Source organism: Falco rusticolus, chromosome 7 (genome assembly GCF_015220075.1).
Source record: "Falco rusticolus isolate bFalRus1 chromosome 7, bFalRus1.pri, whole genome shotgun sequence".
Classification (NCBI taxonomy): Eukaryota; Metazoa; Chordata; class Aves; order Falconiformes; family Falconidae; genus Falco; species Falco rusticolus.
Window position 1 is genome coordinate 1,531,591 of NC_051193.1, and position 118,394 is coordinate 1,649,984.

At 43.1% G+C, this 118,394-nt stretch overlaps 1 protein-coding gene across 1 annotated transcript; it reads right to left on the minus strand.

The window, feature by feature from the left end:
- Positions 1-1,949: 1,949 nt before the first annotated feature.
- On the minus strand, positions 1,950-74,152 carry LOC119150815 (potassium/sodium hyperpolarization-activated cyclic nucleotide-gated channel 4-like). Its single transcript, XM_037393788.1, has 5 exons — positions 73,309-74,152; positions 43,473-43,896; positions 11,552-11,713; positions 2,802-3,020; positions 1,950-2,036 (listed from the first exon to the last, which is right to left on the minus strand). The coding sequence occupies exons 1-5, from the start codon at positions 74,010-74,012 to the stop codon at positions 1,950-1,952; spliced, it is 1,596 nt and encodes a 531-aa protein (XP_037249685.1). The 5' UTR covers positions 74,013-74,152.
- Between the last annotated feature and the right edge of the window lie 44,242 nt (positions 74,153-118,394).

Genomic DNA, 118,394 nt, shown 5'->3' on the forward strand with positions numbered 1-118,394 from the left:
CAGTGCCTGAGCTGGTGTGAGTGCTCTGTGCCACATGGGACTCTCCACTTGTACTCAGAAACCTCACAACCACCCTGTCTTGGAGAGTGCAACTTCCCTCTCCAAATTCTCCATCCATCCCACCACCCCTTTGATCCTATACAACTTCCCTGCCTTGCAGAAACCAGCATAGCATGAAGTCAGATGATACAGGAGGAGATTTAGACAGGACAGGGATTGAATGTCCAAATGTTTAATGAATCCAACCCAGAGTGAGACAAGCCTGCTACTGAAGCCAACAGACAGCACATCTTGGCTTTTATTCCTCTTCTTAAAAGCCCTGTTTGTACAAGGGAAGAACAAGTTGGTTTGGCAGAGATCTAGAAAATCTGAAACTTCACCACAAACTCACGCCTGAACCTTGCCCTGAAGGTTACACAAGGCAACACCTGTTAGTACAGTTACTAGCTATAACCTTTGGTCCTGTTATGTTATTTCTGCCATTCCTCTTTGCCCTCACTGTTTCTTTTCTTTGGCTACTCCTAGAATGGCTGCTAAAGTCTCTGCAGCCTAAGCCTCTGCTGAGGTGAGAGGCAGAGCCCTGTTCGCAGCCCAAAGGTGTACTCAGCAGAGGTCTCTAAACTGCTGCCTGCTTCTACCAATCGACCTCCAAACTTGTTGAGATTCTTTGCTTGTAATATGCTTCAACAGACACATTGTCCCATGAGGACTGAACTAAATTGAGTTGCAGGGCTGCAAATCACGAAGCGGCCTCATTTTAATCATGGCTATTCAAGTGCTAAGGAATGCAGAAAGTAAATACATATTTGTTTTTAGGCCATCATTTGTCCCATTTGCAAAAGGAAAATGAACGTACTCAATCCCTGAGGCTTTAATCCTAGGAGAATACCTTGGGAAATGAACCTGCTATAACCACTACACATGAAATAACACCCTTTGATAAATCCTCTACTCACTGCTTTTGTCACAAAGCTTTTCTCCATGATCCATTAACCCTCTCATTCACACCTCCACCTTTAAATAAGACTTTAACCTTTCACACTTCTTCTGCCACTGGCACCGCAGTCCCTGCTGGCTTACTGGTGACTGATTTGCCTGAGCACTGACTGGAATCCAACTTCCAGGGTCAAGTTTTGCCCTTGTCTTTAGACCTGGCTTGAGAAAAAAATCATAGTGCCCAGTCCTGCAGGTGTAAACTTGGCTGCGGCTAGGATGACCAGGTGGTTGGATCTGCAAATCAGTCCTTGACTATTATGCTACTTCAAACACATTTGAATAAATACTCTGCATACACAGATTTGATCAGCTTGCATTCCTAGTGCTGCAGTGTCCTTCTCTTTGGCATGCCTTACACTCAATTAGAATTAGTCCAGCCAATCTGTAAAACAGTGGTAAAACTCTATACAAAGCCCAGTGTTCTAGTTGCACCCCAGTCCTCCCCACTTCTCCTCCTGTGTTTTTTCCATCTTTTAGCTCTATCAGTAGTTTGAGATCTTCCCTATCCTCAAAGCATGATCCAGCCTCTGATCTTTATTTGTCTTCACTCTCTCGCCTACTCTCTTTCTGTGGCCCAGCCTTGTAATCCCTGTCTCTCAAACCTGTTCCTAAGCCATCTAATAAATCCTTTCTCCAATCTCCTCCCTCAACTTAAAATTCATCTAGCCTGTGTATAATTTACCCACTTGAATAACAGCAACCCTTTCACCTAATCTAACTGCAGCTGGCAGGGTCAGAATAGGGCTAGCAATTGACTCCTCTTCTTAATCTTCAGAACAAACGTATCCAAAAGACCTTGACCATAACACCTCCTTGCCTATGGTATCCTCAGCCCTACTAAATAAGGGCAGTTGCTTTTGTTGATGCCTGTAAGTAACCTACTGTCTTTGTGGTGGAAGTCCCTTCCTCACCTCTGAGCCACCCAGGCCCTTGCTCTTAGTTGTACACAGTCATTATTCAATTAGCTCTCCTATTTTGTGGAGGTGCAGGCCTACTGGTTCAACCAGAACTTGAAGGCAGTAGTTTTGCCTGTCTATGTCCTAGAGGCAAAAGTCTCGTTGCACAACCAGCCCCCTTGCTTTAGGTAATAAAATGTGATTGTACAGAGGCAATATACTAAAGGCATGGAAAGAGGGATGGAAGTGATACAGTTCCATGAGTTACCACTCATCAGCCAAATCAAGGTGACAGACCCTGTTTGCCCCTTGCCGTATTACGAATTCACAGCACCACTTTAAACCCACTACTACCAGTTACTGCCACTGCAGTGGCAACCCAATCAGCTGTGACATTTCTGTCTGTGTCCTACATTACTCAATTCAACAACTGTCCAATTAATTCGATAGCTACCTGGGGAACCTGTTGGGAGCTTCTGAGCTTTGATCTGTGCTTTGGGGTTTGTTACGTAGTTTCACTCATGAGCACTGAAGTGAATAATCTGGATACTTTTAAACAAAGTACTTGCTAAACAAAAGCTGTGCATTCTGGAACATTCATCTGGGATTTGAAACAAGATCTCAGAAAGGAAAAAGTGACTTACAATTTTAGATAACAGTGACATTGATAATGCTGATCTAAAAAGACAGCCTGAGACAACAAGAATCACCGACTGCTATTATTCACCTGATCTTGCATCTCTTTCCTCATGAGGGTCTGTTTCAAGTGAGTGGTACGAATGACCAATGAACTGCCGTGGTGACAGAGGCACAGCACCTTTGGCCTCTCACATGGGTCACCGACAGCCCTGGCTGCCTCCAGACAGTGCATAAACCACCCCTGGGTCACAGAAGGATTGCAGTCCTTACCTTCTCCTGGTACTGACGCCGTGAGGAGTCCAGAGACTGGATTAGGGCTGTGGCATGGCCGATGAACATGGCATAGCAGGTGGCACCAACAATCATGCTCAGCATAGTGAGCCACACATCTGACATGCCAACAGGCGCCTGCTGCCCATACCCAATGCAGAGCATGTGACTCATTGCCTTGAATAGCGCATAGGAATACTGCTTCCCCCAGGAGTCATTCTAAAGAGACAGATAGACAGACAAAGCTTTAGCAGTGAGACAAGACATTCTCTGAGCTGAACACATTTCAGAAAAGCATACCTAATGTTAGACCCAAAAGTCCATGCTTAACTCTACATGTTAAACAAGCAATTTAATTATTTGATGGCTTGGAAGTGCTGGGCTCACTCAATTTAAAAAAATAATAAAAAGCCCCAATTTTGTCATCTGACATTAACTGACTTTGGCCAGGGTTTTTACAGATTCTATGTACTCTTCCCAGCAAAACTTTCCAGAAAGGAAGTCAGACGGTCTGACACACTGGTAACCTGGGATAAACTGAGATGATGCATTGGGATATTTTCAAAATTACCCACGTGTGGGAGAAGAAACTGAAGCAAATTATTTCTCCACTGGGAAATATGAGTAAAAGAGAACCTGAGCAAGGTTGCCAGCAGCAAAATCTTAAGAGTGGGGAAAATCACTCCCCAGAAATTTATGAAATGGTCAGGATCTCTGGTCATTACCTGAAGAGATGGGAAGGGCAGAAAATTCAGATTATAAGGTCCGGACAGCAAGTTCTTCACAGGGCTTTTTTCAGGGAGCTGAGAAATCTACAAATGGGCTCATCTGAGAGATGCAATAAACCACCTTGAGAAGCCAGCTAAAGTCAATGGCTTCTTTCAGACACCCTCTGCTCTCCACTCCAACTAACACAAGAAGCACCTCAGCAATCACATCATGGGATAGGGAGAAAAAACAGCATAAATTTCATGATTATGCTGATTAGCTTGAGTTCATGGAACAGCTCAAGGTACATTTACTATCCTGTGGGTATTATATGCTAGCAAGTCCTTGCTACAAAACCTTGTAAAGTAAATGCACTGTCATCACACATTGCTATTACAAGGTATGTGAAAAAATACCTCTGCTACAGTGACATTCATTGCAGCACATAGTCTATACATTCATCAGTCTTCTTTCTGTTCCTAGGAAGGTGTTAACATTATAGATGTAGCTATGCAGACACATATGCCATGGTAACTTAGAAGGTCATTGTATAAAAGGCCTCATTTATGGCTTGCCAAATAGACAAGCAATACTTTTGTGAAATTCACTCAGAGAGATGCAGCAGCCTCAGCACCAGTCGCCAGTAATGCTGGGAGCCCTGGAATTTACTGGACACCTCCTCGGAGGTATCTAATCACAATCTAATCAGGTGGGCAGCTGATGACCTTTCTGTAAACAGCTCTTTGAGTGTCAGTAATGTTGATGGAAATTTTTCAGTAAGCTTGCAAGTAGTAAACAGAAGCAAAGCGTACTGCTGCTGTTTGTGAGCTGTGGCAAAGAGCTGGAACCTCTGGAGAGTGTTAATGCTTGGTTAGGAGATAAGCACATGGACAAAGACAGGCGATAGCATTACCCTGGCCATATTCAGTTACATTATGCAAGACAGGCCTGATTCACACTGCAACAAGAAGGGCAAAGCAACAGAAGTGACAGCGAAGCAGACACAGAAGAAATAGCACATTCACAGCCCTAGAAGACGCTGGTCCTGGCTGGCGCCAGCCTGTCTGGGCTCACCTCCCCAACAAAGCAGGAACCTATTCACCTCCTGCACTGGAAAAAAACTACCCTTGAGTCAACAGAGAGAGACAAGAGACAATATGACCATTGGTGTCTCTATTCCTGGTGATGCAGTTGGCTTGCCAGTGTGTAAGGAGCCACAGCCCAAAGGGAAGCCAGCTACAGATGAAGGCAAAGAGCATTTGCAAGGATCCAACCACAGGGGCTGCCTGAGGTATAAGCACCAAAGGAGTGAGTCTGCTTGCTCATTTGCCTCACCCATGTCTATGCTGTGGCTCCTAGAGTCCTGCCCCCCCCCCCCCCCCCCAAAAAAAAAAAAAGGGGGGGGGGGCATTTTTCCACCACCCTGGTTTTGTGTCATTGTGCAGACCCACTTCTGATTTGTGAAGTCATCAAGCATCTCACACACCTTACACAGGCTTCCCTGCATCTTCAATGTTAACATTTCCAGGAGCCACAGTCCCTTTCCCTCAGCCCTGTAGTACTAGCAGTCATAAAGCTGTGGCCCCTGCACTTACAGAATGGTAAACGCTGTAAACTCTATGGCTTTAGTCCATCTATTGCCCATGCCTCAGCAGGGAAATGCTCATCCTGAGACAACAGGAAGGAGCAGTCACATTTGACCAACCTTTGCTTAAAACGGTGCATCACCTGTAAAGGTGGGCAGCACATTCACAGCTTTACTGTGGTAGAGGCAGTAGTGCAGGTGTTCTGTCCCATCCCTTCCTTGTTAAATGAATTCCTTTCCCATGCAGGCATTTCTCACTGGACACTGCAGAAATGCTGCTGCCTTCTGAGTTCAGTGTGGCTTAACAAGGCAGCACATCTCCACAACAGAATTGATAGCAGGGAAAAAAGAAATGCTGAGGGATTCCAAAGGGAATCTGTGGAGACAGATTAATAATAGCTGAGCTGGATTTTGATATATCAGGAAACTGGTTGCCATGGTCTTTAATGGCCACGAATGATCAGATCCTAAGAGGAATATCTGGGTATTAGGCAAGTTGAAGTTTTAGAAGCCATTCCTCCAGCAACTTGCTGCTCAGGAATGCTGTTCACAAGGAAGCCTGGGTGTGTTTTGTAGGAATTAGTCACCCAAAACTACAACATCCAACATCAAGGAGCCCCCATAGCCTGCGGACACTTCTGGCTCCCTGGGAACTCTAAACTTACAAAATCCCAATTCCAATCAGCAACAGGCCTCCTTGTGAGGGCTGCCTCCTTCATGCCAGACTGAGGAGATCACTGAATAATGACAGACTGAGGGGTGAGAGCTGGAGGAAAACAGGAGTGTTTAAAAAAAGTCCTGAGCGATGTGGTCTGCTGGGAGAAGAGATAAAGGACTGCTGAAAGACAGGCACTTCCATGAAGGGGAAACCTTTCAGAGCAATTCACTGTCTTTAGGACATGACCTCTGAGTGGTTTGAGCATCTGTAAAGAGCACTGGATCCTCATGGTACAGTTTATGTAATGACTCTTTGTTTACAGGCCTCAGTATGTCTTTAATTTTTAGGCCTGCTCTACACTCTTTTGTTTTCCACAGAATAAGCAGGCAGGTCAAGAATGCAGTACTTTAAGCCAGACTAGCAGTAGTGGTTCCAAATGTAGGGTGGACACAAGTTTACTAGCATCATGGTGCCTTATACTGATACAGCTTGTTTGCATAAGCTCCATCCCCCTATACTCAATACTCACTATGCCAGTCCCCATGGTGGGACAGTTGTACTACTTCAAAAACAGAGTAGCTGAAATGGCCCATTAGGGTAGGTAAATGAGGCCTTAAACTGCAGAAAGAAAATGACTCCTCGTTAACCAAATCTCAAAGCAAGCTAAAATGGAGCTCCAGATCTGTGCCTGAACATAGTCAAGAAGGATGTTATCTCAGATACATGCCAGGCACCAAAAGCATTTGCAAAAGGGAGTTAAAATTACTTTGAAGCAGTTTCTCAGACTAGCTTGTTTTTAACATCCACACTGGCAGTACTATAAAGGTTTCACTGGGATTAGTGTCTGGACTGCAATGCCTCTGCTCAGATCCACCCATGAATACTTGGAGACATGTTCCTGGAACTCTTCAAAGGCAGTGCTGGGTTCTGTAGTACCTCACAGAAGTATGTAAAGAAACAGTATGGTGTCTTACAGGATGTTCTGGGTCTGATGTACATGTGATTGTACCTGGCTGAACCCTCACTGGAGAAGACCAGAGAGGAGCAGACAGAGAAGTACTGGCAGATCCTGGGCATAGGGGTGTAGTCCACAGACACAATGTTATGCCTGACTTACACCACTAACATTTCACAGTATTAAGGAGCTGTCTGTAGTGAACAGGCATATTTCAATCTTGTGATCTCCCACATTTGTCTCAGCAGTGATCTTATCTGGCCACGGAGTTGTTACTCGGGGTTTGCTGCTGCACACCACTTGTGTCAAGCTCCGAAATAAGGCCTCTGAGCATCACTGCCCTCCCCTGGACTGCGCTGTAACTGCTGGGCCGCGCAAACAAACCTTTAGATCCAGTTTAAAGGAAGGGAAATAGTGGGATGAGAAATAGACATGACAGGTCAAACTTCACATCGGACTGGGCTTATTTCCAAGGAGAGTTTTGCATGGCCTTCACGTAACAGAAGAGATTTTCTCGGGGCTCTGAGTGCACCAGTCTCAATTGTTCCAATCAGCCTTGCCTGGGACTGCCACCCATGCACACACAGTTCCTGGAGCTCCATTTCAGCGCAGGCCTGGGCACCCAGACTTTGCCTGAGCTAGCTGTACCTGCACCCAGCCCTGGGCCCTGAACGTACACTACAGCCTTGTTTCCAGCCTTGCCTCTGACCCTGTCTCTTGCTGCTCCTGATTAGACTCACTTGGGTAGACCCTGGACACGACTGTCACCCTGCCTTCACTGGAATGGTCAATGGACTGTGTTATCACCACTTCTGCTCTGCCCCCTTGGCTCGGGTGACCACATCCTGGCTCATGTCCCATCATGAAGCAGCCCTATTCTTGCTGCCCCCTGACAGATTTTTTAAAATGTGATAATCTACTACATGGCTTCATATGCCTACTGAGCAAGGGCAGGAGGGATCTGCTGGACCAGAGGCTTGGAGTGAGTTAGGAATCACGCAGGAGATCTATGCAGGATTGCCCTGTCTTCCACAACACATGCTGCACCCGTTTCTCTTCCTCCTTTCTATCAGCAATACCGCAAGACTGTGTTGGGGGGCGGGGATGGGAGTTTAAGCTCAAAAAGAAAGCTACTCTCCTTCTTTTGTAGAAAGGAAGATGATTAGTATTTCCTATGCAAGGTTGCTGCATTTGACATGGGGATATTTGCCTTCCCTGCAGGGTTTATCAGTTCAGCACAATACCCAAGGGAGTGAGCCACATGTTTCCAGCAGCTTTCAGGTGTCAGCAGAGCTCAGATTTCTCTGATCAGGAGCTGCCAGGCAAGGGTCTTGGGGAGATGCTGCTGCCCACACACATGCTGCTCTGCAGCTGACTCAGTAGCGCTTCTCTTTTAATAATGTGCCCTGTAGGGAAGCTAACGCTGAAGCCCCTGAGTTAGGGCTGAGCAATTAATACTGAAAACATCCTTCCCTGCCCTTCCAGAGCCAGTTCAGAAAGAAGTACAGAAACTCACTCCTCCTGCAATTGCTGAAGGTGAAACATGGTACATGTAGAAAACACCAAGATGAACTGGACCCAGGGATTTATCAAGCCTTTGATATGATTTTGGCAACACCAGACCCTTCACAGATCCCCTGGAAGAGGATCAAACCTTTAGGAAGCAGATGGGAGGTGATGAATCTTCTTTCCCTGCTGCATTTGAATCAGAACTCAGACTGCCAAGTGATAGGTGGGAAACACTGGAGGGGCAGAAGAGCAGCACCAGCATACTAGAGGAGAAAGCCTTCAAAACATTTGGCACCTCACTTTCAGCTCCCCTTGGCTGTAGCAGCTTCAGAAGATTCCTTTTTTTCCTACAGTGGTTCCATCCCAGGTTTTTGCCTTCTGTGTGTGATCAGGGCAGTCATGCACCAAGTATATTTATCTCCTCAAAGGTATGCCCAGGTCAGTACAGAATGTCCCAAAATCCAAACTAGCAACTCCCTCACAAATGCCATCCTAGCCTCCCATCTCCCAACCCTGTCCATTACAGCTCTCAAACAGAGCCATTTCTGGAAACTACCATCAAGCTCTTGGCACCAAAGTCTGAGAATAGCCCAGACCACCAGTTTCTTGTTGTGTCCTGACTCAGTGGAAGCAATTTCCTATTTCTTCACAATAGACTAACAAAAATGGTGGCACTAATTATGCCATCCACATCCATCACTGGTCCCAAAGACCATCTGGAAATCTTCTCAGGAGATTAGAAGAAAGAACCTTATTGTGAGAAGAAACTATCTGATTCCAGAAGAACTAAATATTCTCTTTGTTAAATGTTCTAAACCCAAGCTATTTTGGGGCTGGCATATTCCTGTACAGCTTCTGGAATGGAAGCCACCTGAACTACAGGTGGCGCATATAACCATCTCTCTGGTTCTTGAGTTTCCTGAGGCTGCGTTTCTGAGACAGTCACTGAGACAATAAGGGTTTTTCACTTTTATTAAGTGGAAAAGGTGAAAGTGATTTAGCTGCAAAGAAGCAGTGGAAAAAAATCATACAAGGCAAGTTTAATTCCCAGCTTCACAGGCTCTCAAGGCTGGGAAGACAAACACTGTAGTGTAAGTCTTTGCCTGGTAAAACTCTGCTCTGGATAGATGCTTTCTACCCTGCCCCTCCTGGAGACTGCTGAGCCCTCCTGCCTATGGGATGCATCCCTCACCCCTCTCAGTGTCACTGCTATGAAAGGTGCCTAGGCTAAACCTTTTTTTCCTCTGTCCTGTCTCCTGACACCCTTCAAGACTCTATCCCTTCACTACACAGTTACCCTGATGGTCATTTACAGGTTCTGATCAGTCTGGCCACAAAATTCTTTTCACAGATCATAACAATTTAGCTTTGTTTCCCCCCTCATCAGGCTCTGACCCCAATATGTTCGCAGCTCTTCATTCCACTGGGTTACACAAGTGGTTTTCTGGCTTTACTGCCTCTGAGTGAAAAGTGTCCCAGAGCACATTTGGTTAGCTTGCGCCATGCATTTGTGCCTACTCAGTGCAACCCCAGGTTCCTCAGACTGTTTTAGATACCCACCATCACAGTATTTACTTATCATCAGAAGCATCTGGGGAGGGAGAACTCTCTGAGCCTCCCATCTTAACTTGCCTGGGAGCAACACAGCACAGTGTTGGGAACTGAACTCAGGTGTCCCACGTTCAGTCACTGCTCCAGCCGCTGGATTATTCTTCCTCTCACCGTGTGTCTGCTGTTGCTAGTTACTGCCTTCTGTGAAGGTTTTCCATGTACCAATTAGCAGTAGACCTGGTTGTTTTGATTCTTCAGGTGATTTTGCAGCTTGTGCTGCAGCTCTCATCCACTGGCTTTTGAGCCAAGTGTGCTACTCACACTTGTAACTCTGCAACCCTAGCTTTTACTTCTTCCCTCAGGGTTGGATGGGAAAAGCAAAAAGAAGTTGTTGCCATTAGACAGCAGCCTCCACCCACATATTAAGATAAAGGAAACATGATTCAAATCTGCTGCTCTGAAGCTGTCCTGCAAGGGCACCATGGCCAAGACACTTCATCAGATGGGGAGGATTCTCTCTGCACCTCAGAGCTTTCCAGGATGACGAGCTGTATGTCCTTTTGAACCTGAATAGCACAAGCACAATGGGGCCCTGATCTTGTGTTGTTCCTTCCATATAAATAAGAAAAAGGCAGCGTGGGGGAAGACAAGGCAGCTGCTGCATGGGTTGTTCTTGTGCTGTAGATAAATAAAGGGTTCTAGTCTCCAGAACTGTCAGTCTGGCACCTTTCAACAGCAGGAAATGAATGATGATTGCAGAGGGAAGAAAAGAATAAATAAACACCAAACAGACGACTTTTTCAAGGATGCTCAGTCTTCTCAGGCATGGGCAACATGTGCCCACAGCTCCATATGTGGGAGGCATGGGAAGTTGGCAGTTCTTTTATACATTTTATATTTGTTCTGCTCTGCCCAAGTGCCTGATTATTTTCTTTTTCTTTAAGAAGAAATCGGCTGGGGGAATCTGGAGGTTAAGAGCTGCAGTAAGAGGCAATTTTTTAAGCTTTGTCAGGTTTTGCTGCTTAATCAACTGGACATTGTCCCTTTCAATAAAAGATCCTGAATTCTCAGCGAGATGGTTGACAGGTACTATGAACTCCCCATGCATTTACCATATGGTATAAATCTCTCTCACAGCAAACAGCAGAGTGAGCAGCACAGCTTGGGATGTTATTGGGAAGTCTGGCTACTGATCCTGTGATGAGGGGCTGAACTGTGGCTTGGCAGAGTCTGTTTCAGCCCATTCTAATGGGATATTGTGTAGCTCCCCAGGGAGAAAGGTGGGTGATCACACTGACCCTTCAAAAGGATATGGAGCAGAAGGCTTAACAATTTCCTTGGGACCAGAAATGGGAATTATGGATCAGACCCAGCTACGGCTCTAGGACCTCCTCTGTGCCTCTTGCCTTTGGTTCAATATGCCCAGATCCCAGCAGAAAACTCTTTCTGTTCTTGCTCTCTGCTGTTTCCTGCCAGGAGGGGAAGCCTGGCTCCTGCCTTCTGCTGCAGGCAGCCCGCAGCAGGCTCTGCTGGGGCTGGTTCCTGCTCTACAGCCCTGAGGCTGTCTAGTTGCAGAGACTGCCCCCAAAGCACCTCCATGCCCACAGTGCTGTGGCTTTACAAGGGTCTGCTCTATAGCAGAGGCAGGCCCTAAAAGGAGGTGAAAGGAAATGAGAAGCGGGGTGATGCCATGTTAGTGCTGGGAGGTTGATGCTGAAATGGTGATGCTGTGACTGAGGGCCTGAGTTTAGGGCCATAAGGGAGCAAACAGGACGGGCACTTACCACCATGCGGTTGAGGGACACCCAACAATCGTCAGGGAAGTCCTGCAGCATAGGCACAAGGAACTGGAGGCAGCCATCCCAGTGACACAGCAGCAGCATCATCCCAATCAGGTTCACAATCCTCACCACCGCACTGGCCAGATCATAGGTCATGTGGAAGATCTGCAGGGGCCAACAGGGAGCAGATTAGATGGCAGCTCCCCAAACAACCAACCCAACATAATTAAATGCAGTATCAGGGTTAACAACCTTCTAAAGTAATAGAAAAGGCTGCATCAGCTCAGCTCAGGTCAGACACAGTATGCAAGCAGAACCAGCTGAAAAACATTAAAAACCAAAATATCCAATCAGAATCATTCACCCCTCTTGCCCTTTGATTTTGCCTTCTAATTTACATTAAAAGCTCCAAAACTCATTTTATAAAATAAGTTGGTTGCAAATATTTCTGGAACATTAGCCACTACTCAGAAATAAACTCTTATCATTATATCTTTTTAACTGCAATGCCCTTCTTTGATTTCTGCTCTTGCTGCATATAAGCTACACACTGACCCAATGTGGAAGCTGTCTTTGTACTGGATGTGAGATGCAGTCTTCACAAGTATCAAATGCAAGAAAGAATGGCTTCAGACGCAGCAGAGACTTCTAGAACAGGATCTGATTTAACTATTTTCTTGTATTTCTTGTATTCTGCTGCTCTATCACTTCCAGTCTTACATGAAGGTGGGCAAGGAAAAGAGAAACGTGTCAGAGCTGTATAGCAGTTCTCAGCAAGGAAGCTGAGAAACTGGTAAACAGGCAACAGAAACCACACCTCTGCAGTCAGTTCTCTAATTCCAAGGGAGTCTGTGGCCATGTTGTCCATAGTACTGTCACAAGCAGGACACACTGAGAAATCCAGGTGCCCTCTTATGAAATCTGCATATGCAGTCAAGAATTGCTTGATGGACAGATGCAGGTTTTTCCCTATGGGTGGTGTGTTGTGGAGACACTGGAGGTGCTTGGCTCTTTTATGTCCAGCTTCATGATGACAGTTACGACACACAGGGCATGCCAGTGACTGCTATCCTGAGCTATCCACACAGGTTTGGTTTTTCCAACATTACAACGCACCACAGTGAGAAGAGTTCTGGAGAGTGTGAATGACCCTTGGTGGCTCAGCACAGAGCCCACCTTCTGGCCTCTTTTGCCATTAACACAAAGAGAGGAGACCTCCAAACTGTCACTAGGCAATGGTTTGGGTCCAGTAAGGACCATACACTTAGTCCTCACACTGTGCTGGCTTCCAGCTGAAGAAGCCTATTGCATCACCCTGAAAACAGAGACCCTGAACACATCTGGCATCCTCTCCCACATGCTGCTGTGTCACCACTGCAACACGGAGCTGGGATGGACGGAGGCCTGACAGCCATGCCCCAGCCCTGCCAACGTGTCCTGCCCTAGAGCTTCATCTGGAGAAATGTTAATCACTGCTCCCCACACACAGTCTTGCTGTTTCTGGCAGAGGCGAAGTGAAGTATTTAGACAGGTCTGTGTGAATGAAGTGGAAAGACTGCTGTCAACTGCCACAGCTGGGCCTTCTCAGGAGGCCTCCCCATGGTTTGAAGGCACATACAGCTTGACTAGTTTGCAGTCCAGCCCGCAATCTGGTGACACAAAGTTCTAGTCCGATTTAGCGGAAGGGAACAGAAAGCAGAAAAATATGAGGAGCAAAGAAGACTACTGTGAATCAGATGAGGCTGTACATCCCAACTCTATTCCTGCGTTTCCATCCTGACCTGTAGGATGGTATTCCCTTCCAGGGTATATTTCAATCAGCTCTGTCCCAGTCCAGCTACATCAGCTTGAAGCTTCCCACAGAGGTTGTTTACCCCACCCACAGCCCCTCCTGCTCTCTCAGTCCTGGACTCCCCAACAGCCCTGACAAAGCCACTCCACTCAGCCCACAGCCTCTCTGCTATGTCACCTGCAGAGTCCCCCTCCACAGCTGTGCTCTTGTACCTTGGCCATGCCCTGCTGCTCCAGCCCTGCGCGGTCACACTTTCTGTTTCCTGACCTGCCACCATAATTCTCGTTACAGCGTGACTCCCAGTGCTGTTGTAAAACTGACCTCCAAGTAAGCCGTGCAGAGCACACAGTGACACCTATCCAAGCTCACCATTTCCTCAGGGACGTAGCAGGATTAACTGTCAGTTTGTCAGATGTAAAATAAACCTGTAAATGCAACTTTCTTATGTGGCACCAGGCAGTGGGCCAAAAAGCACAGAAACCCTGATACAGGCTTATATAAGATAGGAAAGCAATTTTCAGTTTACCATGTTATTAATAAAAATGATAGTGCAGTGACTGAAACTGCAGGGAGCAGCACACCCAATGCTTCCTGCCTGCTGAACACCCCCAGAGCACTGCCCAGGCTCCACTGAGCCTCAGTGTAGGAAGACAGGCATGCAGCGGGTGACTCGCCCTCCTGAGAATCATCTCTAGAGGGGTAGGTAATTACTAAGGGAGATGACTGTCAGGGAAGTACGTGAAGTGGGGGGCAGGCCATAGGCATGCTATGTGACTGTACAGCTACATCCATGTAACTCCTTGCTGCTGTGACAGAGACAGTCCTGCTCCTCCCCAACCACTCATGGCAGTATGTACTTGCCATCTTTGCCTATACCAGGGATTGGCCTCCTCTGATCCCATAGTGAGTCAGTTAAAGCAGCTATAAAGGCAGAAAATTTTTGTTATAAAAGAAAGGAATCATGGTTTGTCAGTTTAGCTGCCTAAATTGGCTCCTCACTCTGACGTCAGAGCTAGTTGTTCAATTTGCCTGTTTCCACACCAGATATTAACATTTCCCCACCTAATCGGGATGCCACAAGGTCATACTCACTGAGAGATGCCAACATGCTCAATCCAAGCTGCGAGGGAGCCACAGAAGAATGCTGGAAATTAGGATGAATGATTTGGATAACAGCTTCTAAACTCCATTATTCCTACTGCACCCAAGATGGAGCTGAAGCCATGTCACTTAGTGTGAGAAAGGCCATTCTAGCAATATTTCTGGGCTAAAGAAAATACCCAAAATCCAGTATGAAAGGCTGTTCTAGGAAATCCAGCTCTCAGTGCTGACTAGGTCAGTATGAAAGCTGAACACATAATTCATAAAGAATAATTCCTACTGGTTTCATCTTTTTTTTTTCCATTGCAGAAATGATCATTCTCATTTAGATAACTCAAAGTGAATCCAGCCTATCTGAGTGACAGCCACGAGCTATGCTTTTAATGAAGCCAGAGCAGCAGTCTGCAGAAGGATCTCTGAATGGATCTTTTGTGTCACCAGGGTTTTACTGTGTTAATGACTTTTCCTCTCCCACCTATGAGTGTTTTTCGAAGAGCTCCAGCCCTCCTGTAACTCAGGGAACTCCAGCCAGGGACAGGGAGAAAGCCTGTCAGAAAGTGCCCTTCTTACTTCTTTAACATATTAAAAGCAGAGAGTTATCAGCTAGAGGGAAAGAATGGTTTAGGGGAAAAGTGAATGGATATGGAGCTGCTTATATGATAACTGGGATCTATTCTAGTTAGGCTAGGGCAGAAAGCCTTTGTTCTGTGGTGGACCTCCGAAAAACAGGAATAAATGAGTGTGTTTGCTTCTGCTGTTAGGCCCTGCTGTCTCCTCTCACGCACTAACAACTCACATATTCAGTGGCAACTAAGAAATGGCAGCTCTGTGCAGAGTGTATGTCTTGGCTCACAGGTCTTCCTTCACTGCTAGGTCATCAACCATCATGTAAGTCACCCATAAGCACAGGACCCAGTGTTGAAGCACAAAGGTAAGGGAAGTCCCGCCTCTGTATTAACACCAGGGTGCATCTGCCTTTGTAGTGCACAGAGCTCAGAGAGGCCAGGAGCTCAGTGGCCATTTGGGATTGCCCTCTAATGCCCAGCACTGACTACTAGAGGGAAGGGTCACAACTGAGCTGACACAACCTCCCACACAGGTAGAGACAGGATCTGCTTTACGCAAGGGTAGATTTAGCTCACCTACTTTGGACCAAGAGATCTAGACAGCATCATTAGGCACGTCTGGTTTGTGGCACGTGTTTACCTGAGAAGGAGGTGCACTGCATCTGCATCTCAGGAATTTCTGTTCCTCTCTGCTGCCCATAAAGTAAGCCTAGATAATGAACTCCAACTGTAAATGCCTGAACTGCAGGTGAGACAAATCCAATTTCAGTCTCAGGAGTTACCAGCTCATGCCCACTCCTTGGAATACATTTACATTCACATGCAAGAGAAAATAAGAAACACTCACTACGTGGCACACAGGCATAACTGTGAAGGGGTATGAATAAACACCTTTCACTGAAAAGAAGCTCCTACTGTAAATAGCTGCTTGTGTTGCAGGGAATACTAACTCCTGTAGTGTGCTGGAGAGTGTCTAAGCCAGTGCTGCAGTGCTCTAAAGCAGTCTATAGCTCGCCAGGGAGAGGTGGGGAAGAAACATTCTAAAATAGCTGGTCCATGAGCAGAGGAACATTGAGTGGTAATTGGAACTCCTCTGGTTTTCATCCTGAACACTCAGGGCTTTCTTGTCCTGCTGTAACACAACCCAGGCTAGGTCCCAGAGCATCACACTTCCTTCTGCTGCCCCTTGAACTGCTTATGCTTTCCATCTTTCTGCTGCCTGTGATTGGAAAAAAGGAGTGGGGAGGACAAGAAGGACAAAGCATGGATTCACACTTAAAAGCACCTCTTTCCGAGGGTATTGTCTGATAGAGCTAATATCCTTGTTTCTTGATCGTCCAAAACAAGCTGTGGCTTCAGAATCCCTGTTACAAAGTCAGGCCTGTCTTTCTAGCCAACAGACAGATACCTTGCAATGCCTTCTGGAAGGACAGCTTGGGAAAGTGGGAGGGCCAAAACTTTCCTCAACAAAGTCATCTCTAGTTACATGAGTTCCATCTCAGAAATCCTGCTTATACAGAACAAGCTATCAGGATCCTACCAGTATGAATCTAAAATCTCGTCAGCCCCAAATTACTCTGTACAGTACTCCTCAATTGGCCTTCTATTGCAGCAGGACTCCTCTAACCTGATCACTTGAGCTGGAAGAAATCTAGGACACCCCAGAGAAGTGGGAGTCTGGTTCTAGCAGTGAAATAAGGGCTCTGACTGAAATCAGTTGTATGTTTAATTAGGTGTGTTGGTTTATGTTGGCATACAGCTTGGTGTGGCTATCCAAGCCAATAGGTCACCAGAATTTCTCAGATCCTTGAGAGCGATGTTGCATTAGTGCATCTGTCTGTCTAGGCCCACGGAGGCCAGACTGCTCCAAGAGACTGAGAGCCCACCCAGGGGACACTGTGGGCAGTGCTGTGCAGGGGGGCAGCGTGGTCCTGCTGCATGCTGCACCACTCTGCCGGGCCCAGGCCAGCTCCAACAAAGCCTTTGTCTGCGCTCAGCTCCCCAGCACGTCAAGCTGTGCAGGCTGGGATGAGAATGCACATCCCTGCTGGCTCTGCATGTACCAGAGGCACTATGCTTAGAACAAATGGGTTTTCCTGTGGGTCTGGGGACCGCAATTCAGAGGCATACTAATGATTTTGTCTGGAGCCAGCACAACTGAGCCAGAGCTAAACACCCCAACAGAGAGAGCTAACAGCATCCACGCTCGCTCAGCTGAACGCTGGCTCTACATAGAACTGACTTCCATCCATAGGGTTTATGAACAGATTCTGCACCACAGGAAAGCAGTGAAACTGCTTGTTGCCCTTCACTACCACTCCTAGCAACATAGCAGTATATCTGTAGCCTGCATCCAAACTAAGAAAGCCTGCTGGTCCTGAGCCAGTGCTGGTATCTGTATCCACACTATGGTTAATATAAAACTGTGATAAATCCCCTGTGGACAATCAAGTAGCTGTGACACTGCTCCAGCTTAATAGAAAGAGAAGAATTTACTCTTAATTTATGACTTTAAAAACCCGAAGTCCTTAAAAGGAAATACAAATCTCAAAAGAGAATCAAAACAGTATCATATGTCATTCTGAGTGCTCTAAGGTCAGAGTTAAGGTTGTTTTGCTATGAGGAAATACATGTTTCTTTACATTTATGAAGAGTATTTGTGGACTATGGGGAAGAAAGTTGACATGTCTTTCACTCTTCCTTTCTTTACTTGGCGCTTGTAGATAACAGAGGCAAAGATGCATTTTCCTCACAGAGGCATTAGCTGCCTTTTCAAACCTCAGTGTTAATCTCTCGATATATGGGGGATAGGTGGTTGCTGTGAAGAGCTTTTCTGAGCCTACAATACTGTTAGAAAGATCACTATAGAGTGGTTGTACTAAGTCCCCACATCCTCAGCTATGGTGTCTCTGCATAACACCCATCTACTCACTGACTGGGCCTCATCCTGTTTGGTTACGAAAACAGACTGGTCAATAGTTTAAGCTCTTACCCATTCTGACCAGCATGCAAATTAAAGGCAGCTCATTGAAAAAACAGTCCTTTTGCTCAGGGATCACTAGCACAAATCAGTGCCAAACCTAGCGGCAAGGGGCAAAATGTCACCTTCTCCACACTCAGCAAGTCTTGACGGACACAATCCATGTAAGAGGGGAAGGGCTCAGGAGCCTGTATGTGCAAGATCCATCCTGGGAGGCTGAAGCAAGGGGAGAGACAAACAACATGCAGAACTCACATGATGGGCTTCCTCCAGGAGGAAAAATCCTATCCAGGCACACACACAGCATTATGCATATTAGAGCATCGAAGCATGGAAGCCATGAGCATACACAAGGCACACTCAGAGCCAAAACCCCTGAGCAACTCAGATACTGTAAGGACACAGAAGAAACCAGAGCTGAGAGAGAAAGGGCAGCTCCCCAAGAAACCCAGCCTGCTGAGTAAATGCACACCACTGGAAAACACGTTTCAGCAAAGCAACACAAGAGATCTCAGCGGCTGTTTTCCCTCTCCTGATGCTGCTATCAGAAATGCACCATCAACCTTTCTACTTGCTCATTCCTCACCCTCCCCAACTTTCTATTTCTTCTTCCAGTTATGTCGCATTTAAGCTGTGCCAAAACGTAAACTAATTTTAGTCCAGAAGGTTTGCTGTCTCAAGTAACACACTAGACCACGCATTTGGTTCTTTTGGATGAACAGACAAAATGCTGTTCTTGCCACTAAAATATACAAACATATAAACTCTAGATTTCTGAAGCAACTATTGCTCAGGCTGACCTGCTGAAAGCGGCTTAGCTAAGGAAGAAAAATTATGTAAAGGAACACATTTGGGCTTATTTACAACTTCATAGTGTACTGGGAATTAGGAGTCCCTTCTGAAGGATCAGCTTTGGGTCAGACAGCTTTGGGCTGTGCTAATCACAACGTGCTTGGCGGAATGGCACCACAGTATGGGAGGAAGGGAGCTTTGGGATCCAGATTGTATTGGGACAACGCTGAAAGCACCAGCCAGCACACAGCAGATGGACTGGAGACGGGAAATCATCTGTGGTGCGCAGATACATCTGCAAGCAGTGTGCAGATTCAGGGATGCACTCGACAGTTTGAGATGGTGTGGGATTTGGTTTTGCCTGCTTTTTGCTGTGCCAGCAAGGAAAACTATAGCCAGAAGATCAAGTTTTAGATGAAGGGAAGAGTTTGGGTTTGAATCTCTTTTTATGCTTGCTTTGCACCAAATGACATAATCAATGTCAGCAGAGTTGCTGATGCTGCCTTGAGTCAGTGCGAGAGGAGAAACAGGTCTGTGATTCATTAGGTTTAACGCTCACAGGGGAAGATACTGTGGAGTGTGCTTGTCTTAGAGCTGCCTGGAACATCGAGATTGAAGGAAGCACACTGATTGACAGGTATTAAGAGAGATAGCCAAGTAGATTTTACACTTAAAATATAATAATCCTTTGTGCTGCTGTGGCAGTTTTCATCTGAAGGTCTCAAGGGGCTCAGCTGACATTAATCTGGTATGCTTCAATATCACCAGTGAATGTGTTATCTCCATTATTCTAGATGGGCAAAATGAGGCACATAAAAGGGAAAAGCCACTTGCCAGAGGTTGCACAGGAAGCTGAGAGCAAAGTTGTGAGCCAAATCTAGGGATGCCAGCTTTGATCTCCTGCTGCAACCACTGTCTGTGTATTGTGGCTACTAACTAGAGCCCAAGGAGGTACGCTTCACATTCAGAAACAGCCACTTCAGTGCCAAGGAAAGCCAGAGTGTGTATGTGCATCCAGGGAAGGGAGAAGTGATCTTGCAGCAGCCTGCTGCTGTTAAAGCTCTGTAAGAACAAGATGCAAGCCTGCAAGCCTCTACCTCCTCCCGAGATGATTTAACTCTTCCCAGGCAGCTTGCTTTTAATGGAAGTTCTTCTCCAGGTAGGTGCTGTAGCATCTGAGGGGCCATAGACAGAACAGCAAGAAGCCCGTGCAAAAATTAAAGGAAAAAAAGAAAAAGCATTTTCTTGCCTTCTCCCTCAGAGACTTGTGTCTACCGGAAAATATTTACAGCAGAGAAAGGTGAAATAGCAGGGCTAATTAGCACTGAGAAAGCTGGCATAAATGGCAGATGTTTATAGGTATATATAAACCCCAAAGATCCTGCCACCACCATGTGTTTTGCCTCTTGCACTCTCAGAGTTGAGGTTGTCATGACAACAGCCCCCCTTCCCCTCCCCATGCCACCATTCCCAGCCTAGACTTTAATCTTCATTTTAAGAACTTTTGTCACCACGGCAACGTGACACAGACTTTTAAAAATATTTTCTAGCACAATTCGAACGGCTGTCTTTCCTGCATGGTTTTCTTTAAAGCTCTAGGGAAAAACATTTAGGGTTGGATTCTGCCTCCACTGAACTCCGCTGTAAGTCTCCCACGGGTGCTAGCCAGGAGGGAAGGAGATGGCCAGTGCCTCCAGTGTGGAGGGACAATGGCATTTTTACCTCCCAGGCAATGTGTCCCAGAGCAGCAACACAAGGACTGGGGCCAGGGCTTTTTCAAGAAGGTCTATGACTTTGGAGGAAGCACCCCTCTGCTTTTCAATGGTGCTTATGTTCTCATACGCCTACAGCTCAGGTTTTCAACAGTTCTCTCTCAATATACTTAAATGCCTTTGGAAAAAGAAAAAAACAAATCAAGCCCCTAGAGCTGTAAGTAGGTTAGGTATCTCATTCTCAGTGGGAATTAGATACCTTACCTGCCTAGGCATTTTTTTTAATCTTTCATGGCTCTTATCTGCATCTTTGGGAATTGTAGTTCTTCTGAGAGGCTAGCTATGAATCACTTCTGGAAATAGGTCACAGGCTTTTTTGGAAGTTTAAGAATGACCACAGTCACCAGCAAAAGGTCTGTCTAGCTCAGTAGCTATACATAGATACTCCTAGGGAAAGAAATATCTAGGAAGCTGAGGGGAAAGCAAGCATAAATACCTGCGAAGGCAACAAGAAACACAACTGGTCTGAAACTGGGGCCTCAAGGCCTGGAAATGTCATCAAGAAGGAGCACTAAGTGATCTGAGAGGCTGGCCCACACAGCTCTGCACTGGACTGGCACTCACTGGTATTCATCACTGGAAAAGGCAGCTGAACAGCAAGATGAGGTAATCAATGGATGACTCAGACGATGTAGGTGAGTCCAGGCTGCAGACTATGTCAGAAGGACCTCATTTGTGGTCTGATTTAAAATTTACTGAGCTAAGTGGGAAAATACCCCCTGAGCACACTGAGCTATCAGGCGCAAAGTCAATCAAAACAGTTAGCATGGACAAGTAATGAAATAAAATACTTAGGGCAATATTGATCAGGTTATGCTATTACCTAGGTCAGTGACATCCTTTCCCTTGGAGCACAGATCTATTTTCAGTGAGGAAATTAAAAAGTTGTGTAAATAGGTGTGCTGAGGAAGGGGATCCCAATCTTTTTTCCTCTCAGCAGCATCATCATGTCCCAAAGCTGGGCCATGTCACACGTTGTTTTGCAGCTGTTTGCCTTCCACCAAGTGACAGCTGTTACCATAATTCAAAGATCCCAATTAAGAGCTAGTAATTATAAAACAGTAATTATAGAACACCTTCTGGGACAGTTTGGTCCAGGGAGAAAATGGTGACAGGCAGGTAAGACACAAGTATCCCAGGAAGACATTAGTATCACTGGATAAGCTTACTGCTCTTAACCATCCTCTCTCACCCCAAGACAAGAGGACTTTTTATCAAAGTGAAGGATCAGCTAATGAAAGGGAATGCTCTTTTTTGCAAAAAACATGCAGTTTAGCTTGCGGAATGCATTGACACAGGAATCTTCCAGGCCAGGAATTTGGCAGGATATTAAATACATGTCTAAATAAATAAATAGGTGGCTAATAATACCTTTAAAAATTTGGTTTACATTTTTCCTTTTCAGTGCTTAAAAAACCCTGAGGAATAAATCTACCTGTGAACAGATTATTTTAGAACTGTTGCTTTGGAATTCACCACATGTTTCCTCTGAAGCATTTGATCACTATTAAGAGCAGGAAACTGGACTAAATTAATGTCTGGTCTGCCACAGAGCCACACTGTCCCCATTTACATACATGAAAGCCTGACCCAGAGAACTAGGGTCTGCCAGCTGTATTTGTATCCATAAACATACACCCAGAACACAGGAGAAAGAAGATCAGATCAAGAAAACAGATCTTTCCAGTGAGTAAGAAAATTGTCTTCTCAAAATTCAGATTGCCTGTCAAATAGCCCTGGTTCACATTCTAAAGAAAGCTGTCGCAAAAGAAATTAGCAGTGATCTTTGTCTTCATATTTCTTTCAGTCACTCTCTAATTTTTTAGTTTAAAATTCAGAACAGATTTTAAAAAATCCAATATTGTCATTTAACATACTTATGGATTCATATGATTACCATCTGAAATATAACATAAACTCATTAGGTCCTGGCCAGCAAGTGCAAACTTGCTGAAGAACTAATGCAGTTTACGCTTGATCAATTAGCGTTTCTTTAATGCAGCTTGCATTTCAATCAAAGAGTAAAGCACATGCGTATTAACCCACTATTAAGCCCTATTAGGATGTCTGTAAGAGCACACTGAGAGAAGCTAAGCCAAAACCCGCACACCTCAAAATGGAATGAGCATGTGCCTGCTTGTCTTCAAAACACTTCTCTCTGCATAAGCAAAGCAACATTTGCACATGCAGGTGAGGCCCCCACCACTTCCCAGAAGGGGCTCAAGCCGTTGGAAGCAGAAGAGTTTATAGGCTCTCTCAACAGAAAACTGGCTTACCCTCCACAGCTAGATCTCCATATGGGGGATCTTACAGAAGCAGCACACAGAGATCAGGGCAGCAGCCAAAATGAGTCCTATGGGCTCTCTGAAAGAACTGCAGCTACACATATTTCACAGTCATCTCTCCTGGGCTCTGCTGCGAGCATTTGTTTACAGGATCTGGCTTTCTGTTGACTGAAGTGATGGTAGGTGTTTCCTCTTGTTTTTAAACAGAGCTGATAATGTCAATTTCTGCATGCTGCATGTGCCCACTGAGGCTGGTAGTGTGTTACGTTGGTTATAACTATGTACAAAACCATAACCTACTGCTGCTTATAGCACAGCACAGCCTGACAGGATGGTTCATGTTCTGCAGGGAGATTGAGTACTTTCCACCTAACTCAATCCTCTAAGTTTAATTCAATTACAACAGTGGTAACCAAGCACAACTTCCACCCTTGACTTTTTTTTATGCTGTTAGTGATTGTAACATCCATGAAAGGGAGCAGCCTGGCAGGCCTGGAGACTTGAATGGTTTCATGTGCCACGAGGCAGAGAGTGTGAGCAAAGATAATGAAAGCTCCTCTGGGTGCAAACTTGGTGACACTTTATTTTAACGGAGACCAAAGTTCACAGACTGAGGATGCTCAGCACAATGGCCTGATTTTCAGATGGGCTGAGCATTTGCCTGCAAAGTCTGTGCTGATCCACTCTGGGCACTCCTTCTTGGTAGTAACATTTCAGAAAACAGCAGATTAAATGACTGGTGCACTTCACACCACAGTGACAAACATTTTTGACTGCAGCCCTGGACAAATTCAAAGAGAGATGTGTCAGGCTGCAGGGTAGGCTGGTTTTTGGCCCCCAGTAGCACAAACTTAAATTGCTTTGTTAGTGGTGGTTTTGTCCCTAAACTGCTTTGATGGAGACCAGTCTGAATGTTTCCAACATGGATCTGAATTCTTTTGGGGGACCTCAACAGTTTGCCAGCAGAGCGCCAAAAGATTTCATTGTACAGACTGATGCAAATTTATTTGCATACAGTGTCACGTAGGTCTCATCTGGCCCAAGACAAGTAACAGGGAGACAAATGCCCTCCTACTCTTTCAGTGTAATAATAGCAATATAACCGTTTTAGTATTGCAATGTGCACCTGAGAGAAGACATCTCTTAAAAGAACAGTGCAGTGAAAACATCTCCCTGAGTAACGTACGTCAGAAAGCCTGTACCCTCCCGTAACCTTCACAGAGGAGACAGAGAAATTAGAGATACAAGAGCTGCTGGAGGAAATACAGCCATTACCCTCACATGCACGCAGGCCACACTGATCACAGGAGGACAGTGCAGGGATATGACTGGGTACATTTTTTATTTGCTTTAAGAATCTGGGGCAGAAAAAACCTGGTTTTTAACCAATGAGCAGTGTAGATTATATTTCTGAAAGTATGACAGGTTAATTCCTGCTGTGGTTATACACAGATTATAGAAAAATGAATTAAAAGTCTGAACAAAGATATTTAAAAGCAGTATTTAAACTCTACCTAAAATATTCTTAAACCTCCATTAATATATGCTGGGCAGGAACACAGTCCCTAAAGGCTGCCATTTTAATTAGAAATCCAACAGGAAATGCTGCCTGGTGACAGGTATCAAGACAAAAATCCCCAGAGCTGTAGCCCAGGAGAAGGAGGAGATATGCACAGCTCTTTTAGTGGTATAGCATAATAATATTATAATAATCATAGTAGTAGTATATAATAACAGTTTGACAGGAATGTTGTACATTCAATCAAAATACAAAGATGTTATAAAAATGTGCTGCTGTCCCCTCTGACTCCAGCTGTGCCTCAGAGGTTGAGGCCTGCGGGCATCTCATCAAGTTCATAATGTAAAGGGAGTCCCCCTTCTTATTCACAGTATAGGGCTTTTCTGTTCTTGAAATGACCCTTCAAACTTTGACACCCTTTCTTTGCAGCAGACCTATACCATCAACCATCCAGAAAGCAGAAGATCTTAGTAAGTGCTTTTTAAAAGGCCACAACCCTCCACTGGGAGGTTTTTATCCTTTTTCCCTGCAAAGGAAGAGGCATTATATACTAGGGCCCTGTCTGTCAGCGCTGGAACAGACCCAGACACCACCACAGCACTGCAAGATGCTTGCAAAAAATTAACAAAGTCCTAATGAAATCTCTTCTTGTTGCATCACGTGATCTGAAAGTGTTTTATTTGTATTTCTTTCAAAAAGGCACATTGCAGGATAGAATTATTTAAATAAAACTACTTGCTTTGGCCCAATTTTTACTATTTTCCTTCTGAAATGGCTTTTCTGCTACATCTATTCAACTTTTCCTTTTAATTCTGATGGGAATGGGACCCACCACTTTCTCCTGATACACCATTCTCCTGGCCTGTGAGCCTGACTTCCTTCACACCTGTGTGCACAAAGAATAATTTCACCCACTTCAGTTGAAACTGCAACTGAACAAGGTCAAACCACATCAAATGTGGAGCTCAGTTGCTCCAGAATGCTCTCTTCAGCAGCAACCAGGATCAGCTAATTCAGATCAAGGCATAAGAAACTTCACATCAGGTACAGGGACAGTAACCCACCTCCTTGGAAGACTTCACCTGAATGTGTAATAATGAGAGATTGATTTAAACTTGGAAGCAGCAGTGTTTTTTAACCTTCCAAAGCTCTTGTCTACCTTGTAACTCTGGATATACTTACAGCTCACATAAACATCCAAACTGCCCTTGAATTGTGTTGTCTGTGGAAGAAGCTCCAATGTCCGAATACATGCTGTCTGAAAGAGTATTTCCTTGAATGCGTTTGGAATTTGCTACCTTTTCAATTTCATTGACTGCTCCGTTATCTTTGCTGAATATGGCAGGAAAAATATATTCAGTCTTCATCTTTTTCTAGCTCACATTACTTTACAGGCTTTTTCTTTTAATCTCTTCCCCTTTAAGGAAAGAGATTTCAAACTTCTCATTTATTCCAGGTTCTCAATCATCCTCATCGCTTTTCTCTGAATTCACTTTATTCTACAGCGTATAAGTAGCCCCACTAACTAGAATTGGGATCTTTTTATAATCAGTTATCCTATGATGGCCATTTATACTATTTTTAGTACTTGTCTGCATCCTGTGCTCCCCCAATGCCAGTTCTGGTTTTTTATCTCCTCCAGCAGAGAATCGGACAGTAAGAAAATATACAGAACTTCTATAAAGAAGCTATACTATGAAACATAAACAGAATTGCTTTAAGCATTCACATTTATTCTGTTTGGTTTCTTGTTCAGATTTAGAAGAAATTGAGTCTTTTAGGGGTTCCCTTCATAACATGCTCATTTCAACCTCTCCTGCCTTGCCCTCTATAGTCTGGATCATTGTTCAGCTTCTGCTGCATTGTCTGGCTTAATGATATTTCATTGCTGTGAAAGCCCCCATTTCAGCAATAGGAAAATTTGCCCCATCAGTGTAAGAAGAAATGGGCAGAAGAAATGACAGTAGCAATGCTGAAAAATTACCTGGGGAAATGAAGTACATAAAAATGACAGCATTAATCATTCTTTACAATCCCCTAGCAGCTCACTGCATGCTACCACAGCAGAGCCTCCCATGTCAATACCTCTGAGTATTTATTCAGAGAAATTAAGTCCTGGGTAGAATCTGCTTTACTTCTGTGACTGACTGGGCCTTCCAAGAACTACATCTACACTGACTGTGTCTACAAAGGCTACAGACTATGTACATAGAGGCTATATCTACACTGGAAAGCAAGAATAGACTCCAAGCAAGCAATGGGTATGTATATGGAGCCAGCCTCCTGGCGCATGCTTTTCCATCCTTAGCAGGGGCTGTAGCCCTGGTTCAAAGTATCAACAGTGAATTTAGGAGGGCTGGGTACCTCAGGGTGTCTGCTCCTGGGTGGTGTGCAGCCTCAGTCACACTTCATCTCTCCAGACTACATGAATGAGAGCTGTGCAAAAGGGCAGAAAATACTCATGCCCTCCACCTTGGAAAAAGTAAGGCTATGGTGTAGTCCATGTCTGGACATGTGCTTGTACAGATGCAGTGCAGATACTAGACAAGCTGGGACTCAAGAATTGGTTCTGACCCATGCTAAAGTAACAGCAGGAATCAAGAAAGGCTAACATTGCCTTTTATCCCCCAAAAAGAGCACTAACGGAATGGTAAAACTGCAACAGGAGAGCAGGCCATGCTGTAAGATGGGATGAGGAAGGGAACAGTGCAGCACCTCAGTGGTTGCATTTACTATAATGAGTGTCTTTTCCATGAGCACTTCTAACCTAAGGCAGAATTGTTATTGTCAGCGGTGATTATAAATGAAACCGGATCCCTGACCCCATAAAGCTTTGGCAAAGCAAGAAACGTGAATCAGGACACAAGCGTGTCAGGCAGAAGATGTAGATACCAGCAGCAGCTGCAACGTATGGGATCAGGCAAGGAGAACCAGCAGGGCAAGGGACAGGAAGAATCCTAGACAACGATGAAGTACTACTTTCAGAAAGCTTTAGCACTAGGACCAAATGTGTGTTTATGTAGCTTCCCCCTCCACAATGTGAACAGGGAGTTAAATTGCAGGCAAGGAGTTCTGCTAGAGCAACACAGGGTAAGATACAGTTGGGCTGTCTTGAAACCCAACTTCAGGCAAACTGACCCCTTCTCAGACTGCTGTCATCTCCGCAGCCTGAGAAGGGGTGGTGGGATGCCTCAAAAAGACAAAGGTTACACTGTGCATGGGATGAAGCAAATGCATGGCATCAAACTTGATGTCTTAAGATTTCAAAGCCTGAGTGGGAAAACCAGGTATGAGCCTGCTCCGTCAGTTTAGGGCTTATCATGAATTCAGAACCATGGGATCTGATTTCCCAGTTCCGTGTCTGATACAGTTGAAATCTCACAAAACAAGATTTTGCCTCCTTTCATTAAACTTACAAGAATATCTGTTGGGTTCACAGCACCATCATAGTTCAGACTTTTGTGCACATGGTGGGCAGCTAGCAAGACAGGGGAATTGCAGTGACATTCCTCTTCGTGACCACCTACAAACTGGCAACTTCCTCAAGAGAATTTGCTCTGAAGCATGCAGATGGGTGTGGGCACTCTGAAGAACAGTAAAAAAATTAATCTGAGGGATCAAATATTTCACAACCCCCAGTGGGAAGACTGAAAATGGAAGGGAGTCAGGAACAGATGTCTGATATCCCAGTTATTAGTTTGGATCTCCCTAAAACCCCAGGCACCTCAATCTCTGGAAGGGTTAGACTGGTGCCCTAATTTTTAACAAATGATTGGTATTTGAATCTGAGCTATGTAACTCCCCCTACCACAGAGACAAGAAATGATCTGTCAGGATTTCGTTATAGATCCCATCTCTCATATGTAGACTAAATATCATGGAGGATGCAAACGCTTCTGACAAGTCTAATGAGAAAGAGCTTGGCAATTGTCTCTTCTTCAGATCTGCTGCATGTCAAGTTGAGAAGTTGAGGGGGAAAGTGTTGAGGATCATTAGGGATGAGGTGAGAGGTATGGAGCAGAATGTATTGAGATGCAATTACAGAAAACCCTAAATTGAACATCAAGGGAAAATACTGATTGTAAGGATCTTTTAGCTGCATTACTTTGCTAATGGAAACGTAGGAAGCCACATCATTTAGGGCACCAGAAAACAGGGCTGATATGGAGTACAGGAGGCTTCTGTGAGCAGCTGTGATTGCATCTGGATGTGCCCAACCCAGCCTCTCTTCACTCTGATTCAGTACACCCAAGGTGACCTGTCAAACTCTTGTTATTGCAAATGACATAAAGGGAAGACCAGCAGTGACAGCCATGGACAGGACAGGACAGCCACAAAGACAAGCGTCTGGCCAGTATGTCCCATCACCCTCCAGCAAGCCAGCTGGCCTTTGCTAAGTTGTCAGCCCTGTACACACAAATATACCCATGTACGCAAGATGAAAGGATGTCTCCACTATAACTGATGACCACAGATGACCTCCAGCTGCCACCGCTCCAGGAATCAAGATCTCTCCCTGGTCAGCCTGTGAACTGGCTGACATTGCTCTCCTGTAATTACCAGCTGTGGGGAGCTTAGCCCTTCGCACCTGGCTTCAAGTCTTTCCAGCAGTAAGCAGAAAAGTGCACAGCTTGCTGTCCTGCTCCCAGGAGGCTGCGGACCAAGGACTTGGAGCACTATGCTGCCCTTGCAGTCAAGCCTCCCAGCCAGCCACCTGGTCTGCCACATTTTCTAGGCTTTCAAGACAGTTATGTGCTAACCCCCCTCACATGGTTATGTCCCAAGCTTGTTTCCCCACCGCCACCCTGGCTTGCTCCTGGCCCTTTCTCCTGCCACTTTCCGGATGCCAGTGCTGGCATCTGGAGTTGGCAGCTGCCTCCCATCCATCAGCACATCTCTTTTCTGTGCCAGCTGTCAATTAAGCTGGCGCATCAGTGCAACCTTACCACCTTCCCGGCTCCAAAAAGCAACCCACAGTGCACTGAACTGCCAGGCTCAGAGGCAAGGAGCTGGTTGTAGCTGTCAGACAGGGTAAGCTCTGGACCATTTGCAAACAAGTGATGGGAGCAAGAAGCCACTGTGTGGGGCGCTGATGCCCAGACCTCATGCTGAGGAAATGACTTGTCTGGAACAAAATATGCTCTCTCCAATATGCTCCATCCCTTTTAGCTTGGTCTTTCTACTTCAGTCACTGTGGAAATATCCTCTCCTGCCTCTTCTACTTAAAAGATCTCTCCACAGAATAGTTTCTCCCTGCTTCCAAAACAGAACAGGAAGTATTGGGGTGGTGTCCTACAGCTCACATCTTCCCCAGGAAGGAGGGAACACATGCAGGCAACTTTTCCTCCAAACGATCAGAAAAAATTGCTAGCTAATCAAAACAGGCACTGCTTCGCTCAAATGACTGATTGTAGTACTGGCTTTTCTTCCCTCCCTCACCCCCATTAGCTGATCAGGGTCAAATGCTGGGCTCTGAGGCTGCTTTCCCTCTGTCCGCTGCTGCTGCTGGCCAGAGGCTGCAGGGGTAGGGAAGGAAAGGCTGAAATGAGCAGCACATCCTGCAGTTGGCAATGGCTTAGGCTGGGGCAACATTTATCAGGCAAGGAAATAGCAGAGCAGTCAAACACTTCCACTCTCAGGAGCTTGCTGCATTTGTAGAACACAGTGGTAGGTTTGCTTGAATACAAAGAGCAGGGAACACAAAGCAGTACAAGCCTCCACCGGGGCTATGCAAACCTCGCTGAGGCCCATGGCTTTTCAGTGGGGGTATGATCCTGCCCTGACATGTGAGGTCTCCCCTTCGTGGTGCTATTGATACCCAGCCTAGAGCAAAGTCAGCAGAGATACATATGCATTTTTCTGCAACGCTAGTGAATCTTTAAGGGGAGGAGGGATGCCTCTCCCATGACCGTGCCTGACTGGTTTAGCAGATGCACTGCTGCAGACAGTCTAGGAGGGAGGTCCAGAGAGCTTCCTCTTCTCAGCAGCCGATGGAAAGCTGCTGCCAGCTGCTGCAGGTCTCCAGTCAGCACTCTGTGCAGCACGTCCACATCTGAAGGCTGCAGATAAGGGGAGAGTGTTTTGTGATAAGGTTCCTTTTAAAAGAACCATCTACTGTAGGAGCTTGCGGCATGCAGTGTCTCAGAAAGGGGGGAGGAGAGAGAGGGTAAAGGCCAGAGGAACATGTTCCAGTCTGGCTCCAGACCTCTAGTCTGCATTCCCAGCACTCACAGTGAGCCAGGGTGGAAACTTAAGGGACTTTTTCCATCTTCCTAAAGTGGGCTGTGTTCTTCCTTCCCTGCCAGCTGCTACGACGACCTTGGAGAGGGCAAGTAGAGGGGCAAAAAGTCTGTATATGAGAAGCATCAACATCATGTGCTTTTATCTAATCTCCAGCAATGTTATGGCTATGGGTCATGAGAGAAACTCCAGGAAGGATTCCTCAAGTTCCCCTGAAGCATAGCTGCACTCTACACACATACACTCATGGGGCGCACTGTTTTAGGCAGCAAAGCAAGATGGAGCAGCATCTGTTCACTGCTACATGCTGGCCTCTCCTCCTCATAGTGGATATGAGATCGATCTCTCCTTTTGCTTTCCATGATGGAGAAACCAATCTCTTGCCCCTGGCAACAGCAGAGACCAGCTCTCCACTTTCTGTCCCACTTGCTCTCTGTGGGCCAAGGCAGAGTCAGACCCTAGCTAAGCATGGCAATCTACTGCATTGGAAAGTAATCCATCCCCTGCACAGTATACAAGACAATGCTGCAAGATGAACATCTCAAAAAAAGTGACAAGGTATGGCTGCTTGACACATGGAAAATTTTATCTGACAACAGCCCTTGAAGATCAAACAGACAATTCTGTGCCAGGACAGACTACATGATGCAGCAGGCCTTCCCCATCTCTCATTTCTACTACCTCATTTCACAGAAGCGCTCCTCATTTTGCCTTCCTCCCACCCTGCCAGCCTTCTTCGATATTTCTTTCACATTCCAGAGGGTCTGCATTATGCTGCAGACAAAAAACAAACATGTCTTTCAAGTCTGAAGGGAAGACAGCTGAAAGGAAAAGTTCTTACCTACCCTTCCTCACAGCTACAAGCTTGATTTATCAACTGAAAAAGGCAGTTGGTTGGATGTCTGTGCATCCTGGCAGGGAACAGACATTTGAAGAAGCGCTCGGAGTGCAGAGGAGCAAGGCTCACCCACAGGCCAGGCCTGTAGGGAGGGGGAAGAGTCTGCTGGAGAAGGCACAATCAACCCGAATCACACGTATTTTTTTCCTCTCTCCACCTGTATGCAAATGACAGCCCTTTTTAACCTTTCTGTGCATGAAAGAGTAATATGGAAATAGAGAGGAAGGTGATCAGCATAAGCTCCCTATGACTCATTAGTGGCTCCACTTTGCATCTCCCATCGATGCTCTAGCACAAGGCAGGGATGGAGATATAGGGAGAGCGAAGAAGTGCTGGGCTCATGTGATACCTGAAGTTTACCAGTGCATTACAACACATTTACACAAACCCACCAGAATATTCCCTTCCAGCCGTGGTGGTACTGCCAGCATGCAGGGAGCCCTGGGAGGTATGCAGCTGGCTAGGCTTTCTCTAGATGGTCCCTTCAGATATCCCTGTGGCATGTAAGGGCAGGTAAGGGCTATGATAAGGCTCTGCCAGCCAAACCGTTTGTCAGGGCTGCTCCCAAACTTTTCTGACCTCTGTGATGTGCTGTAACAACTTTCTACTGTAGCAGAGGCACAGTTCCCCTGACCAACAACCACTCGTGTTTTTCATGGAAGATTTGTAAGTGTGGTGAATTTAGGGGGATGCTGCACCCTTCTAGCACTGAAAGGGAGGAGCCTTCTCACTGACAGTCACTCTGACATGTCTCATCTCCCCTAGGTACACCCTGCTACTTGCAGAAACCAGTTAGAGCTGAGCCCAGTAGACAGGAAGTATTTTGGGTGCTAGTGATAAGAGGATGACTGCAAGTTATTTATCTGTTCAGGACCTTTAATTGGTGATCATTGCTGGGCCCTGACAGAAGTCTCTGGACTTTGGCTGCACCAAGGTTAAATAATTAACTACACAATTTCATCTTAATTCTTTGTAGCGTCTGAAAAGCCAGGCACTCTGTTGGGATAAAGTAGAATTAGTGGATGTTTGGGTGATGCATACTGGAGAGGAGTCTAATCAACCCTATTCGAGGGACAGCCTCTCCAAATTGGGCTACGCTGAGACATGGCAAATCAAGAGGAATTAACACCTGGCAGTTTGCTGGGTGAAAAAAAAAAAACTATAAATGGGGGGGGGGGGGACGGGGACCAAACACAGCTGCTGTCTTAACTGGTCTCCACCCCCTCCAGGGACTTGAGGAAGAGTAGGCCTGTCAGCTGCTTTAAGGGACATTATCCTCACAGTTTCTTCCCAGTGTTTACAATGAAGGACTGCTGCTGCTTGTTTGATTGCTTGTCACTGCCAGCACAGAGAGAGGTTCTCTCAAAGTTCACCCTCCACAGGCTCCACCATATGAGTGGAGCCAGACCTAAAGTGATCCTACACAAGGGCAGACTCCCAGCTGCTCTCTCGGGTATGGCTCTGTGCCCGCCCCAGCACTGGGCAGTGTTTTGCAGAACGACTTCTCCCTGAGCTCGCTGCCCACAGTGTTACTGCCCTCTCCCCCACTAGTACTGCACCAAGTCCCTTCTTTTCCAATTTGTTTCTAGCCATCTTCAGCTCCTGGCCCACACCTGACTCACTCCTCACCTCAGGATTTCCCCTCAGATCAGGCTCTTCCTACTCCAAATCCATTTACACACTGCACAGATCATCATACTTTCTTGATGATCCATCCTGGCTGGATCCAAACCTGAGAAACATACTCCCCAAATTTCTCCTTTCCTAACCCTCAGGGATCAAAGACACAGAGTAACCATGATACCATCCTCTTCTATGCTCATCTGCCTTGATGATCCCAAGTCAGCAGCTCAAGGGAGAGGATATTAATACATCACAGAATAATGAAAAGCCACATGGAACAGTAGGGTGTGCTAAAATAAAGATATATATCCCACACTGGGTTAGGTTTCTGTTTCTAGAGAAGAGTAGGAACAGCATCCCACCAGCCCTGGGGGCAGGACCTGCCAAAGTGTACCTAGCAGAAAACTGTATGTTTATATCATATCTCCATGGGATTGCTCAGGGTCTATGTTGGAGCAGATCCCAGGCCTAACGGCACCTCAGAAGTGTGAATGAACTGCAGCTGTTTAAGACCTGTGAGGTGACTACATTATTACCTTCGTTTTATGGAAAGGAGCATTGTGGGACTACAGTCATGCGGCTTATCCCAAGCACAGAAGGAAGCTAGAATAGTAATTCTGGTGTTTCTGTTTTCAGATCACATCTCTTACTTTCTTTTTCCAGCTGTCACGAAAGGCAGGATGTTTCCCATGATCAGGCCCCCCCTGATTTCTGGCTCCTCCCTCATAAACACTGGATGAGCAAAAGGCAAAGATAAAATCACCAGCAGTTCAGCAGTTCAGCCTGCTACATGGCTATGCCAAAGTACATAGGGCCACCATTGCTATTTTACATTATCAGGGGAAACAGATTTCTCTTTAGATTAAAAAGCCGAAGTCCACAGTCCTCATTCCCCTTTCCCTCTGTATATGCACACATATACCCTTGCATTCTGCCCTTGACCAACCAGATCGTGTAGAGAACCACTGAGGCAAGAACTGAGAGCGCTGCATGGCCCAGGCTCCTCTGCAGCTGACCCAGCTCAGCACACTGCACAGTGTGTGGCTGGCTGCCACCATCCGTCCCTCTGATGCTGCAGTGCATCCAACAGCAGCACTGCTGAGTCACATACTGTGACTTGCTCGGGGAGCCTTGGGGCAGGCTGGGGCTGCTCTGCTCTTTGGGACCGTTGTGCCACCCATCCACTAAGAGAAGCTTGAAACAAGGGGCCCCAATGAAATGTTCTTCTTAACTTTCGTGATAAAAAACCCAGTCACAGGGCATGGATATGGGGAGGGGGAGAGGTATAACTCACATATACCTGAAAGAATCAAAAAAAGAAAGCACTTACTTTTTTGAACGTAAGCGAATCACAATGGGTAAGGTGGCCTGCACAGTGTGGTGCAACACACTTCAGGAAGTGCCAGGGGTAGGGGAGGAGGCATATTAATGAAAAGCAGGGCAGTTACCATACTCTTTCCAATTTTATGGCAGACTCTTGTTGAGGAACTTCTGGACAGACATTATCCAGCTCACAGCTCTGGCAGCTGCTGTTCTGCAAGACTTGCTTAGGAAGGGAAGACGCAAAGGAGGAATAGTTACCAAATTATCCCTGACCGTGTTGGAATCAAGCAGGTGGCAGATGCTGAAGGAGCACAGAACAGGGGACACACATTCCCTGGAATGAAAACCTGGGGTGAAGATCAGCACTGTCAACAGCACTTTAGAGCTCTTCCCTGGTGAAGTGCTGCTTGAATGAAATGAATAAAAAGGTTCTTGTACTGAAGTCATATAAGTACTTCCAAGTCCTTTTCCAAGAAGACAGTAAGGAAAATTTGGCCATATATTGCAAAGAGATTTCAGAAACATTTTTCATTCTAATGTGAATCTGGGAATATGGAAATTGCCTCACCCTCTCCTCTAGCCCTTGGGATATTCCTGCTTAATCAAAACTGGGAGAGGGAGGAGTTCAAGTAGAGAAAGCTTAAAAATATGCATTCTTATGAGAGAAGCAAGAATAATGTATCATCTCTCAGCCCTGAAAAAGTTTGCACATTGATTTCTGCTTCATAAAAATGAGGTTAAGTTGAATGCATTAAGCTGGCAAACTGGATAATTGCATGTCCTGAAACTGTCTTTGAAACAGCTCTTTTCGCAGTGGTGCTCAGAAAATAACTTCATCAATAAGGCCCTTGCCCATTAAACCTTCACTTCTCTCTGTGCCTTGCTCAGGAGTGAAGCTTGTTCTTCCTGAGAAAGACTTCATCCTCCTTTCACCTCAAACTAGTAGGGAAAGTAAGGCTGTTTTGCATTACATTAGCAACGTTCTCAGGGCTCGGGCTTTCCAGCTCTGGTTCCCCACACACAGTGTATTGCATAAAGGCTGGCAACTTTTTCTCTAGAGTGGAAGTGAGAACTGCTCAGAGGCAAAGCTTGGCCTCGGGTTTTGCTGCCCTGTGGAAGAGCGTTCCTTCTTTCCCCAGCCTTTCTCATGCAGCCCTGCTGGCAGGATGGGTCCTGACCTTTCTGCACGGCTGACATTACCCTATCCCTCTTCCAAAGTGCACAGAACCTTTGAGAACAAGAGCTTGCCTTCAGCTACCTTGTTTGCATGGCAATGCATATGAATTCTTCAACTCACAGTATTATCTAGCGGTGGTGCTGGAGCCTGAGGTCTGAACACTGCACGCCATCCCAGTTAGTGAGCTTTGCCTGGGAGAGGGATTCAGGCTTCTGCTCTGCCTTGAGCTCCACACCACAACAGCACTTGCCACAGGGTGTTGTGTCTACAGACCATGAAGTGTACGGATAATTGGTTGTTCTCTCTCACCAGCCCTATCCACTTACTAGAATAAAATGGACTGGGTAGGTACCCATTACTGTGGATTCCTCTGGTGTGCAGTGGTGCCTCAGAGTGCTCACCAGCTTCGAGGGGGGAGACAAGCAAAGCAAAACAGACAGAAGAAACCACACACATATCTGAAGAACTCCAGATACAGATTAATTTCCAGAATCTAAACCCTTAATGATGCCAGTGACTGGGGTATTTTTCTCTTCCTACCGCAGAGATTTGCTCTCCCTTTTGCTCCAGCAGAAGCAGCTGTTCAGGTCCCCATCTGGCACTTCCCCTTGCTCAGTGACTGGCTCAGAGCCCATGAGGATGCTCTGTGGGGAGATGAAGTAACTGATTTCAGTCTCTCTTGGCAAAAAGCAACTCCATGGTGGCATGCTCCTCCTTACACTCCAGATTCCCCTTTTCTTCCTCCCCCACTAACCAACTTGATTTTTTTCCCATGGTCCTATTTGGGCCAAGGTCCTGCTTTATTCACACAACTTATGGATTTGGTACATTCCTTTCCAACTCTGTCTTTCTAAATACAAAAAAGTGAGGCGAGGAAATGTTGGTCTCTTCAGCTACCTCATTAAAGTTTTTCACTTGATATGAATGCAATCAATAGTGCCTTCCTGGAAGAAGCTTCAATGAGAGGAGCAATTAATTTGCTAACACTTGCAAAGGGTAATGTGCCTTAGACACAGTGGCCTTTGTATAGGGCGAGTTTGGCAGATCATGATTCTCATACTGCTAAAAGACAAGAACACATCGGGCACTGGATCAGCAAGCCAAATGGTAACAGGAATCTCCCTCTGAATGGTTTCAAAAGCTGTATTGGCTGTCCCTAACATCAGCACTATACATGCGTATGTTACATACAGACCATATGACCTATTAACACAAGGGTGTGCAGGCTGGTTAGGGCACACACACAGCCTGAGGTGTTCAATTCCAGCTCCAGAGAGGGCACAGCCCTTTCAGGCTGGCCTTCACAGTGCTTCTTCTATGGGGCACAGTCCTACTGAGGTGTGAATCTGTGTTCCCACACATCTACAGGAACTGGGTGCTGCCCTTGCTGGTTCCCGAGCTCACAGGCTTTTTCTATGATTTAGAAGGCTCCTGGAAGTTTTCCTTAAGCTTTGCAATCAGCGTACGGGGTTGTCAAGACACCTCTTCCTGTTACAAACACACTTGATGTAGGTCACAACTCATATGTCACCTATACAACAGCAACACAGCAGGCTGTGTCAATATGCTGAGGGCCCAGGGTTCCTACATTGCTGCAGCTGGAGCATGCCCCATCAACAAAGTGTATAGCCTCCACGGTATTAAATTTAACAAAATGACACTGATTGCAGGAGGAATCCTCATGCCAGACTCCAGCATTTCTCCTTTGAGGACCCTCTGTTATTGTAACACAACAGCAATAATAAAGCCTGCCAGACATCCCCCCTCCAAAAACAATAGCATGAAGAAAAATGACAGGCAGCTGGCAAGATAAGGGCACTGAGCTGCAGGCAGCTGGTACTGGCAGAGAAACAGAGAGATGTGAGCTCCCCAAGAGAAAGGCAAACTTACCAGTGTCCAGTGAAGGGACACGTAAGGAGTAGGCTAGGAGGAGTCTGAGGGAAGAGGAAAATGAAAGGCTGGAGCAGCAACCAGCTATCACAGTCGTTAGAGATCATTAGGAGATCAGCCTGTCTCTTTTGAAAACCTTTATAATTCCATTCCAGCATAAAACCCAGACTGACAGCCCTTGTGACACAGAGAACCAGGGGCTGGGCACAGGCAAGACCCTCTTATTAACATGCCTTAAACCCTAGCCAGTGGGGACTCCACCTCAGGTGTGTGGGGGAATTTAACCCCATTGCTGCTGCCAGAGGGAGCCTGAGGCTTACCCGGGCCAGTCCCCCAGATGATTCTGTCACACAGGCACCTGTGTACTAAGAACAGATCAGAGAAAAAACATCCATGAGACAGCAACTGACCTTCACTTGCTACAAGCTGGATCTGAACTACTGACCTAGAGACAAATGGCTCTGTGCCCTAATCCCAGCCCCTCAAGCCATCTATTCCCCCTATCATACCATCCTGTTGACAGAAGACACATTAAGCACTGCCAGAAGGTGACTGTAAAAAAACATAAAAGGCTTTTTCCTTTTTACGGCAAACTCCAAACTCTGGAGCTGTGCAGCTATTCAAATATTTGCCTGGCTCCTTATAATTCATTATAACCCATTTTTTCTGATACTGTCTTTGAAACTGTATTCCCATTGCCCAGGTGGGAATCTTAATTTGAATTACAGCAGTAGAACTTCCTGCTAAAGCAGAATTCCACCAAAAAACTTTTTTAGATTTCTTTCTCCTGAAACAGGGCAGGGGATGGATCACTAGCTGCCCACGGGCAAGTGAGGGAAAATGCAATGTCTGCACAGGAATGGAGAACATCTGTTTCCTTCTGTTGTCTGTCATCCCTCTGCAAGTATGTGCTGCATAGGTGAGCACAGTTCAATGTAAAAGGCTGTGGTAAAATCTTGAACAACCTTCTAATATGGCAACAAGAGGTTTTTGCCATCAACTTCAGTGTGGCCAGGATTTTTACTAAAAAGGGAAAGATGCTTGCGTTTTGGGTCACTGTGCAGTGAGAATGAAAATCACTGTAACTTGCATTATGATTCCAATAAGCTCCTGTAATGACATTAAAGACAAATGCATACTAATGCCGCCTTCAGAAATGAGGTAATGCAAATTTAGGAAGAAATCCAGCCCATTCCCCACCCCCACCCATCCCACCACCACAATACCAGTATTGAGTCTGATTTTACTCAAGGGTGGTCAGAGGTTTTAATCAGTTACTCTCAGGGGTCTGCCTTGCTGTTTAACATGACAGAATTGCAAAACATATTGATAAAAAATCTGCTAAGCTATTTTGAACTGCTTATGGAATGGGACCCTGCTGTGCTACTTGAGAACAATCGTTTTGCCCAGCTCCTCCCCTCTCAGGATCCAGTTATGGATTTGGCCTCACATTACATCCCCCAGGCTACTAGCCATGTTATTTTAATTTAATTTAAGGAAGGCTACAAATAGGTCAAACAAAAAGGGAATTAGCTGTTCAAATCAAAATGAAAATCAATTGGGAACCATATTCTCATGGTCTTTGGAAGCCCTCTCCTAGTCTTTCCACATAAACCCTCTAGCCTTTGAATCAATTTTCTGAATATCTCTGAATCTTCTTAAAAGTGATGTCATCTTTCAGATGATGTAATCTGTGCCCAGTAAAAGACCTGAGAAGATACATTCCCTCCATTCTAAAACTTCTATGTGATATGGAAACTCAAGGGAAGAGAAGGACAGCATTCAGAGTAGTTTCCAAGTTTTCACTGACATAATAGTTTCAAAATCACCAAATTGTCCTTTTCTTCAGGTTTCAGCTGCAAAAATTGAAAACTATAATTTTTTTTCTAACAAAAATCTGATAAAATCCTCTCACAATAATTTTATCATTGTGATGTATATCAATACCAGTTAGTTCCTTTCTTTCCCATCATAATCCCTCACATAGATTCTGAAATCAAAATATTTTTGTTATCTTAGCCTATGTGCTATTTGGAAATCAATTTATAGGAGCAGGATTTTACTGTTGTCGCAAAAAATGTTCCTTGTTCATAAGTCAAAATAGTTTGATCTTAAATATAGGTCACTGCTTCCTAGCATGGGGGTAGATGCTGTGCATAAAATAGGGAAAGCTCAGCAAATTGCTGGGGGGGGGGGGGGGGGGGGGGGGGCGAGAATCAATCATTTTTGCCTAGCAAAACATAAATAAATTGGTTTTTTCCTAACTCACAATCTGAACTGCATTGGTTCAATTTGATTGAGTATGTGGGTTACACAGTATTATTCTGCTTTTATTCTTTCTGCTGGGTGACCTTGGGATAAGGTTTGTAGGATGTTAATGTTCAGTCTGCTTTCTCTGAACACCTTCTCAGACAGCAGTGTGAAGGCCCAGCCCCTGACTCTGAGAGTCACAATGTGCCTCCACCACGTTCACACAGTTAAGAATCACTGGCCAATCCAGATACCCTGAAGATCTATTGGAGTGGTTCAAAGGCCAAGACGACGAGCGCTTCCCGGTGTATGAACAAGGCATGGCTGGAGTATCCATGTTTGTTCTAACCCTGGCAGTACAGCTTCAGATACAGACCATGCCAGCCCTCCTGGATCTCTGCTTATGGACTGGTAACTACCAGACACTGAAGTCTGTAAGATAATATTCAGGCAAGCTAGGCTCGAACCAGTGCGTGTGTGCCTTCCTGTATTGCAATCAAGCTTCCTACTGCAGGGTAGATATGGCAGACACTTCAAAAAGACTCTATTTATATTCTGCCCTACTGGTAAATTCATTCGTTGGACCACTCATGCAAAATGGATAATGCAAATGAAACTGCTACATTTGGAATTAAGCTTATTTTTGTACTCCAGTGAACATGAGTTCATTAGATTGTTTTTCTTCTTGTTTCTTTTTTCTTTAGGTTGTTTGCCCGGCTGTAGTCCCCAATGCACTTGTTTCAGGTCTGGAGGAGGATGCCAGAGTAGTCTGCGGCTGAGCCAGAATGATGCAGGCACTTCAAACCACTGGCTCTCAAGCCCACAGACTCATGACTAGCATTGATCTGGAACTGATGAGTGGCTGGCTGTTTTACAGCACTGCAGCCTTAGAGAAGGCTGCTCTCTCCTCACTGCAGGGTGAGTGATGAATTCATGCAGAGCATGGGCAATTGCAGGGGAAGAAATGAAGAGGCTCGCTGTGAACTCAGGAAGTGACCACTTATCCCTGCACTCACTCAGTTACACTAATGCACAAATGTAGTGTTCATCTAGGAGTCAGAGTAAGTAGAATCTCTGTGTACACTGGGTGCCCCTCTCCTCCTCATGCAGGACCCAGAGCCTCAGCACTAGTTACAAGCAAGGCAGCAAGTCACTGCATAAACTCACTACAAGTGAGTGGGATGCTCTACCCAGACACAACACAGCATGCTCCCTCTCTGACTAGTCCACCCACCTCTGTTAACTCTGCCTCAGATGGCCCTACATTCCTGTAGTTCACACACAAATTCTTCTTCAGTGGACCAGTGTGCCCTACTCACACGTCTTTTTTAGCTTATCTGGTCATATACAAAGAGCCTAAGAGAAGGATACTACCCAGCAGATGAGACATAGGGTGGGATAGTGTAGTGGAGCAAAGGAAAACAGAAGTCTTCAGCAACCCAACAGCTGTCCTCCTTTAACTCTGCACAGCAACCTACCCCTTGCATACATCCAGAGTAAGTCTAGAACACTGCTCCATCCTACAGGAATTACCACTTCCAGATCACCCCTGCTGACCTGTGCAGTGAGGAAAGATTAATGTGAAATTTCAGAGATGGATCATCTGTAGGCACTTCAGAGTAAGAGGAAGAACTGTCAGTGTGGTTCCCAAGGAGCACAACTGTTTACTCCTGCGCAAAGATGGAGAAGCACTTCTCATCCCTGTCTCCTTGTTGCTTTGTAGCACACACTGCACCAATGACAAGGGATCACCCCTTTGCTTTGCTTCCCTCCCCCATGTGAGAAGGTGGAAAACCTCCCAGTATCACACTCTCTCCAGGAAACAGCTGCTTGGGTCGAGCCCTGTTTGAAAAAAAGACTATAGTGTTTGGTCTGCTGGGCTCTGCAATGCATAACAGAGTCTGCATTGCAGTCTCCAACTGCAATCCAGCACCATCTGTCCCTTCCACTTGCAGCACTGCATCACTCCAGGGAGTCTGTTCTTCAGGGGGTATCCAGAGAGTGCCTCGCTGTGCTGTCCCCCGATACCCGTGACAGCCAGTAGAAGGGAAAAATGCCCCACCAATTTGTATTGTGAGACTGAAACTAGAAATGGCTGCTCAGTGAAACTGCATGAGAAGCAAGACAGGAAAAGGGTGCCAATTTGCTTTCATTTCATGATTTTTTTAAGACACATTCAGTACAATCAACAGCAAATATTCTTAAATCCTCTTCAACCACCTTAAAGTCAAGGAGCAGAGACAAGCAGGCACGGAGCTCTGCACTGCTGTGGCTACATGTAAATTTATACAAAGGAGCTACTTTAACAACAGCCTAAGCCACCAACTTGCCTTCCCTGAGCGTTCTCGGATTAGAGGACAGAGAAGCAATGCAACCATGGGACAGCACAACAGACCAGGAGATATCTCATTGCTCTACTCAGTGTCTGACTTACTGAGTCACACCAGGAAGACACTTTTGCTTTATTTATCTCCATCTCTGTATGCACGTCCTGCCTGCTGGTGCTATGAGGCAAATTAACCTAGTAATGAATTCTTCAGGTCTGTAGCTGTCTCTCCATATACACCTGTACAACACCTTGCACAATGTCATCCCAAACTTCAACAAGGCATTAAGCTCTGCTCTAAGTGAAGCATTCACAAATTATAACACCACAAAGATGAAGCCTGAAATTTGTAAAGTATGCACCAGTGCTCTCCCTCTGAGTCTGTGATGCTAGCAGGAGGAAATGGTTCAGCTCTCTCATGAATTAGTGTTCTGACAGCTCGGTGCAATCTAGCCATGACTTGCATGGCTGCTTTCCCTTTGCATTCCCAGGAGCACACTCTGCATTAGATTAGGCTCTGCATCAGGCTCTGCTCCACAGCAGAAGAGAAGGTATGGGGAAGAAGATAAAACTGCCTTGATCAGCTTTCCTTGTCCTGAAAATATACTCCTGACATGTGGAGAAGGATGCAGGGAACACTCTCTCTGCTTTGGACAGCATAAAGACAGGAAAAAATAACTCATTCTCCAGCTACTTGTAAGGTTGTGACTTCATTCACATCATGCCTGACAACTCACCCTGCATACTGGAACTCCCCTGGGAACAGCCAGGGTCCAGGGGCAGTGACGCTCTTGCTTTTCACCAGACTTTTATGTCTTTAAACAGACCCTATTTGTCTGCATATTGCTCTCCTTTCCTCTTCCCCTTAACTTTGTGTCAGAGAATTTAAAAAAAATATTCAAGCCATTTATTCAAAAGATAAGCATGTAAAAGAAGCTGCTTGGATAAACAAATGCCACAGGCTGTGCAAATCAGCTGCCTATAGATCTTTCCTCTGAGCTGTTTCTGGACCTTTTGGGGCTCTGAGAGGGCAAGATCACGCTGTCTGGCTAACTGCTCCACTCACAGGCAGCTCTGTAACTACACACTTCTTGCAGGGGTCCCACCTGTACTTACTCTCCTCCCAGCCCATGCATCATCTCCACAGATTATATATATTATGATCGTGAAGCAGATAGTACAGTCTCTCAAGTGACTAAGTAACAATATGCTGAAGGCCCTCTCAGGAACCTACTAAAAGCAAAGCATTAGACAGTCTCAAGACACAATTCTTTAGCATTCACACTGGCATAAAGTAGGAGAATAGGCATTCAAAGAAAGCACTTTTGTGTAATACCAGCATAAGTGGAGAAAAGATTTAGGATGCAAGTGCATCACAGCCTCTGCTCACCTCCTCCCACTGATGAATGTAGCGGATGAGCCGGGAGAGCCGCAGAAGCCGCAGGAGGCTGAGGATCTTAGTGAAGCGCACGATGCGCAGTGCCCGAGCTGTCTTGTACACCTCAGAATCAATACGGGTTTCAACAATCAGGAAGATATAGTCCACGGGGATGGAGGAGATAAAATCCACCACAAACCAGCTCTTCAGGTACTTCATCTTGATCCTCTGTGGGTCTAGGATGATCTCTGTGTTGTCCTCCACCACAATGCCTGTTCGGAAGTTGAGGACAAGGTCGATGAGGAAGAACGTGTCTGAAACCACATTGAAGACAATCCATGGGGTAGTGTTTTCATCCTTGAAGAAAGTGATGCCCACAGGGATGATGATCAGGTTCCCTACCATCAGGAGCAGCATGGTCAAATCCCAATAAAACCTGGACAGCAAGACAGAGACACATGAGATCAGCTATAAAGTGGGAGATCAGGGAGCCCAGGTCAACAGAATTAACGTGCTTTATACATCTCTACTGTCATTCATTCCCTATGCTCTGCTAGTCTGCCTGATGCACTTAAGAGTACACAAGCAGCTAATTAAGTGCTCAATATCAAAGGAACACTCATCTTCCGGCTTAAAGGGTCCAGAAAGGAATGGAGTACACAGCCGGAAATGCCTACTCGAAAACTTCAACTGGGACTTGAGAGCCACCCAAGAAGAGACTAATAGTTACTGTTGCAGTTACTGTTAGGCTAAGAGAGAGAGAGAACAAGTATTTGGAAGGCCTCAGAGTTCATATGCCATTTGGGGTTAAAATCATCAGGCTTGCTCCTACTGTCTGATCCTCCTTTAGAAGCAGCTAGCACTGATAGCATTGGGATCAGGATGGAACTGGAGACCATCCTGTGATATACAGTGCTCAGTTCTGATTTCTTGCTGAGCCAAGCTTACGCTGAACCTGGACTTTAGTAGGAGTTCAGTCTACACTCTATAGACTCCTATGTTGTACAGAAATAATCAATAAAGCTTGGAGTCACATGCCTGGAAATATCTATTTCATTTCTAAAGTAAGCAACTACAACATTTAACTAACGTTCCATGAAGCACAGTCTCTAAGAAGCTTATCTTCACTTTAGCGGCAAGTCAATATTATCCAGCGGACCTTACAGTAACACTCATTTTTGGTTTTGAAGACACACACAGTCTGAATATAGTTCCTAAATTATTTGTTTGGGATTTTTTTAAAGATTTTCCCCAGTTATTACTGTAAGAGATACACAATCACACAATGTTGCCACAACTCACCCAGAGTGAGGACTAAAAACTTCTCTTGAGTTTCACAGTTTGCAGATGAATCTCACAAAGGAGTCTCACTGCCCAACACAGTGGTGCTCTGGTCCCCTCTCCAAATGTTTCACAGGTAGAGATGCCGATGTATTGTAGTTTCACATTGCCAAGATTTCATCAGCTCTACATTGTATACTGCAGGGCAGTACTATAATATTGTGAGGTATCATAAATAACTTGTATTAAGATGCACTTGTCACAGCGAATGAGCAAAATACACAGAGCAAACCCATTATCAGGTCTGGTTGCTTAAACGTGAAGATGAAACATACACAAAGCTGCAGTGGTTCTCCCAGTCACTCACGCAAATTAGCATGATGTTTATTATATTATTATTAACCTCTTGAGTACCAAATAAGCCTAACTTCCTAGACCATAAAAAAGGCAACAGAAAGTTAACACAAGCAAGAGACTTGAGCCCTCCTTTAAAGCAATCGTCTCAATAGCAGTGAAGTCAATCAAGTGACTCTAGATTTACAATGATGCAATGAAGGAAACTGTTGGGTTTGCTGAAGGAGGACACGGACATGCTGCTCTATCTGTATGACAGATTACAGCCAAAATCAGTGAAAATTTTTAGGAGAAACAGATTTGCCTTAAAGATCCTAAAAATCTAGGTTAGGAAAGAGTTATTCAGCCGAAGTCTGGGCCTTGGACCAGTCTGAGCTGCTGCAGAACAGTATCACTCTATAGTGAGGCAACTGCACCAATTTGTTAAACTCTCAGCAGGAAAACAAAAAAGGCTGAATATGCCTTAAAAGCCTTCTCTGTATAGATTCTCTCTCCTTTTTAAGAACATAACGTTTTAAAGCACCTAAAAGCATGTTTAAGATTCCAGCTAATACACATGTATAGAAAGGGTCACAAACCAGCAGCACACCAGCAATTTTCAAAAACATTCAGCAGAGGCTGATGGGAACTGACTTCGGTATAAGTAAAGTTATCCACTAATGAGGTTTCTAAAAATGTCATCAACTATCTCTTTTGTGCTCTCGAGGTGCCATGGCCCTGCAGGCAAGTAGCACACGATCCTTCACTTAGTAAAAGGTACAGTTGGTGCTGGTAGACACTCAGCAACAAGATTTGTCCATGTGCTTCTAAGATCAAGGCTGTGTCACACAGTAATACGTGTTAATACTGTAAAAATCCATGTTGTGGTCTTCCTTATTAAGGGCCTGAGATGATGCTGCAACTTTCCTAGTCAATTAATCTAGATAATCGCACAATAGCAGGAAGTCTGGAAGCAGTGTGTGTATTATTACCGAAAATAATAACCCCCCAGCCATCTTTAATTTGCCTTAGGGGATACAGAAGGAGATACACACAAAGAAAATTATTTTTCCCAAGTTTCAAATAAATGGCATGAGATAAACATGGCCAGACCTGCAGAGATTCAAAGGTAAGTGGCTTTCTTCAAAGATCTCTGGATTTTTGTGCCTCTTACACTGGCTGGTGATTTCAATACTTAGTGGCAATTGGAGACAATGACAAAACTGGCAAGGATGGCTCACAGTTTAAGTAAGATGTTTTACACACACACAACCCTAGTAAGATGCTTTCTGCCTGACTGTAGCACTTCCTGCTACCCCAGTCTCTTATAGCCAAGCATGGTCACGCCACAGTAAGCTCTCTTGCATCCTGATGTACAGCATTTCTTGCTGTTCCAGTTCTAAGGTCTTCAAACACACTTCACACTTTTCAGTCCCAGTCTGCTATTACTGCTGAAACGACTACAGAGAATCATGGCTTCCAATGTGGGCAAGCAAATATGAAGTGCTAAAATTCATTGCCATGTGTTTCTTAAACCATAGTTCTCCTCAAGGGTGTACTAGTGACTCAAGATTATGGTCTCAACTTCCCCTCAGTTCTGACCTTTACAGCCATCACTTACAGAAGGTAAACTTTTGTATGCAATGCACCCCTGCTAATAAAAGGGTATCCAAGGTGTCAGGGAAGAGATAACCTTTGGACTCTACGAAGGAGGAAGAAAAAGCTGAAAACCACCAAGAATTTGGTCTGCACACCAATTCCAGCACAGGAAATTCACCTGCCTTTACAAGGTAAACTGCCTAGAAGTTAAAATCTAACTATTCAGATTCCACAGCTCCTGCACATTATAATTTTACCCACATATTAAGTATGATCTGCTTAGGGGGGCATCACTGGATTTAGACTGAATAGACTCAGGGACCACAACACCTCAGAGACCTAATATCAGCCATGTGTAATTCTGCATTTACATTGAGGAACATCCTTTCACTCCCCATAAATTATTGGTCAGAATGACTAACGGTGCATGTGATGTATGTAAGGGCAAGCACCAGCTATTAATAACACATGTTTTCTGTATTTCTGTTGTTCCTTGCACCCAGGGATTCTGCAGAGCTGACAGTGATGAAATTGGCTCCGCTGCACCCATGAGAGCCTGACAGAGTTATTATCCCTGTCTTGCAGATAGAGAAGCGGCATGGCAAAATTAAGAGAATGGGATTTTTTCACAAAAGTCTAAGGCTAAATAAGGTTTAAATTTGACTCTTGAGTCTAACCAGATCTGAAGCTATTCATATGGCTTGAAAAAGAGTTTAAAAGAGATGCACCTCATGGACACTTCCTCTGACTTCTCACTTCTATTCCTCTTTTCAAAAGCCTAAAAAAAAAGTTAATAAATATTAATATATTGCTTTATTATAGTTGACTCAGTGCAACTGAACAGCTCACAGCACAGGGAACAGCCACCACTATATAAACCAGATGTCTTGTTCAAACGTACTTGGATTTTATACTACATCCTACTCTGTGCATGCTTCTTAGATCTGAAAATCACATTTTAACATGCACCACCACCTCCAATCTTTTCATTCCTAATATATTATTTAGTTGAAACACAATGCGCCTTGAGAATTACTGTGGTAAAGAATATATGCTCTTTAAGCATAGTTGGTGTCACTCAGTTGGATTTGATAATATGTACACTTTGTAGGTATTAGTTTGTGCTTTTTGACCAGAAAGTTAGATCATCTTTCAGTTCTGTCTACTGCATAATGTAACAGCAGGCTAGGAACATTGCTTTCGGATATAATTTTTTTAATTAAATAAACTTTGATTTTCCAAAACTTTTCCATGATGCAGTGAAACCAATTATAGTACATGAGCTCAAGAAGGACTGTGACCAATTGGAGAGAAAATAGTGAATTGCAGAAGTTTGCCTGGTCAGCATCACTGTGTCAGTATGGCATTCAAAACCTGCCTGAGTGGGGCACATTTGTGGCCTTAACTTCTGTTCTTGCTCTGTAGTGTTTGCACTGTCAAGAGAAAATAGACTTGAGCAACCTCACCTCTAAATTAACAAAGCTTTTTTGGATGTTTCCAGCTTCTGCTGAAAGGCAGCCAACTCTGAGTTGAACAGAGGCACTGTCTGAAAGTGCGCAGAAAGGAATCAAAAATAAAAATGCATCTAACTGGAAATGCCAGGGAGCCAGGATGTTCTCACCAGCCATGGAATTTAGCTCAGACACCGTGACCAACCTTCCTAACCTTACAAGAACAAATCTGTAATGAACACGTCTTGCTAAAACCAAAACCAAAGACAAATCCAATTGCTCTACCAAGCCCAGGCAGGAGCACTGGGCTCCGTGCTGATTCAAGAAACAGAGTGCCACCTACTGAGTCACAAATGACATCTCCATCCTCTGCTTTGCACAGGGAGAAATCGCTATGTTATTCCTTTAAAAAACTGACGAAAATCTGCCCTTTTCTCCAGAGTGGCAGCTCCCTTCCCCCGCTCTGGATTGCATATTGAATTAGACACTGCTGTGCTCACCAGCAACTATCCTGACAGGAAAGAGGTCGCGCTTTAATTCCCAGGACTGCTAGTCAGGCTAGAAATAGAAATCATCTTTTGTAAAGAGCATTAGTAGATGTCAGTGTGGCTAGAGCAGCAACGGTGGGAGGAGAGTTTACTCCAGAAAGCAGCCATTCACATAGGTATCTGAACACAGAGGAGAAAGAGAAAAAGCAGGAAGAGATCCCTCCCTGCCTTTGGAACCATTACTTCTCCTAGATATGAGTAGGCGTATTTCGACTAGAGAGTTACAAACTTTGCATTATTCACAGAGATAATAGGAGGCACATGATGATTCACTGCTCCTAAACACTAAAGGACACTCTACCAGCTACTGAGTACAAGAATTCACTTGCTAGAAGAATTCATTTATTTATAGGGGAGTTATTCAAATACCTGTGCACTTGAAAGCTTCTTTGAAATGAATACCCACCCAAAAAAAGTCAACTGACTTCCAAAAATATTTTGCATGCTAAGTAATGGGAAATGATTAGGAGGACCTACCTAAAGAATAAGACAAACAGTTTTAATTCCTTCTGACCAATCTATGCAAATAATATGTATCCTCTGCCATCCTGAATAAAACCCCTGAGAGCACTAATAATTAGCCATGCATTACAACACTACAAGGAAAAGAGCTCTGCTGTGTCCCAGCCGCCACTAGAATCCCCTGGCTGCCTGCTTCGGCAGCACTGCCTGCTTCTCATTCAGCTGTGGTTGTCCCTGTCTGAACATGGGCTGCACCAAATTCAGCCTCACTGCCAGTTGTTGCTATGCAAATACATAAAATATAACCAGTGAGGATACGCCCAGGGCTGACACAGGTCAAGGGCTACACTCAGATTACCTGCACCTATGGGTCTAAGGAAGATGTTCCAACTATCTCCTCACAATGACAGCAAGGAGGCAGGACTAGGAGCTCTGTACAGCTGGTGGTCTGAACTATTCATCTTTGTTTTGAACTTAGATGCTGTAGTCATCATGATGCCTCAGCTGGGTATGAGAGAGTAAGTGCTGTCAGTGAATTCCTAAGACAGGATACAATTCTGCATGTGATTAATTTTCCTATGAGGAACAAAAGGACTATTAGCTAGTGATGAATTTTAAGTGCTTACATAAGCAGGTGGATGATTAGAGATATCTCACAGCACAGTGACAGTGTCCACTACAAGCAAGGTATATACCTTGCAGCACTTTGCATCTAGATTTCTTAAAACTCATGTTTTGTCTTTGATGGAATTTTCATTGCACCCAACTGTCAGTTTTACTTGAGGCAAGATTATTTTCCAAAGTCTGTATTTAGCCTTTAACTTAGATTATCTCCAATCTACATAATTGCTCACATAATCCGCTCTGAACAGTGCAGAATTCCATACCGTATTTCGAGTTTAACTTCTATTCTCATATTATTACCTTAAAATATAATTACATGGATTTTGGTGAGTGGAAAATTAAGAAAGCTATTGCTTATGTAAGACTTTAAAATGGCATTTGCAGGCCAAGCAAGTAGCATGTTAGCTTTTTATTGCTTCTCTATCATCAATTTTTAAATCTAACACTACATTATTAAACAACAATCAACACCCTGCATTTTTCAAAGTAATGTCCATACATTAATTACGCCCCAACAGACATAATTAAGCAGGTATTATCATCCTATATTACAAATAGATAGACTATGAGATTCTAAAGATTTAAATAACTTATTCAGAGGTAGAACTACCATCGAGGAAATACGGTTGCCTATTTTCAGAAGAGGTTTCCAGTCTTGTTATATACTGTAATAGCAGCAGCAAAGGGGGAAACTTCTTCTTTTCCATTGTAAAAATATAAATATACAAATTACTTTGCAATAATTTTATTGCAGATATAGTACTTCGCAATTTGCAAACAACCCATTTGAGGCACTGATGCATTTAACCAATTATAACATAGTGAGTTGTGAATTATGCCCTTTTTAACTTACAAAACACATTATATCATTATGAGTTACCTTAAATTATTAGTTCTTTGATAGTACCTGCAATACACCCACTCTACTGTCAGGCTTCTTAAAGGGATGAAGACTTGCATGACATTCAGAGGGACCTGGACAAGCTCAAAAAGTGGGCCCATGTGAACCTCATGAGGTTTAACAAAGCCAAGTGCAGGGTCCTGCACCTGGGCCAGAGCAACTCCTGGTATCAATACAGGGTGGGAGATGAAGGTATTCAGAGCAGCCCTGCCAAGAAGGACTTGAGGGTACTTGTGGATGAAACACTGGACATTGAGCTAATGATGTGTGCTCACAGCCCAGAATCCCAGCCATACCCTGGGCTGCATCACAAGCAGTGTGGCCAGCAGGTCAAGGGAGATGATGCTCCCCCGCCATTCCACTCTTGTGAGACCCCACCTGCAATGCTGTGTCCAGCTCTGGGATCCTCAGCACAGGAAAGACATGGACCTGTTGGAGTGGGTCCAGAGGAGGCCACAAAAATGATCAGAGGGCTGGAGCACCTCTCCTATGAGGACAGGCTGAGACAGTTGGGGTTGTTCAGTCTGGAAGTGGCTCTGGGAAGACCTTATTGAAGCCTTTCAGTACTTAAAGGGGGCTTGTAAGAAAGATAGAGACAAACTCTTTAGCAGGACCTGTTGCAATAGGGCAAGGGGTAATGGTCTTAAACCAAAACAGGGTAGATTTAGACTAGATATAAGGAAGAACTTTTTTACAATGAGGGTGGTGAAACACTGGCACAGTTGCCTGTAGAGGTGGCAGGTGCCTCATCACTGGAAATGTTCAAGGCCAGGTTGGATGGGGCTCTGAGCAACCTGATCTGGTTGAAGATGTCGCAGCTCATTGCAGAGGGGTTGGAACAGATGACCTTCAAAGGTCCCTTTCCAACACAAACTATTCTACAATTCTATATGACAGAGATTTTTACCGGAGAATTCAAAAGAATTGAGGACTAGTAAAGCAGATCATCTGTTGAAGATAATCTACCAAGGAATGCGTTTGTCTGAACTACGTAACAGCTCAATGCTCTGAATAAACACAAGTTAGGTAGCTGTTGGCACAGCCCCTGCTGCCAGCTCAGTCAGAACAGACCACAGACAGCACTGCAGTGGGCAGCCCACTCACACGAGCCCAGGCTTTTATTGCCGTGACTATAAAAGTCTTGGACCCTGCACTTCCCCCAGCTCTGGTCAAAAACTGCAAAATGCAACATGACCTCATTACCAGGTGTGTTAACTTTGTCATCAAGTATTAGCGAAGGAGAAATGGCAAAGCCTTTCCCTCATGTGGGCTCTGGCCTCTGCAGGGAGGGAGAGCATGCCACATACCTGAACCTCCAGGGAAATCTCCCCATCAGGGCTCTTCAGGATAGCTGGGACACTCAGCACTGCCTGTGGGAGCTGCTAGAGGGGCCACAAAGAAACGGGTGGTGATTGTCCTTCACAAATACTAGATTTATCAGGATAGAGACATTTCTACAGTCTCCATCTAGTCAGTTTAAAACAGGCTTTGTGAATCAGCCAAGGCAGACAGTCCTGATGTTCTGTGACTTTGCCAGAACAACTTCACTGTGTTTCCTGTTTTTCTGTCTCAGAAAACGCAAGCACTCTGTATTAGCTTTGTGCTGATATGCACTAGTCATGGACAAAAACACATTAAGAAAAGTATTGTTCAAGCATGTTAAAAAAATAAATGGAACCCTATCCCAAAAAGCTGCTGAAACCGCTTTCTTGTAAGTGTATTTAACTTTCACTCAGCTAGAATGATGATAGAATTTAAGTGAATTGGCTAGGATGACAGCACTCTCAACTACTAGGTAGTGCTATCTTTCACTCAAGTTCCTCCAAATACCATACATACAGTGTATGTGAACAACACAGCACGTGGTACCACTAAGCTCAGTTTCATGGAGACTGAGCAAACCTTGCAGGGTGTCATCTCATTACAGTCTGAGGCATTTCATTACAGTCAGGACACAGAAGTTCACAGAGGCTAGCTACAGCGCTGCTGCCTGGCTTGCATATGTCCTGGGATAATGACTGTTCTGGACATCTGATCTGTAATATCAATGTCTACCACCTAACCCTGCAGTGCGCTTAATAGTAATTGTATAAGCATTTTCCAGAGTTTTATGTGCAATCTGCTATTCGATAAACGCAGATGTGTTGGAACACTTACACCTAGTCCTTGGTCTGTGGACATACTGTATCACACAGAAACAATATACTCCTGTACTTCATTTCCAGTAATGCTGAAACATAAATATGTCACAAGAATAAGAAAAGGCATGGTGGATTCTGCACAAAGTAGTCAATTGACCACTCTCCTCAACTCCTGCTGCCTTCCTGCCTGCAAGTATCATCCTAACAAACTAAACATTACCTTAAAGCTACATTTAGAACCCAACCTTCCCTGAAAGGTAAAAATAAACAAGATTTCCTTTCACTCTTTGGGGAACGCATGCACAGAAACAGAGATAGCTACAAGAGACCTTCTTTGTTCCAGCTCTAAATTTGGAGTATGAAGGCCAATAGAGCACACATCCCATTTCCAACTAAAAACAGCATTGGTAATATTTTCTCACTTGCCTGAATGCAGCTCATGGAGAATTCCCCTGTAACAAGCTGCAAAAGCAGTGAAATTTTTGTACTGCATGTAGGAAAGCTTATTCCCTGTCTTTTTGAAGGCCCAAAGGACTAACATTTACACACTGAACCTAGACAATTTATTGTTGTTCTCACAGCACCACTGAGGTGATCAAAGTTATAAATTGTCCTGCAGTGGAATTCCACTGCAGGAGACACCACTGGGAAGACAACATGTACAGATTTAGTGGCAGATTTATAAGCACAAGTTCCCTCTCGAAGGAAACCAGGTAAGGGCAACCACTGGCAAACCAAGCTCTAACTTGTCTGGATGGACTCCTCTCCCCACTGGTTAAGGTAGACCATATCAGGCTCCCTCTTGAGGGAAGGTATAGACAAATTGCACACCAGCTGCTGGTGGTCTGGGATCATCTTCTACAGAGCCACGTCACTGTGTAAGACATGTTCTGCTTCATGGCTATCTCATCAAACTTCGTCAGAAGGAACCTGCAGCACCACATCCTCCCAGAGTTAAAGAACTGAGTACAACTTTCTGTTTGTAGCACCTAACCAAAACTCTGCTCATGGCAGAAAGCCCAGGCCAGAGAGCTTAACCTCTCTTCAAATCCCCCCCTATTGCACTCATAAATATTTCTTGATTCCCCCCTCCTCCACCCTCCCCCATGCTGAATCCCAAAGGTTTTCAAGGTGTTAAGATGTGTATTGATTTCACAGAGCTCCCAGGATACATTATGTATGAGACTGACATACTAAGGGCCTGGCAATTCTGCATTGTTTGATCTTCTGAAAACTCTCGCTTGTATGAATATGGAAAAGTTCTGCTTTGTTTGTTGGCCATTGATCCAGATGTTGACCCTTCTCTGTGTGCATTTATCTCTGATGATTTAATAATGAAAAAGGCCAATAAACTCAGGAAAGGAAAGAAGCCCCTTTAGGGGACCTATTGCCATGGAAACATGCCATACGTTGTTGTAGAGAACGGATAGATCAATAAGGGCTGCAGCTTCCAAGTGATCATGAATATGTTGTGGAATGTGAAGGACAAAAGCCTAAAGGTGCACATAAGTTGTGACATTATGAAGTTCAGGCCCCGGTCCATATCCAACATCTAACATGAGTCAAATTCAAAAGTTCAGGCAGTCTGTTACAAAGGTGGATCTGCACTAGAGAGTTCCCAATTGTCTCAAACAGCAGCGATACTGGGCCAAGGGTTTGATTTGTACCAAGTATATGAAGGCAAGTGAATGTATCTTATTTCAGAGTGCCCAGGCTACAGTTTCTCAGAGATACACAGGTAGAAATTTCAAAGCCTACTTCTCTGAATCCGATCTTTCACCATTGCTTGCCAGATAACAGCAGCTCACACTAACAGGATTCAGGGCTGCAGGTACAGACTTTTACATCTATATAGATTATATAGAGATTTATATGTACATATGTATATTAGTTCAGAGTAAATGCTACTGCAAGAGTGGCAGAGGACACAGGATGCCAACTGATGGTACAAGTATCTTCCATCAACTTATCTTCTTGGTAAATTACAAGGATGACAGTCTAGATTCTTAACTATTTCGTATTGACATGGCTCTCTCAATATGAATTTACATGAGAAGAGAACATCAGCCTCACCACTAGGAACCCAAACTTGCTAAAATTAAACATTAACATAGGTCAGAGAGGTTACACTAGTCACATAACTAGGTAAGAATCAGTTTAGAAAGTGGGTGATAGTAAAGGGGACATTGCTCTGCTGTCTGCTAGCTGATGTTTTGCTTTTGATTAATAAATGTATGCCCTCATGCTCTGCAGTAGTCCACAAAGAGGTGACAAACACATGCAGCAGACAGTAGCTAAGTCAGCTGCGAGGCTAAGAAAAAGACTTCTAGCCATTTGAGATGCTAAAAAAGTTCTTCCTACATATTGCCATGCCACAGCTTGGTGTTAAGAATCACAACTCCAGTCTCCCCAAATGGAAAGCAGGGTGAGACAGAAGGTCTCTTATTACATCTAGACTCTCACAGAGGCTCCTAGAGACCCAGGTTTGGGGTACCTGCCATAACCTCTGAACCACACACCACCAGCACAACCATCTCCACAGCAGGTCACCAGCGGGTTTAAGGAGCCTTAGAAACAGCTATGTATGTTGCTTAGCAGAGTATCTGGTCATTTGCATCCAGTTACTTTATCTTACAATGAAAAACCAAAAAACAGAGGAAGAGCTTCCTGTGCCTGATGATGGATAAAACCTGAACCTGATGTAGCTGTCATTCAGCTACACGAAGCCATTTACTCAATGAGATACATCTCTGCTTGCAGGATAAGGCACACATGCTCTCTCGTATTCTCTCTTCAACTTGTAAAGTTACTAGAATTTATGTCTGAGACAAGCAACAGCATCTGCCAGACTTCAGCACCCATGCAATTATTCCTACCACTCTGCATGAGCCCCAGATATGCCAGATGGGGTGGGGAGAAAAAGTTTAACCTCTTTCCTGCTTAATGGCAGAACGGGAATCCAAAAAGCTGCCAGGAAGAGGTAACAGAAAGCAGTTCAGGGTTTTCCAGTGGCCTGCTGGAATGATGACATTCAAAGCTGTGTTACTCTAAAGGCTCAAAACTTCCTAAACCACCTGCTCACTGAGGAGAAAGCCAGTGTGACATAACATGTTGCCTGCGTATAGTTTTCATCCCTGACAAGGACACTTTACCACAGATGTAGTGGTTACACAGCACAGGGGTAAGAAGACCTGGAAGAGAGATTTCACTCCCAGCTTACACTCCCAAGTCAAATGACTTCTTTAAGAAGTATTGCTTCAGTGTTAAAAACATTTTGGCCAACAGCAGTGGCAACTCTACTGCACATTTTCTGCCTACTCTGTGAAAAGAACTATGGCTTTAAGTGTTAGAGGCTGAGGAAGTGCCAAAGAATCAATGTGTAAAGACCATGGATTGGGATGGATGGAGGACGTATTTTGTACTGTTTCCAAACTTCAGCTCCTACTGATCAGTATTACCTTATGAGAATCAACAGAAGAACACTGATTTACATCATTACTTTCAGCCCTGGTGGGAAATGTTAATGCTGCTGTCACTGTTTCAGAGAAGCTTCAGTGTGAAGTGCCAGCCATAAGCGTCTTTCTGCGGGGAAGAGAAGATGGGGGTGGAAGGAAGTAAGACATCTAAAATGAAAATAAGGTAGTGACTATTGTGTTTCAGTTTCAAAAGCAGAAAATATTTTTCCTTCCCAACTTGCCTGCTGCTAACATCGGACTCTTGTTTGCAATGAGTTATTCAGGCTGGATTAGCACACAATGAATCCTCAAAAAGATTAATGCTACTGGGACCTTGGGACTATTCAGGTATCCGAGACCCCAGATGAGATGAATCACCTTCTAAAAATGCAGCAGTTAAGGAAAAAAAAGAGCCCAATTGCATCTGATTATTTTAGGTTTCAGAAGAAACGTACTGTGCTAAGGCTGTGCTTATCTAAGGCATCCACGTGAATTCACTATCCTCTCCAAACATCGGATGCTGAATTAAACAGTATGTAGCTCACAAGAGATTTTTCCCTTTTGACCTCAATGCACTATATGGCAGGTGGCTGAGTCTCACCATCAGAATCTGCCAGCTGGAGAAACTGAGGCACAGAAATGCAGTTATTTCCTGCGTGCCTCACTCACATGCAGGCCCACAGCAGAAAGGAGGAGGAGGACCAGGAATCCTGATATCCACTTGAGTGTCTTAAGGGCACTCAACTTAGCTCACAACTTAGCACTTCAGCTCAACAGAAAGGCAGCTCCTTATGCAAGGAGCCACTGTGCTCCAACGCCATTTTCAGTTTCTGAGAAACTATTTAATTTGTTGTCCCCACAAACATTTCTGCATTGAACCCACTGAAATGAGGAAAACCAGCATAAGCTGAAGGGCAGCAGGAGACTGGGAAAAATGAGGACTTGGTGCATACTCCGGGACAGAATGAAAAACTCAGAAACTGGACATTTAAAATATATTCTCCCCTAGAAAGGATACTGACACACTTGCCCAAAGAGGATGCTTTGAATCACCAATTATACAGAACATAGAAAATTCTGTGGCCACATTCAGGGCATATAAGGCCTTTCCCCTCATGTCAGACTGGTAGGAGCCATTTTGGCTTTTCATCTTCCTGTGTGGCATTGAGGCACGCTACGTAACACTCCTGTAAAGGAACAAGTACTAGCATATTCACTTAACACATATCTGGCTTTTGCCAAGACACAGGATGCTGATGGATGTCATCTGCTCTTTCCAGGACATGCTGCAAATTTCTGATTTCTCATCCTTTGCAGGAAGGGCACAACTTTGTGGTGTGGTGGGGGTTCCCAGGGGATTCTCTTTTACCAAAGCTCTAGTTCAGTGGTCTCAGTGACCAGTCCTCTCCGGCTGTTTGTTACAATCACAAAACCTTCTGGTGCAAGTTGTAACTGCAGCCCCTTCTTTCCTCACCATTCCAAATCCCCATTACAACCAATGGGAGTTTGCATAATACCTCTCTTTAAAAAATATGCAAACCAGGAAAACACGGGTTGCAAACCATAGCAGCTTGCTGTAACTCTACTATAACATCCAGTGCTGCTCCTCCAATATGTATAGTACTTTTCTGTCACAGACATCCAGACAAATAGTGATGGGCACCATTAAAAAATACTTAGATAAATTGTTTCCAGTATGGGCTGGACTTGATCTGCTCTATTTAAGTCAATGGAATGCAGCCATTGAGCCCTGAGGGAGCAAGTGCCAGCCCTAAATCATTTCTTTGATTAATTGTTCTTGGGAAGGAAGAATTCATTAAGCATTCTGCTCAGCAATTAGAAATAAATATATTTTTAGAATTAACAACCTGCCAGAAACAAGTTGTTTCAGAAATATATTCAGATTGATGCAGCCCATTTTCCATCAATACAACAAGGAGGCTCCAGGCTGCCAGTTCTCATCCTACCTAGAGGGATACTAAAGAAGGAAACAGGACAGTCCTGTCACTGAGGAACTTCTTGTGCTGGCTACACAACTGAAGTTCAGATTCTGCGAGCTACTTGCTAGAAAATAACGTAGTTTCCCCGTGTATCAGTTTTCCAGACAAAATGGAAATATATATCCTTGCTATTTCCCAGAAATATTACAAAGCTATTTCTACAAACAGCTGGGACAGTGCAGATATGATACTCATGAAAACCCAATAAATAATGGGAAAAAAACCCTGTATTTGCACTTCAGCATCAGGGCTTAGACATGCTACAAAATGAATATGAAATAACAACCTCTGAATATTTTTGGACATACGACCAATATAATTACCACAGACTTCAGGTATAACTGAAACATGCAAGTAGGTTTTGTTGACTCCATAAACAATTACCAAAAGGATAGCAGGGCAGGTATCTGTCCCAAGGCAGTGATATTCAAGCACTTCCCTACTTATTTAAGGTGCAGATTCCACTGACAAATGAGGTGTAAGTGTATATTTTAAATCTACCCGTTTAAAATTTTACATCTCCTTACTTCAAGGCAGGAACTCATCACAGAGCTCTTTCTATTTCCTTTTCTTCTTTTTGTGAGGACAGGGTCTATTCCTGCCTGAAGCCCAGAGAAGTGCATGCAACTGCAAGATGGGCAATGGCACTTTGCAGATGCCACAGCCCTCCTCACCAGTCTACAAAGAGGTCCTTCTGGTCCCAAGTCTGGCAGAAGAAACCCTAAAAGAACCTAAATATGCTCCAGGTACTGAAAGTTACAGCCCCAAAACACTATCCATACTTTTACATTTTGTGTCTTAAGAGAAAAGACATGTCCCATCCTTTGCTTGTGGTGCCTAAAGGCAAGTCTGTTCCCTGCTCTGTTTTGGGATTCTAGGATGGCAGCAGTGCCTCAATGAATTCCAGCTTTTCCAAAAAGCTACACAAGAACACACTCTCAAAGGCCCTCTTCTCCAAAACGTGAAATATGTTTTTGGTTTTTCACTTCTACACATACAGGACCCAATTCAAAGACCACTGTAGCAGGCACTGACTTAACCTTTGATTTCAGCAAGAGCAGGGATGTGCTAGCATATTACGTAAATCAGTCAGGAACTTGTGCACTTCAGTAATACTTGGTTACATGATACCCATGTTTTTCTTCCAGTCCTTCTATTTAAGTAAGCTTAGTAGTAAGGCAAAAGCTAGGGGTTTCCTCTGTATTCCTTCAAATTCCTCTCACCAGAAATACATGTGATATGACTCTGCCCAACTGGCTGGCACTCAATGGATCACAGGAAGGCTGAGAAAGAGAAGTGTAAAGATGGTTCAGTGATGAAGGTACCTGGGAAGAAAACTGCAACTCACTGGAGCCAACATCCTCAGCACCCTCTGGTTTCAGCAAGGAACAGCAGAAGGTCTTTCACTAGAGTCCAGGAAAAGCAGATTAGCTCCGCTCTCAAGTATATAAAAAAACTTCTTAACTCATTAGATATTCAGATCATAAATTAAGGATCTCCTTTATGAAAGACACCATTGAATCAAAAATGGCTATTTTGTGGGCAGAGCAGAAAAGTGGTGTTCTAAAATACTTCCACTCTAGCAACAGATAGCTAGCCTCACTAAATCCATTCCACAAACATCAAAATGTGAACGTAATCTGGTACCTCTCATGCAGTGCAATATTAGCAGGTCTCAAACAGTGCTAGACACAGTGCCCCTACATGCCTCAGAGGTGCATACACAAAAGAAAGAGGCCAGAAGTACCTCCAATGAGTAAAATTGATTCCAAATGTCACCCCCGCCAGCTGCAATGGGTTCTCACCAAGGAATTTGGCTCCATACATCTACTTACAAAAACAACTTTCAAAGAAATAATGATCTATCCTTCTGCATCCACAAGAACCCCAGTGTGTGGAGAAATAATTAGCACTGGACCAAGGCTAATGCTGAGGTGAAACACAGAACAACATACAACTACACTTCAGGGCAGGGTATGAATAAAACTGAGGGACACTATTTACACTGTACCACAATTACTTACAGTGTTTTCTGGCTGCCTATGAAGCCTAGTTATTAGTCTGCTCTGTCAACAGCCATGGATTTTGAATGATCAGGGTAGTTTATATTACTACATAACTCTGTTATTTGGAATATCCTTCCTTCTCCTTTCTGAGCTAACCAGGCCCACATATATTTTTCCTTTGAAAAACAAGTGAAGAACTTGTGAAGATTTCCTCTCCCCTTCTCTTGTGACCAGCTGTAGGAGAGCTATGTTCGACCTTGAACCATTACACCTAGAGGTATGTCTTTTTCCCTACATGTCTTTTTCTCTAACTGGACTGCAGCTTAGTATCCAAGTCTGGGGCAGGCACAAGTTTCCACTTGCCTGTCCTTACTTGAAAGAGGTGCTGAAAAAAAGTGAGCCACAACGATCTGTACAGAAAGCAAGGCTTAAAGATTATTCGTGGGCCAAACTAAGGAAATGTGAATGACTAACATCAAGGCATCTTGTTCAGCTCTTTCACAGCTTGTCTCTGTACATCTTATCTAAGAAGACTGGAAAGAAACGCTGATGGACTGCCATTACTGAGAAAATGTGTGTGTGTTATGGTTACACTAGAGGAAGTGTTTAAGAACAGCTCAGCCTTGTGAAAATAATACCCTGTAACAGCTGCCAAGTCCCAGAGGGGTTACATCTCCTGACTCCCCAAGCTGTGCATGACTTCTATACATCACCATCTCCAACAGCTATGTTCAAGGATAAGGCAGTGTCTTTCATCTCTATGGACAAGTCAACACCTCTGTCATTTCCTGTTCACCACGGGTACTGTGCTCTGCAAAGAGGGTTGTGCTGATCAGGGAATTGAGCTTTTGAGAAATTTTGCTGCTTTTTCTTTTTCCTGCTTTGAAATTTCAGCTATGGGAAACAGAAGACAGGAAAGATGTCTGAGGTGTTTTAGGCAGGAGGAAAAGCAAAAAAAAGGTAGTGGTGGTCTGGATGTAGGAATCACCATCCTGTGGTACCAGGAAGAGAGATGTTTGTACCTGTTTGACGTGCTCAGCTCTGTTTTACACTCCTCACATACACATCACTCATGAGGCATTGTGTTATTGGATGCACCCCCAGTGTTATGTATTAATTTCCAAAGCAGACTTATTCACACACACATAACACATCCACCCACATGCAATAATGGTTAGACAGACACAAAGCCATCCAGCAGCCAATTATTTGGGGTGGGAACAGCTTGCATTATTTCATGATGAAGCTTAGCCTTAATTCTACCGAGCTAGAGAGGCTGGGAGCATGCAGTGCTCTCCTGACTGACTGCGGATCTCAGAGCGGGGCAGAAGATGTCAAGGCAAATCTTTTTTTGTCTGCAGTGCAGATTTTGTTGTGTGAATTTACTTGCAGATGAGGCCTCCAGATCCCCCATTCAAAAGCAGGAGCCCTAGGCCATACTCACATCTGCCACTGTTAACCTAAATTCCTGTTTGTGCTACAAAAGGAGCATGAAACCAGCAGAACTCTCCTTGTCTGGCAGGCTTTGGCCCATCGTTCAATCAATATATGTAGACAACAAGAAGCCAGAGGAATTTGCCCATTTGGGTGATGAATCAGGAGTACATGAGAGAGCCTGTGCTGCAAAGAGACAGCAGAGGAGCCCCATCATAACAGGAAACTCTAAGAGAAGCTCCAAACAATGTCACTTTACATGGGGTTTCGCTAAATCGAAGACCAGAAACTTTCCAAAACAGTCAGGCTTGAGCCAACAGTCATTGCCAAATCTGGAGTCTGATTTAAGTATGTCTTGGACCCAGGCATTTGTTCCAGTTCCCAACTGTGGAACAAGCCTAGTTGCTCTACAACCATAGCGCACACACAGTGTATTGCCTTAACCATGGCTGGCATGATCTGAAGCACACTTGTGTTTGCACTAAAAACCAAGGGGTCACAACAGATTATCCGAAAGACTCAACAGCTGACAAGCTTAGAGGATGTTTTCTAAAGCTGGCACACCACTGAAAAGGACAGATATCTTGCCAGCTCCTGTGCCAGACCTTTTATTCAGGAAGTGTTTACTAAAGTCCCATACTCCTGAAGAAAAGGTAGCACACCTTGCAATACAAGTTACAAGTGAGGAAAAGATGGAACATTTTCTTTTTAGAACATCTCCAAACTCTGTGCAGAGGCTGCACAGTTCTCATTTACAGACACAAATTTGACGTAAATGGTTCATCTTGTCTCCCTCCCCATGCAAGCTCTTTTTCCATCTTTTTCCAGCCTAGTTCTAAATGTGCCACACAATATAGCACCATACATGGAACTGTAGAGGCATTAGTAACCAGTTTCCATATTAAGACAAAGGAACCAATTATTCAGAAATCACCTAACAGTACATGGATCCACTCATTTTTGTGTTCCTAACAAAAGATGGACAAGAGATGTAACCAAATGTACAGCAGTACACAGAAAAGGCTAATCATGAAGAAATTCTCATGAAATTGTTTCGTAGATATTAACCAAACCCTTGCTGAAATCTACTCTAGCACCCATGACATTAAAATATTTTAGAGTTCTGCCACACCTTCCATGGTCCCCGGCAGTATCATCACCCTCTTTTCAAAGCTGAGAAACCAAGGCACAAAGTATTCTGTTCAGGATGGCTCACAGGGTCAAAACTAGATGCCTGACCTGCCTTCCAGTTTGTCCTTCTATCCGTTATACATTCCTTATGATTCAAAGTGTATCTGCAGCTAAATAAGCACGGGAGAATGACACAAATGGTTTGTACAGGCATCAAGGAGAACAGACCATAGTTTGTAGTCTAGACTGGTCTTTTCTCCTGCCTGCCCACAAGCCCCAGAAAACCAGAGATGGAAAAAAATATTCCTTTTGCTATTAACAGAAGCATACCTTGTGCACACACTAGTGCTTTAAAGCAAAGGGGGAAAGATCAAGCATCAGGCCTCTGTGCTTAATGAAAGCAGGTTTGCTATTGTTAAAAAAGCTCCCTACAGTCATCATTTCTCTCATTGTTTTGACTGTTGGGAGAGGTAGTCCAAACCCTGACACTGCCAGGAAACGTCACCTTTGCACTGCTTCACTATGCCTAATGCAACTTCTGCTTCTCTGCAGAGAGCCAAGATGTCACTGGACTTGCTCAGCCCACACCCCTGTGCTCTGCACCATCCCTCCAGCCTAGTCACAAAGGTGGACAGAGGTGAGAGAACATACAGAGCAGGGCTGGATAATTAGGGGTCTCCACTTCCTCCTATCCCCTGGAGACCTGCACATACGCACACGCGCACACAACTCCTTTGCAGATGAGACACTGCAGCGAGTAACAATGTTGTTAGCGCTGTGATGAGTTAGCACCTTGCCCTAAAATCACGTGTGAAGCAACGGCTGGGAGGAAGGGACTTATTAATGGAGTCCCCAAGTCTTTGGAATGCAGCTGTTATCTCCCTCACAAGCTTCGGAGCACTGATAACTTTGCAAGACATTTCTTTCCCACACCCAGGCAAATACAAATGTACTTCACTAGGTTTTCCATCCCCCAAATATGCAGGGAGTGGAACTGAGCATCAGAGCGTAAACAGTGCTCAGCAGCTCTCACCAGGAAAACTGAATTCCATCGGAGTTCCTCTGCCTACAGTCTCACTGGAGCTGTGTACAGGGATGAGGAGTTACTCCGTGTACAGTTACTAATTGCCAGCAGTGAAAATAAAAAAAAAAGGAGTTATAGCTCCTACGCTAGTCAGCTGGCAACCTACAGCACCTCTCCTGCCTCTAAGCTCTTTAACAATACATGCATAAACACAGACAACCTCTCCATCCAAAGAGGCAGAGATTTAAATCCGTAATTAGCACATTTGGAGGAGTCACCACAAATGAGATTAGCTTTTGCACATTGCTGGGGAAGCAGTTGTGCCCCTATAATGTCCAAGTGGTGGGCGCTCAAGCTGACCCTGGAATTCCCCTTTAGAAGCTCATCTGCTTTGCTCTCAACAGCACTGTCTTCCACTGCTGCATGCAGCGTCTCTTCAGGAGTTAACAGTCTGGTTTTACTACAGTCTGGTGCTAATACTAGGCACCGGGTGACCATATTTTATGTCAGCCACTGTGAATATACTGCATGGAAGGAATAATTTCAATTTGTAAAGGGACTTCCCAGGTAGCAAACAATTCAACATGGAAAATGGGCAGAAAAAAGTCTCTGTGGTAGCAGCTTGTTAGCCCAGCACCCATCTGCTCTCTCTTCTCCATTTCTGGAGTCCTAGCTGCTTTGTCTGCTGACAAAACCCTGGGTTTAGTGCTGTCAGCACTGCAGAGCTGTAGAGCTGCACAGAGCCAAGCTGCATTCTCATCTGCCTTGTGCTTTACCAAAAAAATTGCCCACTTAAGCAAGGATACCTGAGCAGTTATTACTGCTTGTTATATATAAAGTAACTTTGATTTGGAGACCCCAGAATGAGTTTGCAGTGCCACTTGGTCAAGAAACCTTGTCCTGAATTGTAGGTTGAAAAGCCACTGTTTTACAACTGTCTCACTAAGAAATGCCCAGTGGGAATAAGCACTGTATTGCTGTAGAGGAAGAGGTTATCTAAACGTTTCCGAACAGAACTTAAATCAACCCCATTCACCATAATAACTCTGACTCTTCTGCAACACAGAACAAGTAAATCTCATGAAGTTATAGATCACTTGACACCAAAAAGGTAATGATGTCACCAGCCAGGTGCTGCCTGATTTGAGATGGTTGTGGATACTACACCTGCATCAGTAGTCACAGGAACACATGGGACATGGAGAGCCAATAAAGGAGAAGAGGCCATAGGGCTCTCCACATGGAAATAAACCCATGCTCTGTTACATACCAGCAAAGGGATGTAAGAGCATTTGTCAGATTTTCCTAATTCTTCCTCTTGGCCTTGAGTTCTGGACGTAGTCTCACCCCGCCGCACACAGAAACAGCCTGGACCTTGTTCAGTCACAGACCTCATGGCATAAACATTTAGGGATTAAATCTTAATGCTCTCTCTAGCCACTTCCCTACAAACTGGCCTTTCACTTACACCCCATCAGTGGAAGTGTGGGTTTTTTTTAGTTCTCAGAGACAGAAAAGGAGTTGGCACCTTTCATTTTGAGTGACGTTCATCTGTAGGTAAATTGATCTAATAGCTTGTTAGAGTGCCAGTTAGAACCAACAATAACTCAATTGACCTATAACTGCCTTGGCACCAACACAACTTTCAAAAATAAGAGAAAGGAAGAAATCTTTGCTCTGGCAGAGATGAGAGCTCAGATAGTTGGTTTCAAGAGCAAACTGAGGGATTCATGGGCTTGCTAATGAGATGCTCATAAGACATCAGAAACCAAGAAAAATTCCAATGATTTCAAGCTAAAATGACATTACGTTATCTCCAGACAAAGATCACCCTTTTATCTGTGTAATAAATGACTCTACAGCAGAAAAACTCAGTGCAACAGAAAGCACTAGCAGAGTTACCTAACCAGAATAACACCTTGAAAACTTAAATTTACCTGCTTATAATAGTACTGAACAGTCCTACAGTGATTCTTTGTGTGTCTACCAATAAAAACCTTTAGAAAAAACATTTTTCCCTTAAAATCTGTTTCACAATAATGGAGTGGGGATTGTGCTACTATACAAATTCATCATTTTTAAATGCTTAGCTCTAAGGACTGAGATATTTCAAGTTGGGGAAAAAAAAAACCAACCCAAACCCAAACATGTAGAGTTTGTCTAAACATTGCTGGGCTGGTAGTGTCCAAGGATGGAAATAGAGATAATGTGGAAGGGTTTTAAATTACTAGGCAAAATGATCTATTCTTAAATCAGGAAGGAAAGCAAAGAGTGAGAAAACTGAGATTGAAGAGTCAGAGGGATGATAGCAACTCAGAATATACAGAACGAGAGAAAACTAATCTGGGGAGACCCACACAGAAAAAACCTGAAGGATGGAGCCTGGCAAGGGAGGGAACTGGACTAAGTGCCACGTGCAACATACTGCAATGGGAACATTGTGGGGAGCAGCAGGTGGAAGAGGCATTACTGGAAACTAAGACAAAGTGGAAGACAGTGATCAGATGATAAACTGGGTATTGGGACCTGGGACTGGCTGGACAAGAAACCTGCCATGAGAAGCCTAGAAAATAGTGATGGAACTGGTGGGGTAAGAAACACAAACTTGAAGTGAGGGATAGGGAGAACAACAGGTTGCAGGGAGATGGGCAGAAGGTATCATGCTTAGGTACTGGGGAGAAAACAAGCACAGAATTTGTAATAAGCAGAGTATATTTCCCTTTGAAGCCTGGAGAGTAACCCAAGAATCTGGTGCATCATCGTTCCTTTGCTGTAACTACCTGCTATGGCCATTGCTTAATTCAAAGCAAAGGGCAGTGCAGCATATCCGTCAAAAGATTCATACTTGCTAATGAATCCAGAGATATTACAATAGGATAGGGACTGATTTGGCTTTTAAAACCTTAACAACTATACAAAAACACTGTATTATAAAAAATTCAAAAGCTCAGGTTACGAAATAGCAGAAAGGAGGTTAGCTGTACATATGTATTATATTACAGTCCTTACATGATTCAAAACAGTTCTTCCCATAGAATTCATGCTTCATTCAACATGAGAGGAAGGGCTTGAGGCAGATGTGGGCTGGAAAGAGATTTTCTATAGAAGCTCATTTCTTGCACAATCTGGAAGGTTTGCAATAAAGAGAGATAAGGAACTGCAGAATGAGATGTGATGGCTAAGGCAGATGAGCAGTGCCCTGGAGATTCTGTCTCTGCCAAAAAGTTCCTGCAGAGGTGTTAAGCAAATCGCTCAGTCCAAAACTGTAATTAGAATAATATTCTTAGGTGATGATTAAAGAGAACACTATGTCATTGTTTATTGCTATGATTTTTTTTTTCTTGCTATAACGACAGATAAACTAACAAACATCAGAGGGTGGGTGGGATCGGCATGCCCATTTCTCAGTCTGGCTGCTCACCAAGCTAGTCCAAGACACGGTCCGAATCAGAATGTCCCAATCCTCTTAAAGCACCCATTACTCTTAAAACAGGTAGTCATTATCTCTGTGCCCTTGTCTTCTGGGTCACAGCAATGTCTGATTCCTCACTAAGCACCCACAAAGGCAGAGCTCTGAACATAAGGTGTGGTGTGTAATGCTTCATACTCTGCAAAACAGGTCCTTAAATTGACTACACCAAGTTAATGAACGTTTTTGACCTTAGTCTCTATGAGTCTCTGCCACCTTGCTATAAACTGGGGATGACGGTACCAGTTTCCTAGCCAAGGTGTCAGGAGGCAAAATGAACATTTACTGCCATTATAGTTGCATATTTTATAAGTGTCAAAATAAAGAAAACGCTATAAAGAAATTAATCTGTTTTTTTCAGAATAGGATCTGAATAAGATGTAATAAATATGGTATACTACCTTAACAAGGAGATAGAGAAAACGTTAAATAGTTTTTCACAAAGGAGCCATCCCTGTGTGTATGGAATGAGGCATGGGCTTCTGTGGAAGAGATAATGTATGCATCTATTGGCAGAGATTTGTGCAATGGGCCTCAATGACGTTTATGCAGAAAATCTTAACCATAGCGCTTTCTTAAATCTCAATATTTGCTTTAGCATTTTTTATACTCTTTCATCTCATTTCCTACACATGAATATACATGAAAATACCGTAATATTATGTGATTATAGTCTTAAAACATACTATGGTGATACACTGAGGTGTTTCATTTACTGAGGCTTTCCTGCTTTCAAACGCTGCCTTTTATAGCAACTGAACGTCTCATACAAAAAACTGTATCCCTGCACTGATTGTCTAGTGTGTTTTTTTCATCCTCTGCCTCATGACATGTGAACTAGGGCATGAAGCATGTAATGGCTTGCCTATGGACATGGGAAATATGGCTGCACTAGTTTGGTCCCCTTAGTTTATGGTCACAAAATCATGTTTCTTCTCCTGCAGCCTGATTCACTGTCCACTGAAGCCACCAACATGCTGTTCACAGAATTTGGATTATTCCTCACATTATTCCTGTTTGGATCCCCTCGTTCTGCTCCAACAAAACTGCCCTGGGAATTGGCAGGAAAGTTGTCTATAGTAAAGACAGCAAGATCTGACTTCAGGAAAGCATCTCCCCTTCCTCAGCTAGCAGTGCTCCCACATGATTTTGAGGCAACTGTCATCAGCATAAACAAGAAACGAAAATAGCCAAGTCTATGAGCTGCCTACCAATAAACCTGCGCCCGATTTGCACATTGTATTAGTCTTCTATGACAGGCGCAGGTTCTGCTACTAATGCAACTGTCTCCCAGACCTCTCCCTCTAAGCAGAGGTTTCACTGAACCAGAATTTCAATTTGCTGTACATATGGCCCACACAGTGGGTAGCTTTCCTTTTACTTTGCTATGAGCAGTGGACAAGTCACATGATGAGAGTTTGCCATTGTGGACAGCATCTGAATGTGGATAGGCATGAAGTGAAGCCGGCACAAGAAGCAGCATTCTGGGCAGCAGGTAAAGAAAAGGGCGTAATTGTCTGAAAGCAGGGAGAGCAACACCCACCTAAGTGAACTGCCAAAGTCAGTGAGCAGTGCCGTATGCTTCACAAATTGTTTACCCTTCTAACAAAACATTTTACGAATGAGAACAGACAGCACAGACAGACTAGCACTCCATGAGGCACTCTAGAAATCACTTCTACTCAGGAAAGCAGAAAAGGTAAACACACATCCTTCCCATTTTTGCTCAATCCCACCAGTGCTATTGGGTTCAGCATTTAGTACTATAATTAGGAAACCCCACTAATTCCCCACAAGAAGGCAGCCTGAATGGCACTGCTTAGAGGTCTGGAGCTGCATGAAGGGAAGCAAATTATTTTGTTCTCCAGGAATTCCCCTACTTTATGTATCACACCTGAGCATCTATTGCTTTTGGTACCACAGAAATCTCCCCAGGTTCCCAAGCTGACAGGGGGCTCTGGCAGAAGAAGGAAATGAAAGAAAGGATCTGTTTGCAGAGAAGTATTAAAAGGGAGAACAGTTAAAAGAAAAATTCTAAAATCTGAAGTTGGGGCTGTTACAGAGTGGAATATTTTCCATTGTTTTCAAAAAGGCAGCAGCTTCTCTTTTCTGTGAAGAAGTTAATAGATTACCGGGCAGTGAATAACGTGCAGTTCTATTATTTACATCCACTGCTTGGACTATTTTGGTCCTTCAGACAGTGTATCTGTTCTCAGGCCTTTCTAAAAGCAGCATGCTACACTTTTTTCCAAGCAATTCTGGGTAACAGCTACAACCAATATGCTTCAGTCAGCTACAAACTAGATAGATCATTGTTTGTCTGCAATTTTTTTATTAAATCAATTGTACTGGATCAATGCTTCCTCTAAGCAATAAATTACAATTCTATCTACACAGTGAAAAAGCTTTCAAACTCACAGATAAATCTTGATCTAGGAAATACAGTTTGGCTCTGCACCGGTGTGTGATCAACCACAGATGCAAATAAACTCAAGCTGCTAACACACACCTGCACCTCGGAACAGGAGCTAGTACTCTTACTTTCATTAGAAATTGCTAAGACACCCTTTAAGTGCTTCAAGAACTAGTCCACTGCATTAGTCATGAGTACTCAGGGGCACAGAGTTTGGTTTTCATAAAGGTCATTTGGTGTCTTTTCCCCTGACAATGGACTAAAAACAGAGGTCAACACAGACAATCTATATTAATTTGCTTTACTCTTGGAGGGTCATAGATTTGCCACTGGAATTAGCCATATTAGATGCTAAAATGATAATTCAATGAGACTATGATGAAAGCCTCAGTTCTATTCTAAAACAGGAACTCCTCTCACACAGTGCAAAGGAGATGCAACTACATGAAGTCAGAGGAATTCACCAATGTCATTTCACAGCAGAATCAAGCCCCAGTAAATAGGGCTGGAGTGTTCCATTCAAAACTTCCCATCTCAAGCTGTACTGAGACAGGAGTCATGAGGTCTTGAGCTCTACCAAAACGCCTGAAGACGCACCTCATTCTCAAGAGGTGAAATTGGTTTCTCAAAAAATACACAAAATAAGATCTGGATCTAAATATTTATTAACTTGAAACTTGTACACAAAATGCTGCTGCACAGCTTTGGTGACAGCGAAGTGCAAGATAATGAAGACTCATGCCTCTTACAAGATCCTAACACCCCAGAATCTGCACCCATCTATAACAAGGAGCAATCACACTCCTTGTTATATTATGCACTGCACAATTTGCAAAGCAGAAAATAAGAGCCCTTTGGGTCAAGGATATACCTCTTGCAAACATTTTGGTAATATCTCCTCTTTGGTGCAATCTGCTGCATTTCAGAGGTCAAAAACTGTTGTTCATATTCACGTGAGTTGTTTCCAAGACAGATGCTATAGCAGCATTCAGAGAATGAGGGAATACAAAACCCCAACAGAATCTGGGAAACTCCCACTCTTCTCCTTTAAGGCAGCCATTGTTCATAGGTCACTTTTCATGGAAGCCCACACATTTTCTCTAAGCTGCATTCATATTCTAACAAATATGTTGCATGTGAACTAGAAACAGGGGTGAACAAAGTTCCCCAGAAAATATACATATTGACCATACATAGTGCATCCAACTCCTCCTGGTGTCTTCAGATGCCTCTCCATTCAACCAGTACCACTGCCCCATCTGATGTTGGTATGTAAAAGTAGGGAGAAAACAGGTATTCGTGTGCTAGGCTTCTAGCATCAATACAGAAGAAACACCAAGTGGCAAGGTATCAGCCTACCTGGAATCTGACCCCAGGCAGAGAGTAGACTGCACCAGGGTACAGATATCCAGCTTACTGTGCTTTCTCTGCACAAATGCAAAGCTACGTCAGGGGAGGACTATTATTATTAATACTAACAAGTCATACATGCATTCATATATATCTGCATGCATACAAACATCTAAGTGTTAGCATACTCAGTGTGACCAGCTGGTTTGGGAGAATCTAAGTTTGCCTGCATATTTCATTCCTTTGTGTAAGGAAGGCTAGGAGTGGCCCTAATGCCAAGCACCTCAGAAATAAAAACTTACCTCATAAATTTATGTGCTGTTTTAAGGAATAAGCATTGGTTCACTAGGAATCTTAAAAAAACCCAAACTCTTAGGACCATCTCATCTTGGCAAGGTGGTTACCTCAGCTACCACTACAATTCTTTTACTGAAGTTTGCCAGTCTGATTCCGTGCTGAAAACAGTCACAAAGATGAAGGCAATAAATCCACTATACAGATACACAAAAGATATGTGAACTGAACACTGCTTTCACGTAAATCCAAATACAATCCCGAGACTAATAAATCCAAAATCCCTTGAGGGCGTGACACACAGAGAACACCTTGCTAAAATAACCCAAGAAAGCACATTAGTTAGTTTTTGTAATTCCAGACTCGTGGCACATAATACAAAGATCTATAACCAAGAATATGAAATTGGTTTTGTTCTTTCTAAAGCTTTCATTTCACTGTTTGTGGGGTACTACTTGATCAGTCACAATTGGGAGGCAATTTTATACTCTTTCCAATTTGGGTTTGAATAAGATTGTACTTGCAAGGACTATATATCATGATGTAGCTACTATGAAACCCTCATATGCTCGGTCAGCTGTGCACTTGGGACACTTGAATGCACTCAATTTAAACGACAGTGCAGTCTTCCAATTCACATAGCCTTCTAATAACATTTGTTAATCCAAGCAAATATCAAGGCATCTGTTCAGTGCCAGTAGTGCTGAACCTTCTAAGCATGTGGGCTCCTTGCTAAATCCTAAAAGGCAGTGTCAAGAGGTTTCTGTCATTTGTCTTTGAGCACCCAAATCCATCCTGGAACCCCTTCCTGCAATTATCTTGCTAACTGTATTTTAGGGAATAATGCAAGGTTTCTTGCAGAGCCCAAGAATTCAATAAATGAATTTTGTAGTATACATGTAGTTTGATAGATGTGTGTTTGAATAATGTTCTTTTAACTGTGTGCTTTTAAATGTGAGACGTAAGCCAGTTGTAATTAAAGTTGAAGCAATAAACCTTAGCCATTGATTGCACTAAGTAATTAATTATTGATTGCAGTACATTACATACATATTGCAGAGGACAATTCACCTGTGCAGTAGACAATACTTTACTCAGAAATACCCCAAAACAAACCCTCTGCTATACAGAACTATACAAAAATTGGCTCTAGGGTTTACAAGTTAATTTTCTTATTATCCTTCATGGAAATGTTGCTGCCTGAGTGAAAGCAAGCCATTACTTTCATAAAGGCAATGTTAACTCTTTCCTATCCAAATTACTTTTGCAAATATGGGTCTACAGATGCAAAAGAGAAAATCTTTCTCTGTAAGACTCTGAAGGTGTTAAGTTCCTTCTTAATGAATGCCTCTATCCCCTGCCACATACCAATTCCTGACAAGCATGCTGCAGCAAGAAGCCCTACAGAACAGCAACAGTAGCAACATCCTTCCCTAACTCTTGGGGAAGCAGAAGGGAGAGGACTTGGAGGTACCAAAATGGGAACTGAAAACATCAATCAGACAGACCGTACATTCTAAACTGGAGATGCAGGACTAGTTAAGCAGCAGACACCATGCTTTTAGTCTACAGTTGTGCATCAGGTGGGAACTTTTTTCCCCATTTACACTGAACTTATGAAGAGGCTTTCCCTTATAGAAAGCCAAAGCAAAAGATATTTATTGGTTTAAAAACACAATTTAAAATTAGTAGTAGTGTGGGGACACTAAAATTAAGCTTAAATATAAATGAAACCTGCAGATTGTTTTCCTGGAACAGATCTTGGATGTGTCCTCCAGCTTCTCTGACTAGGAAATTGCGAAGGAAAGTTATGTCTGGGTGCGTGCATGCAGAAAGGTCTGAGCTGGATGTGGTAGGGGAAGGGGCCAGCCAGCTAGTTTTGAGTGGGCTAGGAAGGGGGGGGGGGGGGGGGGGGGGGGCGGTCGGTTGTACCTGAAGTCGCTGTAGGGATGGATGATCCAGAACCCGGCAGACTTAACCCTTTCCTGCTCCCTCTCCACGGCCTTCTGGCTGCCAAACATCCTCAAGGAGAATTTGTTGACGCCCGGCTGGAGCATGGCCCCGAATTGCCTCTGCATGAAACCAGCTTGGCCCAGCCTCTGCTCCTCATCTGGGGTGATCTGGTCGCACCCTCCACCTCCTTCCACTTTGATGGAGGTAGAGGAGCAAGCCCGGGGGGGTTGCTGCTGGGGCTCTGGTGGGGACGCTGGTGGTGGAGGCGCTGGCAGTCCCTGCTCCAGCTCCCCACTGCCAGGGGGGCTCTTGTCCTCACTGGGGGAGGCTGGCTCCCCTTCGCCGCCGATCAGCCTCTTCTCCTCGGCCGCGTCGTGGAGGTGCCTGCTGGTCAGCGAGGACAGGCTCCCTTTGAAGCGGCGGCAGTCCCCGTTGGTGCTGGTCTTGGCACCCTTGCTGCCTGCCTCTGTCTCCAGGAGGCCGGGGTCCCCCCCTCTGCCGGGGTCTCCCCCAAGTGCCCGGGTGCTCCCAGCAGAGGGCGAAGGCAGTGGCTTCAGCCTGATGCTTTTCCTCCGGGTGTCCTTGTCGCTGTCTTCCTCCTCGTCCATGATTGATGCCTTGGGTCCTATCTGCTGGGGCAGACTGTAGAGCCTCTTGCGCATGGAGGGGGGCAGCTTGTCCATGACCGATGCTGCTGCTGCTGCTGCTCAGTTAGAGGGAAAGACCCCCCGGCTCTGCCCAAGGAGGGGAACTGACACTGCCCCCAGGCCCCTGCCCCCAGCTCAAGGGGCAGAAGGGACCAAAGACTGGTGTGTCATCTCCTTACCAGACTGTGGCATCCACAGGCTCTGCATCAAAACACAGGCTCTGCATCCAGAAGGAAAGGGGGAAAAAAAAAAAAGGGAAGGCAAAAAAAGCGCCCCCCCCCCCCCCCCCCCGCCCGGCTTCCTCTGTTGTCTCGATTTGGCTACTTGCTGCTTGTCTCCCCTTGGTGAGTGTTACTGCAATCCCTGTCTGCTCAGATCCACAGCACTGGGCAAGAAGTCTAGAGGAGAGCCACACACTTCTGGCTGGAAGGCAAGGGAGGGCGGCAGCTGCAGCAGCCGCCTTGCCATGTTGGCTTCGAGATGCAAATGTGCTGTGTCTCCTGGCGGGCAGACATTATCCGGAAAGCGAAGCTCAAGCCCGGGTACCTCAAACTCCTCAACCTGCCGGCCAATAGCACAATGAACTGCAACCTGCAGCAGCCACTGCTTGCTTACATCACTGTCATCACTTACTCCTCAAGCAGCCCCTGCTCCTGGGAATATTCATGAAGCCATCCCATTCTATTGGGTTGCCATAGGAGCGACTACTGCACACAGGCTCTGCCTACCTGAGCCGGCACCCAGGCTTCTTAAAAGGGCAACGTCTGGCTGCTAAGGGTGTGAGTGGCTGAACGGGCGCCGCAACGCCGCAGCTGCTGCTGCCGCCGCCACCGCCGCCAGGCTGCACGGACCGCGTCGCCCTGGCACTGCAGAACTCCTGCCGCTGAGCAAAAGTCACCCGCGGCTCAGCTTTAGTGCCAGGTTTAATGTCATCCTTCGTTTAACGGCAAAAATTACCGGGTGGCAGTGAATTTCAAAATAGCATCATCGTAAACATTTTTTTTAAAAAATAAAGGAGCAACAAGATTCGTTTTCTCTTAGATGCTGACGATCCCTTCTCCTTCTGGAGTTGTGGCTGCCGTGTTGCAGGTTTGCTTGTGAGGACACAAGAGGGTTTTGTGGGAAGGAGCAGATCCAAATCTAAAGGAAAAACAGCTGTTCACCTTGAAAATCTCACTGGCATGCAAAGCAGGGACTTGGGGAGTGCCGGTCTTCTAGCAGAAGTTTGCCTGCTGGGAAACACGTTGTGTTTTGTACCTGTCTGCAAACTACCAGAGGTTTGGAAGCTTGCTTTCTCCTTTGCTGCCTTACTCCCCCGTTAGACATGCAAAACGTTAGTTTCTCCCAGAGGGGTTGGGTCTGTAGAAGTCATTAAAAAAAAAACCCCAAGACGCATCTCAGACAGCTCCCTGCTGCACTGGGGTGGGGGGCTGGGCTGGGGCAGCAGCCACGTGTGGGCTCTCCCTACGGCCTGGGGAAACCCACTATCCCAGCTGAGTCAGCACTTTCTGCGGCTCACCCTCGACTCACATGTCTCCCAGAAGGTTGGTCCTGGGGAGATAACAGCTGCAGGTGGGAATCCTTCCTCTCACTGCTGGCTACAAGGCATGTCATGTAATAGAGGCCCAAGCAGTGGGAAAAAAAGCTAAAATTAGACATTTCCCTACCTTTTGTTCTTTGAGAGTTTTTTCGCAGAAAAGGAGTAAAAGAGGTTGCAATCAGTCCTGCCCTGCACATCTTCGGGAATGCCTGTTTATTCTGTTATGTTTAAGAAGCTCTTACCATTGATAAACTTGTTCAAATCATTTCCTAGTGCAAAGCCTTTGAAACCAGTGGGCTTGAACACAGACTCTGTTTAGCTATATGAGAGACTCTGCATATCTTTTTGCACAGATACAATAGCTGAGGCTTCTAAAGTGTTTGTTGTTTTATACATTTAAATTCATACCTCCTAGGAAAAGGAAACCACATGAACTGCACAGACAGGCAGGGAGGCTAAACACAGGCAATGAATGCCCACTGCAAGCAGTGAGGAAATCCTCACCCCATCTCTGTGCTTCTGCTTTCATAAGCAAATATTCACCTTTCCCCTTCCAGGAGTCACTTGTCACCCTGCCATTTAAAGCAGCAGGATGTTACCTAAGCTCTTACTTCAAAGAAATGCAGCCATCAGCAGTGACTTCACCATACACGCAGCACATGCTTCCCCATCTTTCTTCCCCTGCTTTCTTGCTCTCTTGAATCCTTTCTCTGAAACGTTCACCTGCTCCTCACAACCTAGACTGGCTGTGACTCTTTTGAAATACTCCAAAGTGAAGCTACCCAGTGCAAATATTATTTAATATTATTATTTTCATCACAATTTCTGGTAGAACAAATGTTTCTGGGGAAATAAATCTCAATTTTGAAATGCTCCTGTAGATTAGATAATGTGAACTCAGCCAGTGATAGCATTAAAGGTCTTTTTCCTCCTCCTCTTCCCTCCTCCAGGCACTAGGGATACTGAGGTGTAAGCACTTCTCTGCCTAAGCTGCAATCAACTGCCTTCCAAAAGGATGTGTTTTGATTAATAGGGTGCATAACATCTGAAACTGATGCAGCTTCTTAAACACAGTCCCTAATGTTCCCAGAGGATGACAGAGCAGTAAAGGACATGACAGAGCAGTAAAGGATATGCTCAAGGAATCAAGCTGTTTGTCCTCTCAGCTATAGGTATTTTAGCTGCCTCTCGGAAAATACCCACGCTCTTTATTTCCTGGCCTTCCTGGGATTGTTCTCAGAGTGCTGCCTTATTTGGTGACACAAACAAGATTCTCTTACAGCTCTTAAGTGGGGAAAGAACACACCAGAGCATCCAAGCAGCAGAATGCTCCTTTATCACTTCTGTAGCTAGGAAAGAAATTATCAGGTGTAAAGACTGAGTCAGGCTGACTGGCACACTACTGCACAATTACAGAAGCATGTAGATATCCCCATGCCCAGAATTCCAGCTAGCACTTCCCACCTACCAGAGTTCAATCTATATATGACGCATATGATTCCTCTGATACAGACCATGTTTGCTGATCTATCCACAAAGCATTAAGCTTCACTTCAGTATAGTTGCCTAAACTCCCCAGTTACCAAATTCTACTTAGTTAAGCAAGAATGTGCACAAAGTTTAGGTCAGGCTGACCCACCCTCTCAAGTCGTTAATACTCAAGTACTCACCACCATCTCAAGTCGTCAAAACTGATGACTGAAAGGACTTCTAAACAAGGGAGTCAATCTCTGGAAACAGAGAGGGTCTACAGTAGAAAAAGCAGGCCGAGCTGGTTCTGGAGTTTGTGATTGGAGTTTGGAGTGCTAAGTAAGGGTTATGTGCCAGAACTCAGGTGGAATAATGGGGCAAACAACGGGATGAAGAGGAGCAGAGATAACTGCCCAGGCATAAAAGGACATTTAAGGAAGATCGAGGGAAGGCTCATACATATGCAAATATTTCTGAGAAATGTAATGAATATGTATAGCTATGTAACATAAAATGGGACCCACAAAACAGTTCAGCATGCACCTTAGGTGGAACGATCCCCTGTGCATCTGGCACCACAATAAATAATGACTGCTTCTTATTACTACATTGGTGTTAAGGAGTTTTATTCCCGGATTTCGGTGACAGTATCACACCTGCTTGGAAGCAATTTTTTGAGCACATTGTTTTAGCAAATACTATAGTCCCATTTTGGGGGGGGTGGAGGGTGGGGGAAGTTTAACCTGAAATAAGAACCTAAGGGCTGTATCAAATCTAGGCCTTGCCCAGAAGATAGCCTAAAGTGCTACAAACCAGAAGGTGCATACTTGTGTAGCTCCGTCTCCAAGCGTGGGTTCCTAAACACTTCTAAAAACTTGGCTCCAGGAGTTACAGGTACCAAACTCAGAGAAAGTTTTAAAGTCCTTAAAGTGTAATGACAATTTTGTGTCCAGAGAACTCCAAAGTAATGACATTTTATTTGAGAGCCTTCCAAGAACTAACTGCAGGAGGCTGGGAATTATCCTTGTCTAATGGTATGAAACTACTATCATGGACATTATTTATTGTCAGCATTATGGCAGTGCTTTCTATGTCAGCAAAAGGACTTTTATAGGCACATTTTTATAACATTTCAGAAAAGCTAGGACTGTTGTAGGACTAAGACTTGCCTTTCATTGGTACACAGTACATTCAAAAAGGGTATAGAGAACGCACCTCCCAGGAAAAGGGAGAACTGTTTTTGAGGGAAATTATCTTGTTTTTAACAATATTGGTCAGACACTGTTCCAAAGCTTGGCATAGATACAAAGGGAGTGGATTTAGTAGAGAGAATGCTGGTGAAGCAACCCAAGATTCATTTGTTTCCTAAGGGATTTTGCCAGCTCACATATACACATACATATGTGTGTGTGTGTGTGTGTGTGTACACACATATATATGTGGTGCTATTTTAATAAAACCCCAGTGCGGAAATGCAAATGTGAAAAATCACATTCTAAATGAGCTGAGGACTAGAGAATCAACTGAGAACCATAAAACCTGATATCCTGTAGCTCAGGGTACAGAAAGCAGTGGTGCAAGCTCTCTGCACACTGGCCCGTTAGGACCACCTTCACTTGGGTGAAAGTTTCAGCCATCATCCTTGAGCCCTTGGATTCTCAGATAAAAAAAAAAAAAGAGTCAACAAACATGTGGTATAGATTTGAAGAATGGGAGCAAGTCCTTTCAAAGCTGCCTATTGTTCCTAGCAGGCAGCAAGTAACTCATAATTGGCATTTAAAATTCATGAAATATTCAACACTACAGAACAGGGAAATTCTACCTCCAAGTTTTAGCGTTAAAGTCTGCACTCACTGCCCTTGTTAAAGACTGCTCACTCTGCCTCATATGCAGAAGATAATAAAGAAATAATCACCATAAATACACAAATCCTAATCTCCCCCTTGCCCCTATTAACTACCCAAGTGTGCTGTCACACTTGTACTCATTGAAATTCAGCCAGTGCTTTCTTACTGCTCTATCACATTCCTTACAGAGCTTGTAAAGTGGGGGACTGAACTGCTGGAACATAAATTGAAACCTATTTAAGGCACAAAAAGAGGGTACCTGAGCACCTGGCCAGGATAAAGGGCAGAGCTGAGCAATGGGAAGTGAGATCGGTGCCAGGGTGCTGGAACTCTTGGGAGTCAGCCCAGAGGGCAGGGGGGAGAGAGAAGAGTCCCACAGAACTAGACATCAGGATGGAAGGAAGAAGTTCACTTTTGCTGTGCAAGAATTGTTTTGGGAGAAAGAGTGGTTCAAAATCGATTTGTGGGAGCAGAGAGATATTAAACAGATCTCTAACAACAATGGACTGTGCAGCCTGGCAAGAGAGGCAGCAGCAGGAGATGAGATACACAACAAGACAGAAAAGCTTGTATCAGAAAGTACTTGGAAAGCTATATTCATTCCAGCTTCCAGTGGTAAAAAAGTCTGGAGCAATGCCACTCTCTCCACCCTTATAACCAAGATCAAAATATGAGCACTTGTCTAGAATATAGGGGGGTTGCTGAGAATGTGCTTATAACTAACAAACAGCTTTATCACTGGACTGCAAAAAAGGAAATGTTATTCAAAGAATCAGCCATGTTGGTATCTATGGAAGGAAGTCAGACTATGCAAGAAATAAACCTCTGAGATTTTCAGGATGTTCAGATGTTTTGAAAAACTGGTAATCCTCAGTGGAGCAAGTAGCTAAAAATCATAGCTAGAAACAGATTGATTAGCACAAGCATCTTGCCCCTTGACCTTTATCATTCCCCTTGGAGAATAGAAAACTTAATAGAAATAGAAAAATAGAGACAGGTAACCAGGTATGAAGCTATGAAGAAGCGAAATTACATGGACTCTAAGAAGCTGCAGAGATCAAAGCAACTATATGATTTAGTCACAATTACTTTTTAGTTTACAAAGTACCTGTATTTCTACATTATAGTATAAAATCTATCAATGAATTTTCCAATATTCATATTGGAATGCTCATATTAAAAGCTTGTACCTTGGAATTCAATAAAATTTGCCTTCCAAATGTACATTCCATCAAACTTCTATTTAAAAACCAAGCACTAGCTTATTTTTCTACCCTCATCTGGAATTATTCAGGAGAGGATTGAGATAGCATAGGGAGGTTTGCTCAAACTGGATCAGTTCAGTGACTATCAAATGACTCTTTCTCAAAATAGTGCCTTTCACTAGCATTTAATGAGCTGTAGCTTCACAAAGAATAATGGACCCCTCTTCAACGAGTCTGTCCCTGAGATGTATCTTGTCTACATGAATTGTACTATTTTTGATTACCATGCAGTGCTGGACTTGATGGGAAATATGCTATTGTCCCTAACAACGGTAAAGGCAGCCCCCAACTTTGGGAAGTCCCTCTTACTGAGCTGAATTCAGTCTTGGCTGACTTTAACCCTTGTTATTCCTCAGTAAGCGAATCAAACGAACTCAGCATCATGTGGTGATGCAGCTGCAAACCAAAATTTTGCAGCCGTACCACCTGTCAGACATTTATACAGCTCTGATTTAAGAATTCATAATCCTAATAGATGTATTTTAACAATGCCTCTCTGCCACAAACTGCTGAAGACAGGCAGAAGATTTAAAAATTTGAAATAAGAGGCCGAATAGAAACAAGATGCTCTGTGAGCAAAATGGCTACGGAAGAAATGTCCCACAGATTTATGCCTTGTTACTGGAGTGTCACATGTCTAATGTGCAGTATTCAACACAAACTTTTTCTCCATAATTCATAATTGTACTGTCATGGATTCTCTAATGCCTAGTAATTTATTGATGCTGGTGCTGTAGGCTGCAATGGCTTTGAGCAGAAGACCCTCAGAGATCCATTCCGAGCTAAATTATCCTTTAATTTTATGACTCTATGACTCAAGAAGAATTCTCTCTTTACTCCAGCTGCCTACTTTCTACTTTCACAAATATGTAGGAAGATACTATCTTGGAGACAAAATACATGTCAAATTTGGTTTTAACCATCAAACGGGTTGAAATATTAGTAGCAGGGAACTGACAGACTGAGGGATAGAAAGCATGACTGTGTAAGTTTCATTTCCTCAGGTAAGCAGCTAGAAGCCATTTAATGATTTTGGAGAACAAACTCAGACATTTCCATGCTTATTCATCATTTCTGAACTCCTGAAGATTGCAAAATTGCAAAAAGAGCTTAGCCAGCATGTCTAAACAATATAGTAGTAGAAGAGCTTGAAGCAGAAGGTCCTAGTTATCATTACCCCTTGCAGATACCCCTGGTTGTGCTGCTCCCCTCACAGACTGATTTTTCAGTTAGTTATTCTTTCCTACTCAGTAACTTAATGGAACAGAATTTCACTGCCAATAAAAACAAGGCCAAAGGCAAGGGAGATACAGTTTTTCTGCCTGCATTTCATTCCTTTCTGGCATAAGCACATCCTCTACAAATAAGCAACCAGGCTGCGCCAGTCCAAGACATTCCCATTACTTTGTAAGAGAAAAGAGTGATTTGTGCCACTGCCATGTCTGTTGCTCAGCAGCAGCGTCTGCAACTGTCAGCAATGCTGAGTGCCTCAGTGAGCAAGTAGATAAGTAGAGAAGAGGGAATAGGCTTCAGCTGATAAGGCTGCAAATAAATAAAGATTAAAATAAAGGCCTCCTCTGTCTGGGCTTTGCTTTTGGAAACCAGCCCTTCAGTAGCACTGCATACAACCTACTCAACACCAGAAAGATCTTGTGGTTATCCTAAATCTGGAGATTATTTCCTTGAGTTTGCACCTGCCTTTGTCTACACATGCATAATTGTGTTTTTGCTGATCAAGCTTTTACTTCAATTCTGGATCAAAAAAGCAGCTGAGGTCCAATTCAAGCCTGAGAACAGTATACAGCAGCAGAGTAAACAACTTCATGGTCTTCAAATGCTAGTTCAGTGGTGTTTCCTTTCTGCTTGTTTAGTTTTAGAAAAGGCTTAGTTGAGAGGAGCTAGAGCAGGGGAAAAAAGACAGAGAAGGGTGGATCCAAAGCAGAAGAGAGGAAAGTAAGAACATGGAAAGAAGACAGGGAGATAATTGTACTGCATTCACCTTTCTGTATGATGAAAGTTGTGCCGCAATGCTACCATTAAGAAGGATATGAACTTCCATTATAAGCTTCTTTATGGTCATTCTTGTTCTCAAGTAACTAAGCTGACATTTGGAAAACCTCATCTTTACTAAAAAGTGAATTTTCTTATTTTGAAAGTTAAAGCAAAACCGCTGGTTTTGGAAACAACAAGGTTGTATGAGTAGAAGAGAAAAAGAGAAAATGCGCTTCTTCTTTTTTAAATGGTATTTTAGGAACCAATTTATTACCCGAGTGGTTAATAATAACATGAGGTTTGGACTTCCTAATAAAAGGGAAGTGCAAGTGCTGTGCACTTGACAAAGATTAAATACTCAGTAAACTCAGAAGGGTGGAGGCTGAAGGTTCATTCAGGCTTTCTTATCTGTGCATCTCCTTCCCTGTGTGCTCCTTGCCAGCCACATCTATTCAGACTGGATGCCGGTGTGCTAATTAATACCTATCATGGAGGCATGTCCCCAGTTCTCATGCAAACAGTCTTAAGGACTAAGATTTTATCTTCCACAGAGCCATACAATCTGGCCCTGATTAAACAATGTCAAATGTTCAGATGCTCCTGGAACTGAGCTGCAAGGCTGTGTGCGGCTCTGCACAGGCAAGAGTGACCAGCCCTGCTTCAGGCTGCAGCAGTTCTACAAGTCCACCCAGGGACTCCCCATTGATTAATTTTCACAACCTGTGCTTTCATTTGTTTTCCACACTCCACTGACCTTTGTGTAAGAGTTTAACTAAAACTCTACAGACTCTTGAGGCCAGTGCCTTGATAGTATCAGTTCATCATTGTATAAATGTCTCAGTGGATGGCAGTCTTGTGTTTGTGTGTGCTTCTGCAAGGGGGAGGGATCCTGCTCACCTGGCTCTTCTGTGAATACTGAAGCTTTTTTTGGTGAAAACAAAAACTGCACACTGCATCTAATGTTACTGCTCTGTGCTGTTTAATACAAGGGCAGGACAACACACAGGAGCTCTAGATGCTGCTTCCTGGACTGTCTTCTTTTTAGACAATACCATTTCCTATGTGATTTGTAGGAACATTCCTGCGAGCAGGACCCGAAGACGATCTGCCTTTCCTCATTTTCCCCTAAACCATTAGCTGACAGAATCATATTCCCTCCTGTGCTGTCCTACTGACTGATGGTATCTTAGATCTACTGTTCAGTGGAGCAACTTCACAAAGATGCATCCTGTGGGACACGAGGGAACAAGAAAGGGGCATCTGCTTCATCAGCTACAATTTAGGAGCAGTGAGAACTGTTCTGTGGTTTTTGTTTTGTTTTGTTCTTAAAGAGCTTAAATCTCTATGACAGGGTTCTAGATGATGTGAAGCTGTACCCCACACATGGCTGGACTGTGGTGAGATGATGGGGAGAAGCAATTTGTGGCTGCTTGATTTTGTCAGCATTTCCCTCATGGCTGTGTTACTTCCTGCTCAGCACAGAGGCTGGCCTGTAGTCCCTGGAGAGCTACCAGGGCACAAGTTGGAAAGGTTCAGTGTTCCCCTCCGGGCTTGGTTGGGCTCCAGGAGTTACACACTGCAATACACACCACCTTTGAGCACCTGTCTCCTTTGCTGGGTCTGGGATAAAAAACTTTCCTGAGGTGACACAGAACATCTGTGCATTTAGCTTCCCAGGTAATACATGTTCCTATGGTGTCTAGCAGAAAGTTATAGCAAAAAACATTTGTTTCTGCTTGCTGCTTCTGTTCTTACTGGTGTAAAAACCCCTCTATACATACAGATATATATATAAAGTAGCTTAGTAAAGCAGACCTGGAGACTGCAATCATTTTCTTCTCCTACTCTCATAGAGGGATGTCTGACTATACAGCACTCTGAGGTTGGTGACATCTCAGTGCACACTCTACCCCAGAGGAAGCACTTAAGGTTAAACAACAACAAATACCACTTTCCCCCCTTCTGAGCAACTTCGTGTCATAGTGGGTGCTTGACAGGCTGCTGTTCAAAGTCTGTGCAAAGAAAAATTGTATACATTATTAGCTACTTCTGTGCTTTTTAATTCTTTGTTTTTCACCATTCTGCAAAACCCTTCACAAATCCCTGTTTCAGTGGAGCAACGGACTTTTAGTTGCTTGGATTTGCAGGTTTCACTTAACAGAATTAGGTGACAGGATTTATTTAGAAATGTGTGATGATGAAAATATCCAGTTCATTTAGTAATGGGGGGGGGGAAGCTCACAATGTTGTTGCTTTCTTAAATTAAAACTTCTCAGCAGGGGAAAAAGTTCAGATCAGGTGTTTGCCACCCACACTTTCCAGTACTCAAGAATGCTTAACTTTTTCTAGCAGGGAGAGGACTGAAGTGGAATAGATTGAGAAGACTGAGTCTTGCTGTGAGACCTAAAGAATGTGAGATTGAAAATGACTTATCTTCCCATCAATCCTAGGGCCGACACAGAATTTGTTAAAACATCTTCCTATGACTTCAAGTAATCTGAAGACTTCACTAACTTACTTTGGCTTTTCACAAGAGGTAGATCTATTAAACTGGCTAGAGCAGGGGTCCTCAAACTTTTTAACCAGGGGGCTGGCACGTGGATGAAGTGGCAGGATGAAGTGGCAGGCAGTCATCTGCGGCTGCTTGGTTTCCCCCCCAACCCCTGCCGGGGGGGGGGGGGGGGGGGGGGGGCGGGGCAGGGGGCTTCTGTAAATACCGGGGGCCGCATTGAGGACCCTGGAGGTCCTGCTGGCTGTAGGAGGACCCCGGGCTAGAACATGTAGCCCTCAATCATGCACTTACTCCCAGCTCTACAGGAGGGTGGTATCACAGCTGCTTTGGTGATTCTGCCCTTCTGTTTTTCTGGGGAGGCCTCCCCAGTGCAGAAGACTCAAACTGTGGATAAACTGTACCCAGGCCAGGACTGCCTTTGCTGCTTGTGGGAGAAGATGTTGGCACCAAACCCAAGCTGACAATCCAGCTCAGTGGAAAAGAACTGGAAGACATACTTTAATAGAAAAGATCTTGGGAGCCTAATCTTTTTTGGTTAAGCAAAAGGAAGTAATTATTTGATAATAATCTCTAAGTACCTACATGGAGAGGTGGAGACTTGAACACAGAGGAATCCTCACACCAGCAGACAATAGTTGCAAAGAGGTGCTGCCTGGAAGCTATACATCTTTAGGCCAGAATTAAGTTAATGATTTTTAATGTTGAGGGCAACCAACCTCTAGATTAACATGATGAAGTTTTTTGTAGATTCTCTGTCATAGGAAATTATAAAAACAAGATTCAATTTTTTTAATATATAAAAGATCTGCTTTAGTGCAGTACCACATACCAGACTAGAATCTGCAATTAATTTGGCTTAGTCCTAGATCATTTACTGTAGCCTCCGGTATGACATGTTAATAAAGTTCTCTTCTACATTAAGATCTGGAAAACTAGAAAAGCAAATGACCAGTAATGGTGACTAGAATGCTCACACCCTTTTCTGGGTCATTTATGAATACACTGAACTGCCTACATCCCAGAACAAATTCCTAAAGAACTCTGTTTGGCACTATTGTGAAGCTTGATCTTTTACTTTTATGATCTGCTTCTTTTGTTTACCCAACTACTTACCCATGCCAGGACCTTCCCTTATTCTCTGTGGCTTCTTAGTACCCTCAAAAACTGGATTTGCCAAAGCCTCTTGAAAATTCAAATGAACGGTATAAATCAGATCGCCCTTTTACCCCATTTACTGATGACTCTTCAAAGATGCCCAAGAGGTTTGTAAACTATTAGGACTCCCCTTTACAGAAGCCACTTTGACACTTCCCAAGTAAACTGAATTAGATCATATTTCTCCAGTTGCATGTCCATAGGAGGTTTCCGGTCCTCAGAAGTTCAAGATTCTGGTTTTGGTTATAGTGATCTCTTTGACTATTAAAGATTTCCTTCTAAGCTGGGAAAAATAGCTAGCCAAGCACAGGATTTTGTTGTGCTGCACTTTTAATAGAATTGCAGCCAAATGCTGCATGTGTCCTTTATGAAACCAGTATTACAAAACAGAAATGGATTGATCTTTCTTCCTAAGAGCTGCAAATACTACTGCCACAACATCCACCTGACAATGCACCTGACTCACAACATTCCCTTTCTGTCCCTGCCAACATTGGTAAACATCAACGAGCCCTCATATACACATACTGCTCCATTACTTGAAGTGGAAAATATCTCTCCAGAGCAGAACGGAAGGAAGAACAGGGGTGTGAACATTCAAGTGTCTAAATCCTAGCTTATGTAGAAGGTATATATCATGTGGTCATGGTCAATTACTCAAAGTTTGAGCATACTGAACTGTTTACTGTTTGTTCAATCCAGCATACAATAGAATGCTTGCTTATCCCACTACGTAGCTTTGCAAGTCAGCCAAGATCTTTCCACACTCTTCTTGTTGAAATCATACTATTTTCCTTATTGAGCTCTGCATTTTGCTTACATTTCTGATACTTTTCAGTGCCAGTTCTGGCATTTTGATTAAAATCAGCCTGCAGAGGAATTGTTAGTTACATACCCCTGAAGCTGAGATAGTACCTTCCCTTCCTATTCCTTGGCTTCTGTCATGCTCTTGATGGAACTCCTAATATGCATGCCTACATGGAAAATTACAATGTCATATGCCCTTTGGGTCATTATGCACTGAGGGTTCACACACACTTGTCAGATGCTTGTGCCCATGTGAAATGGGAGTACATACAGATTTTTTTTTAATGGGCTGAGTATTGAGAGCTTCTACCAGGCTGGACCATCACAATTCCAGTTTCAATATGGACCTGCTTCAAAGAAAGACTCATGATGAATTCTCAGAGGTTGTCTGTTTGCTTCTCGCTGAGAGCGTGGAAGTGTGGCCTAATGGTGAATCCAAATTCAACCCTACAAATGGTAAACTTTGCTGGTGTATAACATTAATTTTCCTGTAGAAAATTAATGCAAAATAGTATTTCCCAGTCTGTGTAACTATACTGCATGGATTTCCAAGTGCAATGAAGTCAGTTTTAGCCTTTCATGTTTTACTAATGCCTTGTAGCCAAGTAAAATGACTAATAAACTGGCACTTTAAAGAACTGGATAGAGCCATTCTGAAGACTGAATAATAACTAAGCATTCATCTATTAAGTTCCCTTTAGTAGTTTTTCAGTATACACAGAATGAAAATTATGGAGCTGCTGAAGTAATGCTATGGAGAAATAGTGTGAAATGGGGACAATGGACACCGACTGTGATTGTATATGTCTACTCAGGAATGTGGGTATGGTGACTAGTCATGGGTGCCGTGTCTGGTCACATAGGCACACAGCTCTGAGGAGACAATCCTCTTCCTCTAACAAAGGGGAGATGGGGAGACGCCTGCCCCTCTTCCTCTAACAAAGGGGTTATTTAAAAGAGAATGAGAAAAAGATGAGAGACATTCCAATGCTATCTAGAGGGAGGGAGTGCTAAGTCTCCTTGCTGGAGAAGATTGGATGGTCACAAGGACATGAATCACCTTTCCTTGCTGAAGAAGATCGGATGGTCACAAGAACATGAATCACCTACAAACCTGCAAGACCACCACATTCCAGGAAAGGGACTGATAAGCTAATTAACATACGAAGCGGGGTTTAGGTAACAAAAGGCGTTAATTGAATATTCATTTGTTTTATTGTATAAATGTGAGATGGTTCATCACTTTGGGCATGCACGCTTGTGGAGGAGCGATCCCCCGTGCATCTGCGCACAATAAACATACCTACTTTATAACTTTCGAGTTATAGAGTCTAATTCCGCACGTCAGTAAGTTCACTCTATTTTGCACCAAAGATGCTTACAGTAGGTTCAGCACCTTCTGTCTAGTTTCTATGTACAGAAGAGGAGGAAAAAAGGTCATCTTGCCCAGATTACCACAACCAAGTCAAGGCTGGACCCAGAAATAAAAACCTCCAACAGTCTCGCTGTCATTTCCTAGTAGTTTGCCACCGTTCTGTAGCATTTTACAAAGGGAGAAAGTTGAAAGGTAAAAAGCTGAAGATCCCCCAAAATCCAAATTAGTTTGAGGGGTTCTTCCCTTATGAATCTATTCTTTCATTCTAGTTCCTCTGTATAAAGAGACCAAAGAGAGAGGATTTCCTGAAACAGGGGAAAACTAGACAGAAGTGCTCTTAGATCTGTGTTTTACCCCCAGTGAGAACAGGAAATTCACACATAATATCACTCCCATTGGTATCAGGTGGTGACTGGAACTGAATGTGCTAATGGTGGTTAGACTTTGAGACAGCTGGAGCAAATGAGCTGTTAAGGGTTAATTCAGGTTACAAGCACTTTGTATGCCCTGCTAAGGGCTTCCTTTAGCAACAGCAAATCTTTTTGTTTCGAAATGGGACTTCACAAAGGAAGCACCTCCACATCATAGATGAACTGATAGGAACCTCATCACAAGCAATGAGCTCAGCAAAACTAGGGGAAAGATAATTCCAGCAGGGGGAGATCGCGACCACTGACCTGTTGCCCACCGACTCAAGAAATCCCCCTGACCCAAAAGAAGTTGAGACTGAGCTTGAGAACTAATTAACTTGAGAAGCAAGAGAATTATTTGACAAATGGGAAACGGAGTACTAAGTAATGAAGGAGCTGGGTAATTTGTAACCAATGAAGGCTGATGTCTTTGTATGCTAAACTGTATAAACAGTGTGAAGTTTTGACAATCAGGGAGCTAGGCATTTGTGGGTTACCACCTAGCTCCCTACTTTGCACAAACTAGAATAAAGAACTACAGAATACCTCGACTCAGTGTGTGAATTGGCGCTGTGCAGCAGGGAATGAACCCGCTTATGGGACACCACCATGTGCGCTGCTGGGACAATGCCAATTGCCAGTATTTTCCTCTCTACTAAAAATTCAAAGAGGGAAACCATCTGCATTGCTTAATTTCTGAAGTGAGGCACACTTGTACCAAATCAAGCTGCTAGCCCTTGTGACTGTTCACTGAAGCAAGTTTTAGCACTACACGAGATTATGAGAAAGGTACTACAGAGGATCTAAAAGATTTCACCAAGGTCTCTCAGCAAAGCAGTGGCAAGCCATGAACTAAAATACAGGATTTTCCCAACTCCTCATCTCATCTCATAATCAGGCCATTGGAACAAGCAATTTCTCTCCACTTGTGTGTGTTCAACACTGCCTCTTAAAACCAGAATCCAGCTGTTGTCACTGAGCTCAAAGCAGCTTTTGTTAAGCATTTCCCTAAATGCATTCCAAAACATGTTTGTTTTCACTAAACCTGATATACCAGCTGCCATGACCATTGAAACTGGAACCACCCACTTCAACCTCCATCTGATATGAACATTCTAAGTAGACATCTCTGACCAAAAAAGAAATCCCAGGCTGGAACTTTATGGCTAGATAGCCTCACGCTTTTTTCTGTCAATGTATAAGAAAAGAGACACTAAAGCAGTATATAAAAGATTGTACACTGCATTATTCAGAGGGCCTTATTCACCTTCAATTCCTATGCTGCAGATACTGTACACTGGCAAGTGTATGATTACCAACTGAAAATTTTTGTAAGACAAGTACAGCAAGTGGAATTTAAAAAAAAAAAAAAAAAAGAAAAAGAAAAAGAAAGGCTTGTAGTCAGAAAAGGTAGAAGACGCTATTGTTTTAAGGTTGTTTTGCATTTCAGATCAATAACAATGAACAATCTCTCAGGCAAAATCAGCTAAGGTCTCAAGAGCCTCCATCAACAGCCACCTGGTCTCTGCTCCTGTAGAGCTGTACGCACCATGGGCCACTTCTGCACATGGACATCACAGACTACATTCTCTGTAAGCTGATGTGAAAACTGATGTAAAGGAACAAAATATGAGAGCCTTCCTTAGGTAATAAAACGGGCATCCTCGAAGCCTGTGTAGCCTCTGTTCAACTGAAACATGCCGCAGTCAATGAGAATCATGGTAGGAGACAGCTGTTGTCTTTCTGCCCTTGACAGAGGTCAGTCTGGAAATGCTAGAGGTGAGCGTGTTTCCCAGAAGAAGTGGCAGCACATGTATGACATGGATTTATACCTTGCAATTCCAATAATTCTGCCTTCTTGAATTCAACCCTAATTGTAGTGTGCCTCTCTGATGATTTAGAGCATTTGATTTACTGATCTTATTTTACTCTTCCTGCAATTTCACCTCTTTGATCAAATCTTGCCAGCAGGTTTCCATTACCAAATAGGTGGGTTTTTTAAATAGCACAATTGCAAGTCATCATCATAAATATCAATCTTCATAACTCATCTGAGCACTCTATGTACTTGTAATGTCATGTGTCAGGATTCTGCTGTGGAGATAAACCCCAGCCTGTGTAGCTGCCAGCTTCTCGTTCCTTTATTGATTCTCCCCTATTGGCTTTAATTGAGTTTTTATACTTACTTTGTTCTTCAGTATATAAATGCCTATGAGAGACAGGAAAAGACAGACCAGGGATTTCCACTTCCTATCACCTCAGCAGAAGAGGGTGCTATGCAACACTGATTAAAATAGATGCTTTAGCGACTGAACTAGTTAAGCTGAGAACTGCCTATGGCAGGTATCAAACCATGTACTACTCAAATGTCAGCAGGTGACTGTAGGAAAAAGCTTATATTCCTTATTTTCTACGGGATAGGGAAGGAGAAAGGAATAATCTGCAATTTTGCAGCACTGACTCATATGTTGAGTTGCCCATGTTAAAGCAACCTTTAAAGGGAACTTTTTTGTTTATTTTATTATACAGGACTGTAGAGAGGCTCCAGTACACGTCACTGTCCTGAAATGTCTGCATGTTTAAAATCCAGAATCACCTTTAATTTGGTATGGACTGAACTATATTTATTAGGTATAGGTTTGCAGGTATGTGTTTTAAGGATTGTGTCCTTAGCTGAGAGGCAGCCAGTGTGCCTGTAGCATCCCTGCTATTACTACTTTTACTACACGACCCTAGTCTCAGATGGAGTGGTAGTTACACAGATCACAGTGGCTATGCCAGCATAAGGGATCATAGAGCACGTTAATACTGTTGATGTCCTCAGCATGCACTTGTGAGGCACAATTAAACAATGAGCTTGCCACCCCTGAGATAAGAGGCAGGGAGGTGGATAAGGACTTTATTTCTAGTTTTGCCTCTGGTTTTACTGGCTGATGTCTCAGTTTTCCAGTCTCTGAAAAGACAGTACACACCTAGAGACGCTTACAAGAAATCAGTTAGCTATGACTAGATACAGGACTCCTCCTCTCCCAAGGAGGAAGCTGCATCTCCCTGACTTCCCATGAACTGCCAGGAGTGGTCTTTGAGATGCCCCTGGCAGACAGTCATAGAATGACAGAATCACAGAATGGTTTGGGTTGGAAGGGACCATGAAGGTCACCTAGGTCCAACCCCCTGCCAGGGGCAGGGACACCTTCCACCAGACCAGGTTGCTTCAAGCCCCATCCAACCTGGTCTTGAACACTGCCAGGGATGGGGCATCTACAGCTTCTCTGGGCAACCTGTGTCAGTGTCTCACCACCCTCAAAGTAAAAAATTTCTTCCTAATATCTAATGTAAATCTACCCTCTTTCAGCTTAAAACTATTACCCCTTGTCCTATCACTACACGCCCTTGTAAAAAGTCCCTCTCCAGCTTTCTTGCAGGCTCCCTGTAGTTATTAGAAAACTGCTACAAGGTCTCCCTGGAGCTTTCTCCAATGCTGATATCCATCTTCTGCAGCAGGCTACCACTTTCTTTCAGCATGCAGGACAGCCTCACATGCCACTTTTATTCCCTAATAACCCATGTCACAGGGCTGTGCAACTGTGGCATGGAACAGACTGTTGGTCACCAAGTGCTGCTCTGCGCTATCTACTGGCTGAAACCAGACTGAGCAACTGTGTGTCCTGGGCCATCTACTGCTAATAGCAGTGATAAATTTTCATTCTTCAAAATCATTCCTGCAAGGGCTCCTAGAAAAGCAGAAAGGTCTCATTTTAAAAGCTTCCAGAATTCAGCATAATGATTGCTCTGACACTCTCAAGTAGCACTATGAACACACATATATACCGAATTAAACTATTTCTTGTTCTTTTGGGGGTGGTTTAGATACTTCCGTTTTCCAAGTTACCAACTTGGAATTTGGCAGCCATTTTCAGGTCCGTGCAGCACACACGTATGAGTTTGTTCTGAAGAAACAGAAATTTTTGGCTTTTTTGTCCTTCTACCACTAGAGAGCAGGAGAATGGTTCTCCCAGCCGACTCCCGCAGCTCTGGCAGGGATAGCTGCTGTAAATCATCGAGGAACTCCTTATATAACTTACATAGTTTCTGAGGCTGACACTCACAGCGAAGCTGGACAAGCTTTCAATCCACTTATCAAATCCTAGCAGTTGCCATTTCCAGACAGATGAAACCAGGCTAAATATGAAGCAGAAGAGAACAGTCTGCATCCAGAATAATGTGTTGAAGTTCTAACAGCAGTACAGGCATACAATCGCCACCCTGTGTTTTACTGAGACAAGCTAGTTCTTTTTTTTCTTTTAACATATGAGCCTAGCCTAGATTCCACCTGATAGAGATGAATATTCACTATTAAGGGTTAAACTCTGCCAAAACATACCTAGAACTAGAATTACAAGGGAAACTACATTTGTGTGCTTTGTGGTCTGTGATAAATTACTCTGTCAATATTTTTGCATAATTAGGAGAGAGAACTCCCTGAACCATGACATTTGGTTCTAGGTTTTCCTGTGTCTAAGAAATGGATAGGACGAAACTACAGCTGTGGTTTCACACACTGATCTACCAGCTGGAAGGTGCTGAAAGAGGTCTTCTTCACCCTCACGTTCTGTTCCCCCTTTCTCTTTCCTTGCACTCGTGGGACCTTCACAAACAAATACTTTTCTAATCCAGAAAAAGCATGTGTGGGGGTTGTTTTGCTTCTTTAGTTGTCTGACAGATTAGTAGACTGCATCAGTTTATTAAAACACCTGATAAGAGCCAGAGGCAGCAAAAGCAGCAGTGTCGGAGGTAGCTGGGGAAATAAAGCTTCCTTCTTTCAGTAGCAGTAACCTTTTGATCAGGTTCACTGAGACACACAAAATAGAAAGATAAGGCAGAAGGGATTCCTTGCCAGGAAAGCTGCTGAGATGTTTTCAGAGAGGAGTGCTGGAAGTCCTGAAGAACATTCTGTACTGAGCTCTGACTGGGCAGTATCAGATAGCACCTTTATAGGAGTCTCAGGACTCTTTATTTCAGCAGCATACATAACTCCCTGCAAAAAGGACAGAGCAACTGTGATTCGCCTTCCAGGATGAGCCATCATGTGAGAAAGGACAAAGCAGTGAATCACAGACTGAAGAAAGACCTCAAACAGAAACAACTGATCCAGAATGTATTTCCTACTCCACGGAACGTGTTAAGTCTTCATGTGCAGGGTCTATGTAAGATTGTCCTGCCTGCCAGTCAGCATTACCCCACAAAACCTTATGGAAAAGGATGCTGTAAACCCAGCTCTTACAGAAAAGTGTTGCCTAGGTCTTGAGGTTATGATTAGCTCTGGCTGACTTTGCATCCAGCACTCCTGTCAGAGACATGCTACTGGCCCAAGAGCGGCACTGATCTGCTTAGGTAGAATTCCTGCAATTTTACAGTTCAAGAAGTATTGGGCTTTTTCATCTGCTATACACTTTAGAGCAAATGCATTGTTAGGTTGGACAAAGGCAGGCAGATACCAAGCAGAGTGTCTCAGCTACTCTAAAGTAGATTCAAATTCCTCTCTGCTTTGTTCCTTCACAAAAGTAGCTTTTTACACTGAAGTCATTTTCCCACCAGGTCATATCAGCAGACTGTGCTGAAACCCAAGACAGCGATTTTCTCAACTGTGATAACTAGCTAAGGTTCCACTTTACATATTGACTGACCTATTTAAGAAACAGTCAAGTCCTAGGCAGCATGCTGCATAAATCAAATGCTGCAGGCAGGGGAGCAGAGGCTTGATTCCTCCAGATAGTGAAGAATTTACATTTGCTTGTACACTTCAGTTGTAAACTTCCTTAAGCGGGCTGGTGCAATCAAGGGACAAACTATCTCCATTATGGCAACATGCTCGAAACAAAAGATCTGCTAGAAGTCCTGACTGTGAAGCCACAGTTTCTCAGGTCTAGGATGGACAGGTCAAACTCTCTGATTTGAGCTTAGTTTATTTCACAAATTTGTTCTCAATTCTTGTTCAAGTTAAACTGAATGAAATTCATCGTAGAGATTCAAGCTAGAAAAGAACAGAGAAGGAATGAAGATCTGATGTTATCTCTGAGAAAGGAAGATGCGAAGTAGGAATCTGTCCCTAAATTTCATGACTTGACCATGTTTTAATAAAGAATTAAGCAAGACCTATATCCTGTTATTAATGAACTTTAAAGAGGGTATTTATAGTTAGTACAAGAAGTTAGGTCTTTTACTTCCAATTTCCTTAGTGGGAAACTCTTTCAGAACATCCCTGGCTTGATGCTTAGAAAGCTCTTTTCCTACTTTTCAGCCTAAATTTTAATTGTGGCCAGCTTATGGCCAGTATATCTTAGCTCATACATGTTTTACGTTACTTAAATTCCCTTTGCTGCCAGTCTTGTCCTCAGCAGATTCTGTGGGATTTAGCCCCACTGTAGTTCAGATAATTTAGTGAACGGGTTATCACTCTGCTCCATTTCTGTAGTTTCTTCTACTGTGATGGGCTACATTATGGTGGTCTATAGGAGAATCCCAGCTAAAACCTGGTCCTGCTGTGTTAGGCACTGCATAAAACATACCTGGACAGGCAGCTGTTGTTTCAGAGGGCTCATGTTCTAGACAAAGGGTCAGAGAGTGAAGAGAGGATGAGAGTGGGTAGATGATTTAATCATCCCCACATAGTCATTCAGTGGTGAAGGCAGGTGTAGGGCCAAGGTGTCCTGAGTACCAACCCAGTTCAATACACCAGTGCTGTTTCTCTGTTACAACATTTTGATATGTCAATTAATTTTCCATTTGCAGTTTCACCTTGTCACTATCTATGTAATAGATAACACCTAAAGCAGCTCCATTCGAAACAGATCAGTTCACACAGTGCAGTCTAGAATGTGTATAGCTGCTTTTGTGAAAAACTTTGCTTTCCCTCCAGGGGCTTTGCATACAACCAGCTCTGGAGTGCCTGTACAGTAGTTAAACATGAATTTCTAACTGATTCTGTTTAGCTTATCGTGGGCAGTTAACAGCACCAGTTTCAGATATTGGCCACTCTGCTGGGAAGGTGCTTGTGTATCTGAAGTGTGAGGTCAAAAGTTGATGAAGAAAATCAGTAACTGGAGTTCCTCTCTTCTGTTCTCAGCTCTGGCCATGACTCATTACCTGAACCTAGTTCTCTTTAAACTGGTATGCCTTGAGGGACTCCTCCCACTAACTCTTCCCACCCTGGTAAGTAGACCATCCTCCCCACACACAAAAAACAATCAAAAGAAGTTGGATTGCTTTTACAAATAACTTACGGCCAATAGCTTCCCCAAGCACATGTGTGACCATGTGCAAGATCTGAGGCCTTAGGATAAACAGAAAATTGGAGGTAAGTTTTCACTAAAATTAATCAGCAAAAAGTAAAAGAAAACAAAGCAATTTTGAGGGAGAATCTGCAGCAGCATTGTATTATGAAGCAAGGAAACAGTAAAATGTCTTCCTTCCCGCTGTGGTGAAATTGCACCTATAACGTGGTTTTCTGTGAGGAGCTCATTATCATGGAGACATTGACAGATTTTTTTAGGTAGTTCAGAAAAAAGCAACACAAGTGATTAGGGAGCTGAAGGAATTGACTTGTGAAGAAAAGTTAAATTAACAAAATTAAATATGTTTAGCTTGGCTCAGCAATAACTGTGGGCCCACGACAGCCACCTACCAATAGCGAAGGGTTTGAATACAAGAAGGGAGGGAAATGCAGTTTGTTACAAAGTGCTGTAATAAGAAGGAAGGGAAAGGGAATGGAGTTAAAGCACCATAGGCTAAAAAGCCCAAGAGAGCTCCCTAACAGTGAGCTATTGCTGCTACATGAACTGTGCAACTAAGAGAGACATGTTCAAAACCTGTGGAAATGAAGGTCTTGAGCACAAATGCCTGAACAGCTCTGATACACAGAACTTTGCAAACAGGCAACAAGAAAAAGGAAGCACAGGCCTCTGTGAACTTGGGCAGTGTAACATAACAAATGTGTTAGTATCAGCAGGAGGCTTGTTCACGCAGTGACTGACAGCATCTGTTATGTAACAGAGACTCATGGTGACAGTGATATGGAGAAATAGTGTGAAATGGGGATAATGGACATCGATTGTGATTGTGTCTGCTCAAGGAATGTGGGTATGGTGACTAGTCATGGGTGCCGTGTCTGGTCACATAGGCACACAGCTCTGAGGAGACAACTACAGTTTTGAGGAGACGCCTGCCCCTCTTCCTCTAACAAAGGGGTTATTTAAAAGAGAATGAGAAAAAGATGAGAGACATTCCAATGCTATCTAGAGGGAGGGAGTGCTAAGTCTCCTTGCTGGAGAAGATTGGATGGTCACAAGGACATGAATCACCTTTCCTTGCTGAAGAAGATCGGATGGTCACAAGAACATGAATCACCTACAAACCTGCAAGACCACCACATTCCAGGAAAGGGACTGATAAGCTAATTAACATACGAAGCGGGGTTTAGGTAACAAAAGGCGTTAATTGAATATTCATTTGTTTTATTGTATAAATGTGAGATGGTTCGTCACTTTGGGCATGCACGCTTGTGGAGGAGCGATCCCCCGTGCATCTGCGCACAATAAACATACCTACTTTATAACTTTCGAGTTATAGAGTCTAATTCCGCACGTCAACAGCAATGATAAAGTGTCTGTACGAAAAAGCACTTGAATGAGTCCCCCTATTCTTAGTTTCCATGTGCCTGTCCTTGAATGCAGCTGAGGAGCAGAGTCAAAATCAAGGGAGGCAACTTGTTGTACAAGTTGTTGTACAAGTATAGCCTTCAACCTCGCCCATCAGTTTTCTTTTACCCACATATTTTCAATTTCAGAGCAAATTGAAAATGGTCCAACACTTGCTAATTGCTAGATCTCCCAGAGAGCTCTCACAAAAACAGAGACTAATCACAGAACCTAGCAAGGGAGCGTGTGTGTGTGTGTACACATGTGAAGCATAGCTACTACATCTGTTAAGTTCCTGCACGTAATAGTCATAACTCTGCTATAAAGCATAATGTTGCTCTAATCCAGGAATGATTTTCACCTTACATCTATAAAACAGGGAGAATTACATTCCCCTGCTTCCTCACAATATTATGAACATGATAAACTATTTGTTAAAAAAAACTCAGAGATCTCTGGATGAAAGCACAAAGGGTTCATGTTTGCAGAATGCAGCGAAGGTTCTCTTTACATTAAAAACTCTGCAGAGAGTTAACATTGTGCTATGGACAAAAACTTAAAACTGTCTTTCCTACAAATTATTCCACTGCCATTAACTGGTATCTCCAAACCAAGAACAATCAACCTAGTTATTCCAATATCCAACTATTTGTTTATTCTTAGGTAGTAAAGGTATATAGCCAGTCATACTGTACAAGAGGCCTGTAGACACTCCAAGAGGTACAACAGCTGAAGTGTCAGGGACAACCGTTTTTTCCAAAACCTCACCAGACAGTCCTTTTCAGCAGATGCTGATTTGCAAGGCTGCTGTTCTGGCCCTGGAGGAGATCAGCCAGGATATCTTTAGAAATTACAAAGTATTGAGTGCACACCTTGGAGAAAAGCAACACAGATAAAATCAGGATATCTGTTTCAGCTAAAATGTTGGGATCCTGCTTGAAAGAAATAAAATGCCTTCAAATTACCAAGCTTATCTCTTGGCCTTGTGTTTTTCCTGTGCCTTGAAGATGTCTGTGCTCAAAGCTTTTCCCTTTCTTTGGACAATAGGGGCTGCAAAGGAGCCTTTTCAGCTTGTCAGGTCAATAGTCCAAACACTAAGAAGGATTTATGCTATAGATAGTAACAGCATCAAAGAGGCCATTACATCTTCAGCACCAGTAATCCCCATTTTAAAAACTCCATTATCTGACTGGTTCTTCGTTTGCTTGTCACATAATCCTTGTTGTTGTGGTAACTCAGAAACGAATGCTGTGGGCTTAATAGAGACAGTGACAGAATTGCCCCTGCATGGATTCAGGCAGGACAGTTATGGGCAAGACAGAAAGAAGTCAGAGACTAATAAGGAGTTCAAAGATGTTAACTGAACAACAGGAATTAAGTCTGCCAGGATGCTGCTGCAATTATTAAATACTTATCGGACCTTCATGGGGATCAACTATTTTCTGATTTTCATGAATCATTCAAGATCAAATCCCTGACTCTCTAGTTTTTTAGTAAATCTTTCAGCGTAGGCCATAAGTAGTGAACAGATCTGTTCTCTGGATCAGAGATTGCTGAATTTCTATGGAAATCAATGCCTGCTCCTGGGACAATGACAAACTGATTCCTTTATTAAGCCGAACACCAATGACTTGTTAATATTTATATCTTCTTCTACACAATTAGATGTCTTGGCAGAACAAAAACATACAGCACCTCTCTGCTCTTGGGCCATCAGTTGTAGTCCAGTTCAAACTGGTACAAGACTCAGTGAGTTCACCTACACAGGAATGTTTGATTTATTTTGGAGGATGTGAGCTGTAACTCAGGCAGCTGCCTTCTCTTTGATCAGTAAGCTGAAGGTAGTGGGACTTATTTCTCAGCAAAACGGAAAAGGAAGACTAACAGCCTTGTAAGCTGATCGTGGCTTATCTGTGGAAGAAGCCCTTGCTTTCAAGGACTAAGAGTAGCCAAAAGAAAGAGACAAAAAGAAGCAGCTGAGAATCAGAGTGATCATTCCTGGGAAGACCCTGTCAGGTGTAAAAGACCATGCTCCTGAGTGCACCTATACCCAAAATCCAAACTCTACAGATCACAGCCCTTGGCAACCTAGTAAAAACCAGGTTTCTGCAGGATTAGGGAGAGATTATCACAAAGCTCTCTTACTAAGAATGTGCTGAAATAGAGAACACAAAGGAGACCAGTTATGGCACCAAATATTGTCAGATAGTTTTTAACTCTCAGGAATCTGATGCAAAGTACATTTTAAAACAGCTTTCGTAGATACAGTGCCTCAGACAGACCCAAGGCACAGGAACCATGACTAAACGGTACTTCACAACAACACTACCAAATGGGAAAACATAGCTTCTCCCTTAATAAACAACTTCTGTAGTGATTCTCCTGTATGGGACTGAAAGGACTTGTCACTCAGCTGTAGCATCTGACTGAAATACAGACTTTCTCTTTTGGGGAATAGCCCAATAGTTTAGTCTTGACTTGAAGCAAAGCATCCTGTGGAGCAGAAGCCAAGATTCAATGTCTACAAGGACAGCTCAGGAGCAGTCTCTGGAAGAGCCTGTAAGATACGAAGACACTAGAATGGTTAGGAATTAAGTCAGCTATTTGGTTGCCTCAAAAATAAATAGTTAGGAATTAAGGAAGAAAAGATAGCCCCGCCTCAAGCTGCTGCGCGTATGAAGGAGGGTAGAAACAAGTTGTTTCCTTTAGGAAAGGTTCCCATTCATTGGTTAGTAAAACATATGTGGTGGGATGGATGCAAATTCTCTACTGCTGCTTAATGAGTGGCAGCTGGTATGCATTATGGACTAAAGAGATGATAGCTGAATTTTCATGACTGGAGCTCAGAGTAGGGGAAGGATCATCCTTCATTGACTCCACTGTCACCTTAACAATGATGTGATGCCTCTTTCTGTCTGCAGTGTTTTGGATACCATGCAGCCTCAACAAGAGTGATTTATTACTATGTGCTATTCATTTACTCTTTCCTGTGAATTTACAGGTAACAGCAGTTAAAGAAATGGGAAGATAAACCTGGATTTCAAATTGCTTGTGACAACACTCTGGAAAACAACAGAATTGCTTTACCATAACATGCTTGCAATGGTCATGCTGCAACTGGCTTTAGTAGATTCATTTCATTTGAATAAAGGGAACAGCAAGCCCGCATTCACAATGCCAGCCAGCACTGTGTGAGGAGACGTGAAAGTGAGCACTCACCTATTAAAGACAGATCACTACTCAGGTTGTAGTGTCAGGGTCCTCAGAGCACCAACAGGCCTTAATTGCCCCACCAGCCCTACCCAAGCAACTTCTGCTCTTTACTGCAGAAGACTATTCAAGCTCGGGCATGCACATCTGGCTTGAGCTATGTTGTAGGTGTACCTGTTTCCATGCTTGTTCCCAAGTTGTTATTTGGCTTTCCTGGACTGACCCTGAGGATGGCTGGACTGTTAATGGAATCTGTTACCATCACCAGCCCTGCCCTGCTTGCTCAGCTGAGGTACTGTGGGACTGTGCCCCCGTTGGTGAGGATGCTGCCCCTGCCTGTGCTGTGGTCTCTCAGGTGCCAGCTTGCCCATCCTTGTGGTACAGCCCTGCTCTTGCCGCTCCCTGAAAGTTTGTAATTTCACCTACAACCTCCTTGTGAGGGCAAGGTGTGTGTGGATGAGAAGGATAGGGATGCTTTTGGGTGGAATTAAAGAAGCAACTCTTCTGTGATTACTTTCTCATTCATAGCTCTCTCCTTTTGCATACATTCCTCACATAATTAACTGTCAGTTACAAAATTATAGTCTCAGAACTAACTAGGATGGGAGATGTGATAAAGAGTGTCTTACAAATGTGGGATAGTGTTAGAAACAAGACAGAGCAACTACAGAATGGCACTGGTAATCAGTAATCAGAGCCGTGGGAATAAATCTAGTTTACATTGCTTACATCAGTAGAGAGCCAGAACCAATGTCTTCTTTTGGTTACTGGATAAAGAGCGTTAAATGATTTCAGTTCTGCTCCCAGACACAAACTGGCTTGCCTACTAAGAACTGGATGAGCCGTGGAAAGCAAACCTCCCTTTATAGAGGCACACGCAAGGATAGGACAAGTTTTTCTGCTTGAATCATTTCATAGATGTGTAAAAATCTGGAGTTCTTCAGGGCTCTTTGGTATTTATCATTACGAAAATCATACATACTCAATTGAAGTGTTTTAATTTGAAAAAAGGACCAAGTTTTTGGGCAGATGACCAATCTGAAGGATGTGTATGCCTCAATTTCTTATATTAAGCTTTTCACAACATAGATATGAACTGCTTACAATGGGATGTACCCCTGCCTAAGGTATTAAAGGATGAGTGTAGGCACTGAACTATGCTTCTATTCCATAGGTTGATTTGCCTTCATGTTATATTGACTTTAAAGTAATGAAATTATAAAATCTCAGTACAACTGAATGAAGAAAATATTGCTAATGCTGCAGAGCTCACAGCATATTGTACCCATGTCTCACTCAAGCATGTGAATTGCAATGATGCTCACTTTCCCAGCAGTCTTCCTCCTAGGAAGCTTAATATACTTTCTTACCCTTCTTTAATATCCCAACTTGCAAATAGGGCCATACGCAATTCCATGACCTCCCCAAGGTTACACTGTCTTCGTTTCCAGTCTAAATACTAGACAGTTACTAAGCAAAATACATTTCAAGTGTAACTGTCACATTGGGGAGGATCTTCAGAAACCAAACTGCCTTAAAGCCAGAGTAGATCTAACTCCATAAAGATTATTTGTCACACACTCATAGGCCATTTGCTTTCCTTGCTCTTAAGTTTAATTAAATAAAACAGAGGCCAGGATTTGTGCACTGAACTCCAGTGACTTCCAGCTTTTAGAACTATTCGATAGACAATGTAAATTAGATCGAACTTCGTGCTGTTCAAAGTCCCTCACACCTTGCCCCTAAAACATGAAGTCTTAAAATAAGTCAAAAGCTTCAGCAGGTTTGTGCAGAGCAGGGCTTACACAGATTGGGGATTTTGGCCCTCACAGTACTTAAATACTTTGCTGCACTTAGAAATAGCTGCCACTTTTTCCTGCAACTAAAAAAGGCACTATGCGCATCTATGCTTTTCAGCTGAGTTCATCTCCCTTCCTGCTGTCAGTGACAGCAATATACAGCAGAGGGACCCAAAGTCTTCTGCAGCTGTGCTTCAGCATTGTGTTACACCCAGCAGGAACATAGTGAGGACAGCCTCTCACAGCAGTGCGGAACTGGGACAGAGACTGACACGGATAAAGTCTTTTGAGCTCAGTCACCCAACACACCAATTAAATAGAAGCAAGACATGCATGTATTTCTAAAGGCTTTTTTTCCTGCCATTGTTACAGGTTTTTGAAGGTAGATGGATGGATCAGACCAGTGAATAAGTGGGACAGTGGTAACGCTTCTAAAATAGCATCCCCTACCACTAATAGATCCTTTTCTCTGTACCTGAAGGGTAAAATGTCGGGGGGGGGGGGTTGCCTTTCTTCTTGTTGTTGTTGCTACTACATATAGCTCTGAAAATAGATTTTTACAGTAAACAGCTTTGGGGGGAGAAGGTATAATTGATGATGATGTCTTGCACAAAGAGGCACCTTGTTGATAATCAGACTGGGATAAAAAGCCATTTTTTTACAACATATATTTTCATTTTTTTCTACCCAATCAATTTGAGATTTTGGGGTTCTTTTGAGCTTGTCTGAGGTCTATAATACACTTGAAGTACGTGCAATAATGCTGTCCAGCTTTGACAGTATTTTGTACACCCCACTGGTCCAAGTATGATATACATTTCCTTTTATGCTCCTTTACTAGCAAGTGTTTATTTCTCTAACTTCGTCTTTCAGTTCAAGCTGAACTTAAGAATGGTGGTACAGTGTTTTACCTCAAGTCAAAACCAAGACAGAGCTATAGAAGCAGCATTCTCAAAGGAGTCCAGAGTGTGATGTTCATTAAATAAAGAACATATGAATGACATGAAGCAGTCTAGGCACCTACTGACTTGGGATACAGGTAATGCAAGTTACCTAATTGGTGCTAACAATAAGCAATCTCAAGCAGCTGAACAAATCATCTCACCCTGGCTGTGCTCTTAGACCCCGAGTCAGACATAACTTGAGAAGCAATACTGAATGACACAAATTGCAGCATTTGGAAAACAGAATGATCCCTCTCTGGCAGTAATCTGAGGTCTCAGCCATACTGTCTTCTCATCACATAGGCAGACTGGTAACCAGGACACAAGCTCAAAACTGAGGTTTTCTTTCCAGAGTCTGTATAGATATGCATGTTAACTACATACACTTATATAAATGTATATATATGTATATAGGCAATGAACAAAGAAATACACATCAGTGGTAGGGTTTCTTATCCAATACATGCCCAATCTAAATAGTGCACGTTAAAAAAAACAACTCTTCACTTAAGAGATTCATACCTTACACCCACTGCTATTCAGACAGACACATTCATGCAACAAAGCTGCATACAACCTCCATGTACCAACTCCTTAGATCCAGAGTACCAGGAATTTGCTTATTTTTGGTATCTGTGACAATCTTTCTCCAGACTCTACAGCTATCATAAAAAAGTACTCCTTGCAGCTACAGAAAGAAACCTTCTCAAGTGAAACCAGGAATTTCACAACACAGCAGAAATCTACCTGCCTCTTCCCCCAGCACACGTAGATATAACTTGTGGCATAGGACAAGTGATGCTGAGTAACATAGGCTAGAAATATGCTGGGAGTCAGCACAAAATGAAGTTTGTTCCTTGACTGTCAATGGCATCTTAAAATCTTTAACTGTCCTATCTCATTGTTCCAAAAGAAAGCAAGTTAATACTATTAAGAAATATCCTTCCTTTCATCTGATCATCTTATTCTTTCTTCTTTCCATCATGCTGCTCTACTACCTACTACATGTGTATAAGGATGCCTTCACAGCCTTGCTCAGGTTCAGATGGACAGCTTCAGTATCTTTTCAGAAAGAATTCCTACTTTAGCATTACCACTTCAAGTGTTTTAAAGGAGGCCTTCAAAACCAAGAGATCTATTTTAAAATAATGACTGCCTAACAACTCACTTGATGTTTTTTTTTTATATCTACAAATGTTATCTTCCACCACCATCCCCCAAAATAAGTAACAACATGAATCTATGATGTTTGCCTTATACTGTTAATTTGGAAGCTGCTGTATTCAAGAAATTTTGAGAATCAAAAGATAAAAAAATTCAGATCTAACTATACTGTTGAAGAAACTGTATTTAAACTGCCACAGCTGACAAGCTCAGTCAGAGGCAAATTTAAAATATATCTGATGCATACCAGTGGGCTGTTCACATAGATCAGAAAAATGATCCAACTGTTCTCTCCAGATGGCAAAGGCAATTTGAATTCCTTATGCCACCACAGAAGGTGGAACAATGAATTTTTAAAAATCTTATTTAATGTAAGAAACTCTGGAGTAACTCTACTGATGACATTGGGATGGATTGTTGTCTACTTGGTGACACTGACAGCAGACCAAAAGCTGACCATGCTTTGGAAAAGATTTACTGCAAATAATCAGCCATTCAGACACCAACACCTTTCTCTTGAAGGCAGGTTAACTGCTTAATTGCAGACAACAAGAAGCAAATATTTGAGGGTTGTATTCTTGTATTTCAAAGAAGTTGTGCCAACAAGAATTGCTTATTTTGATATCAAAGTTGATGAAAACATATCAGAGTAGCATTTATGCTTGGCATTACAAATGTGCTTAAGTATCATTGAAGCCAATGCTTAAAAGCTATACATTTCACAATCATCTAATCAGTCATTATGCTCCTGAGAATGCACAGGGGTTTTAGGCCTGGGGCATTTTCTTACACACACACAGGACAAAACACAAACAGGTCCAGACATTCCTAAGAGCAAGAATCCTAACCAATTCTGAATCCTACAATGTCAATAAAAATAGCAAAAGCACTGATTAATCAAGCTGTAAAGTTTCCAGTTCCAGATCTCAGGAGCAGAAAGAATGATAGAACCAATTACTATACAAAGGCAGAAATAAAGAGATCAGGCAACTGCCTGGAATCCCACAGAATTCTAAAATAAATGAAATGCTGAAAATAATGTTTAATTTTATTAACTTTTTAAATACTTAAGGAATAAACCCACTGCTTTTAAAGGTCTGCTTACAGCTCCGATTATACTGGTTTTTGTTTCTGCTGTGCCTTACAACTACACGGTGTTGTGTGACCAATACGTAATGTTTGCTTATTTATTTATTCTTTGACAAAGACTGACATTTACTTGGAAGAAAATTTACTTGATAGTAAGATTTGTCCAAGTAAAAGGATGATCCTCAGATTTCACATTAACAACAACATGAACAACATCATTTAGTTGATTAGGGCATAATACAGTAGCTGCTACTGAAGAATTTGTGACACGTAGGTTATATCCAGCACTTACATAGATGAAATATTAGTCACCAAGTTCAAAATCCCCATAGCCTAATTCTTGACTTCTGGAGGACGCAAAACATTCTGAACTAGTTCCTTTCCTATGGCTCTATGCACTGAGTTTTTGAATTTGTATTAACAGTGAGATTCCCAATATTTTTTCCACTAATTCAATTTTTCCACTAATCATGAGACTCCTAATAGCATATGGTATCTTAACGGATAATCTCCTAAGGGGTTTGATGCTCCTAGAAAGCTGTGGCAGGAGAGTTAAAGTGCAAAACCCACCCCATGCCTAACATCTTATGGAAAGAAAACATACAAATATCTTGATTGTTCAAGGAGGCCTCTTCTTATATTCTAGTTAGAAGGTGTCCAACATATAAATCAGATGGCCAAATAATTTTTTTTGTTTTGAGACTCTGTGCTCTGGCAAGCACTCTTCTGTATTATGACCACGATAAGCAGTAAACTCTAAAGGAATCTACATAACCAGACAGTAAAGAGGGCCCCTGCAATCACACCAAGCCTGTTAACTGCTATAATACTTTGTGCTGATGTATCTAGTCCTCTTGTGGCACCAGAAAAATATAAAATAGCATACATAGCTATCTATACCTTCCAGAAGGACATGCTGCTCCATCCACCAAAATGTACCTACCAGAAACAGTCATAAAAAAAGAGAAGCCTTTATGAGTCATGGGCAGAGCTTTTCAACAGTGCTAAAGGAGGATTTTATAATTGCTTAGCGGGGTAACAGTTACCTCTCTGTGACTTTTACTAGCTGTAAGTCTTTCTACTGACTTTAGTGAGCTTAATCAGTGCAGCACTCAAGCTGTTTCAACGCATGCTTAAATCTTAGCGAATTCAATGGGAATTCTATACATCCATACTACATCCATTACCTTGCACCAAAATATCTTTCAACATTGCTTTGAGCACAATGAGTAGTATCTGTCACTTACTTGTTCTTACACCCTTTTAGTACGGAGAAAAGTATATGCAGGTCAATTGTTACCCACCTACACGTGCACAGATTTGTTGTCAAATGTCAAGATGATGCACACCTTGCATTTCAAGCAAAAAACTATCATATTTGTCAAGGTCCTTAGTTTCTTTTTAGAAGATATAATGATGAATGCATCACTCAGATGTATGATTTGTTTGACCAAACATAGATGTCTGCAGTGTAGATCTAAGCCATCTACTCACTTCATAATCAATGGAGGCACAATTCCTCTAGAGTGATAAAAATGTGTGTATCTGTATCTATAATGGGCTGGACACTATGGTGTCTTCTCTCCAGTGACTATAAAGTAAGCTACATTGTGACCAGCCCTAATGTGAACATCTGACATACAAAATTTTACACTAAGGGAAATAAATCCTACCCTTGCTGCCAGGAAAGGTTCCTCCAGTCTCCTGATTCACCAGCTGAAGTTGTCAACTGTAGGTATGTGTCTTCGAACAGCAGAGGCTACAAGCACTGAGGAAGAAGTCTCTCTGCCTGATCATCTACCACGATGGCTGCCTCATTCAGCTTTAACTGTTGCCACCTATGCTTCCCTTATGGGCTAACCTCATTCCACATGGTACTTAAGTTGTGTATGGAGAAGGATGAACCGAGCCAGTGACCTGTAAGCCACTTAAAATATGAAATGTGATTATATACTGCCTTGAGTGGGAACCAGAGTCTTTGAACACATAGCAGCATGATCTAAAATCCAAGAGTTTTAGAGACTAATGGATGGTTGCTATTGAAAACAGAGACAGAGACTAAGGAGACGCAGGGAGGCTGCAGAGCTAACATTTTTCTTCAGTAAAATGAGTCTTCTCCATATTGTTTTGTAACTACATAATAATACAAAATGCACAAGTTTGTAGATGCTTCTCTGTAACTTCTAATTGTGCACACCCTGAGCTGTTTTCATACAAGCTTGGTGTGGGTTTTCAGAACACAATAGGAGTCTGACATATCTGTAATAGTTTTCTGCTGGGAACGGATTTGCCCATTCACAAGGAAATCCTATTCAATAACCTTCTTGTGTCAACACAGTCAGAATTAATCACGTCCCCTGTTACACAGGGGAGAAGTTTCCATATCCCACAGGAATATGCTGCAGACTTGGGAGACACTCTTCCCCTGAGTTACTGATTGTTTTGACAAGTAGGGTCAAAGTGTGAACCACAATTACCCTGGATTTCTGAGCAGCTAGTGTTTGGTGAGTTGAGGTATGGTTCCAGTCAGTCAGATGTTACTATTTGCTGTATTATCTGGAAACAGACATTCTACTTGAAATAAAACAGTATATAGTTAGTAGAAATTTTTGACTTTTCCTATGATCACAACAAGCAACTGGAGCTGGACCCCTTTGTAATTAATAGGGTTCTAATAAAATAATTTAGCCTTACTTAGGAAGCAACTCTCATCCATCAAGTCACACTGGCCTCCATGCCCTTGCAGTAGGAATGCATCACAACTATGAATTCATTTTAGCATTATTTCTCTCTCTTCACAACCATTTCAACATCTTCTCTCCTGTCCTCGCATCAATAATGCCAGAGAAATTACTACCCTGCAATTTCCCTCCACATCCTAAGAACAGTTCTGTACTTTAACAGAAATGAAGTGCCTCACGCTACCTGTTTTCTAGATATGACTGCACATCTGGGGCATATGCATTAGTTCAACAAAAAGTCTGAGACTAAACAGAGCGGTATTCTATTGACTTACTCACCTTGGTACTGCTTACAGAAGAAAACTCCTACAGTCAGTTCAAAGTGCTGGATAATACATTGATCTGCCAGCCTTCTGAACACTAAGTGGAAATAATTTTAAACCCAATGAATGCGTGTTTTTAGAGACAAGATATGGATTACTGAGATTTTGACAGTATTTCAGAGCAAAGCTAAACTGCTGCAAATTGACCAAGTAGAATCAAAGTCGTTCTCGTTCACAATTTAACAAAAACTAGCACCTAAACTGACTGCATCCATTTGTACAAGTGATGCACAAACCCAACAAGTGGAGGTGTTTCTGCTTTCCCAAGAATGCACAGGTTTTCCATTTGACAAAGCTTCAGAATGTGGCTTCTTGCAGAGCTAGAATGTGGGGCAGAAGTTAGACGTCCCTATTCTTAAAACACAGCAAGAACTAACAGGGAGTCAAGTTTTCCAAGCAAATCTGTCTTGGTAGAGTTGTTGTCAAAGTTGATCAAGGAAAAAGGGACTAGAAATCATAGCTCTGGATCCAACATTTAACCGTAATTAAAAAGCAAACAGAAATCTACATCTGCACACACACACAAATACACACAGAAATACATTCAAAACTAACTTCCTGAGGATCCTCATACATGCAAAGTCTTTGCTGATTCCTTTTGTACATGAAACAAATATTGGCAAAGTGAAAAAAAACCCCACAGTTTACCTGTCAGCACAATACAGAGAGCACTGTGATAAACTGAGATCATTTAACAAAGTGTGATTTAATACAGCAATATGCAGGGCCTTACACATGGAAACAAAATACGGAAATACCTACAGATTAGGGAATTGTACCCTGACAAAGCAGTGTCCCTGAAAAAGCCTGCCTACATGAGCTCCCAGAGCTTTTGTGAGCATGGACTATAAGCAGCTGGGTAGTGAAGAAGAAGTGTGAAGATCTGGGAAAAAAAACCCCCGCCTTTAAAGCAAAAGAAGAGTCCAATATGTTTAATCTATCATAAAAGGGGATCAAGAGGCGATATGCTTATTTATAAAAAGGCATTACACTAACAACTAAAGAACTTTGTAAGCCAGCACAGAAACACATGAAGTCTCAAAGTAAGTCGGAGATAAATAGGGAGTACATTTTAAAAGCAAGCTATCAGAACAAACTACCAAAGGAGATGGTCCTTTTTCAGTCATTTCATAACTTTGTATCAGGACTGGATGCTCTCCTGGAAGGTTTACCTTGGACAGATACTCACTGAAGAGTGAGAAGCTGTAACAGAAGGATGAAATGTTCCCTCTGCTTTTCCCTTTGTTGTTGCAGAATGCATATTATTTTTATGGAAGACATGTTATAGGCCAACACCCACTTTTCAGAACACACCTACATACAGACAGAAGTCTATCGCCATGTTTAAAATAGCAACTGCCAAAGCAAGAAGTCATCTATATGTCCTGATCAGTCAAGTATGAGCAGGCATCAGACACATGTACAAAATGTTGTACAGTTTAAGATATATTAATTTCCAATTAAGTTCATGTAAAACAACATTAGCCGAAACTGCCTATGTGCTGCGTACAGATTAGGCTTTAGGTATGAAACATACACAGTGTACTTCAGGCTACAGTCACTTCTGTCTACCTCATCAGCTGGTAACTGACAGTCTGAACTCTTCCCAGACAGTTAAAATGTGTCCTGCATCCTTTCGCTCTCTTTGAATAACTGACCCGTTTTCAACAGCCAGAGCTGAGCAGTTGTAACAAGTCCTATACTAGCTGCGCTTCTGTGCTTGTTTTCCTGCTTGGAAAAAGCAAACTGGCTCTCATCGGGGCCTTTGTTTCTAGTGCTGCTAACAATCAACGACTTGCATGGCTCCAGAGGTATTACTGCCCAGTGTGCTATTCATTTAGCTAACAGTATGTCAATTTAAATTACAACTGCTCCAAGGAAAGAGCCTAAAAATAGAGACCTTCCAGGTGGCTCCGCAGACAGATCCATTTGCCGTACATGGTAGTACAAGTTAGCCTTTTCAGACTATGCTTTTAGAGTAAAAAAATATCCCATTAAATTATGGCAGGAGTCAGCACTGGTCTTAGATCAGAGGTGGACTAAGCAAGTACCTAACTGCATCTTAAGGGACTGGCTGCAAGCAAACACTGAAGCTCCAGTGTTATATGCCCACAGCTGAAGACAGGTAATAGACAGAAAAGCAAACAGGTTACTAGTCAAAATGCAGAAATCCAGAGGAGTGCAGCTGGCAGCTCTTTAAGACATCCCTCATCTCCTGGTCACAACTTCAGATCAGTCAGGACACGGCACTGGCAATAGCAATAGCTGATACTGTATACATACACGTAGACACCCTTTGCAACATGGAGAAAGATTCCACCACCTTTCTGCATCACCCAGCAGGAAGAATCATTCCTACCCAAACCTAATTCAAAGGGACTTTGAGACACTGCAGTTTCTTCCTTGAATTTCCTGTTAAAGACTCCTGTCTCCCTTTATTAACCCTAACACCTGCGACTTGCATGAAACCCAGCAGGAATCGTTTTCACTGATCACAGTAATGACAGACAAGGAAACTGCTCCATCTACCCTACTGTGTATGCCATAAACCAGGGCTTCCCTAGACTCACAGGAAGTGACTTGACTTTATTAAGTCATCTTCAAACTCTTCCATGTTCAACCTCTGATAAGGAATGAAACAACTCTTAACTGCTGGGATAAGTCTGAGAATATTAAGTCCAAGGAAGGAAATATGGGGTGCAATATCCAAGGAAATACATGCCTTTGCCCGAGTAATGAGATACTTTTAAACTTTTGTCTGGAAAAGCAGCCACAGTGGAAATACTACCTACTGAGGGCACTGACCAGTACTGACTGACAGCAACAGCAGGAAAGGCACAACTTGACAGAAGGTGAAGAGATAGTAACAGGCCTGCTCAGGACCACCCTCTTCCTGCTGACTGCTTCGAGTTTGTATACAAAGTGTTATGATCACTAGCTTATGCCGGGCCTACTCCTCAGAGTGTTGAAAGGAAGAGGTACTACTGTTTTTACAAGGTGATTTTTTAAAAAAAGATTTTTCTTCCTAATAGAGTTGATTAAATTGAAACAGTACAGCATCATTCAGTGGGTTTAAACCAACATCAAATCACTGCTTCTGAAAGAAATGTTCCAGTTTGTCTACAAGCTGCAGTAAAAAGCACTGCATTAAATTCTACAGCTTATGGTATACAAGTCAGGCTACATGTTTCCAACAGAGTCTCTGATTCTCAAGATAGCTGTATCCTGACCCGGACTGGAGCATCCCTTAGTGCAGTACACAGGTGTGTTATATAGATTCCTATATTGCTTTCCTCACTATATCTGACTGTCATCCAGCTGTACGCTAAGCAACATGACTACATGAAGTTTGTTCTTTTCTCTCCTTTTTCCTTGAGGTCTGAATTCTGTGGTGTATGAGTAAAAGGACTAACCAAGAACAGCTTATTAGCATAGTGAGAAACTAAATTGCTCGTCTGATAGCATCCACAAAATATCTCAATACAATTGTAAAAATAAATTGGGTCCTTTCACTGTGCAAAAGGAAGAAGAAAAATAAATATTGAACAGCCACAGATCCAACCAGACATAGCTCCTGTCTGCCTCTGAGCCAAATTTATAATTACTTCTTCTATTTTATCAAGTTTCAAGCAATGCACTTCAATGGAGAAAGTTAGCAAGAACAACTCTGAAGTTAACATGAGTGTAATGGAATTTGTAAATTCTGTCGTATAGGAAAAGTCATCAGCTGGAACCTGAATTCCGTGACTTGTCTTCAATGAGCAATGATTTGCCAGTGTCTTCTGGATCTTCACACTGTTTCAGAGAACATTTTGAAGCGCCTAGATAAAAAAGTATTTTGCCTTCCATCTATTTGACTAACTCCTTTTGGGACATTTCTTTCTTAAATGTTCTTCTATACCCTTGCAATAAAATATCCATACACTTCAAGAAGAAGTATCATGACCCCTCCGGTGCATGACCCAGATCAAGTTTTTGAAGCCTCAACATATGCTGTGGTCCTTAGTTCTTAGTGTCACATCATTAACAGATATTCCCACTTTTCTTGTAAAAATGAGTTGTATTTCTAGCCCTTACACTTGCAAACTAAAGCCTGGAAAATATTATGGACACACTACGAGTGTCTAAGCCTACCGTCATCCTATGATGACAACCTAAGACGCGATGAACTTGCTCATGAACTAATGCTGATGCTAAAAATTGTCCATCAGTGGCTATTAAAATGCAAGCAAGATGGCCTTAATGGAGTAAGAGGTTAGCTGCTTGCTGGTGCTAATTCCATATGAACTTGGGCCAAGGCTGAGTCTTTTCATCTCATTGTTACTTCATAATTAGTGCTTACAGAATAAGCAAACACATTATTCTGCTCAGGCATTACAAATGCATAGTTCATCACAATAGGATGAACCCTTAACTCTCATCTATTAATTCTAGATTATTATTTTTTCAGAGATTTCAGAGATTCAGAATGTTAGGGAGAAAATATTAATCCTTTACATATGTATGAGCAGATGATAGAACTTCTAAAAACTGATCGAAGATATTGTGTCATGGAAAGACTGGTTTATATGTACTTTAATGGGAGAAAATTCCTGACAGTTTAAGTCCATGAGCTTGCATATGAGGCTGATCAGTTACCATTAGGAATGTAAATGGCTATTATTCTAGTATTTCCTATTATAGCAAATGGAGTTACATTTGTATTTCATATTACATGCGAAGACACCATGTATTCTGAATCAGGTCAAAGTATGCACTTCTTACCCAAAGTCTTCTTCAGCCTACAGGTACAGGCTAGGGAGGATGGTTACCTAAGAAACTGCTGGAGCATGATGTGCAAATATCAGATTAGCTAGTGCCTATGGTGTAATACACAGTAAAAACTAGTTAGAACTGCAAAAGAGACCTCTTCTGATCTATAGAAAACTGGCATTGGTTGTATAGTTTTTCCCCATCCTACTGTCCCTGCTGAAAACTGCAAGCAATGTCTACCTATGCCTGGCACCACTAGTTGGCCCTCTGATTCTGAAGGTTATTCTCACAAATTTAAAACCATTTTAAGGCAAGACAAAAATCTGAGTTTGAAGCATGTGACAATGTGATTCTAGTGGTTGTCTCCTGGCATATTCACATAGCTGAGGATTTACCCAATTTTGTCTGTTTGCATTCTGACAACAGGGAATAATTTGGAAATCCCTCTCAGCAAAAATAACAACTCTGTGAAAAAGCTGTGTGCAATGAGCTAAGTTCAGGGTTATGTATTTGAAAACTCGTGCCATGAGTGGCACTTCATGGTATATATTAAATGCTGATGAGTGCTGCCTGGGCTTAAGTGACTTGGCAAATCTAGAAAAGCTCACTTACCAATTAAGTAACGAACAGAAGTTGTTTCAGGATATGTGTTCTTGCTTTTTGAAGGCTTATTATTAAAGCAGGTAAGAGCCAAAGGCTGAATGTATACAGACAGGTGGAATGAATAATAGGTGTGCATGTGTGCAAAATCCACAAAATTCTAGTTCCCCAGCTGCTGTATATGATATGCTAAGGTTTTATTTTCATTTGGATTATCTGGATATTTTAAAAGAATATTAAATAAAAGATATTTTATTCATCCCTTTTAATAAAGCAGGATTTTTTCAAAACTGTAATATTGATATAGATTGGTGCCTGGATTTTGTGCCTGAAATGATTTCCTGCATATTATGCATGGCTAATACAGCATGTAATTCCATATAGTTTCTATTGTTCACAGAAGCAACTAGAGAAGTGTGATTTTGAACAAAGGAAAAGATCATATGGTAGAAAAACAGAGGTACAGACTAAAGATTTCTTCAGCTAAAGTCCAGTCTCCAACAGCAGCCAGTACTTGTATTCATGATGCACTTCACAGGGTCTCCTGACTCACGTTTCCTCTGAGAGTATATTCAGTGTGCCAAGCTGCATTGTTTCAGCTCTAGTTTTACCCTCACATTTTAATTTATATTCACCCCATGCAAAGTTCCATGGAGTTGCAAGACTTCCTTCTCAGCCTCTTGACCTTAGCCAAGCTTGCCCTCCATAACACCAGGTAGTGACCGTGAGACCTCTCTCAGAATCCACCACCCTGCTGGATACCTTGAGGGAGCAAAATAATCTCACACATCTCCATCCCAAAGTTACCTGCCTCCAAGATACTACCACACCTCACTGGGCATGCAGTACGGATCAGTAACAAGAATATATATGACTAGAGTCACTCAAGCTCCACCTAAATGTAAAAAACCAAACTGGTCCTGGACTGAATTAAGTCCAAGAGGGGGACTCTAAAGTTGTTACTTCTAATCAAGTGTGTCAGTCTTGGGAAGGACAGGAAACAAACACCAGATGATGAAAAGATCTAAGTTGTTGCAGAAAGAAGCCTTCAGGTGAGGAAAGCACTGGCCACAAGAGGAGACAAGCTGATAAGGTGTTGCAATCCACAGACATCAACAGAAAATTAGTTGAAAATAGGACAAAGGTTAATTGTGGTAGTGGGAGATTGCAACCTCCAATTCAAATAGCTCCCCTGAAAGAAGGCAAAACCCTGCTTGGGGAGCATGTGTAGTTAGTAAACAGCTTCAGCAGTGATATCTGAGAATGCGTACTAATCTGCATCAGAAGCGAGAAACTTGTAACCAATCCTGTATATGATAACAAATATGCAATGTACTATGAAGTATAAAAAGGCGACGAAGGAGGGGAGAAGTTAGGGAAGACTCCATCATAACTTCTTGGATCAGTCAATGGGCTGAACCTGTCTTCTCCTGCATAGGGACGCCTAGCAGTTAAGAACTTTATTCTATGACTGGCTCATTTTTAGGTGTATTGTTTTAATACACTGACTGCAAAACAAGCTTATCACTGGCCATGTCCGAACCTTACCTGTCACAAAAATCACATTTTATATAAAATAAATCTTCAGCTGAAGTTCATTTTTTATAAGTCTCTGGAGATTTGAGTAGTTGATACAAGTGATTTGACTCAGTGATGCTAACAGTGGAGGTCCCCGAATTAGGTTAGTCTAATCACCTTCCGATATGGTGGGCTGTGAAAATGCAGGTAGTGAACAGACTGGTCAGGCACAAGGGTCTTGTCTGTCTTGGGAAACTGACAGGCTGATCAAATACAAAGGGTTCTAGGAAATCCCCCTTTTTAAGTGACAAGCTATGGCTGAAGGACTTTCTGGTCATAAGGGCTATCTCTATGTTCAACAGTCCATCACAATTTGTCTTCTTTTACATTTGCCTAAGTACTTTTCAGACCCACATAAACTTTTGGCATCGACAACACCTTATGGCAAAGAGGACCACAGATGAATTGTATGTTGCTGTACAATCAGGTATGTGTTCTGTATTTTTGGATATTTTTCTTTAAAAAGGATAAAACCTTTCAACAGATGAAATCACAATTGTATTTGTTTTCCAAGAAACTCAGATTAAAGCAGCCTACTCTTTGCTTTTCAAAACTTTAAGAAACAACAATCTTACAAAACTTACACCTGCTGCAGAAGAAAAGCTACAGACTGCATCACCTTACTATGCTGCTTTGAATGGAAATGAAAAGCCCAGACAGGTTTAAAGGATCATTTCTTCTCAATATGGAGAGTGCTTAGCTTTACTTGCAAGCATGAGTCTGCACTTACACTGAAAAGCAAAGTTAAGTATTCTCTGCTGTGTACTGTCCAATAATACCTTTAAAATTGCCAAATAGTCTCAAACTGCTTCTATCTTACCATTTTAAGTACTGAGCCTCTGTTATAATGGCTTTTACTCCACTAGTGAGATACCTACAAGTGGAAAGGACAGCAATTGTGATGATAAAAGCAGGGTCATCTTGACCAGCACCTTCTGCATGGCATTAAACTATTCTTAATACAGACAGCTAGACCGGACCCTTATGGCCAGAAGCACAAATCCTAAAAACAGCTTTCAGGCTGTTACTACCAAGACATACAGGCAAAGCTCACCAGCATGCCAGCAAGCTGCAATCCATTTTGAAGGTAATTTAATGCAGCCTTTATGATACTTTACTTCTAAAGGTTTACCTGAAAAATTCACAGTGAAGGGTATGTGGAAATCACACCAAGATCATCTTTTGGGGGAAAGAAATGCTGGAGTGGTGGAAAGTGTAGGTGATTTTTAGATTCTCTACAGCAGTGGTTGTCAATCAAAGTTATACTACACAGAATATGAAATAGACTCTAAAGCACTGGAAATGTTAGCACAATACAAAACCATGCCCTTCCAGTCCTTTACTTTTTAAGTTAAAACATTCTCTGTCAGCCTCTTAAAGCAGAGACACAAACCAATGATTTTACATTAGCACTGTTGCAATTAAGATATTTTTACATCTACCTTTATAATGATTGTAGCAGAGCCATGAAAATGGTTTTGGTTTTTTTTTTTTTTTTTGGAAAGGGACTGTTCTTAAAAAACATTGCTTTGCAGTGTGTGAGGAGAAAAAGCAGTTTGAGAATGATCTCCAACCTTCCACTGTGACCTTAAGCCTCAGTTCTGTTTCAGGTAGCAGAAATGTCTCTTAAAAATTACATTTTTCTTGATTAATGTGAGAGCTTATGTCAAATGACATCTGAGTTCTCCACTGACATCAGGCCATTGTTGAATGTTAGCAAATACCCTAACCTCTGGAATGCTAAGACAGGAAAACAAAATCTCTTCTATCACAAATGGCATTCCATCTATCACACTTGATTTTTTTTTTGCTGAGAATAACAAATAAGATTGTGTTTATTTGCATCCCTGTCTATTCAGGTCTTGTGTAAACAAGAAATAAGACAGAGAGGCTCTCATTCTTACCTTCTGTCAAACAATATCATGAAGTAATCAGCTGAAGCTGGTAAAACTGTTCTGCTGTGAATTTGCTGGATGATCAGAATCATACACAGGTTCTGCAAAGAATGACAATAGCTATCTCAGTTTTCACATAGCAACTGAATTAGACTGAACTAAGGTGTCTAATGTATTAAAATTAACAAAAATATAACTTAACAGAGAAGACATTCGTATTTATGAAATGGTGATATTATGCTCGACTCTGTAAAAACATGGGAAAACAAAACCAGTTCTTGCTCAAGAGGTATTAAAGCAGACTCAGATATGAAAATGGGTTATTACAAAACTATATCTTGAAGAAATGTCCAAATCTTAATCATGCTTGCCTGTTTAGCAAATGTCCCCAGTGAAATCAGGGACAATGGGGGAGAGTTACACATTTGGTCACCTGTGTCATATAGAAGCATGACAGACTGATATTTGCACTTATCACAACTTAACAGATTAATTTTGTATGATAAACAGAAAGACAGCACTCAAGAACAGGAAAGTATCATATGCCTGATACCAATTCAATACAGATAATGGCATAGCATATTCCCTTATGTTGAATGTCTTTGAGTCAGTCAAACACTGCGAGGCTGTAACACTGTTTCACTCTACTGTTACCAGTGAGATTTCAACAGTGTAGGCTAAAGAGAACCTGACCCAAAGCGCTGACAGGCAAAAACAATGAATCTCACATATTTTAATTAACAAGAAAACAATAGTGTACACTACAGTATGGCATAATTTCCACACTGTACCACATGCAATCCAATATCAAAGCAGAAGTATTTGAGGGCTTTAATTTTTGTTTTAGGCTACTTGAGCAAAGCAAGATTTCTTGTGTAACACTACATGCTTCTGATCAATATTCTCCTTCTACACATACTGATTCTGTCATCTTTGGTAAGATGGGAATGTCTCTGGTATCTAATAACACATGATTTGGGGAAACCAAAATACTTGTTAACCCATTCCCTGGCTCAGACGCCTGGCATAGAACTAACTGTCATGGAAGTTACTTGCATCCTGCTGCAGGAGATTAAGACCTCCATTTCACATCTGGTAAATATGAGTAACTACATTAACCTTATGCTGAAGGAGAACATTTTGTTATGTCAGCACTTCCCAGCTCCTATAATGCTATTCATATTAATACAAAATGCAGGGGAGATTAAGCAAGTAAATAAAATTTATTAGCATTCTGCTGCTTGCTTCCTGAAC

Excerpts from the sequence above, each read along its gene's own strand:
- LOC119150815 (XM_037393788.1), bottom strand. The coding sequence starts at position 74,012 with ATGGACAAGCTGCCCCCCTCCATGCGCAAGAGGCTCTACAGTCTGCCC. Across the intron at positions 43,897-73,308 it reads CATCCCTACAGCGACTTCAG|GTTTTATTGGGATTTGACCA; the intron begins GTACAACCGACC and ends CTTGCTGTCCAG. Across the intron at positions 3,021-11,551 it reads TGTCCCTCAACCGCATGGTG|AATGACTCCTGGGGGAAGCA; the intron begins GTAAGTGCCCGT and ends CTGTCTCTTTAG.